Source organism: Hyla sarda, chromosome 4 (assembly GCF_029499605.1).
Source record: "Hyla sarda isolate aHylSar1 chromosome 4, aHylSar1.hap1, whole genome shotgun sequence".
NCBI classification, from domain to species: domain Eukaryota; kingdom Metazoa; phylum Chordata; class Amphibia; order Anura; family Hylidae; genus Hyla; species Hyla sarda.
This window is the reverse complement of record NC_079192.1, coordinates 48,943,185-49,087,363: the sequence shown is the minus strand read 5'-3', so window position 1 is coordinate 49,087,363 and position 144,179 is coordinate 48,943,185. Positions and strand designations below refer to the sequence as shown.

At 45.6% G+C, this 144,179-nt stretch overlaps 1 protein-coding gene and 1 non-coding gene across 2 annotated transcripts; both read left to right on the top strand.

Annotated features, from left to right (window-relative positions):
* The first annotated feature begins 68,054 nt into the window (after nucleotides 1-68,054).
* On the top strand, nucleotides 68,055-139,638 carry LOC130367880 (A-kinase anchor protein 8-like). The gene is made up of 14 exons (XM_056570835.1): nucleotides 68,055-68,214; nucleotides 71,024-71,102; nucleotides 90,677-90,959; nucleotides 92,313-92,415; nucleotides 98,043-98,080; nucleotides 98,195-98,231; nucleotides 101,301-101,364; nucleotides 101,648-101,789; nucleotides 111,666-111,771; nucleotides 133,684-133,814; nucleotides 134,148-134,243; nucleotides 135,730-135,855; nucleotides 138,665-138,834; nucleotides 139,107-139,638. Exons 1-13 carry the CDS (start codon nucleotides 68,166-68,168, stop codon nucleotides 138,830-138,832), a joined length of 1,422 nt encoding a protein of 473 aa, XP_056426810.1. The 5' UTR covers nucleotides 68,055-68,165; the 3' UTR covers nucleotides 138,833-138,834; nucleotides 139,107-139,638.
* On the top strand, nucleotides 124,206-124,315 carry LOC130268137 (U6 spliceosomal RNA). The gene has a single exon (XR_008843496.1). It is a non-coding gene; the product is annotated as a U6 spliceosomal RNA (small nuclear RNA).
* Nucleotides 139,639-144,179: the final 4,541 nt, after the last annotated feature.

Below are 144,179 nucleotides of genomic sequence, written 5' to 3'. Positions count from 1 at the left end.
GAGTGATTCTGAATATACTCCGTGCCCGTAAACCCTCGTCCGCCAGGATTTACCGTCGCACCTGGCGGGTATATTTCGCTGGTGTGAGGCTCGTTCCCTCTCTCCCACCTCTCTTTCTCTACTGAACCTCCTGGCCTTTTTGCAATCTGGGCTGGAGACGCGCCTTGCCCTCAGTTCCATTAAAGGGCAGGTTTCGGCGCTCTCTGTCCTTTTCCAGCGCCCTCTGGTGTCCGACCTTCATGTTCGCACCTTTCTGCAGGGTGTGGCTCATGAGGCCCCTCCTTATCGGTCCCCCACCTCGCCTTGGGACCTTAACCTTGTGTTGGATGCTCTTCAGGGCGCTCCGTTTGAGCCTCTGGCTCAGGTTTCCCCTCGTTTCCTCTCTCGGAAGGTGGCCTTTCTGGTCGCTGTCACGTCCATTCGCCGTGTCTCGGAATTGGCTGCCCTCTCCTGCCTTTCCCCTTTCTGGTGGTTCACCAGGACAAGGTGGTTCTTTGGCCGGTGCCCTCTTTCTAGCCTAAGGTCATGTCTCCCTTCCACCTGAACGAAGAAATAGTGTTGCCTTCCTTCTGTCCGTCCCCTTTCCACCCGGGGAGCGCCGGCATAAGCTGGATTTGGTCCGGGCAGTGCGAACCTATTTGTCGGTCACTTCCTCCTTTCGGCGGAAGGGCCTCCTGTTTGTGCTCCCCAAGGGGCGGCGCAGGGGGCTCCCGGCCTAAAAAGTCCACAATCTCCTGGTGGATTCGTTCCGCCATTTCAGAGGCGTACCGATGTAGGAATCAGGTGCCTCCCTTCCGCATGACGGCTCACTCCACCCGTGTTGTGGGGGCCTCCTGGGCAGTCTGTCACGGGGCCTCGGCCCTGCAGGTTTTCAATGCAGCGACTTGGTCGTCGCTACATACATTTACCACGTTTTACCATGTGCATACTTTTGCGTCCTCCGACACAAGCCTGGGCCACAAGGTTTTGCAGGCGGCGGTTCAGGAGTCCTCCTGAGCCTTCTTCTGTTGGGGTTGGTTTGCCCTCCCAGGGACTGCTTTAGGATGTCCCATGGTCCTGTGTCCCCCAATGAAGTGCTTGAGAAAAGTAGATTTTTGGACTTACCATAAAATCTCTTTCTTGGAGCTTCTATTGGGGGACACAGCACCCACCCACTGTTTTTTGTTGTGGCCAGCCAGTTCCGCTCTTTCGGGGTGTGGGTGTTTTCCTTTTGTGGTCGGTTTTCCCTTTTTCTCTGGGTGTTGTGTTCGGACTGTTTTTTCTGGGTTTGCTCTCCTTCTGCTTTGGGACTAAAACGGAGTTCTCAGAGTCAGGAGGCGGGTATATCCTGCTGGGAGGAGCCAGCCTTCTTTTTGTTTTTTGCCTAGTGTCAGCTTCCTAGTGGCAAGCAGCATATACCCATGGTCCTGTGTCCCCCCAATAGAAACTCAGAAAAAGAGATTTTACGGTAAGTCTAAAAATCTACTTATATCAACTTGCACCAGAAGGTTAAACAGATTTCGAAATTACTATGATTAAAAAGACTTAATCCTTCCAGTAGTTATCAGGTGCTGAAGTAGAGTTTTTCTTTTCTGTCTGACAACAGGGCTCTCTGTTCACACCTCTGTATTTCTCGGAATCTGTCCAGGGTAGGAGCAAATCCCCATAGCAAATCTCTAATGCTCTGGACGGTTCCTGAGACAGACAGGTGTCAGCAGAGATCACTGTTGTCAGACAGAAAAGAACAACTGAAATTCAGCAGCTGATAACTACTTGAAGGATTAAGATTATTTAATAGGAGTAATTTACAAATCTGTTTAACTTTCTGGAGCCAATTGATATACAATTCAAAAAAAAGTTTTTTTCTGGAATACCCCTTTAAAGGGGTACTCCGGTGAAAAACATTTTTTTAAATCAACTGGTGCAAGAAAGTTAAACAGATTTGTAAATTACTTCTATTTAAAAGTCTTAAAGGGGTACTCCGCCCCTAGACATCTTATCCCCTATTCAAAGGATAGGGGATAAGATGTCAGATCGCGGGGGTCAAGCCACTGGGGACCCCCGGGATCTACCATGCAGCACCCACCTTTAGCGGCTTCTGCAACCCCTGGAGCTAAGTCCATCTCGACCACGAGGACGGAGCATAGTGACATCACGGCTCCGCCCCAGCTGTCACGCCCCCTCCCATAGGCTTCCATTGAGGGGGCAGAGCCGTGACGTCACTATGCTCCGTCCCATGACCACCAGTAATCGGACCCGGAGCGAACACACTCCGGTGACTGATTCTAACAGGGTGCGGCGTGGAAGATCACGGGGGTCCCCAGCGGCAGGACCACCGCGATCAGGCATCTTATCCCCTATCCTTTGGATAGGGGATAAGCTGTCTAAGCGCCGGAGTACCCCTTTAATCCTTCCAGTACTTATCAACTCCTGTATACTACAGAGGAAGTTCTTTTATTTTTAAATTTCTTTTCTGTCAGACCACAGTACTCTCTGCTGACACCTCTGTCTGTCTCAGGAACCGTCTAGAGCAGGAGCAAATCCCCATAGCAAACCTCTCCTGCTCTTGACAGTTCCTGAGACACAGAGGTGTCAGCAGAGAGCTCTGTGGACAGACAGAAAAGAAATGTAAAAAGAAAAGAACTTCCTCTGTAGTATACAGCTGCTGATAAGCATTGCAAGGATTAAGATTTTTAAATAGAAGTAATTTACAAATGTAGCAAAGTAGGAAAATAGTCAGCTCACCCGGCCACCGCACGGCAATGTAATCCTCCAAGGATATGAAGAAAGCAGGTAGATGCCAGCGATTAAGAAACTTCACCTTTATTGGAACCACGTAAAATCATCGACATGGAGAGACTTCAATAGGACAAACATTTAAAATTCCAGGAATCAGCGCCAAGCATGACGCGTTTCAGGTCATGTGACCTTTCATCAGATGCATGGTGGGAAGCAGAAGGGTGGGGGAATAAATCCCAGCCTCCTAATGGAACAGGTGAGTGAGACTTCTATCCTATGAACCAGGGATTAACCCTGTCCGTTCCAAAAATAGAGGCACCCTTCTGCTATACATAACAGGTATAAAATCATAAATCATTAAACACCTATAACCATAGTTACAAAATGAGTGCAAACAATATATATGAAACCTGTATATTTTTTAGGGAGACACAAAGTGTATGTTTGGAGGAAAAAGGTTGCCAGAACACTAATAATTATAAATAGTGATACAATAAATAATAATTTATATAAGGCATCAATGGCAACCTGAAACTATTTAGTAATGAAGGATGACGTCCGATTTTAAATTTAACCCATGTGGTTGAAATGTGCGCAAAGAGTAAATCCAAAAGATTTCCCTATTGCGTAATGATTTGATGCGGTCTCCACCTCTGTCATGTGAACAAACTATTTCAATACCCGAGAAAGAAAAGTGGGCTACATTACCATCATGAACATTTTTAAAGTGTTTGGAGACATTTGATGCGTTAGTGTAAGAACTGCTGCCAATAGCTCTAAGATGTTCTTGGATGCGTTTTTTCAAGGTTCTTTTAGTGCTGCCGATATAAGATACATTGCAGATATTACAATCTATTTTATATATTACGTGAGTGGATTCGCAGTTAATAAATTGTTTAACCCCTTAACGACGCAGGACGTATATTCACGTCATGCGCCGGCTCCCGCTATATGAAGCGAGATCGCGCCGCGATCCCGCATTATATCGTGTCGGTCCCGGCGCTCATCAACGGCCGGGACCCGCGGCTAATACCACACATCGCCGATCGCGGCGATGTGTGGTATTAACCCTTTAGAAGCAACGGTCAAAGCTGACCGCCGCTTCTAAAGCGAAACTGAAAGTGACCCGGCTGCTCAGTCGGGCTGTTCGGGACCGCGGCGGTGAAATCGCGGCGTCCCGAACAGCTGACCGGACACCGGGAGGGCCCTTACCTGCCTCCTCGGTGTCCGATCGGCGAATGACTGCTCCCTGCCTGAGATCCAGGCAGGAGCAGTCAAGCGCCGATAACACTGATCACAGGCGTGTTAATACACACCTGTGATCTGTGTAGAAGATCAGTGTGTACAGTGTTATAGGTCCCTATGGGACCTATAACACTGCAAAAAAAATGTAAAAAAAAAGTGTTAATAAAGGTCATTTAACCCCTTCCCTAATAAAAGTTTGAATCACCCCCCTTTTCCCATAAAAAAAATAAAACCGTGTAAAAAAATAAAATAAATAAACATATGTGGTATCGCCGCGAGCGTAAATGTCCGAACTATAAAAATATATAATTAATTAAACCGCACGGTCAATGGCGTGCGCGCAAAAAAATTCCAAAGTCCAAAAAAGCGTATTTTGGTCACTTTTTATACCATTAAAAATTAATAAAAAGTGATCAAAAAGTCCGATGAAAACAAAAATCATACTGATAAAAACTTCAGATCACGGCGCAAAAAATGAGTCCTCATACCGCCCTGTACGTGGAAAAATAAAAAAGTTATAGGGGTCAGAAGATGACATTTTTAAACGTATAAATTTTCCTGCATGTAGTTATGATTTTTTCCAGAAGTGCGACAAAATCAAACCTATATAAGTAGGGTATCATTTTAACCATATGGACCTACAGAATAATGATAAGGCATAATTTTTACCGAAATATGCACTGCGTAGAAACGGAAGCCCCCAAAAGTTACAAAATGGCGTTTTTTCTTCGATTTTGTCGCACAATTATTTTTTTTCCGTTTCGCCGTGCATTTTTGGGTAAAATGACGAATGTCACTGCAATGTAGAATTGGTGACGCAAAAAATAAGCCATAATATGGATTTTTAGGTGGAAAATTGAAAGGGTTATGATTTTTAAAAGGTAAGGAGGAAAAAACGAAAGTGCAAAAACTGAAAAACCCTGAGTCCTTAAGGGGTTAATCAGCACAGAATTCGAATCAGGAATTGAAATCGTAGAAGTCTTGGCAGCATGTGCACACACGACGCATCTAGGTAAACCTCATTTGAAAAACCTGTTTAATTTAATCCATGAACGAGAACCAGCAGCGCTTAGGTACTTATTTTAACATGAGTCAGCACCAAATCACAGCTATCTTCTGGTAGGTAAATGAATATGTCCCTGAATAGAAGTAGTAATGCTGCACTCACCAATGATGGTCATCTGTGTGCTGCTTTATAAAAATGTCATGGTAGTCAAACTGTTTCACGTACTGTTCCAGCCCTAACGACATTAACTCTTCCTTTTTTAAACAAAACTTTATTGTTAACTACAAAAAACACACATTAACATTTCATCAACACATAATGCATATAAAGATAAACGGACTAGAGGTAAAGTTAACACCTTTTGCACATAGCAGTGTATCATTAGAGCAGTGTTTCCCAACCAGGGTACCAAAATAAAACTATGTTGATATTGTTGTAGGAATCCAGACTTGTAATAATTCAGGCTCAGTGCGGTCTGCCAGGATTGCGAATTCGCCATAGTTGAAGAAGCACAAACAACATATTGTGATCCTGCAACGCGGTTTCTTCCACCAGCTTCAGGAAGAATCCCCCTTGCTATTATGGGTTATGTCTATTTATACCTAACAAAAGGGAGGGTTTTCAAAGCCACTCCCACATACAGTACAACGCCACGCCCATACATACAGTCAGCATTAGGTTACAAGGTAATGATTCAGCCTACAGAAGATATGACACACCTCCATGTGCCATCAATAACCACCACATCTGCAGCTATGGTGACCAGTCGACAACACATGAACCTACGCCATATAGCACGATATGAAGGCAATGTGACAACTTAATATTTCCACCACAGTTCCCCCCTTTTTGTGATATTCCTTCCTAGTGGTGTACTACCTAGAGGGAAGTAGAACTAGATAGGCCAAATCAGCCCCCCAAATTAAGGAAAACCCAAGGGCCATTCCCACCAAGAAGTCCAGAAATGTAATAAAATAGTCCAAATTAAAAGGATGTTGATCTATCTGCTTAGAACTTTCAGCTTCAAACTTGCAATATGATAGCTTGATCTTCATAGTAGATTGATCTTGAACTCACAGTGTGGTTCGTTGCTTGATCCTGGCGATTCTCTCCATCAAGCCGCAGGAACATCGGCAAGTACATTTAAAATTAGAATAGAAAAGAATAGTATTAATATACATACTTCAACCCATTTCAACCAATCACCAATGGTCCATTCTCAATAGTCACCTAATGCTTTGCTAAGCTGACAACACCATTCTTACACATTGTGATTTCCAAGTCATTGGCCCTCATTTACTATTGTAAACCCAACATATTTTGTCAGGTTGTGCGCCAGAAATTCTGTCGCATTGCCCCAGAAATTCTGTCTGTGCCAGTCTTTGCAGCAGAATTGAAAAAACCCTGACTAACTCTCCATTTTGCTAAGAAAACCCTAAAAGGGGGCGTGACCAACGGTGGAAAGGGGGCGTAGTCTCCAAAAAGCGCTGTGTTCCTGACATTTTCACAAAAACCCAACATATTTACTGAGGTTCCCACATAAAATGGGGGATTTGAGCTGAGGAAAACCAGACAGTTCAGAGCATGTGTTAAAAATGCAAAGTGTAGGGAAAGTGGAAAATATAGGGAAACCTTAGTAAATACCGTGAAAAATAAATTGTAGGAAATTAAAACCCACAAAGAAACCTACACTACACTACACTACACTACACTAAATAAGGGCCATTGACTCCAAAGTTGAAATAAAAACACACCCGCGGATCATCCAGACTTCCGGAAAACCCTTGCTGAGGGTTATGCATGAGTTATGGTCATGGCTGAAGTTGTATAGACCCCCCCTTCCCATTCTGTCATCCAGAAATGTGCTGTTGAGTCCAATTGTTAGATCCCTACCACTTCCCATGGACAACCCAAAACTATATACAGCATAGATGGCGGTCATGGCCGATGTGCTCTGATTATGGGGGCGGGATGGGGCACACCCAACAGTTGGTATGATTGGCGGCTTTAGCCAACTGCACATGTATTCTGAATATCAGATTAAGACAGCTACTCATACACAAACCTAGGGTTAAAAAGGCCAGACAGTAGCCAACACTGATACTTAGACTCATTTTTCTGTGTATTTCAGCAGCTTCTGGCAACGGCCGGTGTGGATCCATGTGTCCTTGTCCTTAAGCTTTAGAAACATCAGTGTTGTATCAGCACTTGGAAAGGACCAGTGTAGCTTTTATTTTTTTCTGTTGGAACTTTTTAATGATGAGCCAATAACCTGGTTGGATGGACTGTAAACTAGTTATTGAATTTAGGTCAGTGATAGATACTTGGACATAATGGTGTTTCATGGAAAACTTGTGTTGTATATATTCAGTCAGCAGTACAGTCCTGTCTTAGGGCCAACTGAATAACTACCGTATTTATCGGGGTATACCACGCACCGGCCTATAACACGCACCCTCATTTTACCAAGGATATTTGGGTAAAAAAAGTTTTTTACCCAAATATCCATGGTAAAATGAGGGTGCGTGTGTGTGCGCGTGTGTGCGCGTGTATACCCCGATACATCCCCAGGAAAGGCAGGGGGAGAGAGGCCGTCGCTGCCCGCTTCTCTCCCCCTGCCTTTCCTGGAGTCTAGAGCCCTGCTGCCGGCCCTTCTCTCCCCCTGCCCGTTCTGTCCCCCTGACTATCGGTAGCGGCGCCCCATTGCCAGCGCCGATAGCCAGGGGGAGAGAAGGGGCAGCGGCACCCATTGCCGGCGCCGCTGCCCCGTTGCCTCCCCCATCCCCGGTGGCATAATTACCTGGGTCGGGCCCGCGCTGCTCCAGGCCTCCGGCGTGCGTCCCCTGCGTCGTTGCTATGCACGGTGCGGCGCACTGACGTCATGCGCCGCGCCGTGCAGCGCATAGCAACGACGAAGGGGACGCACGCCGCAGGCCTACAGCAGCGCGGACCCGACCCAGGTAATTATGCCACCGGGGATGGGGGGAGGCAACGGGGCAGCGGCGCCGACAATGGGTGTCCCCCTGCCGGTACCGATAGTCAGGGGGACAGAACGGGCAGCGGCGCCGATAGCCAGGGGGTGAGAAGGGCCGGCAGCAGGGCTCTAGACCCCAGGGAAGGCAGGGGGAGAGAAGCGGGCAGCGACGGCCTCTCTCCCCCTGCCTTTCCTGGGGCGGTATCGGCGTATAACACGCACATAGACTTTAGGCTAAAAATTTTAGCCTAAAAAGTGCGTGTTATACGCCGATAAATACGGTATGTATAAATATTTTAGGGGACAGTACAGAAATCTCCCCCCATGACCTATTTGTACGCAGGACTGTATCTATAACAAGGGGGCATTCTCTACATTTAGAAAAAAGAAGAAGATTTCTACACCAGCACAGACGGGGGTTCTTTACTTTAAGAGCAGTGAGACTATGGAACTCTCTGCCAGAGGAAGTATCATGTGACCACAATAACAGAGTTCAGGAGGAGGGGCCTGAATACATTACTGGAGATAATATACTTTATGGATACTAGATGTATAGGAACAGAACATTCATCCAGGAATTTAATCTGATACTATATTTGGAATCAGGAAGGATTTTTTTCCCTTCCTCTGTATCAACTCAGTAGGGGAACTATAGGGATAAAGGCTGAACCTGATGGACTCTGATCTTTTTATTTTCAACCTTATGAACTATGTAACTATGTCTTACACTTTATTCACAAACAAAATTTTGAACAGGGATTAACTGTGGGGACATTAAAGAGCATTTCTTACTGGATTAAGAGTAGCTGGAAGGCATTCTGGCCAAAACTGACTCGTGTTTGCCATGATCTTAACTATTTTGTTTTTAATGGTCAAACCATGAAGTTTTTATTGATAGAAGCAAATCAACATAACAGAATGACAGCTTCCAAAACATAAAGAACAGTAATCCAGAAACTAGACTTAACACAGAAAACGAATGTTGGTACATACGTGAATCACATATATAATAACAGCATTCAGAATAAAAGTAGATAAGTAAAGTACAACTTTCAGGTATAAGAATATAAGAATGTATACAATGAGGTTTAGCGTAATTGATCTAGAAGTGGCCGACACCTGCAGGAGTATATACAAAGGGGGTCAATAAAGAGACAGACAATGACTTAAATCGGGGCAATGGCTAGAGGACAGCCAATGGTCCCACAGGGTAGTAGAAGTATCCACTACATCCTCCCTAATAGCAGACAGTTTTTCATATAACAATATAAGATTGATCCTAGAAATCACATCCCCCACTCTTAGAACAGGTTGTTTCCATTGAGTTGCGATATGTATTCTAGCAGCCAGCAGGATATATTGAGCAAGGCGAAACAACTTATGTCTCATCCTGTTCAGCCTGCAGCCCAGCAGGCAGAAGGAAGGCGTCCGAGGAACTTTCACAGATAGTACAGACTCAATGAGGTCCAAAATTTGCAACCAAAATGTAGAGACTATTGGACAGGACCACCACGTATGATAAATTGTTCCCCTCATGCCACAAGCACGAAAGCACAATGGAGAAACAGAAGGGTAAATAGCGTGTAATCTTGTCGGAACCAAATAGGTCCGATGGAGGACTTTAAGGGCCGTTTCCATCAAGGACACCTGCCAACTACCCTTGCCCAGAACCGCACAGCCGTCACGCCATTGTGAGAGTGACATGGTGGTGTGTAGATCAGTTTCCCATGCTAACATGAACTTTAATTTAGTATCAACTGGTGGTGCATTCAGACAAGAGTACAGGAGGGACAGCAGGCCAGGCAGATCAGGAGTATAGAGAGAATGAGCTTCAAAGAAAGTAGGATGAGTAAGCGAGGAGCGAAGAACCTGGGTACGAAGAAAGGAGAAAATTTGACATGCTCTAAACAACTCAATATCGGGGACAGCATGGGATAATCTAAAAGTTTTGAATGTAAGAAGAGTATTTCTCGTAAGAAAATCATAGAGTCTAGTAAGCTTAGCAGACAACCACCAGAAAAAGTTAGTAGGAGAAAGTCCAGGAGGAAACTGAGGATTAGAGAAGAGTGGGAGAAGAGGGGAAACTGAAGATTGCAGGAAAAATTTTAAGCGAACCTGATGCCAGAGAGATAGTGAGTATAGAGCCACTAGAGCCGAGGAGGGTAGAACTATTTTGTTTTTAAATGTCCTATTTAACTTTTCAACCTTGCCATTATTCTTGGGGTGGTATAACGTTTGTGTAAACCCTGGTTAATATTAAATACAGTGCACACTTCTGCGAAAACCTGGCCAGCAAAGAAGGGATGGGAGCTTCCTTTACGAGATTTATTGCCAGACAGTCATGCCAATCATCCGCCTGAGGTCTTATGTCACTATCTTACATTCTCTCCCCTTTTCTTCCTCCTCAAAAGGAAGAAGAGATGCCAGGTTTAAAACTGTACATCTTTTAATGGTAAAATTGGTGGGGGTGAGGGGGGCCACCTCGTACTTTGTCAGACGAGCTGCTGAAAGATGTCTAGTTTTTCACTTGGTTCAAGATCTCCTGTACTGGGTGGGGCATGAACAGTGTCTATGGCCTTTCATAGTAAAAGTGGACAGGTGGCTGTGGCACGGACACATCCTGGGGATCCCTGTTTACAGGGTCCAGAGCCTTAGAAGGATACATAATCGGTCTGTATCTAGCCCCATGGCGTGGAGTCAAGACCCATTTGGCATGCCCTTCGCTCTCGTAGCAGAATAGGAATAAGGGCAGCTCCTAGTTGGGAAGGCCTAGGGTGGGGGCTTGAGAGAGTTATTGAACCAGTGTTTGTAGTGTCAGCCAGTCATCAACTGTCAAAGTAAAAGGTGCTGCGGAGGCTTTCTAATAAAGAGGTCCCAGGGTTGTGGCAATGTTTGGTACCCGATCTCTACAATAATTTATTTACCCCAGAATAGTTCTCATTTTATGGGAGTTTTGCGGCCTAGAAATTTTTTTTAAAGGAAATCTGTCATCAGAATCACCCGCACTAAACCTGTTACACAGGCTTGTAGTGTGGGTGATCCTGATTAAAACGCTTCTTACCTGGTTAAAAATGGTTCAGCGGTTCTTCAGATATCTATATTTTTAGTTTTCTGTTATTCCCTGGCTTGGGACTCAGTGGGAGGTGTTATCATCTGGGAATCGGCTACACGTCATCCTAGCTGGGCAGAGCGGCCGCCCGGCTCATGAATATTCATGACCTTATCCTCGTAGTCTAACTCCTTTTTCTAGGTCTGGTGGGGAGGACCGCGCATGAGGATAAGGTCATGAATATTCATGAGCCGGGCGGCCTCTCCGCCCAGCTAGAATGACATATAGCCGAGTCCCAGATGAGAACACCTCCCACTGAGTCCCAAGCCAGGGAATAACAGAAAACTAAAAATATAGATATCTGAAGAACCGCTGAACCATTTTTAACCAGGTAAGAAGCGTTTTAATCAGGATCACCCGCACTACAAGCCTGTGTAATAGGTTTAGTGCGGGTGATTCTGATGACAGATTTCCTTTAAAGCTTGTACCCTCTGGGCGATGACATTTTTAGTGTTCTGCGATATGCAGTGCCCAGGAAGATAACGTTATCCTTACAAAACTGTAATTTATCCTTGCTAACCATATTTCCTGTTGATGCTAAGAGATTTATCAGAGACACAGTATGACAATAACAAGTCGATCAGTCTGGAAAACAGATCAACAGATTATTGACACACTGTGGAGGAAGACATCACTATTGTCAGACATCCACTGGTCTAATACCAGCTTCAGTCACTATACTCAGATGGGCCGGTCACCAAGTCCTGCGGTAAACGTTAAAACAAAAAAGGATACAGCACTCCATGGTGTATTAAAAGATAAACCTGTGAGGTATATTGAATAAAAATTCACCGCTCAACTATGGAGGTTGTGTCTCCACATACACAACAATGGTGAGCGCATGTAGTAGTGGTGTCCGCAGCTGACCAGTCAAACGTAGAAATCGGATGGATAGCTTCAAAGAGGAACACCGGTCTGTGCGTGGCGCTGGACACAAGTGATTCACACGAATGGATAAAAGCAAGATAGTTTATTCACCCATCATGCAACGCGTTTCACTGCAACAGCAGCTTCATCAGGCATCATACCTGATGAAGCTGCTGTTGCAGTGAAACGCGTTGTATGATGGGAGAATAAACTACCTTGCTTTTATCCATTCGTGTGAATCACTTGTGTCCAGCGCCACGCACAGATAGGTTTTCCTCTTTGAAGCTATCCATCCGATTTCTGCACGTAAACGTGTCCCTCTCTACTGCTGACCCTGTAATAAGAAAGCAAAAAGGTATTGACATCGTGAGTCCAGTAACACAAAGAAAAATACATTAGTGAGGTCAGTCACACCAAGACAGGATGAATCAGGTGGTATAGAGGCCAGCAATATGTGTCGATTAGGGACCAATAGGGTGTCGTTCACGATAATCTCATTGATATGTACAGGCCTATCAGTGACCTCCTGGGTAAATGGATGTGTTACAAGGGGACTGGACCTAGGTTAATCTACACCTTTAATATAACAGTCTATCTGCACCTTTATACTATCCATTTGCACTGCACTAACGGGATATTATGGTAGCCAAGTGAGTGTAGAACCAGGTTTTGTTCTGACCACCGGAGACACAGGGAGCAAACCTACGTCATACTCATCTACTGCCCAAAGTTTCAGGTTTACTTCCACTATACTCTTCAGTGGGATCAGGCTGTCTGGTTCCTGGATGTAAGGTATGACAACAATGGTGCCTATCCTCTCATCCATGAATCCATGAGTGCACTGGCTACCACAATACCCGTTGGAATACCGCTGATGAGGCCTGGATCTCTGCTATAATGTGTGCTCTTAAAAAGTTTACAGGGACAAACTAACCCCCCCCCCCTGTAAAAAAGTTTACAGGGACAAACTAACCCCCCCCCCCCCTTAACTCCTTAAGGACCCATGACGTACGCGTACGTCATGAGTCCGCTCCCGATCTATAACGCGGGGCCACGGCGTGGCCTCTAACAATGGCCGGGACCCGTGGCTAATAGCGCACGGCATTGATCGCGGTGCCGCGCGCTATTAACCCTTTAGATGCGGCGTTGAAAGTTGAACGCTGCGTCTAAAGTGAAAGTGAAACCATGCCGGTTAGCTCAGGAAGCTGTTCGGGATCGCCGCGGCGAAATCGCGGCATCCAGAACAGCTTACATGACAGCTGGAGGATCCCTACCTGCCTCCTCACTGTTCAATCACCGAATGACTGCTCAGTGCCTGAGATCCAGGCATGAGCAGTCAAGCGGCAGAATCATCGATCAGTGGTTTCTTATGAGAAACCACTGATCAATGTAAAAGATCAGTGTGTGCAGTGTTATAGGTCCCTATGGGGGCTATAACACTGCAAAAAGAAGTGAATAAAGATCATTTAACACCTCCCACCTCCCCTAATAAAAGTTTGAATCACCCCCTTTTCCCATTAAAAAAAAAAACTGTGTAAATAAAAGTAAACATATGTGGTATAGCCGCGTGCGGAAATGTCCAAATTTTGAAAATATATTGTTAATTAAACTGCACGGTCAATGGCGTACACGCAAAAAAATTCCAAAGTCCAAAATAGTGCATATTTGGTCACTTTTTATATCATGAAAAAATGAAAAAAATAAAAACATATACGTTTTTACCTTTTCACTCCATTATGAATAAAGTTTCACTTGTTTGATTGAAATTCCAAGAAAAAAAACTGCAAAGTCAAAAACCGGATGGTGAAAACCGGATGGAACCGTATGCACATACAGTTCTGTACGGTTCCCATTGACTCCCATGTTAAAAAAAAACGTATAAGGTTTAATACAGTTTTTCACCCGGACCAAAAAACGTGGTAGACTACGGTTTTGGGCACAGGTAAGAAAACGGACAAAACTGTACAGGAGGCAAAACGGACACAACCTGATGCATCTTTTGGCATACGGTTTTCAATACGGTTCCGTACGGTTTTCACATTGAAAACGTATACGGGAACTGTATTGCAAAAACGTGGTGTAAATGCACCCTAAGACAGAGAGGATCCGGAAAGGAGGCAAAACTGTAAGGCTACGTTCAGACTATGGAATTTCCACCTGCAATTCCGCTTTGAAATTACAGGCGGAAATTCCGTTTGCTAAAATGTATAGTGTAGTGAATGGGTTTCCGTTCACAAATTCACACTTCGGAATTTGTGAAGCGGAATTTGTGAACGGAAAATCCGCTTGGAAATTTTCTGCCTGAAGAAAGGTGTTGCTCTTTCTTCAGTTGGAAATCCGTGCGGAACACATTGCAGTCTATTGGAGACTGCGGTGTCTGCGCGGTCCTAGCGCCGACTGACTCAGTCAGCGCTGGCCGCACTCGGAATCTCCTGGGGGAAATTTTTTGCCCGGAGATTCCTTAGTCTGAACCTAGCCTAATAATCTCACTTTGCCTTGAAGATAAGCAAAAGAGTCTTGTTTTTTTTTCCCAACACGTCCTTTCCCCCTGTACAAATCCAACTTGGTCAGGATGGATCAGCACTGGAAGAAGAGGTGCTAACCTATAAGCTAGAATCTTAGGGAAAAACGGAACATCAGCATCAGGGGGTTAACCAGGAATAGACAAAAACAGAGCTTATTTCTTCCAAACACAGTGCCACTTCTGTCCTCAGGTTGTGTGTGGTATTACAACTCGGCTCTATTCACTTCAATGGAACTGAGCTGCTATACCCCACACAACCTGGGTACAGACGTGGCGCTGTTTAAAAAAAAAAGAAAAAGAAAAAAGTTGACGCTGTTTTTCTAATCCTGGATAACCCCTTTATTAAAGACATAGGTCAATAGTATAAGACAAGGGTATGATCCTTCCCCAGTTTGGGTAATATTGTAATGTGGCCTAGAGTAGGGAGTGCGGTCTCCCTGATATTAAAGTGGTACATTTTGTTCCAAACGATTGGAGTGGACGGCGGGGTCCTGACGTCACGGTCCTGCCTCTTGCAACATCACACCTCGCCCCTTCAATGCAAGTTTATGGGATGGGACGTGACGGCCGCCAGGCCCCCTCCCATAGACTTTCATTGAGGGGGTGTTGTGTGATGTCAGGAGGGGGGTATGGCAGTGACTTTACAACCCTGCCGCCTGCACCCTGTGTTCTAAACGAACGCCGGGTGCTGCACAGAGATCATGGGGGTCCCAGTGGTGGGACCTCCACGATCAGACATCTTATTCATTATTATTTGGATTGAGAATAAGATGTCTCTGGGCATAGTACCCCTTTAATCCTCAGTGCGTTCAATGGGGGCATCTGGGACCATGTTGATGGAAGGAACTGTAAAGGGGTAATGCAGTGTAGAAAAACTTACCCCCTATCCAAATGATAGGGGATAAGTGTCTGATCGTGGAGGGTCCGACCGCTGGGACACCCCGTGTGGCCAACACACCTGCCCTCCATTTACCTCTATGGGAGAGCCTGAGATACAGCGTTCAGCTATGTCCTGCTCTTCCATGGAGACATATGGAGAGGACATGACGACCTCCACTTAGTGTAGGGGGTTGACATCTTGCATGAAGCAGAGATGGCTCTGTGCACAAGGAGAGCAAAGTGCCATGTGGGGGTCCCAGTGATCAGACCCCCGCGATCTGACACTTATTTTGTATAGGGGATAAATTGTTTAGCACCACCGTACTGCATTTATGTCATAAAGTTCTGAATCAATGCCAAAATTTCACAATTTCTGTCAGGGTATGCAAACTTTTGAGAACAATTGTATTTTGTGCATTTTTTTTTTTTTTGGTTTCTTGTAAGTGCTTCAAAACGCGTGAAAATTTGAGGCTCATTTTGCTTGTAAAAGAAGTGACTTATTGAGTCTTGAAAGGCTGCAAAAACTAGCCCTGCCCATGTGTCTGATCAACTCAGTGTTTCACAACCAGGGTTCCTCCAGCTGTTTGCAAAACTACAACTCCCAGCATACCCAGACAGCCAAAGGCTGTCCAGGCATGCTGGGATTTGTAGTTTTGCACCAGCAGAAGGCATCCTGGTTGGGAAACACTGATACAAAGAAACCACACAGCCTTTGGTTGTCCGGGCATGCTGGGAGTTGTAGTTTTGCAACAGCTGGGGGCACCCTGGTTTGGAAACACTGGATATGGATACGGGATACTATATGGCAGAATACAGTTTAGCAAAACCGAATGCAATTTCTAACATTCTAACACACATGGTGAAAACTGCAACATGTATAGATAGATATGGCTGAATTCTCATGTGGAAAAGATATATTTATTTAATAAATTTATTTATTTTAGTGCATTTCTGACCTGTATTTTAAAAATTGCATAACGAAGAAAAAAAAAACAAAAAAAAAAATGGATGTGCATTGAATGGGTCACCGATAGACAGCTTGGCCCAAAAAACGCCATAGAACAAACCTCTAGAGATTTTTCCTAATGCGTTATCTTTATGCAGTTCTAGATAACACAAGAGAACTGTCACGATTCGGCTGGCAGGAGGTGGATCCTCTGTGCCAGAGAGGGATTGGCGTGGACCGTGCTAGTGGACCGGTTCTAAGTTACTACTGGTATTCACCAGAGCCCGCCGCAAAGCGGGATGGTCTTGCAGCGGCGGTAGTAACCAGGTCGTATCCACTAGCAACGGCTCAACCTCTCTGACTGCTGAAGATAGGCGCGGTACAAGGGAGTAGACAAGAGCAAGGTCGGACGTAGCAGAAGGTCGGGGCAGGCAGCAAGGATCGTAGTCAGGGGCAACGGCAGGAGGTCTGGAACACAGGCTAGGAACACACAAGGAAACGCTTTCACTGGCACAATGGCAACAAGATCTGGCGAGGGAGTGCAGGGGAAGTGAGGTATACATAGGGAGTGCACAGGTGAACACACTAATTAGACCAACTGCGCCAATCAGTGGCGCAGTGGCCCTTTAAATCGCAGAGACCCGGCGCGCGCGCCCTAGGGAGCGGGGCCGCGCGCGCCGGGACAGGACCGACGGAGAGCGAGTCAGGTACGGGAGCCGGGGTGCGCATCGCGAGCGGGCGCCACCCGCATCGCGAATCGCATCCCGGCTGGGGGCGGTATCGCAGCGCACCCGGTCAGTAGATCTGACCGGGGCGCTGCAGTAGCGAGGATGTTGCGAGCGCTCCGGGGAGGAGCGGGGACCCGGAGCGCTCGGCGTAACAGTACCCCCCCCCCTTGGGTCTCCCCCTCTTCTTGGAGCCTGAGAACCTGAGGACCAGACTTTTGTCTAGGATGTTGTCCTCAGGTTCCCAGGATCTCTCTTCAGGGCCACAGCCCTCCCAATCAACTCAAAAAAAATTTTTTCCCTCTGACCGTCTTGGAGGCCAGTATCTCCTTCACGGAGAAGATGTCAGAAGAACCGGAAACAGGAGTGGGAGAAACAAGTTTGGGAGAGAAACGGTTGATGATGAGTGGTTTAAGGAGAGAGACATGAAAGGCATTGGGAATACGAAGAGAAGGAGGAAGAAGAAGTTTGTAAGAGACAGGATTAATTTGGGACAAGATTTTGAAAGGACCAAGATAGCGTGGTCCCAGTTTGTAACTGGGGACACGGAAGCGGACATATTTAGCGGAGAGCCATACCTTGTCTCCGGGAGCAAAAATGGGGGAAGCTCTTCTTTTCTTATCGGCAAACTTTTTCATGCGAGATGAAGCCTGTAAAAGAGAATTTTGGGTCTCTTTCCATATGGTGGAAAGATCACGAGTCACTTCATCCACAGCGGGCAAACCAGAGGGCAAGGGAGTAGGGAGGGGGGGAAGAGGGTGATGGCCGTACACCACGAAAAATGGGGATTTAGCAGAAGATTCAGAGACTCTGAAGTTGTACGAGAATTCGGCCCATGGTAGAAGATCTGCCCAGTCATCCTGGCGGGAGGAAACAAAATGCCGTAAATAGTCACCCAGGACCTGGTTAATTCTTTCTACTTGCCCATTGGATTGTGGATGATAAGCAGAAGAGAAGTTTAATTTAATCTTGAGTTGTTTACAGAGAGCCCTCCAGAATTTTGACACGAATTGGACGCCTCTATCCGAGACGATCTGCGTGGGCAAACCGTGAAGACGAAAAATGTGTACAAAAAATTGTTTTGCCAACTGAGGCGCTGAAGGAAGACCAGGAAGAGGAATAAAATGTGCCATCTTGGAAAATCGATCAACGACCACCCAAACAACAGTGTTGCCACGGGATGGGGGTAAGTCTGTAATAAAGTCCATACCAATCAGAGACCAAGGCTATTCGGGGACAGGCAGAGGATGAAGGAGACCAGCAGGCTTCTGGCGAGGAGTCTTATCCCGGGCACAGACAGTACAGGCCCGCACAAAATCAACAACATCCGTCTCCAGAGTCGGCCACCAATAGAAACGAGAGATGAGTTGCAAGGACTTTTTGATGCCCGCATGGCCTGCGAGGTGGGAGGAGTGACCCCATTTGAGAATCCCGAGACGTTGGCGTGGAGAAACGAAGGTCTTCCCTGGAGGAGTTTGCCTGATGGAGACTGGAGAAGTGGAGATCAGACAGTCAGGAGGAATGATGTGTTGCGGAGAGACCTCTACTTCTGAGGCATCCGAGGAACGAGAGAGAGCATCGGCCCTAATGTTCTTGTCGGCAGGGCGAAAATGAATTTCAAAGTTAAAACGGGCAAAGAACAACGACCACCTGGCCTGGCGAGGATTCAGCCGTTGGGCAGACTGGAGATAGGAGAGATTCTTGTGATCGGTGTAAATGATAACTGGAAATTTTGATCCCTCCAGCAGATGCCTCCATTCCTCAAGTGCCAATTTAATGGCCAGTAGTTCTCGATCCCCGATGGAGTAGTTCCTCTCCGCCGGAGAGAAGGTCCTAGAAAAAAACCCACAAGTAACAGCATGCCCGGAAGAATTTTTTTGTAGAAGGACCGCTCCAGCTCCCACTGAGGAGGCATCAACCTCCAATAGGAAGGGTTTAGATGGGTCAGATCTGGAGAGCACGGGAGCAGAAGAAAAGGCAGACTTGAGCCGTTTAAATGCGTCTTCCGCTTGGGGAGACCAGGACTTAGGATTGGCATTCTTCTTGGTTAAAGCCACGATAGGAGCCACAATAGTGGAAAAATGTGGAATAAATTGTCTGTAATAATTGGCGAACCCCAAAAAACGTTGGATAGCACGGAGTCCGGAGGGGCGTGGCCAATCTAAGACGGCAGAGAGTTTATCTGGGTCCATTTGTAGTCCCTGGCCAGAGACCAAGTATCCTAGGAAAGGAAGAGATTGACATTCAAACAGACATTTCTCCATTTTGGCATAAAGTTGATTGTCTCGAAGTCTCTGAAGAACCATGCGGACATGCTGGCGATGTTCTTCTAAGTTGGCAGAAAAAATCAGAATATCGTCCAGATACACAACAACACAGGAATATAAGAGATCACGAAAAATTTCATTAACAAAGTCTTGGAAGACGGCAGGGGCGTTGCACAGGCCAAAGGGCATGACTAGATACTCAAAGTGTCCATCTCTGGTGTTAAATGCAGTTTTCCATTCGTCCCCCTCCCTGATGCGGATGAGATTATAAGCACCTCTTAAGTCCAGTTTGGTAAAGATGTGGGCACCTTGAAGGCGATCAAAGAGTTCTGAGATAAGAGGTAGGGGGTAGCGGTTCTTTACCGTGATTTTATTAAGTCCGCGGTAATCAATGCAAGGACATAGGGAGCCATCTTTTTTGGACACAAAGAAAAATCCAGCTCCGGCAGGAGAGGAGGATTTGCGGATAAACCCCTTTTTTAAATTTTCCTGGATGTATTCAGACATAGCAAGAGTCTCTGGGGCGGACAGAGGATACATTCTGCCCCGGGGTGGAGTAGTGCCCGGGAGGAGGTCAATAGGACAGTCATAAGGCCTGTGAGGAGGTAAAGTCTCAGCTTGTTTTTTGCAAAATACGTCAGCATAGTCCATATAAGCCTTAGGGAGACCGGTTACAGGGGGACCCACAGGGTCACGGCAGGGAGTACTGGGAACCGGTTTAAGACAGTCCTTGAAACAAGAAGTACCCCAGCTCTTGATCTCTCCTGTGGACCAATCAAGGGTTGGGGAATGGCGTTGAAGCCACGGTAGTCCAAGGAGAATTTCGGAAGTGCAATTGGAGAGGACCAAAAACTCAATTTTTTCGTGATAAGGTCCGATGCACATTAGGAGGGGCTCCGTGCGGTAACGCACGGTACAGTCCAATCTTTCATTGTTAACACAATTGATGTAGAGGGGTCTGGCGAGACTGGTCACCGGGATGTTGAACCTGTTGATGAGAGAGGCCAAAATAAAATTTCCTGCAGATCCGGAATCCAAGAAGGCCATAGTAGAGAAGGAGAAGGTAGAGGCAGATATCCGCACAGGCACAGTAAGGCGTGGAGAAGCAGAGTTGACATCAAGAACTGTCTCACCTTTGTGCGGAGTCAGCGTACGTCTTTCCAGGCGGGGAGGACGGATAGGACAATCCTTCAGGAAGTGTTCGGTACCGGCACAGTACAGGCAAAGATTCTCCATGCGGCGTCGTGTCCTCTCTTGAGGTGTCAAGCGAGACCGGTCAACTTGCATAGCCTCCACGGCGGGAGGCACAGGAACGGATTGCAGAGGACCAGAGGAGAGAGGAGCCGGGGAGAAAAAACGCCTCGTGCGAACAAAGTCCATATCCTGGCGGAGCTCCTGACGCCTTTCGGAAAAACGCATGTCAATGCGAGTGGCTAGATGAATGAGTTCATGCAGGTTAGCAGGAATTTCTCGTGCGGCCAGAACATCTTTAATGTTGCTGGATAGGCCTTTTTTAAAGGTCGCGCAGAGGGCCTCATTATTCCAGGATAATTCGGAAGCAAGAGTACGGAATTGGATGGCGTACTCGCCAACGGAAGAATTACCCTGGACCAGGTTCAGCAGGGCAGTCTCAGCAGAAGAGGCTCGGGCAGGTTCCTCAAAGACACTTCGAATTTCCGAGAAGAAGGAGTGTACAGAGGCAGTGACGGGGTCATTGCGGTCCCAGAGCGGTGTGGCCCATGACAGAGCTTTCCCAGACAGAAGGCTGACTACGAAAGCCACCTTAGACCTTTCAGTAGGAAACTGGTCCGACATCATCTCCAAGTGCAGGGAACATTGCGAAAGAAAGCCACGGCAAAACTTAGAGTCCCCATCAAATTTATCCGGCAAGGATAGTCGTAGGCCGGAAGCGGCCACTCGCTGCGGAGGAGGTGCAGGAGCTGGCGGAGGAGATGATTGCTGAAGCTGTGGTAGTAGCTGCTGTAGCATCACGGTCAGTTGAGACAGCTGGTGGCCTTGTTGCGCTATCTGTTGCGACTGCTGGGCGACCATCGTGGTGAGGTCGGCGACAACTGGCAGTGGAACTTCAGCGGGATCCATGGCCGGATCTACTGTCACGATTCGGCTGGCAAGAGGTGGATCCTCTGTGCCAGAGAGGGATTGGCGTGGACCGTGCTAGTGGACCGGTTCTAAGTTACTACTGGTATTCACCAGAGCCCGCCGCAAAGCGGGATGGTCTTGCAGCGGCGGTAGTAACCAGGTCGTATCCACTAGCAACGGCTCAACCTCTCTGACTGCTGAAGATAGGCGCGGTACAAGGGAGTAGACAAGAGCAAGGTCGGACGTAGCAGAAGGTCGGGGCAGGCAGCAAGGATCGTAGTCAGGGGCAACGGCAGGAGGTCTGGAACACAGGCTAGGAACACACAAGGAAACGCTTTCACTGGCACAATGGCAACAAGATCCGGCGAGGGAGTGCAGGGGAAGTGAGGTATACATAGGGAGTGCACAGGTGAACACACTAATTAGACCAACTGCGCCAATCAGTGGCGCAGTGGCCCTTTAAATCGCAGAGACCCGGTGCGCGCGCGCCCTAGGGAGCGGGGCCGCGCGCGCCGGGACAGGACCGACGGAGAGCGAGTCAGGTACGGGAGCCGGGGTGCGCATCGCGAGCGGGCGCCACCCGCATCGCGAATCGCATCCCGGCTGGGGGCGGTATCGCAGCGCACCCGGTCAGTAGATCTGACCGGGGCGCTGCAGTAGCGAGGATGTTGCGAGCGCTCCGGGGAGGAGCGGGGACCCGGAGCGCTCGGCGTAACAAGAACACTGTTTCCCTACCAGGGTGCTTCCAACTGTTGCAAAACTACAGCTGCTGGGAGTAGTAGTTTTGCAACAACTGGAGACACCCTGGTTGGGAAACACTACAATGAAAAATATGCATATCTGCAGACTGAACAACGTTACCTAGATTACACCATATCAACAGACAAGTCCTAGAACACGTGACTGTCCACCGTTTGATTGGTTGCAATATAGTGTGGAGGCGGGGCTTTATCAGAACGGAAGTAAATAGATACACTCAACGCTGGAAAAGGCGGGAGCAGGGAGATGATGGCCAATCATAAGAGGGAGAAATAAATGACAAGCACTGGCGACCAATAAGCGCTTGAGAGGACGGAAAGTGAGCCAGTATCACCGTTGTGTGGGTGGAGTTACCTGTTAAAGCGAAAAGATATACTGTACACTGGAGCCTGAAAATGTACAGGAGGAGCGGACACGGCTATAAGAGGAGAGGGAGAGGCGGCGGGCACGGTCTGTGTCAATAAAACTACAATTACCAAGATGCTCTTTGTCATTCCTGTTGAGAGTTGTAGTTTCTTATTAGTGGTGTAGATATTGGTTGCAGTCTCCTATATTCCCTCTGTTTGCCCCCATAGAGTAGTTTGTCCTCCTTGGTTCCCCCATACTCACCTCTCCCTGTTCCCATGGCAACTTCCCTGCTGTTAGGGTCTCATTCACACAACGTAATTTCCTAGCGGAATCCAGTGTAAATATTGTACTCAGAAATTCCGGTGCAGCAGCCTCCGTTTTTTTTTCTGCTGCAGAAATAAAAATTCTGGAATTCTCTGGCAAAGGCATTGCTGTCCATGGAAATAGCACATTTTCGGTGGAAAATTAGGTGCAGATATTCTGCTGTTTGAACGGGACCTAAGGCTATGTTCACACAGCAGAATGTTCGTGTGGAATTTCGTATGCATATTATGGTGCAGCAGAGTCCTATTGATTTCAATGTGATTCTGTTGCACCGTGCACAGATGTTTCTGCTGCAGAATCGTTAATTTCTAATGATAATTGGTTTTCCCTTAGTCCTAACAGTAGCACAGATTGCTAACAGAATACAGAACTGGTAGGACAGATGGAACTTTTATTGACTAATAAACTAATTAATTAATTGAGTACACCCACAATACCCTGTATAAAGGAGAGGTCACCCTCTGTCCCCCTGTGTTGTAACAAGAAGAACTTAAGGAAAAAGAAAACAAAATAACTAGTAGGGAGGGAAAGTTGTGCTACTGTTAGGACTAAGGGAAAACAAATGATCGTTAGAAATTAACGATTCTCTTACGTCCTAACCAGTAGCACAGATGGGGATATGGCAGATAATACTCACTGCCCGAAGGAAGAGTAATCAGCAACTCTACTATCAAGTCTGTAGTGGGTGATAAAAGTGGAGAGTGAACTCCAGGATGCAACCTTGCATACATGTTCCAAAGGAACTAAACTCCTTTCTGCAAAGGAGGTAGATACAGACCGGGTAGAATGAATGACTGACCGGGTAGAATGACTGGGTAAAATGAGCTCTTATGAACTCAGGAGGCTGCATATTCTGAGATGCCATGGCTTCACGAATGGCATCCTTCATCCATTTAATGATGGAGGGTTTAGAGGCCTTGTGACCCTTCCGGGTCCCTGCAAAATGAATTACCGTATTTATCGGCGTATAACACGCACTTTTTAGGCTAAAATTTTTAGCCTAAAGTCTGTGTGCGTGTTATACGCCGATACACACCCAGGAAAGGCAGGGGGAGAGAGGCCGTCGCTGCCCGCTTCTCTCCCCCTGCCTTTCCTGGGGTCTAGAGCGCTGCTGTCGGCCCCTTTCACCCCCTGGTTATCGGCGCCGCTGCCCGTTCTGTCCCCCTGACTATCGGTGCCGGCGCCGATAGCCAGGGAGAGAGAATCGGCGCCAACAGCCAGGGGGAGAGAAGGGGCAGCGGCACCCATTGCCGGCGCCGCTGCCCCGTTGCCTCCCCCCATCCCCGGTGGCATAATTACCTGAGTCCGGTCCGCGCTGCTCCAGGCCTCCGTCGTGCGTCCCCGGCGTCATTGCTATGCGCTGAACGGCGCGGCGCATGACGTCAGAGCGCCGCGCCGTGCATAGCAACGAAGCTGGGGACGCACGACAGAGGCCTGGAGCAGCGCGGACCGGACTCAGGTAATTATGCCACCGGGGATGGGGGGAGGCAACGGGGCAGCGGCGCCGGCAATGGGTGCCGCTGCCCCTTCTCTCCCCCTGGCTATCGGCGCCGGCACCGATAGTCAGGGGGACAGAACGGGCAGCGGCGCCGATAACCAGGTGGTGAAAAGGGCAGACAGCAGCGCTCTAGACCCCAGGAAAGGCAGGGGGAGAGAAGCGGGCAGCGACGGCCTCTCTCCCCCTGCCTTTCCTGGGGGTGTATCGGGGTATACACGCGCACACACGCACCCTCATTTTATCATGGATATTTGGGTAAAAAACGTTTTTTACCCAAATATCCTTGGTAAAATGAGGGTGCGTGTTATAGGCCGGTGCGTGGTATACCCCGATAAATACGGTAGAAGATTTTCATCCTTCTTAAACTCCTTAGATCTTTCTCGGTAGATCCGGAGACATCTCGAGATATCGAGGCAATGCAGGCCCCTTTCTTCATCAATGGAGGGGTGTAGAGCTAGGACTGGAAGAGATATTACTTTATTTATATTCTGGAAAGATGGTACTTTAGGGATAAAAGATGGAATAAATCTTAACAATACCCTATCTGACAAGAATTTTGTGTATGGTTCAAACCCAGAGAGCGCTTGCAATTCACCAATCCTCTTGGCAGATGTTATAGCCAATTAAAAAGTTATTTTAATGGTGACGAACTTCATGTCCACGTTCTCCATAGGCTCAAAGGGAGGAGATGATAGTCCCTTGAACTGATAAGTTCCAAGTAGGGACGGGTTGCAAGACTGTAGGTTTCAACCTTGAGGCACCTCTCAAGAATGTTTTCATCAGTGGGTCTTGAAATAAAGGCTTATTAACATAAACAGAGATGGACGATAATTGGACCTTCTGAGTGGATGGAGATCATAGGCGGTCGGCTATGATATTGAGGGACCCTTGAATATGAACTGTGGACAGGTGGGTGAGGTTCCTCTCTGCCCCATCCAAGATCAGACCCATCTCTCTGATGAGGTTTTGTGATCGAGTGCCTCCCTGCTTGTTGATATACATCACAGCCGTCATGCTGTCGGATTGGATCTTTAAGCAAAGTGGAGCATTGCTAGCCTGATTGCTTGAATCTCCAGTAGATTGGATGTTAACAATCTCTCCTGAGGATACCAGGAACCTTGCACTGTCATATCCTGAAGATGCGCTCCCCAACCTACTAGGCATGTGTCGCTAGTAAGTATGATCCAGGAGTGTTGGATCAGTGATCTGCCGTCTTCTAGGTGAGACCACCATCTGAGAGAAGATCGGGTTGTGTAAGACAGGGAATGGCACCTGTTCAGGCTGGATGGCCGGTGATTCCAAGTGGCAAGAACCTCTACTTGAAGAGGGCATAGATGCCAAAGTGCCCAAGGTACCGTATTCGCGGTAGCGGACATAAGTCCCAACATCTGCATGAGAGTGCGAATGGACACTCTCCGGGGTATTAAAAGATATTGAGCCAATTCTTGAACCCGAGATTTCCTCTCGTGAGTGAGTTAGAGTGTCATTGAGATTGTATCGACTATGAACCCAGAAACCTCACTGATGTTCTTGGGAGGGAATTGGACTTGGCCCAATTGACTATACAACCCAGCCGGTGGAGGAAGGATACGGCTAGCTGGAGATGTTGGGACAGGATTGTTAGAGATAAAGCTTTGAGGAGCCAATCATCTAGTTAGGGTACAATGCTGAGCCCCTGAAGCCTTACAGCAGCTACTAACACAACTTTGGTAAAAGTGTGAGGGCCGAAGAAATTCTAAATGGGAGGGCTACAAACTAGAGATGTTTTAGAACTCCCCCTACATGGACAGCAATTCTTAGATACTTCCTTGAAGTGGGATGAATGGGCATATGGAGGTAAGCATCATTTAAGTCAAGGGTAGCCAGGTAATCCTCTGGCGTTATAAGGTTGACCACAAATTGAATAGTTTCCATGCGAAAGCGTTTGCACTTTACAAACTGATTGAAAAATCTCAGATCTATAACCATCCGCCAGTCTCCTGTTACCTTGGGAACAAGGAAAACTGGTGAATAGATCTCTGCCCCCTGTTCAGGAGGAGGAACCTCCTCTAGAGCACCCTTCTGAATGTACTCTAGAATTTAAGATTCTAGTGCCAGTGCCAACTGCTTCCACATAACGGATGGTGGAATTGATTTGCGGTCTTCCGAATAACCATCTGAAATTATTCTCAGGACCCAAAGATCCTGAATAAGCAGAGTCCAGGCATCTAGAAAATGATGTAGGCGGCCACCTACAGGAATATGGGGAGCGGGATGGGAAACTGTAAAGGTAAACCCGTCAGGGAACCCAGAGCTTCCTGGAAGCCCGAAGTCAGAGTTTTTTCTCCTTGGAGCCATGGGAGTGCTTACCGCACCGGTGTTGATTACCCCAATCTTTTTGGGGTTTGGATTGGGAGGCTTATCTGCCACCAAAACGCTGGCCCCGACCATGAAAGGCCTGCTGAGGAAGGTATTTACCCTTTTTATCAGACAGGCCCTCCATTATATGGTCCAACTCTTTACCAAGCAAAATGCCGGGTTCATAAGGCATGCTACATAAAGTATGCTTAGAGGAGGTATCAGCCTTCCAAGGCTTTAGCCAGAGAGGATGGTGTCCAGCGGAAGATAAGGCCATGGCTGAGTAGCAGCATCGCAGAGAAAGTCCATAGCCTGATTTGCCGTCTTGAAAGAGGCTAAAATTTCATCACTAGGGACCCCCTGGTCTAGATCCGACTGGATGGAGGATAAGCGGGTCTTCAAGAAGTTTGACACCTCTGAACAGGCAATAGAAACAGATGCTGAGGAAGCAGCTGTAGAATAAGAGCGCCTAAAGGCACAATCGACTTTCCTGTCCATTGGATCCTGGAGGGAAGACCCATCCTTTGAAGGAACCACGGTTCTTTTTGACATTTTAGCGACTGCTATGTCAACTTTGGGGACAGGGCCCCATGAGGAAAGCTGATCTTCCCTAACGGCAAACATGGTCTTAAAACGTTTGGATAAGACTGGACCCTTTTCAGGTTTCTTACATTCCGTTTTAAGTACGGACAATAGGGTCTCATCCGCTTTAAAGGATTTAGGCCCCTTAGAGGTGGAGGAGGAAGCTTCCCCAGGATTAACATCCTTGTCCCCCGACCGGATGGATCTTAAAAGATGCAAGAAATAAGATATTATTTCTTCCTCAGAGGACGAGGAGTCTTCTTTATAATGTACGGTGGATACTTCCATTCTTGGAGGAGAGAATGGCCTGGTACGTTTTTGGGCAACAACTTGTTTTAACTCTTCAATGCTTGCTTGCATAGCTGACATATTAACCTGTTCAGGACCCAGGGCGCATAGGTACGTCCTGACACACTGGTACTTAAGGACCCAGGACGTACCTGTACGCCCATGGGAATTTCGGTCTCCGCCGCACACTTGCGATTTGCGCGATTCCGGGTCTATGGTGACCCGGAATATAAGTGGGATCGTGGTTGTCCAAGACACCGACGATCCCCCTGAAGGGATAGGAGTGAGGTGGCAGGGGTGCCACCCCTCCTATACCTGCTATTGGTCGTATAGACGCGACGACCAATAGCAGATCAGGGGCGGGGGGGGTTTACTTTCGGTTCCCCGTTCTGGCCACCCACAATAGGCGGGGCAGGATGGGGAAACCGAAAGGGACCGGCGCCCGAAGGTCACTTACTGATCTGCGGAGGTTGCGGGCGACGGTGATCGGCGGGCGGCGATGTTGTGGCTGGCTCCCTCGATCCTACGGAGGACGGTGAGTTTCCTAGCAACATCTGGAGGGCTACAGTCTGAGACCACTACACAGTGGTCTCTAAACTATAGCCCTCCAGATGTTGCAAAACTACAACTACCAGCATGCTCAGACAGCTGCTTGGGCATGCTGGGAGTTGTAGTTTTGCAACAGCTGGAGGTCTACAATTTAGAGACCACTGTACAGTGATCTCCAAACTGTAGCCTTCTAAATCTTGCAAAACTACAACTCCTAGCATGCCCACACAGCAGTTTGCTGTCTGTGCATGCTGGGATTTGTAGTTTTGCAACATCTGGAGGGCCACAGTTTGGAGACCACTATGCACTGGTCTCTAAATTGTAGACCTCCAGCTGTTGCAAAACTACAAATCCCAGCATGCCCAAACAGCAAACAGCTGCCTCGGCATGCTGGGAGTTGTAGTTGCGTACCTCCAGCTGTTGCATAATTACATCTCCCAGCATGCCCCTCGGCAATCAGTACATGCTGGGAGTTGAAGTTTTGCAACAGCTGGAGACACACTGGTTGGAAAATACTGAGTTAGGTAACAAAACCTAACTGAAGGTTTTCCAACCAGTGTGACTCCAGCTGTTAAGTACAACTCCCAGCATGCACTGTCTGTCAGTACATGCTGGGAGTTGTAATTTTGAAACAGCTGGAGGTTTGCCCCGCCCATCCCCCCCCCCCCCACGGGCAGGTTTACAGTAAGTTTCCTGCTTGAAGTTTGAGCTGTGGCAAATTTTTCAGACTCCTAGTGGGAAACTCACTGTAACCCGCCAGTGCGCATGTACCCTAAAAGCACTACACTTAACTAACACATAATAAAGGGTAAAACACACCATATAAACCCCCTTACACTGCCCCCCCCCCCCCCAATGAAAATGAAAAACGTATTGTATGGTAGTATTTCCAAAACAGAGCCTCCAGCTGTTGCAAAACAACAACTCCCAGCATTTAAGGACAGCCACTGACTGTCAAGGCATGCTGGGAGTTTAGCAACAGCTGGAGGCACCCTGTTTGGGAATCACTGGCATAGAATACCCCTATGTCCACCCCTATGCAATCCCTATGCAGTCCTCAAATGCGCATGGCGCTCTCTCACTTCAGAGCCCTGTCTATTTCAAGGAAACAGTTTAGGGCCACATATGGGGTATCTCCATACTCGGGAGAAATTGCACTACAAATTTTGGGGGCTTTTTCTCCTTTTAACCCTTATGAAAAGGAAAAGTTGCACCAGCCTGTTAGTGTAAAAAAAAATTACACTAACATGCTGGTGTTGCCCCATACTTTTTGTTTTCACAAGCGGTAAAAGCAAAAAAAGACCACAATTTCTCCTGAATACGGAAATACCCCAATTGTGGACGTAAAATGCTCTGCGGGTGCACAACAAGGCTCAGGAGTGAGAGTGCACTATGTACATTTGAGGCCCAAATTTGTGATTAGCACAGCGGTGGCTGATTTTACAGCGGTTCTGACATAAACGCAAAAAAATAAATACCCACATGTGACCCCTTTTTGGAAACTACACCCCTCACAGAACGTAACAAGGGGTATAGTGAGCCTTAACACCCCACAGGTGTTTGACGAATTTTCATGAAAGTTGGATGGGAAAATGAAAAAAAAAAATATTTTCACCAAAATGCTGGTGTTACCCAAAATTTTTCATTTTCACAAGGGAAAATAGGAAAAAAAAGCACCCTAAAATTTGTAACCCCATTAAGAACATACCCCATATGTGGATGTAAAGTGCTCTGCGGGCGAACTACAATGCTCAGAAGAGAAGGAGCGCCATTGGGATTTTGAAGAGAAAACTTGTCCGGAATTGAAGGCCATGTGTGTTTACAAAGCCCCCATAGTGCCAGAACAATGAACCCCCCCACGTGACCCCATTTTGGAAACTACACCCCTCACGTAATGTAATAAGGGGTACAGTGAGCATTTATGCCCCACAGGTGTCTGACAGATTTTTGCAACAGTGATCTGTGAAAATAAAAAATTGAATTTTTCATTTGCACAGCCCACTGTTCCAAAGATCTGTCAAACGCCAGTGGGGTGTACATACTCACTGCACCCCTTAATCAATTCTGTGAGGGGTGTATCTTCCAAAATGGGGTCACATGTGGGGGGGTCCACCGTTGTGGCACCACAAGGGGGCTTTGTAAACGCACATGGCCCCTGACTTCCATTTCAAACAAATTCTCTTTCAAAAAGCTCAATGGCGCTCCTTCTCTACAGAGCATTGTAGTTCGCCAGCGGAGCACTTGACATCCACACATGGGGTTTTTTTTTAAAAAAAATTCATTTACACATCCAACTTTAACGAAAAGTCGTCAAACACTTGTGGGGTAATAAGGCTCACTGCACCCCTTGTTACGTTCCTTGAGGGGTGTCGTTTCCAAAATGGTATGCCATGTGTTTTTGTTTTTTTGCTGTTCTGGCGCCATAGGGGCATCTTAAATGTCACATGCCCCCCAAAAACCATTTCAGAAAAACTCACTCTCCAAAATCCCACTGTCGCTCCTTCCCTTCTGAGCCCTCTAGTGCACCCGCTGAACACTTGACATACATATATGAGGTATTTCCTTACTCGAGAGATTTTAGGAAGATTTCTCTCCTTTTACCCCTTGTAAAAATTAAAAAAATTGGGTCTACAAGAACATGCCATTGTAAAAAATGAAGATTTTGAATTTTCTCCTTCAATTTGCTGCTATTCCTGTGAAACACCTAAAGGTTAACAAACCTTTTGAATGTCATTTTGAATACTTTGCAGTTTTTATAACAGGGTAATTTATGGGGTATTTCTAATACGAAGGCCCTTCAAATCCACTTCCAAACTGAACTGGTCCCTGAAAAATTTCGATTTTGAAAATTTTGTGGAAAATTGCTGTTATACTTTGAAGCCCTCTGATGTCTTCCAAAAGTAAAAACATGTCAATTTTATGATGGAAACATAAAGTAGACATATTGTATATGTGAATCAATATATAATTCATTTGGAATATTAATTTTCCTTATAAGCAGAGAGATTCAAAGTAAAAAAAAAAAAAAGCAAAATGTTTAATTTTTTCATCAAATTTTGGAATTTTTCACCAAGAAATTATGCAAGTATTGACAAAATTTTACCACTTACATAAAGTAAAATATGTCACGAAAAAAACAATCTCGGAATCAGAATGAAAGGTAAAAGCATCCCAGAGTTATTAATGCTTAAAGTGACAGTGGTCAGATGTGCAGAAAATAGCCAGGTCCTACACTGAAAATTGGCTGGGTCCTTAATGGTCTTTTCTTTTTTGACAAATGTTTGCCTATGGGCTTTGCCTTATCCTGTAATTACATTGAATCTTCCTCATCTTTTATTCATTGGGCTGTATCTTATTGTTCGGGTTGCCACACAATTATTCATATTTTAGATGATTTTCTTTTCATTTGGCCTGCTGGTTCTCCTGTTTGCCAACATTTATTATCTTGTTTTATTAATCTAGCTGATTATTTCGGAATTCCGTTGGCCTCTGAAAAGACAGTTTTCCCTTCTACGTCAATAGATTTTCTCGGAATACATATTGATTCTGTTTCTATAGAGTACTCTTTAACTGATAACAAATTGCCTCGTTTAAAACATTTTATTCTTTTGTTTCTTTTAAAAAAAAAAAAAAAGCAAATCTCTGAGAATTTCTAAGTTTTTAGTTTTTTGAGCCTCCTTTATTTTACTTCAAGGGTTCTGCCTATGGCCCGTGTTTTTTCTAGAAGAGTGTATGCCGCTACTCGAGGTTTTTCTTCTCCTCCTTCCCATATCCGTATTTCCTCTTCCCTTAAAGAGGATCTGCGTATATGGTTACAATTCTTATTGTCCTTTAATGGTCGCAGTGTGTGGCAGTCCGAGTTCATATCTTCTGATGCTATTCAGCTTTATTCAGATGCTGCTGGCTCTGTTGGATATGGCGTTATTTTTGGCAACCATTGATCAGCTTCATCTTGGCCTCTTAGCTGGATTGAGAATGGTTATACAAGGAACATTTTGTCCTAGAATTATTTCCTGTTTTGGTTGCCCTGTCTACTTGGGGTGACCTTTTAAAAAATTCCAGAATTCGTCTCCATTCCGTTAATAAAGGGGTTGTTTTTTGAGGTTATAAAAATTTTACGTCAGATTGTTTTTCTTTGTTTATCGTATTACATTTGGTTGAAAGCTTATTTTATCCCTGGATGTCGTAATTCTTCTGCAGATTTCATTTTAAGACTTTTCGGGAGCTGAACCCTTCAGCAGATGTTCAAGGAACATTATGGATTTACTTTTTAACTTCATTTCGTCTCAATCCCGGGCAGCTTATTCTGTTTCTTGGAGATGATGGAAGGGTTGTTGTTGCTCTGTTAATTGATTGTTTTTATATTGATTCTTTTACTCAAATCTCTTTTGTTTGTCATCTTTTCTCTCTTAATCTTTCTTCTTCCTTTGTTAACAAGGCCTTAGCTGGAGTCTCTTTCTTTAAACTTGCTGGTTTCCTTTTTAGGCAATTAATTAAAGGTTATAATAAGTTTTCTTTTTCTTTAGATTCCCGTAGACATCTCTCTATGGAATTATTGGTCAATCTGATCAATGCTCTAAGTCATGTATGTTTCTCTGAATTTGAAAGTCATCTTTTTAAATGATTGGTGAATTTACAGCTATTAATGCCAAGTCTAGTTCTCCTCTCCTAATCTCTGACATGGTTTTTCGTGATCAATTTATTCTCATTTTTGTTTGCAAATCTAAGACTGACCAGAGAGGATTGGGGTATTGGCTTTGTATTAACCCCTTAAGGACACAGCCCATTTTCACCTCTAGGACGCAGCCCTTTTTTGCACATCTGACCACTGTCACTTTAAACATTAATAACTCTGGAATGCTTTTACTTATCAATCTGATTCTGAGAATATTTTTTCATGACATATTCTACTTTAACATAGTGGTACATTTTTGTGGTAACTTGCATCCTTTCTTGGTGAAAAATCCCCAAATTTGATGAAAAAATAGAAAATTTAGCATTTTTCTAACTTTGAAGCTCTCTGCTTGTAAGGAAAATAGATATTCCAAATATTTTTTTTTTTGGATTCACATACACAATATGTCTACTTTATATTTTCATCATAAAATTTATGAGTTTTTACTATTGGAAGACATCAGAGGGCTTCAAAGTTCAGCAGCAATTTTACAATTTTTCACAAAATTTTCAAACTCGCTATTTTTCATGGACCAGTTCAGGTTTGAAGTGGATTTGAAGGGTCTTCATATTAGAAATACCCCATAAATGACCCCATTACAAAAACTGCACCCCCCCCCCCAAAGTATTCAAATTGACATTCAGTAAGTGTTTTAACCCTTTAGGTGTTTCACAGGAAAAGCAGCAAAGTGAAGGAGAAAATTCAAAATCTTCATTTTTTACACTTGCATGTTCTTGTAGACCCAATTTTTTTTATTATTACAAGGGGTAAAAGGATAAAATTTATACTTGAATTTGTAGCCCAATTTCTCTCGAGTAAGCACATACCTCATATGTCTATGTAAATTGTTCGGCGGGCTCAGAAGCGAAGGAGCGACAAGGGGATTTTGGAGAGTACGTTTTTCTAAAATGGTTTTTGGGGGGCATGTTGCATTTAGGAAGCCCCTATGGTGCCAAAACAGCAAAACAAAAACACATGGCATACCATTTTGGAAAGTAGACCCCTTGAGGAACGTAACAAGGAATTAAGTGAGCCTTAATACCCCACAGGTGTTTTATGACTTTTGCATATGTGAAAAAAAAAAAAATTTCACTAAAATGTGTTTCCCCCCAAATTTCAAATTTTTGCAAGGGTTAATAGCAGAAAATACCCCCCAAAATTTGTAACCCCATCTCTTCTGAGTATGGAGGTACCACATAAGTTGACCTGAAGTGCACTACGGGCGAACTACAATGCTCAGAAGAGAAGGAGTCATATTTGGCTTTTTGAGAGCAAATTTTGCTCGGGGGGCATGTCGCGTTTAGGAAGCCCCTATGGTGCCAGGACAGCAAAAAAAAAACACATGGCATACCATTTTGGAAACCAGACCCCTTGAGGAACGTAACAAGGGATAAAGTGAACCTTAATACCCCACAGGTGTTTCACGACTTTTGCATATGTAAAAATGCTTGGTTTACCAAAAATTTTACATTTTTAAAAAAGGTAATAGCAGAAAATACCCCCCAAAATTTGAAGCCCAATTTCTCCCGATTCAGAAAACACCCAATATGGGGATGAAAAGTGCTCTGCTGGCACACTACAGGTCTCAGAAGAGAAGGAGTCACATTTGGCTTTTTGGAAGCAAATTTTGCTATGGGGGCATGCCGCATTTAGGAAGCCCCTATGGTGCCAGGACAGAAAAAAAAAACACATGGCATATCATTTTGGAAACTAGACCCCTTGGGGAACGTAACAAGGGGTAAAGTGAACCTTAATACCCCACAGGTGTTTCACGACTTTTGCATATGTAAAAAAAAAATATTTTTTTTACACTAAAATGCTTGTTTTCCCCCAAATTTTACATTTTTACAAGGGATAATAGCTGAAAATACCCCCCAAAATTTGTAACCCGATCTCTTCTGAGTATGGGAATGCCCCATAAGTGGACGTGAAGTGCACTGGGGGCGAACTACAATGCTCAGAAGAGAAGGAGCATCATTGAACTTTTGGAGAGAGAATTTGGTCATGTGCATTTCCAAAGCCCCCCGTGGTGCCAGAACAGTGGACCCCCCCAAATGTGACCCCATTTTTAAGACTACACCCCTCACGGAAGGTAATAAGGGGTGCAGGGAGAATTTACACCCCACTGGCATTTGACGGATCTTTGGATTTGGATTTTTAATGTTCACAGACCCGTTTCAAAGATCTGTCAGACACCTGTGGGGTGTAAATGCTCACTATACCCCTTATTACATTCCGTGAGGGGCGTAGTTTCCAAAATGGGGTCACATTTGGGTATTTATTATTTTGCACTTATGTCAGAACCGCTGTAAAATCAGCCACCCCTGTGCAAATCACCAATTTAGACCTCAAATTTACATGGCGCACTCTCCCTTATGAGCCTTGTTGTGCGTCCCGAGAACACTTTGCGCCCACATATGGGGTATCTCTGTACTCAGGAGAAATTGCGTTACAAACTTTGGAGGCTTTCTTTCTTTTACCGCTTGTGAAATTTTAAAGTATGGGGCAACACCAGTATGTTAGTGTACAAAAATGTTTTTTTTTACACTAACATGCTGGTGTAGACCCTAACTTTACCTTTTCATAAGGGGTAAAAGGAGAAAAAGCCCCCCAAAATTTGTCAGGCAATTTCTCCCGAGTACGGCGATACCCCATATGTGGCCCTAAACTGTTGCCTTGAAATACGACAGGGCTCCAAAGTGAGAGCGCCATGCTCATTTGAGGCCTAAATTAGGGATTTGCATAGGGGTGAACATAGGGGTATTCTACACCGGTGATTCCCAAACAGGGTGCCTCCAGCTGTTGCTAAACTCCCAGCATGCTTGGACAGTCAATGGCTGTCCGGAAATGCTGGGAGTTTTTGTTTTGCGACAGCTGGAGGCTCTGTTTTGGAAACACTGCTGTAGGATACGTTTTTCATTTTTATTGGGGGGGAAGGGGGGGGGCAGTGTACGTGTGTATATGTAGTGTTTTACTCTTTATTTTATGTTAGTGTAGTGTAGTGTTTTTAGGTTACATTCACACTGACAGCGGATTACACTGAGTCTCCCACTAGGAGTTTGAGCTGCGGCTGCAGCTCAAACTTGAAGCAGGGAACTCACTGTAATCCGCCGCCAGTGTGAATGTAACCTGTACATTCACATGGGAGGGGGGGGGGGGGGGCAAAACTACAACTCCCAGCATGCACTGACAGAACGTGCATGCTGGGAGTTGTAGTTTTGCAACAGCTGGAGGCACACTGGTTGGAAAATACTGAGTTAGGTAATAGAACCTATTGCCTAACTCGGTATTTCCCAACCAGTGTGCCTCCAGCTGTAGTAAAACTACAACTCCCAGCATGCACATTCTCTCAGTGCATTCTGGGAGTTGTAGTTATGCAACAGCTGGAGGCACGCAAGTACAACTCCCAGCATGCCGAGATAGCCATTTGCTGTTCCTGAATGCTGGGAGTTGTAGTTTTGCAAGATTTAGAGGGGTTCAGGATGGAGATCACTGACAGTGGTCTCTAAACTGTGGCCCTCCAGATGTTGCAAAACTACAAATCTCAGCATGCTAAGACAGCAAACTGCTGTCTGGGCATGCTGGGAGTTGTAGTTTTGTAACATCTGGAGGGCTACAGTTTAGAGACCACTGTCAGTGATCTCTAGCCTGAACCCCTCTAAATCTTGCAAAACTACAACTCCCAGCATGCCAACACAGCAAACAGCTGTCAAGACATGGTGGGAGTTGTAGTTTTGCAACATCTGGAGGGCCACAGTTTAGAGACCACTCTCCAAACTGTCGCCCTGCAGATGTTGCTAGGCAACAGACCCCGGACACGCGGCGCCATACTCACCTCCACCACCGTCATGATCAAAGCCGCCGCCGCTACTACACGGTTCCCCCCACTGTGCCCAGACACCGATGGGTGGGCATAGCGGGGGGAACCGAACTTTAACCCCCCCGCCCCCAGTCTGCTATTGGTCGGTCGCTCCGCCGATCAATAGCAGGGATAGGAGGGGTGGCAACCCTGCCACCTCACTCCTATCTCTTCAAGGGGGATCGAGGGTGTCTTGGACACCCTCGATCCCCCTTATTTTATCGCGGCTCCGCCGTTGATGGGCAGGGGGAGAGTGCTCCCCCTGCAAACACCATAGATGCCGTGATCAGAACTGATCACGGCATCTATAGGGTTAATGCTGCCGGGACCGGCGCGATCGCGGCCCCGGCAGCTGCGGTGGGACTCCGGCTGTGATTGACAGCTGAGTCCCACCCGCGATCTCCTGCGCTGCCCGCGGCAGAGCAGGAGATCGCTTGGACGTATGCATACGTCCATTTGCGCAAACGTGTAGTTCGCCTGGACGTATGCCTACGTCCAATAGCGGGAAGGGGTTAATGCAGTTCCTGGTTTTGTTCTTTGCCCCTTCAGGACCCTTTTATCCAGGGTTGAGCTTTGTCCAAAATTGCCCGGCTCTCTTTTTTTTCCTAATGACTTTAGAGTTTTGACCAGATTTCCGTTTTTTAGTGTTTTACGTAAATGTGTTTCTCACCTTGGTCTCGGTAGCTTTAGGTTGACGCCCCATTCTTTTAGAATTGGGGCAGCAACTGAAGCTTATTGTTTGGGTTTATCTGAATCTGTAATAAAAAGACTTGGTAGGTGGTATTCACATAGAGTTAAAGGAGTATTCTAGGCCAAAACTTTTTTTTATATATCAACTGGCTCCGGAAAGTTAAACAGATTTGTAAATTACTTCTATTAAAAAAATCTTAATCCTTCCAATAGTTATTAGCTTCTGAAGTTTTCTGTCTAACTGCTCAATGATGATGTCACGTCCCGGGAGCTGCGCATGATGGGAGAATATCCCCATAGGAACTGCACAGCTCCTGGGACGTGACATCATCATTGAGCAGTTAGACAGAAAACAACAACTCAACTTCAGAAGCTAATAACTATTGGAAGGATTAAGATTTTTTAATAGAAGTAATTTACAAAATCTTATAAACACAATGGAGAGGCTCCTGTCTGTCTGACCGTCACTGAGGACCCGAGCAACCCAACAAACACCTATACCCACGGTGTATAAAAATAGGAACAATATGGAAAAAATTAATGGGGCTCGAGGGTCAAAGATATCTGGTTTAAATTAATTAATATTTATTAATATTAATATAAAATGCAAAATAGACCAAATAGGGATGTACAGGGCCCTTGTACCTCCCTAATTAATTAAATACACAATAAATATATGATAATCCCAATATAAAAAACTAAAAATAATAACTATAAAATGCAATTTCAGCCTGTAATATCAATATAGCGATCTACTGACACTGAGGAACAGCACAGTATAAATGTTCATTCAAATGCTCTTGTTTCCAGAGATCTTCAATATAGAAAAAATAAAATGTAGCCGCTACAGATGCCAGTTAATCAATTGATGCGGTGGTACTGTATCTGTCCAAACATTGGCAACTAGATCTCACCGACACAGTGATACAATGTGGCACTTTGTGAACAGTGAACAGTCACTTGAAATCAATCTTTAAGCATTTCTGCGTATGCCATACATCAAAATAGCCAGTCTGCAATACATTCCATATAATGCTCACCACTCCGGGGTGTCACGGATCTCCCTTCAGTGTAGTCCTGGGGGCCGGCTGTATAGCGTCTTATGACCGGTGCCTTGCCTCTGTCAGGGATCGTGCTGCTGGAGTCTCGGCCAACTCCTAAAAGCGCAGCACTAAGTGGTGGGCACCGTTTGGGGGGACTGCAGCGCTGTCAAGCGGAGTCCCTTGGTCGGACCAACTTGGAATGATGGTGGTCTGTAAACCTCAATTCCTTATTGTAGATGGCCCGATTGGCTTCTCACTGGTAGTTGTTATAACGGCTGTATGAGGTAAGCAGAGTGAATAACCCGGCGGCGTTCCTCGTGCACAGGTCGCGCGCTCGGGAGATGGTTCACTGTAATAAATGCCTTGGATCTGGCGAATGATCGCTATTCTGTCAGAAGAGTGTTCTATAATAACAGGCTCAATATCGCAAAATTAAAATCGCTGGACGCGTTTCAAAACCCTCCTCGGTTTTTTCTTCAGCAGCGGAACGTGCTGCTGCTGAAGAAAAAACCGAGGAGGGTTTTGAAACGCGTCCAGCGATTTTAATTTTGCGATATTGAGCCTGTTATTATAGAACACTCTTCTGACAGAATAGCGATCATTCGCCAGATCCAAGGCATTTATTACAGTGAACCATCTCCCGAGCGCGCGACCTGTGCACGAGGAACGCCGCCGGGTTATTCACTCTGCTTACCTCATACAGCCGTTATAACAACTACCAGTGAGAAGCCAATCGGGCCATCTACAATAAGGAATTGAGGTTTACAGACCACCATCATTCCAAGTTGGTCCGACCAAGGGACTCCGCTTGACAGCGCTGCAGTCCCCCCAAACGGTGCCCACCACTTAGTGCTGCGCTTTTAGGAGTTGGCCGAGACTCCAGCAGCACGATCCCTGACAGAGGCAAGGCACCGGTCATAAGACGCTATACAGCCGGCCCCCAGGACTACACTGAAGGGAGATCCGTGACACCCCGGAGTGGTGAGCATTATATGGAATGTATTGCAGACTGGCTATTTTGATGTATGGCATACGCAGAAATGCTTAAAGATTGATTTCAAGTGACTGTTCACTGTTCACAAAGTGCCACATTGTATCACTGTGTCGGTGAGATCTAGTTGCCAATGTTTGGACAGATACAGTACCACCGCATCAATTGATTAACTGGCATCTGTAGCGGCTACATTTTATTTTTTCTATATTGAAGATCTCTGGAAACAAGAGCATTTGAATGAACATTTATACTGTGCTGTTCCTCAGTGTCAGTAGATCGCTATATTGATATTACAGGCTCAAATTGCATTTTATAGTTATTATTTTTAGTTTTTTATATTGGGATTATCATATATTTATTGTGTATTTAATTAATTAGGGAGGTACAAGGGCCCTGTACATCCCTATTTGGTCTATTTTGCATTTTATATTAATATTAATAAATATTAATTAATTTAAACCAGATATCTTTGACCCTCGAGCCCCATTTATTTTTTCCAATTTACAAAATCTGTTTAACTTTCCGGAGCCAGTTGATATATAAGAAAAAGTTTTGGCCTGGAATACCCCTTTAACCTTTACATTTGCCCTACTCTCTCTAATACTTACCCGTTCTCTTTACAGGTGTTAATTATTCCTTATGGATTGTTGGTGATGATTTTGTTCTTCATTCCTTTAATAGATCTTTATCCAGGCTCTCTGGCTTAAATGTATCCTTTGATTTGGATGTAGTTGATATTTCGTGGTTTGGTTTTTCTAATTTTCGTATATTTTTTGATAAGATTAACCATATATCTCTTTCTTGTCCTTCTACTATCATTATTTTACATTTTGCTGTTCATGATATTGGATTAGTTCCCACTGTTATTTTATTATCTGAACTTAAGAATTATTTTGTTAAATTACATAAGATTTTTCCTAACTCTGTGATGTTGGGGGGTAGTGGGGGGGGGGGGGGGCATTTAAATGGCCATGGTGGGGGGGGGGGGGGGTTAGTCTCCTGTTTAATACAGGTGGACATAATATTCATTATTCTATTATTGTTATATTTACTTTATTGTTAACAATTTTTACTTTAACCCCTTAACGACCCCGGACGTAAATGTACGTCCTGGTGAGCTGGTACTTACCACGCCAGGATGTACATTTACGTCCTATGCATAACCGCGAGCAATGGAGCGATGCTCGGGTCATGCGCGGCAGGTCCCGGCTGCTGATATAGAAACCAAAACAACAAACTAGCATCAGGTATCTCCAAGGATAACAAAAATGACCAAAAAATACACATTGGGATTAAACTGTATTATTTTATATTTCTTGGTCGCTCTTCATTGGGGGGACACCTATACTGATGGGTATATGCTCATGCCACTAGGAGGCGCTCTGTGGAAGTGACCCCGCATTGGCATGGATTGGTCCTGATGTTGATATGCTGGAAAGTAGTTTCGCCTGTCACTCATCACCCCACTGCTGATGCAAGGTGTCCAACGGAGTGACCCGTTGTCTACTATGGACCCATACCAGTAAGCCAGACAGTGGTCTGCATGGTCTCCTCAGTCGCCTGTGTGTCATCACTCAGCTGATGTATCTGAGGCTGGAGTTCCAGTATCCCACTGCTGTACGAAGACGTGTCCCATGCACTCTAGACGGGGTGCAAGGATGCATTCCACGCCTCCTTAGCCTACCCCGATCTCCCAAGGTGGCGGGGATACTATCTATGGCTCCTAGGCCTCCCCTCCCTCCCACATGCTGCAGTGGAGCACAGTGATCGCCTATCTGGCTGTCCCCTTTTATCCAGCGACTGGAAGTGTACTTGTTCAGCCAGACTCTTGTCTGCACGGTCTCCATCGCTCTTCCATCTCTGGGCTGCCACAGGCTTGGTCAGGTCTCCTGTCCCTCTCTTCTGGTATAAGGACTCTGGATGAGGATCCCTGCAGGTACTCGGGACTGATGACAGTCAGCCAGACTTTCGTCTGTTGGGTCTCTTACACTGCCAGGTCGCTCGTCAGTTCGGTCGTACTCCAATACCCCACTTTCTGTAGGGGGGGGGGGGGGTTCGATGGAGTATCCCTGAGCATTCACGAATCCTTTACCAGTCAGCCTGATGTTGTCTGCATGGTCTACTACTACTACGTCGAGTCCACTACCATACACTTCCCACACCGTGGACGGTAGTTCAGGTTATCCACTGCCAATGTGTAGTTACGGGTGAATCTCCCCATGTTTCTCCATGGGCCCTATACAATACACCACATACTGGTTCGTGGGGTTCCCTCCTTTATCAGGTTCCTCCCCACATGCCTGCTGCTCTCTAGGCTGAAGGCTGGTAACCCAATTTCTGTGTGTGATTCTGTCTACAGCACCCGGTGTGGCCATGATCCCTATGCCAGATAGCCAGACTGTGTCTGCATGGTTTTCTACACCGCCAGGTCACCTTCCCCATTCTTGCCGCTCCCGCGGTTACAGTCCAGTGACTCATTTTCCAGGTGAAGTTCCAAAGAGAGTCTTGGTGGTTTCATTGGATCTTTTATACTTGCCGGTCAGACTGTGTCTGCATGTTTTCTGCTCCACATACATCCTTCATCCCTTGTGTCTGCGAAAGCAGTCCTGGTGTGTGGCACCATTTGGAGCTGGGGTGTGGGCGTTTCCTGCGGGTTCCATGGACTTTCACAGAAAGAGCGGTACTGTCTGTTCCCCTTTCTTAGGGTGGAACGTTGGTCTGCTAGGGGCATTGTTGTGACACCATGCTGCCGGGCTTTTGAATGTCTGCGGTTTATTTCATGTCAGCAGTCATGGTACCCCTCTACTATCGTGCGGTAACCACGTCTGTGTTCCTACATATGCTAGGCACTCTGCATGTGTAGAGTCCACCTTCCCTTTTTTTTCTGTGGGGTGTGCCTCGGGCCTTCCTGTGATCTTGTTTCCACAGGTTTAGGCGGCCGAACTCCTCTGCCTTGGCATGGGGCATGATGGGGCGACACAGTCGGTTCAGCCCCCCCATGCCTCCAGTCATCTGTCCTGGGTTCCTGGGCAGGGTGGTTCAGATACCTATTCTGTAGCCTTAGGAAATGACCAGAATGGCTCAGTTGATGCCCAGGGTTACACCACGTTGAGGTGTTCCCCTCAACGCTTTGGGTTTGTGTGCTTCTTCCTCCCATTTGTAGTCAGGACTCAAATTAGCTCCTCCATTCCTTGATATCTTGTTGCATGGTTCCTGAGGACTCCACCCAGTGCTTTACCCCCTTACCTTCGGGCAGCATTTCACTGCTCCTATAGTGCCTGGCACATTTTGATCATCCCCCTTCCACAGGGGGTATGGGGATCAGGAAGCTTGATGTGGTCTGAGCCTGGGTTTCATAGCAACCATTCCTTATTTTCCCCTACTCTATATAGGTGGGCACCTGGCTGGGCCCTTGTTTTTTGCTGAGAGCAATCAGCTAAGCTGTGCACTTTTGCAGCCTGGCTCTCTTACTGTTTCTTGGTTATCTACTGCTGCTCATACAGACTTGGCACTCACCTCCGTTGGAGGAGTTTATGCACTCATGTATGGCTCAGTGACAGCCAGTCTAATACCGTCTGTTTTTTGTGTCCTGCCATTGCTTTCCTCCTCCCTCGGTGCAATTTCCCTAGATGGGTTTGTTCCTCCTTCCTTGTCGGTGTCAGTTGCGCTACACTGACACTACAGTCTTCTGGAGTAACCATCCCTTTTGTTTCCCCCTCTGTTCCCGTCCTGACTGGATGTTGCTTTGGTCCACTCAGACCCCTGGGGTTCATGTCTGGTTAGTCTCCGTGTCTTGGACACTATCCTAGTATGTTGTGGCGTGTCTTCTTTTCTAGGTTTCCCCTTCTGGCTCTTTGGGCCTTAGTGATGGTTGTGGTCTCGAGCAGGTTAGCTCTCCTGCCCCAACTTCTCTGCGGTCCTGTTTGTGGGGCCGTCTTCCTATACCACACTTCTTGTCTAGACGTAGAAGTTTGTCACCCGGAGCATTTTGCGGACGTGGGTTTACTTATTCTATAGGTGTTCATCTTCTAGGTGACCCGGGTACCTCCAGTTCCCATGTCGGACACTCCGGTGTTCTTGGATGCCCCTTTTCAGGGCATTCGTCTCCCTTTGTGGCCTTATTCCTTCAGTCTCCTCCATCGTGGGTCAATGTACTCCCGGGGCGGGCGTTCTGGTCATCCGGATTACTCTACTCGAGCTTATTTCTCCTCCCAGGTGCTCACGGCGGGCCCCTGGGATGGAGTTTTTTTTGGTCTGCAGCTGTTCTGTCATCAATTTTTTGCACCAGGCCTCTCCAAAGCCAGTCTCCATCCTTCTTTCATTTTTCCAGTCTTTTTCTGGTCTCCACCTTCCGTACTCGCCATCTGCTCAGGCTTCTGTCTGGTTCTGTGTTTTCTACCTCCTCCCGCGATGGTTCCGGCCCATCTGGATTCTTAGTCAACCTTTTCTTGTCTTTCTTTCTGGACCATAGCTTTGGAGTCGCTACACAGGACGGTCTCTTCCTTGGTGTCCTAGTCCTCCATGGACTAGGAGCTCCTGAGAGCTCAGTCGGTGGGCCTAGGTTGTCTCTGCCCAGGATCTCATCCGCAGGCTTTATGGTCAAGTGAGTTCGGTCTCTGGACTGATTCCCCTTTTGCTGTTGGTTGTTTTTTCCCTCCCTAAGTAATTGCTTTGGTATGTCCCATCAGTATAGGTGTCCCCTAATGAAGAGCAACTGAGAAAAGGAGATTTTTTTTTTGTACTCACCGTAAAATCTCTTTCTTGTAGCCTTCATTGGGGGACACCGGACCCACCCATTTCTTTTTTTTTTGTCTGGATAATCTTTTCCGGTTATTGGGTTTTTATCCAGGTTTCTTTTCTAGGGTCCTTCGGACATATTTCTTTTTTGGCTTCTCCTACTGCATTGTAACAAAACTGATTACCCCACTTCCAGTGGGCAGGTATATCCTGCCAGGGAGGAGCCGACTTTTTTTTCCTAGTGTCAGCGCCTCCTAGTGGCAAGAGCATATAACCATCAGTATAAGTGTCCCCCAATGAAGGCTACGAGAGAGATTTTAAGGTGAGTATAAAAAATTCTCCTTATTAGATTACCTTTCAGATACAAGCTAAAACGTCATTTGAAACGTAAACTGCACTGTGTCGCATGGTACGTTCCATAAAATTGATAAAAGACTTCCTTCCTAAATTCCTATTTAGATTGGATTTCTGCTAGGTCTGACATTTCGGCGTATTTTTCGTTGATGAGACTTTATTTTGAGGCTTTCCAATAAAAGTCTCAGGAGGAGAATTATCAAGGGATTTAGAGTTTTTTTTTTTTGCTTACAATACAATAGTCGCACAAAAAGCACGTGCGCCTAAGCAATTTTTTCTGTGACTTTTGTGGGTAAGCAAAAAATACCAATCAGCCCCTACCTAAGCAATTTTCAGTTTTCACTTTGCAGGGATCGGGAATTTATCAAGTGCGAAAGTCGTATGTAAGCAAAACTTGCTTTTGACAGTATGTTTAAAGAGTCACAACTGCGACTGTGTATTATAGCAACAGCTGGATGCTCCCTGTTTGTGAAACCCTTCTTTATGGGCATTCTCCCCAGGGGAAAGCGCCATGTACTAACCATTTTCTTGTGTTTTTTTTCTCAGATCCGTGTATCCTGTGGACTACAACGATGACCCGCTTTTTTTTTTGTTTACTGTTAATAAAATGGTTAATGAAGGCTTGTGGGGGAGTGTTTTTTGGAACAAAAGTTTTTAAAACATGTTGTGTTTATTTTATTTACTTTACAGGCAGAGTAGTGGAAGCTGTCTTATTGATGAAATCCATCACTAGGCCGGGGCTTAGCGCTAACCCCCAATTATTACCCCAGTACCCACCGCCAGAGGAGTGCTGGGAAGAGCTGGTACCAACAGGCTCAGAGCATCAAAAAAATGGCACTCCTGGGCCTAGGTGGTCACAGGCTAGCATTATTTAGGCTGGGGAGGGCCAGTAACAATGGTCCTTGCCCACCCTGGTAACGTCAGGCTGTTGCTGCTTGGTTGGTATCTGGCTGAGAATGAAAATATGGGAAACCCTGTGCGCTTTTTCTTCTTTTCATGAATAATTAAATAAAAAATGGGTGTGGTTCCCCCTATTTTCACAATTAACAGCAATTTCACATTAAAAGCAACAGGCTGACGTTACCAGGGTAGGCAAGGACCATTGTTCCTGGCCCTCCCCAGCCTAAATAACGCCAGCCGGTTACCGCCCAGGCACGCCATTTTTGACACTCCGGTCCTGTTGGCATCAGCTCTTTTCAGCACCCCTGTGGCGGTGGGTACAAGGGTAATATTTGGGGTTAGTGCTAGATGTTTTTGGGGCCAAGGCCTGGCTTAGTAATGGACTCAGTCTATAAGACGGCTTCCACTACTAAGCCTGTAAAGTAAATTATAACAAAGTTTAACATAAAAAAACACTCTCCCACAAGCTCGTTAACCATTTTATTAATATTTAACAAACAAACAAAAAAACACTAGTCATCATACTCCTCTGAATCTAAAGTAGTCCTCTGCATACACAGATCTGAAATGAGAAGAAAAAAAAAAGAAATGGGTTAGTACATTTAGGGGGGAAACATTTGTAATAAACACATCCATTTTTTTTTTTTGCTTATGTGTACAAAAAAATGGTATTCTAAAATGATTTATTGTTTTTTGCTTATGTGAGCCAAATTTATCAACCCCTTGTGTAGTATGATAAATATGTCACACCTAAAAACTAAAGTAAAAAAACATGACTACAGAACTCGCTTCCCAAAGCAACAATGACAATGTCCCGCTCAGTTGATAAATTCCTGACCACTGCATTTAACCTCTATTGGAGAAGGGCTCTAAAGCAAAAGTCTCATAAAAGTCTCAACTAAATAGACAGACTTTCTGAGAGACAAATATAGACCGTCTAAACAGTTTGATAAATCTCCCCCACTGTCTTTTTTCCTTTCACTCTAACTTTATCAAAATCCTGATTTTTCTCCTGGTTTACCACTGACTGTTAGTCTCCTATGCGAAAAATAACTTTTGTTGGTCCACTAGGCTAAGGCCAGGTTCACATTGCGGAATCTCCAGACAGAATTTCCACCATAGATCCTGCGGGCGATGCTAAGGCGGCAATGGGCCCCAATGGTCCCCATAGGCGGCAATGCATTTCTCAGAGCATCCTCCAAAATGAATTTCAGTATATAGGGATGGCAATGCAGCCCGCACGGTCCTAGGCCCGACTGCTGGATCTCCAGTGGAAATTCTGTCCAGAGATTTAGCAATGTGAACCCTGTCTTAGCCAGATCTGTGGAGTCTGTAGATAAATGTTCCAACTCTGACTCCTTGTATTAATCTGACTTTTTGTACTTCCGACTCCTCTGTATTAATATGCGAATCTATTTATAAACAATTACAGTTGAATCTAAGAAGCTGTTCTTCTAAGCTATTCTAGCAGAGAGAGGTAGTTAGGCAGAAGCTGCTGCTTTCTTTTTGTGTGCTGATCTGCTGCTGAAGATAGGGCAATGGGAGGATCCAGGAAGGGGCATTTATTATAAAACATGATTTCCCTAGTAGAATCCCATAGTCATGTTTAAAGTTTAAGCTAACAATCGGAGTTTACAAGTTTTTATAGCCTTAGCTGAATGGCAGCAGTTTTTCCAATGGTTTACAGCTTCAGTCTTGAACTATTGGCCCTCCATTCTCTTCACTTATAAAAGTGTCTCTAGTCCTGCAAAAAACATATTTAATCCCTTATCAGTGAGAGGCTAGGTTACCCATGGGTTCCCTGTAACAGCAGAACACAACACTATGGAAAGTATAAATATTGCCGCTCCTAATTGTGCGTTGCGTGCCATATAGTGAAGCACATGAAAAGCATGCTTCTTCACGGTCACTTAATGTGTTCGTTTTGCGGTTACGTGAGTCACTGCATGCATTGATCTCAGGGGTGTGATGTCAGTGATGTCCCTGCGTGCGCTAGCTCCCGGCGGTCCCCGCGTTTTTCAAGTAAACGTTTTTCAAGAACCCAGCAGACAGTATCACACATGACAGGATTAGATACAGAGCCCAGCAGACAGTATCACACGACAGGATTAGATACAGAGCACAGCAGACAGTATCACACGACAGGATTAGATACAGAGCACAGCAGACAGTATCATACATGACAGGATTAGATACAGAGCCCAGCAGACAGTTGCACACATGACAGGATTAGATACAGAGCACAGCAGACAGTTGCACACATTAAAAGACGAAATACAGTTTTGCAGACATATGACACATGGCACAGGGTCTAAACAGGTCAGTAAACGCAGGGCCTTAACAGAGGCGTCCCTGTGTTCCGAAAGCATCTTTCGGAACACAGGGATGTCCCGAGGTAAAAACACCCGGCGGGCCGGGTAAATGCGCTTCGCAGGCCGCATGTGGCCCGTGGGCCGTAGTTTGAGGACCCCTGCCCTAAACCCTCCTGACTCCTCTGCTCCCTCTTCCTCCGCTCAGGGCCCCTTATTGTGGCCTCTCTCACATGGCCTCTATAGCTTAATGGCCCGTCCAGCCCCCAGCTCAGCAGTAGTATGACACATGATAGGATTAGATACATAGGCTCAGCAGACAGTATCGCACATGACAGATTTAGATACACAGGCTCAGCAGACAGTATCACACATAATGGATTTAGATACACAGGCTCAGCAGTCGGTTTAATGCATAACTGATTTAGATACACAGGCTCAGCAGACAGTATCGCACATAAAGGATTTAGATACACAGGCTCAGCAGACAGTATCACACATGACAGGATTAGATACATAGGCTCAGCAGACAGTTGCACACATGACAGGATTAGATACACAGCTCAGCAGACAGTTGCACACATGACAGGATTAGATACAGAGCCCAGCAGACAGTTGCACACATGACAGGATTAGATACAGAGCCCAGCAGACAGTATCACACAACAGGATTAGATACAGAGCACAGCAGACAGTATCACACATGACAGGATTAGATACAGAGCCCAGCAGACAGTTGCACACATGACAGGATTAGATACAGAGCACAGCAGACAGTTGCACACATTAACCCCTTAAGGACTCAGCCCATTTTGGCCTTAAGGAATTTTTACGTTTTCATTTTTTCCTCCTCGCCTTCTAAAAATCATAACTCTTTTATATTTTCATCCACAGACTAGTATGAGGGCTTGTTTTTTGCGCGACCAGTTGTCCTTTGTAATGACATAACTCATTATATCATAAAATGTATGGCGCAACCAAAAAACACTATTTTTGTGGGGAAATTAAAACGAAAAACGCAATTTTGCTAATTTTGGAAGGTTTCGTTTTCACGCCGTACAATTTATGGTAAAAATGAGGTGTGTTCTTTATTCTGAGGGTCAATACGATTAAAATGATACCCATTATTACATACTTTTATATTATTGTTGCGCTTAAAAAAAATCACAAACTTTTTAACCAAATTAGTACGTTTATAATCCCTTTATTTTGATGACCTATAACTTTTTTATTTTTCCGTATAAGCGGTGGTATGGGGGCTAATTTTTTGCGCCATGATCTGTACTTTCTTTTGATACCACATTTGCATATAAAAAACTTTTAATTTTTTATAATTTTTTTTAAAATAAAATGTATTAAAAAAGTAGGAATTTTGGACTTTTTTTTTTTTCGTTCACGCCGTTAACCGTACGGGATCATTAACATTTTATTTTAATAGTTCGGACATTTACACACGCGGCGATACCAAATATGTCTATAAAAAAATTTTTTTACGCTTTTTGGGAGTAAAATAGGAAAAAACGGACGTTTTACTTTTTTATTGGGGGAGGGGATTTTTCACTTTTTTTTTACTTTTACTTTTAAATTTTTTTTTACGCTTGAATAGTCCCCATAGGGGACTATTCATAGCAATACCATGATTGCTAATACTGATCTGTTCTATGTATAGGACATAGAACAGATCAGTGTTTTCGGTCATCTTCTGCTCTGGTCTGCTCGATCACAGACCAGAGCAGGAGACGCCGGGAGCCGCACGGAGGAAGGAGAGGGGACCTCCGTGCGGCGTTATGAATGATCGGATCCCCACAGCAGCGCTGTGGGCGATCCGATCATTCATTCAAATCGCGCACTGCCGCAGATGCCGGGACCTGTATTGATCCCGGCACCTGAGGGGTTAATGGCGGACGCCTGCGAGATCGCGGGCGTCGGCCATTGCCGGCGGGTCCCTGGCTGCGATCAGCAGCCGGGATAAGCCGCGCATGACACGGGCATCGCTCCGATGCCCGTGGTTATGCTTAGGACGTAAATGTACGTCCTGGTGCGTTAAGTACCACCGCACCAGGACGTACATTTACGTCCTGCGTCCTTAAGGGGTTAAAAGACGAAATACAGTTTTGCAGACATACGACACATGGCACAGGGTCTAACCAGGTCAGTGTTTCTTGTCTTCGCTCTGTCCTTTGCCCAGGCGGCTCCAGGTCCAGGAATGTCCGGGGGTTGTGGCTGAACTTTTCCTCAAGGATGACGGCGCGGAGCACGGAGCACAGGAGCTGAGGCAGGGACACTTCGGGGGAGGGAGCAGACGTGCGCACGGCACTTCTCTCCCAGAAAGCATTGCTGTTTTAAAGAGACAGTGTCCCTGCCGCAGCTGATATAGCTTGGAGCCGGGGGCTAGAACTGGAGTGTGGCGAAATTTAGCCTTTACCCTGCCGGGGCCCCCGGACCCCGTCCGAACGGACTGGCCGGTCAGTCCGCCCCTGATTGGTCTTTATTCTTACAGTAGAGAAGTCATTAATTATAAAATTTTGTGAATTTGGACATTTGACCTTGCTTTTTTTTTCTTATTCCAATCTAAATTTAGTAGGAGTCTGTGCATTGTTTGCCGACTTCAGGTACCCAAAATGTCGTCCGACTCTGACTCCACAGCACTGGTCTTAGCCTCTCATAGGCTTCCGAACACTGACCATTTTTGAAACCACAAAATAGCGCACAGCCTAAAGAATAACATTCTTGTATATAACGCTTCAAAACCTTATGTATGGCTCCCCAAGGACATCTAACCGAGAGTCAGAAACAAGAGGAAATTCCAGCACCATGATCATGGAATAAGAACGCTGTTTTATTATTTTTTTCAGCGACAGAAACACAAAGAACCAAGGAGTGACGCGTTTCGGCAGGCGTAGCAGCCTAAGGTGGCTACGCTCACCAAAACGCGTCACTCCTTGGTTCCTGCAGGCTGTGCTTTGTGCTCCTGTCGATGAAAAAATAATAAAACAGCATTCTTATTCCGTGATCGTACACGTGCTGTCCTCACGCATCCGTGCACCTGTGACTGGGTGGTGAGCTGGACATTACACAGTGTGTTTCCTTAACAGAGTCAGATTTAGGGAAAATCTTTGAGCTTTCTGATTGGACTAAGAGTTTGTTCACACTGCTGTTGTTCTCCGGTATATGGAGCAGTTGTGCAGAGAGAGGGAGAAAAAAAAAAACAGTGCATGTCCTATTTTTTCATTTTTTTAATAGCACAACTCAGGATACTCGAAGGACTCCATGGAAGTCAATGGGATCTCTCGGGACTCAGTGGTGTCAATTGTAAATCATTCACAAAATCATTAAGCTGTTCTGGGTCTGTTTTGCCAAAAAAAAAAAAAAAAGGGGTACTCCACTGGAAAAAGGAGATGTTTTAACACTAACCGTAAAATCTCTTTCTCGAAGGATCCATTGGGGGACACAGACCGTGAGTGTCTGCTGCTGTCTCTAGGAGGTATGACACTATGGCAACAAAAAAGTAATCTCCTCCCAGCAGGATATACCCGCCTCCAGGCCCTGAGCTAATCAGTTTTAGTACCAGAGCAATAGGAGAGGACCGACAGGTCAAGGAAAAAACACGCACTGTCTGAGAACCAGAAGAAAAAATATAACTGAACACACCCTCGGACAGAAAACCAAAGAGCAACCCAAAAAGGGCGGGAGCTGTGTCCCCCAATGGATCCTTCGAGAAAGAGATTTTATGGTCAGTGTTAAAAAATCTCCTTTTCTCTATTGGCTCCATTGGGGGATAAAGACCGTGGGACGTACCAAAGCCGTCCCTTGGGTGGGCAGATAATCAGTTAGGCAGACGGCTGTTCCACTGCCGCCTGCAGCACTTTACGGCACAGACTAGCATCAGCCGATGCGAAGGTATGAACCCGGTAAAACCTCGAGAAAGTGTGCAAAGACGACCAAGTAGCCACCTTGCAAATCTAAGAGGCCGAGGCCTTGTTCTGGAGAGCCCAGGATGCCCCAACAGAATGGGTAGAATGAGCCACAACCCTGAAGGGAGGAACCTTTCCCCTACAGCTATAGGCTTCCGAAATGGCAGACTGGATCCACCAAGAAATGGTGGCCTTGGAAGCAGGTTGACCCTTGCGACGACCTTCCGTAAGGACGAAAAAGGAATTACACTGACGAAACAAAGAAGTGACAGAGAGGTAAGACCTAACAGCCCGAACCACATCCAGTTTGTGAAGTAAATGCTCCTTAGGATGAGAAGGAGCGGGACAAAAAGACGGAAGAACAATGTCCTCATTGAGATGAAAGGCCGAAACAACCTTAGGCAAAAAGGAAGGATCTGGCCGGAAGACAACCTTGTCCTGATGAAGCACCAGAAACGGAGAATGGCAGGAGAGAGCTGCTAATTCAGACACTCTCCGAATGGAGGTGATAGCAACAAGAAACGCCACTTTCCAAGAAAGGAGGCACAGGGACACCTCCCTAAAGGGGTTCAAAAGCTTCACCTTGGAGGACCCCCAGGACCAGATTCAAGTCCCAAGGGGGAGAAGGTGACCGATAAGGAGGGGCAGCATGCTCCACTCCTTGAAGAAAGGTCCGGACATGAGAATTAGAAGCCAGAGGATGCTGGATAAGAATAGAAAGAGCCGAAACCTGACCCTTAAGGGAACTGAGAGACAAACCCAGTTCCAAACCCGACTGCAAGAAAGAGAGAAGACGGGGAACAGAAAAAGTAACAGGAGACAAAACCTGAGCTTCGCACCAACGAAAATAAGACCGCCAAGTATGGTGGTAAATTTTTGCCAAGGAGGGCTTACGAGCCCTGAGCATGGTGCGAATGACTGGGGAATAGAAACCGCGGGCTCTCAAAACCACGGTCTCAACCGCCACGCCGTCAAATGCAGCGACTGTAAATTGGGGTGGCAAAGAGGACCCTGAGATAGTAGGTCCGAACGAAGTGGAAGGCGTAGTAGAGTGTCGTCCAGGAGCCTGACCACGTCAGCGTACCACGTCCTTCGGGGCCAATCTGGAGCTACCAGTATGGCGGGAACTTCCTCCGGTTTGAGCTTCCTCAGAACCCTGGGAAGGAGCGGAAGGGGAGGAAACAGATAAGGCAGAGCAAACCCCGTCCAAGGAATCACGAAGGCATCCACAGCTAGCGCCAGGGGGTCCCAGGACTTCGCCACAGTTCCTCGATGTTTATCGGAAGCAGGGCTTCCCGGGGAGACCAGAGGCCTTGAACCGTCCAGTCCCTGAACACACTGCCCCAGTCCGACAGACAGGCATCCGTTGTAACCACCTGCCAGTGGAGGGGAAGAAATGATCGCCCCTGAAGAAGAAAGTGGGAGCAGAGCCACCAGAGCAGAGACTGACGGATCCGACGAGGGAGAGTAATGTTGCGATCTAGAGACAGAGGAGATCTGTCCCATCGAGAGAGAATTGCCAGTTGAAGGGGACGGTAATGAAACTGGGCAAAGGGTACGGCCTCCATGGCCGCTACCATCCGACCCAAGACTTCAATGCAAACGCGGATGGAAACTGGGACCTGGGCCCGAAGGGAGCGGACTCCTGACAGGAGAGTCAGACGTTTGTCCGGCGGAAGGCAAATCCAGGGAGAGGCCGTGTTGAATTGGAGTCCCAGGAAGATCAGAGACTGGGTGGGAGAAAGGACAGACTTGTCCCTGTTGACCATCCACCCGAAGCGATCCAGGGTCTGGAGGGTGAGATCCACATTCTCCAGGGTCTGGACTCCGGTTGGAGCCTTGATGAGAAGGTCGTCCAGGTAAGGGATCACTGTGACTCCTCTCGACCGGGCTATCACTGGCACAAGGATCTTGGTAAAGACCCGAGGAGCAGTGGCCAGACCAAAGGGGAGGGCTACGAATTGAAAATGCCCCTCCGGAACCGCAAAACGGATGGCCGGGAAATATTGGAACATGGAGGTAGGCATCTTTGATGTCCACCGAAGAAAGAAATTTCCCTTGTTCCAGGGATGCCACTACCGAACGGAGGGATTCCATTGGAAAGTGGCGGATGAGAAGATGACAGTTGAGACGCTTGAGGTCCAGGATTGGCCGCACCGAACCGCCCTTCTTGGGGACCACAAAAAGATTGGAATAGAAACCCCGAAAATGTTCCCTTGGAGGAATGGGGACAATAACTCCCTGGAGAAGCAGGGACTGAAGAGCCTCTTGAAACTGCTTCGCCAGAGAAGGAGACTGGGGAGCCCGGGACTGAAAAAAACGATCCCTCGGGAGGGAGGCAAACTCGATTCAGTACCCGTTGGACACCATGTCCCTGACCCAAGAGTCCTGAATGTGTGTGGTCCAGACGTCTCGAAAATATAAGAGACAACCTCCCACCCAAGAAAAATCTGCGGGTGGGGGCCTCACTTCATGCGGAAGTGGGTTTGCGGTTGCCCGATTTAGCCGCAAAACGGCCGGAACGGTTGGTGTCCGACTTCCAAGACGGGCACGCCCGGAACGAGGGAGCCTTCTTGTCCCGCGAAGGCACCTGCCCCGATCCCTTAGTGGGGCCAAAAGTCCAAAAGGAAGAGGACTTCCTCTGGGAAGTAGAGCGAGCCTTATTTTGAGGCAACAAGGAAATCTTGCCCAACGTCGCCTCAGAAATAATCTCGGCAAGGCGCTTGCCAAAAAGACGGACACCAGTAAAAGGAAGCTCGGTGAGAGACCTTTTGGAAGCGGCATCCGCATCCCAAGCCTTAAGCCACATGGAACGGCGGAGAGCCACCAGGTGACCCCCAGAAAAGGCAGCACAATGGGCTGACTGCATGGAAGATGTGCACAGAAATTCCCCAGCTTTAGAGCATTGGAGAACCAAGGCAGACTGATCCTCTGGGGGGGATCCGGCCTGGACACCCTGACAGAGTTTTGAGCACCACAACAATAGAGCTTTGGACACCCAAGCCAAGGCGAAGGTGGTAAGTAGAGAAGAGCCTGCTGCTTCAGAGGCAAACTTCGCTAAGGACTCCACCTTCTTGTCCGTCGGGTCCTTGAAAGCAGCCGCATCTGCCAGTGGCAGTGTGGTAGCCTTAGAGAAGCAGGAAATCGTTGGGTCCACCGAGGGAGGGGAAACCACCTTAGAGTCAAGGTCCTTGTCGAATGGGTAACGCACCTGAACCTTCTTCATTCCCGGGAACCTCTTGTCTGGATGTTTCCATGCAGATTCCAGAAGGGTGTCAAATTCAGCCAGAGTGCTGAACCTTTGAGGTGCCGGTATAGCACGATGAAAGGATACTTCAGGAGTCACGTCGGAAGATCCTGGGTCCTCTAAGTGAAAGGTGTCTCTTATGGCCGAAACCAATGATTTCACCGATTCAAAAGCCTCATCCGCCAGTTCACCAGGAGAATGTGAACGAGTGGAGGCAGCCCTGGAGGGGGGCGACCCTGATCGGGTACGCGGCTCTGGTGAGGCAGAGTGGCAACTGCGGGAACGTTCTCTGGAGGAGCGACGTTTGTGACCAGATGACCTGGGGGCGGGACCCACGAGGGGAACGCCCACGTCTACCTGAAGACTCAATGGAAGAGTCAGAAGATCCACCCCCTAGTACGCTTGTGAGAGCATGAGGTATGTGGAGAAGGGGAGAGGGTCCCTTTAGAGGGCCGGCGCAGGGTAGACTTCTTCAAAGCAGAGGAGCAAGCAGAGCAAGTGGGTTCAGCAGAACCAGGCACTTTGGAATTACAGGTCTTACAGACAAAATAGGAAACTAATGCTCCAGTTATCTAGAGGGAGGAACAGTTCTGGGTACGGACATAATGAAAAAAGAACTCTCTCACCCGAGTCTGTGTCCCCTGTGGCAGCTGCTGTGAGGTGAACTCCGCTTTGAGAGAAAGAGAGGGAGAAACAGGCCAGCCAATAGCCATAGAGGGGCGTGCCTGGAGCAGAGGCACTGTCTAATTGGCCTCTGCCCCCGAAAATCGCGCGCACGGCGCTGACTGGAGGGCGGTTCGCTCCTCTAGAAAGCTCCGGCTGCCCTGTGGGCGGAGCTATAGCGCCCTGGCCGCCGTGAAGAAGAATAGTAATGGCGCCCGCTCCTTGCCCCGGGCGCACATGTCGGTCGCGTCTGCGGGGAAGTGAGCGGGCGATACACATGTACGCCGGCAGCTGTCTGCTGCCGAAACCGAAAGTAAGTCGGCGCTCCGTGCGCCGAACAGTACAGACGCCGCGGCTGTCAGCCGCATAGAAGCGCTGTGGCTGACAGCCGCATAGTATAAAAAAAAACACACACACACGTACTTAGTAAAAAGTAACCCCTTCCTTCCCAAAATGCCCTTGCTCGCCCCTGCTTTGAATAAAGATAGAGCCCCAACACAGGCCAGCCCCTTAGACATGAAAGGTGGTCCAAAAAATGAGGGTCTCCAGAGGTTGCAAGTCAGCACCTAAGGGAGAAAATATATACTCACCTCAGTCAGAAGAACTTACCTAATGGAGTCTTCTGCAAAGTCTTCAGTCAGCTTTTGTTACCTGCATCCCGCCGAGCTACCATGTGCGAGCGAGGCGAGCAGGGAATAGGGGGACCCGGACCCATGAGGTACAGCCCCAGGCGCTGACCGTTGGCGAGAGGGGGGTTAACAGCGCATATACGCAATGTCTGTGCCCCCTTATTCGCACTTGGGAAACAGTGAGCCGCAGTTCCTGAGTCCCCACCTGAAAACATGAAAGAAAAAGGAATAAAAAACTAACACGTCACTAACTAGGAAAATAATAAAACATAAGACCTGGTCTGGAGAAATCCAGACCATGTCCACCTCCTTCAGACACTAAGCTTAAATTGATTAGCTCAGGGCCTGGAGGCGGGTATATCCTGCTGGGAGGAGCTGACTTTTTTTGTTGCCACAGTGTCATACCTCCTAGAGACAGCAGCATACACCCATGGTCTGTGTCCCCCAATGGAGCTGATAGAGAATTTTATTTTTTTTTTTATCAACTGGTGCCAGAAAGTTAAACAGATTTGTAAATTCCAGTATTTATCAGCTGCTGTAAACTACAGAGGAAGTTCTTTTCTTTTTTTATTTATTTTCTGTCTGACCACAGTGCTCTCTGCGGACACCTCTGTCCATTTTAACAACTGTCCAGAGTAGGAGAGGTTTGCTATGGGGATTTTCTCCTACTCTGGACAGTTTCTAAAATGGTCAGAGGTGTCAGCAAAGAGCACTGTGTTCAGACAGAAAGGAAATTCAAAAAGAAAAAAAGCTTCCTGTGGAGCATACAGCAGCTGATAAGTACTGGAAGGGTTAAGATTTTTAAATAGAAGTAATTTACAAATCTGTTTAACTTTCTGGCACCAGTTGATTAAAAAAAGAAAAAAAGACAATGTTTTCCAGTGGAGTACCCCTTTAACCCCTTAAGGACTCATGACGTTCACATACATCTTCATTTCAGAGTCCTTAACCCCTTAAGGACCCAGCCATTTTACACCTTAGGACCCGGCCATTTTTTGCACATCTGACCACTGTCATTTTAACCCCTTAAGGACTCAGGGTTTTTCCGTTTTTGCACTTTCGTTTTTTCCTCCTTACCTTTTAAAAATCATAACCCTTTCAATTTTCCACCTAAAAATCCATATTATGGCTTATTTTTTGCGTCACAAATTCTACTTAGCAGTGACATTAGTCATTTTACCCAAAAATGCACGGCGAAACGGAAAAAAAAATCATTGTGCGACAAAATCGGAAAAAAAACGCCATTTTGTAACTTTTGGGGGCTTCCGTTTCTACGCAGTGCATATTTCGGTAAAAATTACACCTTATCATTATTCTGTAGGTCCATACGGTTAAAATGATACCCTACTTATATAGGTTTGATTTTGTCGCACTTCTGGAAAAAATCCTAACTACATGCAGGAAAATTTATACGTTTAAAAATTTCATCTTCTGACCCCTATAACTTTTTTTTTTTCCACGTACGGGGCGGTATGAGGACTCATTTTTTGCGCCGTGATCTGAAGTTTTTATCTGTATGATTTTTGTTTTGATCGGACTTTTTTTTAATCACTTTTTATTCATTTTTTAATGGTATAAAAAGTGACCAAAATACGCTTTTTTGGACTTTGGAATTTTTTTGCGCGTATGCCATTGACCATACGGCTTAATTAATGATATATTTTTATAGTTCGGACATTTACGCACGCGGCGATACCACATATGTTTATTTTTTATTTTTTTTATACTGTTTTATTTTTTTTATGGGAAAAGGGGGGTGATTCAAACTTTTATTAGGGAAGGGGTTAAATGACCTTTATTAACACTTTTTTTTACATTTTTTTTTGCAGTGTTATAGGTCCCATAGGGACCTATAACACTGCACACACTGATCTCCTAAGCTGATCACTGGCGTGTATTAACACGCCTGTGATCAGCATTATCGGCGCTTGACTGCTCCTGCCTGGATCTCAGGCACGGAGCAGTCATTCGCCGATCGGACACCGGGGAGGCAGGTAAGGGCCCTCCCGGTGTCTGATCAGCTGTTCGGGACGCCGCGATTTCACCGCGGCGGTCCCGAACAGCCCGACTGAGCAGCCGGGTCACTTTCAGTTTCACTTTAGAAGCGGCGGTCAGCTTTGACCGCAGCTTCTAAAGGGTTAATACCGCACATCGCCGCGATCGGCGATGTGTGGTATTAGCCGGGGGTCCCGGCCGTTGATTAGCACCGGGACCGACGCGATATGATGCGGGATCGCGGCGCGATCCCGCTTCATATCGCGGGAGCCGGCGCAGGACGTAAATATATGTCCTGCGTCGTTAAGGGGTTAAACATTAATAACTCTGGAATGCTTTTAGTTATCATTCTGATTCCGAGATTGTTTTTTCGTGACATATTCTACTTTAACATAGTGGTAAAAATTTTTGATAACTTGCATCCTTTCTTGGTGAAAAATTTCATGAAAAATTTGAAAATTTTGCATTTTTCTAACTTTGAAGCTCTCTGCTTGTAAGGAAAATGGATATTCCAAATAATTTTTTTATTCACATATACAATATGTCCACTTTATGTTTGCATCATAAAATGTACGTGTTTTTACTTTTGGAAGACATCAGAGGGCTTCAAAGTTCAACAGCAATTTTCCAATTTTTCACAAAATTTCCAAAATCACAATTTTTCAGGGACCAGTTCAGGTTTGAAGGGATTTGAAGGGTCTTCATCTTAGAAATACCCCACAAATGACCCCATTATAAATACTGCACCCCCCCCCCCCCCCCAAGTATTTAAAATGACATTCAGTCAGCATTTTAACCCTTTAGGTGTTTCACAGGAATAGCAGCAAAGTGAAGGAGAAAATTCACAATTTTCATTTTTTACACTCGCATGTTCTTGTAGACCCAATTTTTGAATTTTTACAAGGGGTAAAAGGAGAAAATGTATACTTATATTTGTAGCCCAATTTCTCTCGAGTAAGCACATACCTCATATGTCTATATTTTATTAGGGAAGGGGTTAAATGACCTTTATTAACACTTTTTTTTACATTTTTTTTTGCAGTGTTATAGGTCCCATAGGGACCTATAACACTGCACACACTGATCTCCTAAGCTGATCACTGGCGTGTATTAACACGCCTGTGATCAGCATTATCGGCGCTTGACTGCTCCTGCCTGGATCTCAGGCACGGAGCAGTCATTCGCCGATCGGACACCGGGGAGGCAGGTAAGGGCCCTCCCGGTGTCTGATCAGCTGTTCGGGGCGCCGCGATTTCACCGCGGCGGTCCCGAACAGCCCGACTGAGCAGCCGGGTCACTTTCAGTTTCACTTTAGAAGCGGCGGTCAGCTTTGACCGCAGCTTCTAAAGGGTTAATACCGCACATCGCCGCGATCGGCGATGTGTGGTATTAGCCGGGGGTCCCGGCCGTTGATTAGCACCGGGACCGACGCGATATGATGCGGGATCGCGGCGCGATCCCGCTTCATATCGCGGGAGCCGGCGCAGGACGTAAATATATGTCCTGCGTCGTTAAGGGGTTAAACATTAATAACTCTGGAATGCTTTTAGTTATCATTCTGATTCCGAGATTGTTTTTTCGTGACATATTCTACTTTAACATAGTGGTAAAAATTTTTGATAACTTGCATCCTTTCTTGGTGAAAAATTTCATGAAAAATTTGAAAATTTTGCATTTTTCTAACTTTGAAGCTCTCTGCTTGTAAGGAAAATGGATATTCCAAATAATTTTTTTATTCACATATACAATATGTCCACTTTATGTTTGCATCATAAAATGTACGTGTTTTTACTTTTGGAAGACATCAGAGGGCTTCAAAGTTCAACAGCAATTTTCCAATTTTTCACAAAATTTCCAAAATCACAATTTTTCAGGGACCAGTTCAGGTTTGAAGGGATTTGAAGGGTCTTCATCTTAGAAATACCCCACAAATGACCCCATTATAAATACTGCACCCCCCCCCCCCCCCCCCCAAGTATTCAAAATGACATTCAGTCAGCATTTTAACCCTTTAGGTGTTTCACAGGAATAGCAGCAAAGTGAAGGAGAAAATTCACAATTTTCATTTTTTACACTCGCATGTTCTTGTAGACCCAATTTTTTAATTTTTACAAGGGGTAAAAGGAGAAAATGTATACTTATATTTGTAGCCCAATTTCTCTCGAGTAAGCACATACCTCATATGTCTATGTTAAGTGTTCGGCGGGCGCAGTAGAGGGCTCAGAAGCGAAGGAGCGACAAGGGGATTTTGGAGAGTACGTTTTTCTGAAATGGTTTTTGGGGGGCATGTTGCATTTAGGAAGCCCCTATGGTGCCAGAACAGGAAAAAAAAAAAACACATGGCATACCATTTTGGAAACTAGACCCCTTGAGGAACGTAACAAGGAATAAAGTGAGCCTTAATACCCCACAGGTGTTTCACGACTTTTGCATATGTAAAAAAAAAAAAAAAAAAAATTCACTAAAATGTGTGTTTCCCCACAAATTTCACATTTTTGCAAGGGTTAATAGCAGAAAATAGCCCCCAAAATTTGTAACCCCATCTCTTCTGAGTATAGAGGTACCCCATAAGTTGACCTGAAGTGCACTACGGGCAAACTACAATGCTCAGAAGAGGAGGAATCATATTTGGCTTTTTGAGAGCAAATTTTGCTCGGGGGCATGTCGCATTTAGGAAGCCCCTATGGTGCCAGGACAGCAAAAAAAAAAAAACACATGGCATACCATTTTGGAAACTAGACCCCTTGAGGAACGTAACAAGGAATAAAGTGAGCCTTAAGTGAGCATTTACCCCCCCACTGGTGTCTGTCAGATCTTTGGAACAGTGGGCTGTACAAAATTTTTAATTTGCACAGCCCACTGTTCCAAAGATCTGTCAGACACCAGTGGGGTGTTAATTCTCACTGCAACCTTCATTACATTCCGTGAGGGGTGTAGTTTCCGAAATGGGGTCACATGTGGGGTTTTGTGTTTTTTGCGTTTGTCAAAACCGCTGTAACAATCAGCCACCCCTGTGCAAATCACCTCAAATGTACATGGTGCACTCTCCCTTCTGGGCCTTGTTGTGCGCCCCCAGAGCACTCTGCACCCACATATGGGGTATCTTCTTAGTCGGGAGAAATTGCATTACAAATTTTGGGGGGCTTTTTTCCCCTTTTACCTCTTGTCAAAATGAAAAGTATAGGGCAACACAAGCATGTTAGCGTAAAAAAATTTTTTTTTTACACTAACATGCTGGTGTAGACCCCAACTTCACCTTTTCATAAGGGGTGAAAGGAGAAAAAGCCCCCCAAACCTGTTAGGCAATTTCACCCGAGTACGGCGATACCCCATATGTGGCCCTAAACTGTTGCCTTGAAATACGACAGGGCTCCAAAGTGAGAGAGCGCCATGTGCATTTGAGGCCTGAATTAGGGATTTGCATAGGGGTGGACATAGGGGTATTCTACGCCAGTGATTCCCAAACAGGGTGCCTCCAGCTGTTACAAAACTCCCAGCATGCTTGGACAGTCAACGGCTGTCCGGCAATACTGGGAGTTGTTGTTTTGCAACAGCTGGAGGCTCCATTTTGAAAACAGTGGCGTACCATACGTTTTCATTTTTATTGGGGAGGGGGGCTGTGTAGGGGTATGTGTATATGTAGTGTTTTTTACTTTTTATTTTATTTTGTGTTAGTGTAGTGTTTTTAGGGTACAGTCACGTGGGCGGGGGATTACAGTGAGTTTCCCGCTGCGAGTTTGAGCTGCCGCGCAAAATTTGCTGCATCGCAAACTTGCAGCCTGATACTCACTGTAAGCCCCTGCCCATGTGAATGTACCCTGTACATTCACAAGGGGGGGGGGGGGGGGGGAATCTCCAGCTGTTGCAAAACTACAACTCCCAGCATGCACAGTCTATCAGTGCATGCTGGTAGTTATAGTTTTGCAACAGCTGGAGGCACACGGGTTGGGAAACACTGAGTTAGGAAACAGACAATGTTTCCAACCAGTGTGCCTCCAGTTGTTGCAAAACCACAACTCCCAAACATTCTCAGGCATGCTGGAAGTAGTAGTTCGGCAACATCTTTAGAGCCAGATGTTGCCGAACTACAACTCCCAGCATGCTTGGAGTTGTAGTTTTGCAACATCTGGAGGACTACAGTTTGCAGACCACTAATACAGTGGTTCCCAATCTGTGCCCTTCCAGATGTTGCAAAACTACAACTCCCAGTATGCCGAAACTGTCCAGGCATGCTAGGAGTTGTAGTTCTGCAACATCTGAAGGGCCAGATGTTACAGAACTACAACTCCCAGCATGCCTGGACAGTAAGGGCATGCTGAGGATGTTTAGTTTTGCAACATCTGGAAGGGCACAGTGGTCTCCAAACTGTGGACCTCCAGATGTTGCAAAACTGCAATTCCCAGCATGCCCAGACGCCAAGGGCTGTCTGGGCATGCTGGGAGTTGTAGTATACAGGGTCCCAATACAGCAATGCATGTCGCTTTACGGCGACGTGCATTGCTGTAAAGGGCCCGACCGCGGCTGAAGATCCACTCACCTGTCGCCGCCGTCTTCATCGCCGGGATACGGGTCTTCAGGGAAGAGGTAAGTACCGGGGCCGGGCCCCAGCACTCCCCCGACCCCGGTCTTCCTCCCGTCCTCTCCGGACTTTCAGGGGCCGGGCAGGGCGGGAGGAAGTAACCGCCCCCCTCCCTGCGATTGGTCGGTTAGCTAACCGATGGATCGCAAGGGATAGGAGGAGGTGGAAGGCTTGCCACCTCGCTCCTAGCCTCCAGCATGGTCCTGGCTGTCTGTGACAACCGGGATCATGCAAAATCACCAGGCAGTCGGGTCCCAGAGACCCGATCAGCCCGGTATCGCCGCAGATCGCAGGGGCGATTTCCCTTGCGATTTGCGACGATCGCCGACATGGGGGGCCTACATGGCCCCCCTCGGAGTTTGCCCTGGATCCCTGCTGAAGGATTTCAGCAGGGATCCGCTTCCGATCTCCGCCGGGTGAGCGGCGGAGACCAGGAAAAGACCATGACGTATGCATACATCATGGGTCCTTAAGACCCAGGGTGTGATGACGTATGAATACGTCATGGGTCCTTAAGGGGTTAAAGGGGTACTCCGGTGAAAACATTTTTTCTTTTAAATCAACTTGTTGCAGAAAGTTAAACATATTTGTAAATTACTTCTATTAAAAAATCTTAATCCTTCCAGTACTTATTAGCTGCTGAATGCTACAGAGGAAATTACTTCCTTTTTGGAACACTGATGACATCCCGAGCACAGTGCTCTCTGCTGTCATCTCTGTCCATTTTAGCAACCATGCATAGCAGATGTATGCTAAGGGCAGCATGGTGGCTCAGTGGTTAGCACTGCTGCCTTGCAGTGCTGGGGACTTGGGTTCAAATCACACTAAGGACAACAATAAATAAAGCGTTATTATTATAATAACGTCAGCAGAGAGAACTGTGCTCGTGATGTCATCAGAGAGTATTCCAAAAAGAAAATAATTTCCACTGTAGTATTCAGCAGCTAATAAGTACTGGAAGGATTAAGATTTTTTTAATAGAAGTCATTTACAAATATGTTTAACTTTCTGCCACCAGTTGATTTATAAGAAAAAAGGTTTTCACCGGAGTACCCCTTTAAGGACTCATGACGTATGAGAACGTCACGAGCTTTCCCGGCCCCCCAGCAGATAGCTTGAGCGGAGCCAGTGCCGTTGCCTGCTGAAATCATTCAGCAGGCATCGTGGCATATCGCCCAGGGGGGTCATGATGACCCCCTCATCTCTGCGATGGCCGCAGATCGCTGTACAATTCAGCCCAGCGATCTGCGGCGGATTCCGGGTCAATCGGGTCTCCTGTCACCCGGTGACCCGGAATTACTGGCTGATCGGAACAGCCATAGCCAGCAGGGGTGAGGTGGCACTGGTGCCACCTCACGATCTCCCTGATTCGTCGGCCGACCAATCAGGGCACCTGCTGCGGGTGTCACTCCCGCAACCCGCTACGCCCCTCTTCCGGAGGACGTGAGCGGGTGCAGGAAGTTGACCCCGGCAGCTGGGGACCCCGATCCCCGGCATCCCTGTTGGGATCGGGGGCCCAGGAGCGGCGGCGGCGGGACTGACCTGTGTGCCGGAGCAGCAGTTGGAGCTGAGTGACAGCCTCCTGCTGTTGCTTAGCAACAGCTCCCAGCATGCAAAATGGGCATGCTGGGAGCTGTAGTTATGCAACAGCAGAAGGCAGACCACCACAACTCCCAGCATTCCATTATAGGCATGCTCAAAACCAAATGACCATGAATTCAGGAGTTCGTCCGGCGCAGAGAGGAACCATCAGGAAGCCAAATAAAATCAATGGATTTATTAAATGCAACGTGTTTCGCTGCGCATGCGCAGCGAAATGCGTTGCATTTAATAAATCCATTGATTTTATTTGGCTTCCTGATGGTTCCTCTCTGCGCCGGACGAACTCCTGAATTCATGGTCATTCGGTTTTGATTTTACTTCTACCCAGGAGGGCTGCAGTGGACCTTCTTTTACACTTCTTCTGGGCGCACAACCAACTTTGGTAAGCGGCTTGGGAATTACCGTCCCCCACCCCCACTAACAAGATCTGCTGATCCCGCACATGAGGCGCCTTCCTCCCTCTCTCTAGATTATGGGCATGCTGGGACTTATAGTTTTGCAACAGCTGGAGGCACATTTTTTCTATGGAAAAGTGTACCTTCAGCTGTTGTATAACTACAACTCCCAGCTTGCACAATCAGCTAAAGTGCATGCTGGGAGTTGTAGTGGTGCATCAGCTGGTTGCATAACTACAACTCCCAGCATGCCCGTTGGCTGTCGGTGACTGCTGAGAGTTGTAGTTTTGCAACAGCTAAAGGCACACTGGTTGTGAAACACTGAGTTAAGTAGCAAACCAGTGTTTCTCCAGCTGTTGCATAACTACAATCCCCAGCCAAAGTAGTATGCCTCTAGCTGTTGCATAACTACAACTCCCAGCATGTACGGTCTATCAGTGCATGCTGGGAGTTGTAGTTTTGCAACAGCTGAAGGCACACTGGTTGCAAAACACTGAGTTTGTTACCAAACTCGGTGTTTCACAACCAGTGTGACTCCAGCTGTTGCAAAACTACAACTCCCAGCATGCACTGATAGACCGTACATGCTGGGAGTTGTAGTTTTGCAACTGCTGGATGTTCCCCCCCAATGTGAATGTACAGGGTACACTCACATGGGTGGAGGTTTACAGTTAGTATCCAGCTGCAAATTTGAGCTGCGGCAAATTTTCTGCCGCAGCTCAAACTGCCAGCGATAAACTACTGTGAACCCCCGCCTGTGTGACTGTACCCTAAAAACACTACACTAACACAAAATAAAAAGTAAAAAAACATTACATATGCACATACCACTACACAGACCCCCTCCCCAATAAAAATGAAAAACGTCTGGTACGCCACTGTTTCCAAAACGGAGCCTCCAGCTGTTGCAAAACAACTACTCCCAGTATTGCCAGACAGCCACTGACTGTCCAAGCATGCTGGGAATTTTACAACAGCTGGAGGCACCCTGTTTGGGAATCACTGGCGTAGAATACTCCTATGTCCACCCCTATGCAAGTCCCTAATTTAAGCCTCAAATGCGCATGGCGCTCTTTCGCTTTGGAGCCCTGTCGTATTTCAAGGCAACAGTTTAGGGTCACATATGGGGTATCGCCGTACTCGGGAGAAATTGTGTTACAAATTTTGGGGGGTATTTTCTGCTATTACCCTTTTTAAAAATGTAAAATTTTTGGGAAACCAAGTATTTTATGCAAAAGTCGTGAAACACCTGTTGGGTATTAAGTTTCACTTTACCCCTTGTTACGTTCCCCGAGGGGTCTGGTTTCCAAAACAGTATGTCATGTGGATTTTTTTGCTGTCCTGGCACCACAGGGGCTTCCTAAATGCGGCATGCCCCCAGAGCAAAATTTGCTTTCAAAAAGCCAAATGTGAGACCTGTAGTGCGCCAGCAGAGCACTTTTCACCCCCATATGGGGTGTTTTCTGAATCAGGAGAAATTGGGCTTCAAATTTTGGGAGTTATTTTCTGCTATTACCCTTTTTAAAAATGTACAATTTTTGGGAAACCAAGCATTTTAGGTAAATTTTTATTTATTTTTTTACATATGCAAAAGTCATGAATCACCTGTGGAGTATTAAGGTTCACTTTACCCCTTGTTATGTTCCCCGAGGGGTCTAGTTTCCAAAATGGTATGCCATGTGTTTTTTTTTTTTTTTTGCTGTTCTGGCACCATAGGGGCTTCCTAAAGGTGACATGCCCCCCCAAAAACCATTTGTCGCTCCTTCCCTCTACTGCGCCCGCCGAACAATTAACATAGACATATGAGGTATGTCCTTACTCGAGAGAAATTGGGCTACAAATACTCATAAATTTTATGATGCAAACATAAAGTAGACATATTGTATATGTGAACCCAAAAAAAAATTCTTTTGAATATCCTTACAAGCAGAGAGCTTCAAAGTTCGAAAAATGCTAAATTTTCATTTTTTTCATCAAACTTGGGGATTTTTCACCAAGAAAGGATGCAATTTCCCACAAAAAATTACCACGATGTTAAAGTAGAATATGTCACGAAAAAACAATGTCAGAATCAGAATGATAAGTAAAAGCATCCCAGAGTTATTAATGTTTAAAGTGACAGTGGTCAGAATTGCAAAAAATGGCCGAGTCCTTAAGGTGAAAAAGGGCTAAGTCCTTGAGGGGTTAAAGGAAAACTGTCACATATTTTCTCCCGCACTATCCACAGGTATTGGTGGATAGTGCGGGAGACACTGATTAAAACGAGCCCTACCTTGGTCTGATCCGCGCCGCCGTTCACCCGCAATTGTAGTTTTAATCTCTGTGTATATCCTGCTGTAACTGGCAAAGGCGGGGCTTCTGCGGGCTAACGGACACTGATGTCAGCGCCGCTCATGAATATTCATCCCTCCTGTTCTCCCTCTCTTCAGTGTCAGTTAGCCCGCAGAAGCCCCGCCTTTGCCAGATCGCGGGGGGTCCAATCACTGGGGCCCCCGCGATTTTCTGTACGGGGCTGACACCCTGCGGAAAGGGCACCCGCACGAAGTGGCAGCCGACACGCCCCCTCAATACAACTCTATGGCAGAGCCGAAGCGCTGCCTTCGGTAATCTCCGGCTCTGCCATAGAGATGTATTGAGGGGGCGTGTCGGCTGCCGCTTCGTGCGGTGGTCAACACGCGCTATCTGGCCAGCGAGCCGGGGCCCAATACAGGTGATCGCAGGGAGCCCCAGTGGTCGGACCCTCGCAATCTGAAACTAATCCCCTATCTTTAGGATAGGGGATACGTTTTTCACCACTGGACTACTCCTTTAAGCTGTCCGGCCATGCTGGACATTGCAGTTTTGCAACAGCTGGAGGCACACTGGTTGGGAAACACAGTATCGCAAAACCAAATGCAAGTTCTAAAACACATGGTCAAAAACCTACTTCATGTATGGCTAAGGCTAAATTCACATGTTGCAGATAAGATGCATTTTTTTAAGTGCATTTCTGACCTGCATAAAAAAAAAATTTGTGTTTTCAGAATTAAATGGCACACAGTGAAAAAACCGCTTGACCAAAAGACACCATGGAACAAACCTATAGAGCAGTGTTTCCCAAGCAGGGTGCATCCAGCTGTTGCAAAACTACAACTCCAAGCATTGTGGGAGTTGTAGTTTTACAACAGCTGAAGGCACCCTGCTTGGGAAACGCTGCAATAGGGGAAAAAACCGCATCTTACGAACTCTCTGTATCCCAGGTCACACCGTGCCGGAAGCTAGTCCTAGAACACGTGACTATTTAATCCCTAGTAAACCTTGATTGGTTGCAAAATTATGTGCTCAGGGCGGCGCTTTACGGGAACGGAAGAAGATACCCTCAGCACCGGAAAAGGCGGGATCAGTGAGATTATAGCCAATCATAAGAGAGAGAAATGAATGACACGTGACGTTGACCAATAAGCGCTCGAGAGGGAAACCAGAAGCTAATAGCGCCGCTGGGTGGGCGGAGTTATCTGTGGAACCGAAGAGAAACGCTGAACACAAGAGCCTGAACATGTACGGGAGATGCGGAGACGGATTTATGGGAAGACACGGTGGGCCCGGTCTGTGTAAAAACTACAATTCCCAAGATGCTCTTTGTCATGTTCTGTTGAGAGTTGTAGTTGTTTATCAGTTGTGTAGACATTGGTTGTAGACCTCTATATTCCCGCTGTGAGCCCTCACATAGTAGTGTGTCCTCCAATTGTTCCCTCATACTCACCTCTCCCTGTTCCCATGGCAGCTCCCTTCCTGCTGTTAGGGCCTCATTCACATGGCAGAATTTCCAAGCAGAATCCAGCGTAACTATTCCGCTCGGAAATTCCCATGCCTTATCCTCCTCCCATTCTTTTAAACTGGGTTCACACCACATTTTTGCAATACAGTTCTTGTATACAGTGGTCCCTCAACATACGATGGTAATCCGTTCCAAACGGACCATCGTTTGTTGAAACCATCGCATGTTGAGGCATCCGTGCTATGTAAAGTATAGGACAGTGGTCTACAACCTGCGGACCTCCAGATGTTGCAAAACTACAACATCCAGCGGCTGTCCGGGCATGCTGGGTGTTGTAGTTTTGCAACATCTGGAGGTCCGCAGGTTGTAGACCACTGTTAGAGGAAGTTGTACTCACCTGTCCCCGCTGCTCCGGACCGTCACCGCTGCCCGGGATGTCACCGTCCATCGCTGTCCCCGACGCTCCGGCAAGGCCTCTGCTTCCCCGGCATCCTCGCTCTCCGTCGCTGCCATCACGTCGCTACGCACGCCGCTCCTATTGGATGACGGGACGGGGTGCGCAGCGACGTGATGACGTAGACGGAGAGCGCCGTTGATGCAGGGGATCCCGAAGAGGACGTGCCGGAGCCCGAGTACAGGTAAGAGACATCACCGGAGCTCACGGGGCACCGTAAACGGCTATCTGGCGGCAGCTGAAGCAGTCTGCGCTGCCGAACAGCCGTTTATGCAATGGCCCCGACATACAAAAGCATCGTATGTTGATGCAGCCTTCAACGTGCAATGGCCTCTGAGAGGCCATCGCATGTTGAAATTATCTTATGTCGGGGCCATCGTAGGTCGAGGGGTCACTGTATGTCTTTCAATTTGGAAACCGTACCCATTGACTCTCCATTGAAAACCGTATGCCAAAAGATTCATCCGGTTGTGTCCGTTTTGCATCCTGTAATTTTTTTTTTCCTGTAGCCAAAACCGTAGTCTACCACAGTTTTTGGTCCAGGTGAAAAACCGTATTGAAACGTATGTGTTTTTTATTTATTTATTTTAAACATGGGAGGCAATGGAAACCGTACAGAACCGTATGTGCGTACGGTTCCATACAGTTTTCACCATACGGTTTTTGACTACGCACAGTTTTTTTCTTGGAATTTCAATCAAACAAGTGAAACTTTATTCATAATGGAGTGAAAAGTTAAAAACGTATAAGTTTTTTTTCTTAAAAAACTGATGCGACAGGACATAATTTTTCAAACCGGATATGGATTAGAATTTGTACACACGTTTTGATACAGTTTAGTCAGGTTTTGAGGAATCCGTTTTTTTTTTTTTTTTTTTTTATTCAGAAACCTGATTTGGGAACTGTATTGCAAAAAATGCAGCTTTAATGGGATTCTGGTGCACTGTGTACACCTCAGAATTTCCGCTGCAAAATCATCCAGGATCTTCTCCGTATTTGTGAGAAGTCTTAGTGTCGAACAATTCAGTGCCGCGAGCAGAAGTGTCCTGGTACAGGCAGTGTGTGGTGCAGTGATATGGGGGGGAGATTGATCAAAACCTGGGTAGACAAAATGATAACCAGTTTCCCATAGCAACCAATCAGATCTCCTCTTTTTTTTTTTTTTAAAGTCCTCTGAAATATGAAAGAAGTGATCTGATTGGTTGCTATGGGCCTCTGGTCATTTGTTCCTCTGCACAGGTTTTGATAAATCTCCCCCATGGTGCTGCCTGTGCTGATGTCAGCCGCTGGGTCTCATTCACACTACGGAATTGCAAGGTGGAATGTGCACGAAATTCCTCACGGATTTTCCACCTTGTATCTCAGTCCCATTGACTACTATTGTTCTGCTGTCTTCTGCGAATGAACTCCCGATGAGGATTTTGTCAGGAAAATAGCATTTGTCGATAGGTTGGAGCTTACGTCCTCGGCCATGCACACTATGGAATCTCTGTACGGCAGGGTTTTCCAACCAGTGTGCCTACAGCTGTAGCAAAACTACAACTCCCAGCATTCCACTTCAGTTGGCGCCGGCCACCCTTGGGATCCTGCTTGAGTTTATCCATACAGCAATGTTTCCCAACCAGTGTGCCTCCAGCTGTTGCAAAACTACAACTCCCAGCATGCCCGGACAGCCTTTGGCTGTCCGGGCATGCAGGGAGATGTAGTTTTGCAACAGCTGGAGGCACCCTGGTTGGGAAACACTGGCCTAAAGGGATATTCCTCTAGACCTCTTATTGCATATCCAAGGGTAAGATGTCTCATCGCGGGTAGTCCGGCCACGTGATCTCCAGCCCAGCAGCACAGCGTTCTGAACATTTATGTTCAGAACGCTGGCTTCAGGTGGCCGTGACGTCATACCCCCTCTATTAATTTTTATTGGAGAGGGCGTAACGGCTATAGTCAGAAATGTTTGAAAGTCCCATAGAGAGTGAGTGAAGCTTAGTCTGAGCATGAGTGCCGCCACTCCACTTGTTCAGAGGCTAATCCATTCTTGTTACCAGTTAGTGTCCTAGCTGTCAGACCCCCACACTGATCAGCTAGTTATCAAGTGCTCTCTGGATAGAGAATATTTTATTCTTGGGACAACCCCTTTAAGGAGTTTTGTTGACTCAATCCTGTTCCTTGTGTTCTTCCCATAAAGGATATAACTTCGGTCCGGACCCATACTGGTCTTCCCCAGAACCTTGGATGCCCACCTATGATGGACCGGACAGAGGAAGGTAAGAACCACAACTGGAGCCATTGCCTGTAGCAACCAATCAGCTTTCAGCTCATTATTATTATTTTTTTAAATGAAAACGTATCCTGATTGATTATTCTGGACAACTGAATCAGATATGACAAATCTCATCCATTATGTATGGCCACATCACGTTATGTTGTTGGAATTATCTGTATTTGGTGCAATAAGATATCTATAGGAATTTCTTCTTTTTATAAAGGGAACCAATCAGCAGATTTTAGTGTGTGTGTGTGTGTGTGTGTGTGTGTATATATATAACACTTGGCAATGCGTTATATATGCTAAAATCATTATCCTCAACATCCCCGTGGGAAGTTTGTTCCCCCAGGGAGGGTGAAGATATTAAGTTATAAAGTCCCCCTCCAGCCGCCTGGCAAGTAGGCGGGGACTACCACTTACCACCTCCGTTCGCTGCGGCCATGGCCCCGCCCTGACTGCTTGAATGACGGTTCACATCACCGCTCTGTCTGCTTAGGGAGCAGAGCGATGATGCGAGCCATCATTCAAGCCGTCGGGGCTGGGCCACGGCCGCAGCGAACGGAGGTGGTAAGTGGTAGTCCTTGCCTAGAGGACTACTTGCCGGGCGGCGGGGAGGACTTTGTAACCTAATATCTTCACCATCCCTGGGGGCACAAAAGTCCCCTGGGGATGGTAAGGATAATGATTTTAGCATATATAACGCATTACTAAGCGTTATATACAGTCATGGCCGTAAATGTTTGCACCCGTGAAATTTTTCTAGAAAATTAAGTATTTCTCACAGAAAAGGATTGCAGTAACAGGTTTTGCTATATACATGTTTATGCCCTTTGTGTGTATTGGAACTAAACCAAAAAAGGGAGGGAAAAAAGCAAATTGGACATAATGTCACACCAAACTCCAAAAATGGTCTGGACAAAATAATTGGCATCCGTAACTTAATATTTGGTTGCACACCCTTTGGAAATAAAATAACTAAAACCAGTCACTTCCTATAACCATCAATAAGCTTCTTACACCTCTCAGACAGAATGTTGGACCACTCTTCCTTTGCAAACTGCTCCAGGTCTCTCTTATTAGAAAGGCGCCTTTTCCCAACAGCAATTTTAAGATCTCTCCACAGGTGTTCAAAGGAATTTAATTATGGACTCATTGCTGCTAGGGATCGACCGATTATCGGTTTGGCCAATGTTATCGGCCGATATTCACGATTTTGGGCGTTATCGGCAATTAATCCGATAATGCCCCGTACCGCCACCACTGCACAACGCCTCACCACCCACCACACTGTGCCCGCCGACCCACCGCGCCGCACCCCCCACCGCACCGGCCCCATTGTCTCCCCCGTTTTATAATTACCTGTGCCCGGGGTCCACGCTACTTCTGGCTCCTGCTGCGTCCTGTGTTACGCTGTGCGCTGCGCAATGACGAGTGACGTCAGACAGCTCAGGAGGACGCCACTGGAGCCAGATGTAGCGTGGGCCCCAGGAACAGGTAATTATAAAACCGGGGAGGCAATGGGGCCGGGGCGGTGGGGGGCGCGATGCGGGTGATAAGACTCAGGAGGACCCCCGGACAGGGAGGGGGGGGAGAAGCGGGTGTCGGCGGCGGTGGCCTATGGCACGGCAAAAGTCGCTGCAGTTCATTACGTTAAAGTGCCCGTTTTAAATCAATGATCTGCAGCGGGGGTGGGGAGAGATAACTTATACCAATATAAGTTATCGGCCCTAAAAAATCAATATCGGTCGATCCCTAATTGCTGCCACTTCAGAACTCTCCAGCGCTTTGTTGCCATCCATTTCTGGGTGCTTTTTGACATATGTTTGGGGTCATTGTCCTGCTGGAAGATCCAAGATCTCGGACGCAAACCCAGCTTTCTGACACTGGGCTGTACAGTGCAAATCCAAAATCCGTTGGTAATCCTCAGATTTCATGATGCATTGCACACACTAAAGGCACCCAGTGCCAGAGGCAGCAAAACAACCCCAAAAACATCATTGAACCTCCACCATATTTCACTGTAGGTGCTGTGTTCTTTTCTTTGTAGGCCTCATTCCGTTTTCGGTAAACAGTAGAATGATGTGCTTTACCAAAAAGCTCTATCTTGGTCTCATCTGTCCACAAGACGTTTTCCCATAAGGATTTTGGCTTACTCAAGTTCATTTTGGCAAAATGTAGTCTTGCTTTTTTTATGTCTGTGTCAGCAGTGGGGTCCTCCTGGGTCTCCTGCCATAGCATTTAATTTAAATGCCGACAGTTCTCGCTTACACTGATGCTCCCTGAGCCTGCAGGACAGCTTGAATATCTTTGGAACTTGTTTGGGGCTGCTTATCCACCATCCAGACTATCCTGTGTTGACGCCTTTCATCAATTTTTCTCTTCCGTCCACGCCCAGGGAGATTAGCTACAGTGCCATGGGTTGTAAACTTCTTGATAATGTTGCGCACTGTGGAGAAAGGTAAATCTAGATCTCTGGAGATGGACTTGTAACCTTGCGATTATTGATATTTTTCCATAATTTTGGTTCTTGGTTCTCTTCTCTTTCTGTTGTCCTTGCTTAGTGTGGCGCACACACACACAATGCAGACTAAGTGAACTTCTCTCCTTTTTATCTGCTACAGGTGTAATTTTTATATTGCCCACACCTGTTACTTGCCACAAGTGATTTTAAAGGAGCATCACATGCTTGAAACAATCTTATTTCTCGGTTGCTCTTCATTGGGGGACACCTTACTCATGGGTATCCATTTTGAAAGGGTGCCAATCATTTTGTCCAGACCATTTTTGGAGTTTGGTGTGACATTATGGCCAATTTATCTTTTTTACTCCTTTTTTTTGGTTTAGTTCCAGTACACACAAAAGGAATAAACCTGTATAGCAAAACATGTGTTACTGCAATTCTTTACCGTGAGAAATACTTCATTTTCTAGAAAAATTTCATGGGTGCCAACATTTACGGCCATGACTGTGTGCTAAAATATGCTGATTGGTTCCCTTTAATACACACCAGTAACAGTGATAAAAGGCTTAAAGTGGATATCTAGGATCCTGACTAGAGATAAACAAATCTACGCTAAAATTATCCAAATGTGAATCTAATGAATCGGACGTCGTTGTTTAGTCTTTTAAATGTTGTTCTGCTTTCCATGGGAAGTCTGAAGTCTTCTAGGAGAGTCATACCAGACGTCTTCAAGGTTATTGGTATGGCTGCTTTCACACTATAAAATTCATCCGTTTTAAAGATCCGTTTGATGTTCCATTATGAAAACCCTGAAAATCGGCCATTAAACGTCCGTTAGAAAATCCGATACGTCCGTTAGAAAATCCCATTATGGTCAATGGGATTTTTTCATTATCCGTTTTAATCCGTTATAGTCCGTTATTAATAAAGGACGTTATTTTGTGACGGGAGAATGAACGGAAGAAATAGTGCATGCACTATTTCTCCCGTTACTATCTTCCGTCACAAAATAACGTCCGTTAAAACGGATAATGAAAAAATCCCATAGACAATAGTGGGATTTTCTAACGGACGTATGGGATTTTCTAACGGACGTTTAATGGCCAATTTTCAGGGTTTTCATAACGGAACGTCAAACGGATCTTTAAAACGGATGAATTTTTATAGTGTGAAAGCAGCCTAAGCAGAACAAGTTTTTAAAGACCAAACAAATTGACTGCGGCTTTGCTAGAATGTTCTAAAAAACTGTCTTGCAATGTTGAAGAAGAAATGGCAGAGCTTGCTACCCTACAGGAAGAAATGGAAAAAACTAAAGCTGAATTGGGTTCTTTTCAGGATCATAATGACTTTAAGGACTTGGGGGGAGATTTATCAAAACATGTACAAAGGAAAAGTTGCCCATAGCAACCAATCAGCTCGCTTCTTTCGTTTTCAACAAGGCCTCTGCAAAATGAAAGAAGCAATCTGATTGGTTGCTATGGGCAACTGGGCAACTTTTCCTTTGCACAGGTTTTGATAAATCTCCCTGTTGGAGAATAAAATCCTGGATAAACAAAAATTTTGGAAAATAGCATTATGGACATAAACCCGTCCAGGACACAGGGCATCCTATGCAGCTGGCATCCTTTGCAAACCCCTGGGGGGGGGTCCCCCCCCCCCCCCCCCCCAATGTTGGCATTCGCCAGTTAATTCAGACCGGCAATTCCAGGTTAATGGGGTCTCCGGTGACCCAGAAAAAAAAAAGGGTGATGGGTGGCCTTTGAACGCCTCGTCTAAAGGGTTAATAGCGCACGGCACCGCGATCAATGCCGTGCGCTATTGGTGAAAGTAATGCAATTTCTCCTGAATACGGAAATACCCCATATGTGGACGTAAAATGCTCTGCGGGCGCACAACAAGGCTCAGGAGTGACAGCGCACTATGTACATTTTGAGGCCTATTTGTGACTGATTTACAGCAGTTCTGACATTAACACAAAAAATTAATAACCCACATGTGACCCCATTTTGGAAACGACACACCTCACCGAACGTAACAAAAGGGTATCGTGAGCCTTAACACCCTACAGGTGTTTGACGAATTTTCGTTAAAGTTGGACATGAAAATAACTTTTCATTTTCACAAGGGAAAATAGGAAAAATGCCCCCCAAAATTTGTAGCCCCATTTCTTCTGAGTAAGAACATACCCCATATGTGGATGTAAAGTGCTCTAAGGGCGAACTACAGTATTCAAAAGAGAAGGAGCGCCATTGGGCTTTTAAAGAGAGAATGTGTCCGGAATTGAAGGCCTTATGTGTTTACAAAGCCCCCATAGTGCCAGAACAATGTACCCCCCCCCCCCACATATGACCCTATTTTGGAAACTACACCCCTCACGGAACAAGGGGTGTAGTGAGCATTTACGCCCCACAGGTGTCTGACAGATTTTTGGAACAGTAGTCCGTGAAAATGAAAAATTTTATTTTTCGTTTGCACAGCCCACTGTTTAAAAGATCTGTCAAATGCCAGTGGGGTGTAAATACTCACTACACCCCTTGTTCCGTGAGGGGTGTAGTTTCCAAAATTGGGTCACATGTGAGGGGGGGGGGGGTCCACTATTCTGGCACCACGGGGGGCTTTGTAAACGCACATGGCCCCTGACTTCCATTCCAAACAAATTCTCTATCCAAAAGCTCAATGGCGCTCCTCCTCTTCTGAGCATTGTAGTTCGCCTGCAGAGCACTTTGAATCCACACATGGGGTATTTCCATACTCAAAAGAAATTGGGTTACAAATTTTGGGAGGCTTTTTCTCTTATTACCCCTTGTGAAAATGAAGAAAAAAAAATGTAAAACATTTTTTTTCATTTTCACCTCCAAATTTTGTGGAAATTTTTCAAAAACCTGTGGGGTGTTAAGGCTCACTGCTCGTTATGTTCCTTGAGGGGTGTAGTTTCCAAAATAGTGTGACGGTGTTTTTTTTTTCTCATTTATTTATTTATTTTTTCTTTTCTTTTTGCTGTTCTGGCACCATATGGACTTCCTAACTCCTTAAGGACTTAGGGCATACCTGTACTCCCTGAGTCTGCTCCAGTTCTATAACACGCCCTGCAGCATGTCATAGTGGGTCGGGCCCGGCCTCTAACAACGGCCCGGGACCCGCTATTAACCCTTTAGATGCGGCGTTCAAAGTTGATCGCCTCATCTAAAGTTAAACTAAAACGTTGCCGGTTAGCTCAGGGGGCTGTAGGACAGCATGAGGGTTCCCTACCTTCCTCCTCGCTGTCTGATCGCTGAATGACTGCTCAGTGCCTGAGATCCAGGCATGAGCAGTCAAGCGGCAGAATCATTGATCAACGGTTTCCTATGAGAAACCATTGATCTGTGTAAAAGATCAGTATGTGCAGTGTTATAGCCCCCTATGGGAGCTATAACATTGCAAAAACAAAAGTGAATAAAGATTATTTAACCCCTTCCCGGATAAAAGTTTGAATCACCCCCCCCCCTTTCCCATTTAAAAAACAAACAGTGCAAATAAAAATAAACATGTTATATCGCTGCGTGTGGAAATGTCCTATAAAAATATATTGTTAAACTGCAGTCAATGGCGTACGCGCAAAGAATTCTAAAGTCCAAAATTGCATATTTTTGGTCACTTTTATTATCATGAAAAAATGAATAAAAAGAGATCAAAAGGTCTGATCAATACAAAAATGGTACCGCTAAAAACTTCAGATCACGGTGCAAAAAATGCGTGGAAAAATAAATAAGTTATAGGGGGTCAGAAGATGACAATATTAACCCCTTAAGGACCAGGCCATTTTACACCTTAAGGACCGGAGCGTTTTTTGCAATTCTGACCACTGTCACTTTAAACATTAATAACTCTGGAATGCTTTTAGTTATCATTCTGATTCCGAGATTGTTTTTTCGTGACATATTCTTCTTTAACTTAGTGGTAAAATTTTATGGTAACTTGCATCCTTTCTTGGTGAAAAATCCCAAAATTTGATGAAAAAAATGAAAATGTTGCATTTTTCTAACTTTGAAGCTCTCTGCTTGTAAGGGAAATGGATATTCAAAATAAAACATTTTTAGGTTCACATATACAATATGTCTACTTTATGATTGCATCATAAAATTTATGAGTTTTTACTTTTGGAAGACACCAGAGGGCTTCAAAGTTCAGCAGCAATTTGGAAATTTTTCACAAAATTTTCAAACTCGCTATTTTTCATGGACCAGTTCAGGTTTGAAGTGGATTTGAAGGGTCTTCAGATTAGAAATACCCCATAAATGACCCCATTATAAAAACTACACCCCCCAAAGTATTCAAAATGACATTCAATAAGTGTATTAACCCTTTAGGTGTTTCACAGGAATAGCAGAAAAGTGAAGGAGAAAATTCACAATCTTCATTTTTTACACTCGCATGTTCTTGTAGACCCAATTTTAGAATTTTTGCAAGGGGTAAAAAGGAGAAAATTTTTACTTGTATTTGAAACCCAATTTCTCTCGAGTAAGGACATACCTCATATGTCTATGTTAATTGTTCGGCGGGCGCAGTAGAGGGCTCATAAGGGAAGGAGCGTCAAATGGTTTTTGGGGGGCATGTCACCTTTAGGAAGCCCCTATGGTGCCAGGACAGCAAAAAAAAAAACACATGGCATACCATTTTGGAAACTAGACCCCTCAGGGAACGTAACAAGGGGTAATGTGAACCTTAATACCCCACAGGTGATTCACAACTTTTGCATATGTAAAAAAAAAAAATAATTTTTACCTAAAATGTTGGTTTCCCAAAAATTTTAGATTTTTAAAAAGGGTAATAGCAGAAAATACCCCCAAAATTTGTAACACAATTTCTCCCGAGTACGGCGATACCCCATATGTGACCCTAAACTGTTGCCTTGAAATACGACAGGGCTCCAAAGTGAGAGCGCCATGCGCATTTGAGGCCTGAATTAGGGACTTGCATAGGGGTATTCTACACCAGTGATTCCCAAATAGGGTGCCTCCAGCTGTTGTAAAAGCCCCAGCATGCCTGGACAGTCAGTGGCTGTCTGGTAATACTGGGAGTAGTTGTTTTGCAACAGCTGGAGGCTCCGTTTAGGAAACAGTGGCGTACCAGACGTTTTTCATTTTTATTGGGGAGGGGAGGGGGGCTGTGTAGGGGTATGTGTATATGTAGTGTTTTTTACTTTTTATTTTATTTTGTGTTAGTGTAGTGTTTTTAGGGTACAGTCGCACAGGCGGGGGGTTCACAGTAGTTTCTCGCTGGCAGTTTGAGCAGCGGCAGAAAATTTGCCTCAGCTCAAACTTACAGCCGGATACTTACTGTAATCCTCCGCCCATGTGAGTGTACCCTGTACGTTCACATTGGGGGGGGGGGGGGGGAACATCCAGCTGTTGCAAAACTACAACTCCCAGCATGTACGGTCTATCAGTGCATGCTGGGAGTTGTAGTTTTGCAACAGCTGGAGACACACAGGTTGTGAAACACCGAGTTTGGCAACAAAGTGTGCCTTCTGCTGTTGCAAAAGCTACAACCCCCAGCATGTACGGACAGCGGAAGAGCATGCTGGGTATTGTAGTTATGCAACAGCGGGAGGCATACTACTTTGGCTGGGGATGCTGGGGATTGTAGTTATGCAACAGCTGGAGACACACTGGTTTACTACTTAACTCAGTGTGCCTTCAGCTGTTGCAAAACTACAACTCTCAGCAGTCACCGACAGCCAACGGGCATGCTGGGAGTTGTAGTTATGCAACCAGCAGATGCACCACTACAACTCCCAGCATGCACTTAAGCTGTTTGTGCAAGCTGGGAGTTGTAGTTACACAACAGCTGAAGGTACACTTTTCCATAGAAAGAATGTGCCTCCAGCTGTTGCAAAACCATAAGTCCCAGCATGCCCATAAGTGCATGCTGGGAGTTGTGGTGGTCTGCCTCCTCCTGTTGCATAACTACAGCTCCCAGCATGCCCTTTTTGCATGCTGGGAGCTGTTGCTAAGCAACAGCAGGAGGCTGTCACTCACCTCCTCCTGCTGCTGCTTGATCGCCGCACAGGTCAGTCCCGCCGCCGCCGTCGTCGCTCCTGGGGCCCCGATCCCAACATTAACGCCGGGGATCGGGGTCCCCAGCACCAGGGGTGCACGTCCCGCTCCCGCTCACGTCCTCCGGAAGAGGGGCGGAGCGGGTGCGGGAGTGACACCCGCAGCAGGCGCCCTGATTGGTCGGCCGGTAATCTGGCCGACGAATCAGGGCGATCGTGAGGTGGCACCAGTGCCACCTCACCCCTGCTGGCTCTGGCTGTTCGGGGCCGTCTCTGACGGCCCCGATCAGCCAGTAATTCCGGGTCACTGGAGACCCGATTGACCCGGAATCGCCGCAGATCGCTGGACTGAATTGTCCAGCGATCTGCGGCCATCGCCGACATGGGGGGACATAATGACCCCCCTGGGCGATATGCCGCGATGCCTGCTGAACGATTTCAGCAGGCATCGGGCACTGGCTCCCCTCCGGCTAGCGGCGGGGGGCCGGGAAAGGACAGGACGTACTCCTACGTCCTCGGTCCTTAAGGACTCGGAAACGGGGGCGTAGGAGTACGTCCATTGTCCTTAAGGGGTTAAACGTATTAATTTTCCTGCATATAGTTATGATTTTTTTCAGAAGTACGACAAAATCAAACCTATATAAGTAGGGTATCATTTTAATCGTATGGACCTACAGAATAAAGATAAAGGTGTCATTTTTACCGAAAAATATACTGGGATATAAACGGAAGCCCCCAAAAGTTACAAAACTGCGTTTTTTTTCTTCAGTTTTGTCGTACAATGATTTTCTTTTCGCTGTAGATTTTTGGGTAAAATGACTGTCCTTACAAAGTAGAATTGGTGGCGCAAAAAATAAGCCATCATATGGCTTTTTAGGTGCAAAATTTTAAGGGTTATGATTTTTTTAAAGGTAAGGAGGAAAAAATGACAGTGCAAAAAATGGAAAAATGCTCAGTCCTTAAGGGGTTAAATGCGACATGCCCCCCAAAAAACTATTTCCGTTAAATTTGCTTTCAAAAAGCTAAATGTCGCTCCTTCCTTTCTGAGCCCTCTACTGCGCCCGCAGAGCACTTTACATCCACATATGAGGTATTTCCTTACTCGAGAGAAATTGGGTTACAAATTTTGGAGGGATTTTTCCCCCTTTTACCCCTTGTGAAAATTCAAAAAATAGGTCTGCAAGAACATGCGAGTGTAAAAAAAATGAAGATTTTGAATTCTCTCCTTCACTTTGCTGCTATTCCTGTGAAACCCCTAAAGGGTTAACACACTTTCTGAATGTCATTTTGAATACTTTGAGGGGTGCAGTTTTTATAATGTCACGAAAAAACTATCTCTGAATCGGAATGAAAAGTAAAAGCATCCCAGAGTTATTAATGCTTAACCCCTTAACGACGCAGGACGTAAATTTACGTCCAGGTGAGGTGGTACTTAACGCACCAGGACGTACAGTTACGTCCTAAGCGTAACAGCGAGCATGGGACCCGCCCCCGTAATGGCGGACATCCGCGATCCCGCGGATGTCCGCCATTAACCTCTCAGATGCCGTGATCAATACAGATCATGGCATCTGCAGCATCGCGGTCACTAAAATGGATGATCGGTTCACCCGCAGCGCTGCCGCGGTGATCCGATCATCCAGCACGGCAGACGGAGGTCCCCTCACCTACCTCCGCTGGCTTCCCGGCATCTTCTGCTCTGCCTACAATAAAAACTTAAATTGTCCCATTTTCCCTATTTCGCCCCCAAAAAGTGTTAAAAATTTTTTATATACATATTTGGTATCGCCGCGTGCATAAATATCTGAACTATTAAAATAAAATGTTAATGGTACCGTGCGGTGAACAGCGTGAATGTAAAAATAAAAGTCCAAAATAGATGCTTTTTTATAACATTTTATTCCCAAAATCTTTTTATAAAAAATGGATTAAAAGTTCTATATAAGCAAATATGGTATCAATAAAAAGTACAGATCACGGCGCAAAAAATGAGCCCTCATACCGCCGCTTATACGGAAAAATGAAAAAGTTATAAGTCTTCAAAATAGGGGGATTTTAAACGTACTAATTTGGTTAAAAACCAGTTGATAGATGGCTCTCACCTCCCAATTGGAAACAGGTGTGCACGGACTGGCGGAAGCGCAACCGCCCAGTACAGCAAGCAGAGGTAGACTGTCCAGCACACAGTATCCGTTGCAATATAGTTTATTGGCCTAAAAACGGGTACATGGAACGGAACAGAACGTAAGACTACGCGTTTCGGGTAATGCTACCCTTAGTCATGGCATAAAACACACCAAATAGTAAAACAATTTATAGTATAACGATTGGTCATGTGACTGCCTCCGCAGATGGATGTAAAACATGGCACTGGATTACAAATATTCTCATTTACATTTATACAGGCAAAGAAAGAGTATTAACATGACAAAACATAAACACTAACTTATCCAAATTAGATTGTATTATAAAAGAATAAACAATACCATAAAGAAGTTTGCTTATAAGAAACTCCACACATGGGGGAGAGTTCACACTGTGCACCCCGAACACAAAACTCCAATTCGAAAACCGTTGCAACCCATGTATCAGCTATGCTAAATAATGTTGTGGTTTGCATTGGAGCATTATGCTATAGGTGCACAGTGTAGTAGAGGACATAATGTATTATTAATATGTGAGGATGAGATCGTGTCTTAAATTAAGGCCCGCTGGTTGCCGAGTGCCCAATAGGAAAATCCAATAGGACTCCCGGTTTAAGAGGGATCGCCTCAAATCTCCTCCTCATAATGGTTTTTTTTAACACGTTCAATTCCGACCACTTTTAAGGATTCTGTGTTACCTTGGTGTACATCCCTAAAGTGTTTAGATAATGCTGAGGCATTAAACTGCAAATGTAAGAAGACACATAAGAGTGGTGATTCGATTCCATTCTTTATCACTCAGTACAGCAGACAATATAACCAGGTAGGACGGATCATGAGGAAATATCTCCCAGTATTATATCAAGATCCGATTCTGGGTAAGATTGTATCTGCAGGTTTCAAAACGAGGCCCGTCACTGGGAAATAAATTATCTCCGAGTATGTTTGGCACCAACGCATCTCCAGGCAATCCAACCTGGCTACACAGTCCAGGTAACTGGAAATGTGGTCATGGTACGTGTGTCTCTTGCAAACGAGGAATTTCAGGTCATATAGTAATAGCCAACAATACTCTATTAAAGAATATATCAATTGTAATTCGAAGTATGTGGTATATCTGGCCTCTTGCGAGACATGCAGATGCCAATATGTAGGATGTACATCTACACCATTGAAAGTGAGAATTAGGCGACATTTGTCTGACTGCACAAATTTGAAGTTTAATGCCTCAGCATTATCTTAACACTTTAGGGATGTACACCAAGGTAACACAGAATCCTTAAAGGGGTAGTCCAGTGGTGAAAAACGTATCCCCTATCCTAAGGATAGGGGATAAGTTTGAGATCGCGGGGGGTCCGACCGCTGGGGCCCCCTGCAATCTCTCTGTACGGGGCCCCGGCTCTCCGGCCAGATAGCGGGTGTCGACCCCCGCACGAAGCGGCGGCCGACACGCCCCCTCAATACATCTCTATGGCAGAGCCAGAGATTGCCGAAGGCAGCGCTTCGGCTCTGCCATAGAGTTGTATTGAGGGGGCGTGTCGGCTGCCGCTTCGTGCGGAGGTCGACATGCCCCCTTCCCGCGGGCTGTCGGGGCTCCATACAGGAGATCGCAGGGGGCCCCAGCGGTCGGACCCCCCGTGATCTGCAACTTATCCCCTATCCTTAGGATAGGGGATAAGTTGTTCACCACTGGGTCACCACTGGACTACTCCTTTAAAAGTGGTCGGAATTAAACGCGTTAAAAAACCATTACGAGGAGGAGATTTGAGGCGATCACTCTTAAACCGGGAGTCCTATTGGATTTTCCTGTTGGGCACAAGGCAACCAGCGGGCCTTAATTTAAGACACAATCTCATCTCACATATTAATACATTATGTCCTCTACTACACTGTGCACCTATAGCATAATGCTCCAATGCAAACCGCAACATTATTTAGCATAGCTGATACATGGGTTGCAAAAGTTTTCTAACTGGAGTTTTGTGTTCGGGATGCACAGTGTGAACTCTCCCCCATGTGTGGAGTTTCTTATATGCAAACTTCTTTATGGTATTGTTTATTCTTTTATGATACAATCTAATTTGGATAAATTAGTGTTTGTTTTGTCATGTTAATACTCTCTTTGCCTGTATAAATGAGAATATTTGTAATCCAGTGCCATGTTTTACATCCATCTGCGGAGGTAGTCACATGACCAATCGTTATATTATAAATTGTTTTACTATTTGGTGTGTTTTATGCCATGACTAAGGGTAGTATTACCCGAAATGCGTAGGCTTACGCTCTGTTCTGTTCCATGTACCTGTTTTTAGGCCAATAAACTCTGTTGCAACGGGTACTGTGTGCTGGACATTCTACCTCAATTTGGTTAAAAATGTATTATTTTTTTTTTTTTTTAGCACAACAGTAATTGAAAAGTATGTTATCAGCGGTATCATTTTAGTCGTATTGACCCAAAGAATAAAGAACACATGTCATTTTTACCGTAAATTGTATGGCGTGAAAACAAAACCTTCCAAAATTAGCAAAATTGCGGTTTTTTTTTAATTTCACCACACAAATAGTGTTTTTGGTTTTTTTGCGCCATAAATTTTATGGTCAAGTGAGTGGCATTACAACGCACAACTGGTCGTGCAAAAAACGAGCCCTCATACTAGTCTGTGGCTGAAAATATAGAAGAGTTATGATTTTTTGAAGGCGAGGAGGAAAAAACGAAAACGTAAAAATTTAAATTGCGTGCGTCCTTAAGGCCCAAATGGGCTGCGTCCTTAAGAAGTTAAAGTGAGGTCAGATGTGCAAAAAATGCTCTGGTCCTTAAGGTGAAAATGGTCTGGCTCTTTAACCCCTTAAGGACGCAGGACGTAAATGTACGTCCTGGTGTGGTGGTACTTAACACACCAGGACGTACATTTACGTCCTGTGCATAACCGCGGGCATCGGAGCGATGCCCGTGTCATGCGCGGCTGATCCTGGCTGCTGATCGCAGCCAGGGACCCGCCAGCAATGGCCGACGCCCGCGATCTCGCGGGCGTCCGCCATTAACCCCTCAGGTGACGGGATCAATACAGATCCCGGCATCTGCGGCAGTGCGCGATTTGAATGAATGATCGGATCGCCCGCAGCGCTACTGCGGGGATCCGATCATTCAGAACGCCGCACGGAGGTCCCCTCTCCTTCCTCCATCCGGCTCCCGGCGTCTCCTGCTCTGGTCTGTGATCGAGCAGACCAGAGCAGAAGATGACCGATAATACTGATCTGTTCTATGTCCTATACATAGAACAGATCAGTATTAGCAATCATGGTATTGCTATGAATAGTCCCCTATGGGGACTATTCAAGTGTAAAAAAAAAAAAAAAAAATGTAAAAGTAAAAAAAAGTGAAAATTCCCCGCCCCCAATAAAAAAGTAAAATGTCCGTTTTTTTTCCTATTTTACCCCTATTTTATTTTTTTATAGACCTATTTGGTATCACCGCGTGCGTAAATGTCCGAACTATTAAAATAAAATGTTAATGATCCCGCACGGTGAACAGCGTGAACGGGAAAAAAAAAAGTCCAAAATTCCTACTTTTTTAATACATTTTATTAAAAAAAATTATAAAAAAATTATTAAAAGTTTTTTATATGCAAATGTGGTATAAAAAAAAGTACAGATCATGGCGCAAAAAATGAGCCCCCATACCGCCGCTTATACGGAAAAATAATAAAGTTAGAGGTCATCAAAATAAAGGGATTATAAACGTACTAATTTGGTTAAAAACTTTGTGATTTTTTTTTAAGCGCAACAATAATAGAAAAGTATGTAATAATGGGTATCATTTTAATCGTATTGACCCTCAGAATAAATAACACACGTCATTTTTACCATAAATTGTACGGCGTGAAAACGAAACCTTCCAAAATTAGCAAAATTGCGTTGTTTGTTTTAATTTCCCCACAAAAATAGTTTTTTGGTTGCGCCATACATTTTATGATATGAGTTATCTCATTACAAAGGACAGCTGCTCACGCAAAAAACAAGCCTTCATACTAGTCTGTGGATGAAAATATAAAAGAGTTATGATTTTTAGAAGGCGAGGAGGAAAAAATGAAAATGTAAAAATTTAATTGTCTGAGTCCTTAAGGCCAAAATGGGCTGAGTCCTTAAGGGGTTAAAAAGGTAGAATTCCAGAGGGATGTTGTGGATTATCGTAAAGGTCAGGTCTTCACATGGCACCTACATTAAGATAAAGATGAAAGTAAAAGTTCACGTTCTATTCTGAGGATTCCGAAACAAGAAATATGGAAAGAGAAATAAAAATAAAATATCTGCAAGGAGAGTCAGCTTCTCCGATATGGAAAGCTCACAGGATGAAGGGAATGGGGGCATTTCCACTGCCTGATCCACAGTCTGTTTATGGTCAGCGGAGGATAGATCACAACAGCGGTGCAATTCCCCCCCAAAAAAACGCTTAGGCACAGGGTCAGATGAGCTGGCCACAAGCACAGAAGGAAACAATTACCCTCTCCCTCCTGACTCCGAGATAACCCCAGTATTGAATTTGTCAGCTTGTGTACTCTCCACCTCACAGGAACAGTTATTGAGTAAAGGACCTAATTTTGTGGCATCTTGTAAATTTCAGTTATTTAAAGCAATTCTTGATGTTAAGTTTGCACAAGATCTTACTTTACAGAGATATTTTTTTGCATTGTATAATATATAAAATTAAGAAATGCTGTCAGATAGGAGTGTATATAGAGAGGTTTATTGTGATCCTAGTACATGTATGTAAAAAATTCAGTGATGCCAGTATTCCACTCCCTTCCCAAGGTCCACTAGGGGGTCTTCCCACCCCATGAGACCAATAGTGGTGGGGATATGCTATTCAATTCACCTCCCATTTCAGTAGAGGCTGTGAATTTTCTTGACCTCACATGTCGTCTTGGGAGAATAAGATTATTATTATTAGCCCATATAGAAAAGAATTCAAACATTTCTATTTTGGTTGCAGCTTCTTGTCCCCCGAAGTATGTGATTAAGAACATTCCTTTTGGGAAACTGTGTCTCTTGAAGCGTAATTGCGCTGATGACAATGTATTCAAAGTAGAAAAAAGTAAATCGAAGGACCATTTTCTAGCAAAGGGCTATTCTGAGAATGAAATTCAGATGGCATGTGATAGTGGACAGGACAGACAGTCTTGTATTGGGCAGTACTAGAAGAGATCGAGATAAGCAGAATATTAAAAGTAAGCGACATAGACCTACCTTGATCACTTCATATAGCGCTCAGTTTGCCAGCATTAGGAACATTATAAGTAAAGATCTTCCAGTATTAGAAAAATATCCCGTATTAAAGAAATCAGTGACATCGGGTGTAGACGTGGTGTCTAGAAGGGCCCCGACGTGGTGTCTAGGAGGGGCCCAGAGTTTGTTTCACAGCAATTCCCTTATTGATAGCTATAGCACTTGGTTAAGGAGTGTTAGCAATTGGGGTTGCGGTCACAGTCGATGTATTACGTGTGACTTTATGGAACAGACGGATTGTTTTTCCTCTTTTACTACCAATAGAACTTATAGTGTTAGAGTAAATTAATTGTAACACTAGTTCAGTGGTGTATTTGGCTTCATGTATTTTGTGCCGGTGTCAATATGTAGGGTGCACAGGAAATTTCCTTAACACTAGAGTAAGGCCCCATATTTCAGATGTACGCAGTCAAAAGATACAGGGATGTGGAATTTGTATTGCCCGATGCCCAGGACATGCAGTTCCGGGCAGGTCAATTTTTCAGGTCCTTAGCCCTGCTTCAGGCAAGTGGGGCCGGACCTGGAAGCCCCCAATGAGCGCAGCGGCGCTCAGCAGTCTGTATGGAGAAGGCTCTGGACTCGTGCTTTCTCCATACTCTGCAGCCCCCCGGATGTTTTCAGTAGCCGGAGGCCGCCACTAATAGCTAGCATGTGGCAACCGCTGCGGCTGGCTATTAACCCTTTTGATCGCTGCTGTCAATGACAGCAGCGTCTAAAGGGACATGTGAATGCTTCCTGGTGCAATTGCAGGGGGCGATCCAGTATAGAGGTAGCCGGAGGGCTTGCCTCTGTTTCCCTAGTGTCCGTGGCTCTGTCATTGATAGAGCCTGGCTGGACTAGGCTTTATCAATGGAGTTCAATAGAACACTATTGATCTGTATGAGGAATCTAATGATTCCTCCTAAAAGTCTAAGGGACTAATAAGTGTTAAAAAAAAAAAATTATTAAAAGTTTATAATACACACATTAACCCCTTCCATATTAAAAGTTCAAATCACCCTCTCTTCCTATATAAAAACATGTAAACATAATTTTCAATTTACTTCACCAAGATTTTTTTGTTTCGGAGCATATGTTATGAAAAAAATAAAAGGTATCATTATATTAGTTAGTTATGTCTATTATAGGATGAGGAGGAGAAAAACAAGGGTGTAAAAGCGAAAATCGGCCCGGACAAGTGGGGTCACGAGTGACAAGTAGATTTTGCCCTGTTTTTAGTCCCGTGGACAAGTAGTTTTTTTAAATTAAATTTCCACACCCCACATCAATTCGTAGTTGACATTTTAAAGACAAACGAGCAGGAGATGTCAGTGGCTTACGTGTGGTGAGCATTGAAAAAGTGAGGAATCATGTTAGAGGTGGTAACCTTAGAAGACGGTTAATAAATAGAGAAACCCATAAGATGTTTGTCTTGAATACGAAATATCCACATGGTCTTAAAGGGGTATTCCGGCCAAAGGATAGGGGATACGATGTCTGATCACAGGGGTCCCGCCGCTGGGACCCCCCACGATCTCCGTGCAGCACCCGCATTCTATGCTGGGCTGCGTCTCCAGTCTCAGAAAGCTTTGTTTCGGGACTGGAGACATGACGCCACATCATGCCCTCTCGTGATGTCACACCAAGCCCCCTCCACTCATGTCTATGGGAGGGAGCGTGATTGCCCCCTGCGATCAGACATCTTATTCCCTATTTGGATAGAGGATAAGATGTCTTTGGCTGCAATACCCCTTTAATCAAAGATTAGATCTGATCATGACATATTAGGGATTATGAGTCAGTAGTGTGTTCACATTATTGTGCGTCATCTGAGCAGTAATAATGGTATTGTAGCTAGTAGAAGCCGCCTTAGGAATGAATTTTTATAAATAGGTTGCTCTTTTTTAATAACAAAGTATAACCGATTAACCAGAGGGATACACAATACTTGCGAGAAGCATATGATTAAATATAATGTATATAATATAACGAACATAAGCTTTGTTTAATGCTATATACTTTGAAGTCTATATTGTAAATCCATTTCCATGTCTTGGTCTTTTCCAATTCCTGACCAGAGTTTCCATTTGAATGAACATGTGACAACGTTTTTTTTAGTATTTTTGTAAGTTACAAGACACAAGCCTGTACTCTATGATCAAGCGCTAACAGCATAAAATGCTTTAAAGATTTTTATTGAGGGACATTTATCAAGGGTTTAAGAATTTTATTTTATTTTTATTTTTTTGCTTACAGAAGTCGCACAAAAAGTTGCACGTTTGCCTAAGCAATTTTTTGTGCTACGTTTGTGGGTAAGCAAAAAAAATACCGATCAGCCCTACCTAAGCAATTTTCAATCTTCACTTTGCATTGGTTGGGAATTTGTCATTGCGAAAGTCACACGTAAGCAAATAAAAGTCGCAAACCCCCTTCAAAAAGTCTCAAGTATAAGCCAGGTCAGACCTGGCTTACAAACTTGCCTTTAACGGAAATTTTGAAAAAGTCGCAACTGTGAATTTAGTGCGACTATATACTTGTCTAAACAAATCGACATCCTATTCTTTAGATTCACATTTGGCAAATATCTACACCTACATTTTTTTTGTTTATTTTTTAGAATGACCTGAAACCTATAACCTAATATTCTTACTGTTAAAATATTGTGTCCATAGTGACTTTTCCACCAACAACACTCATTACTCAAGACCCTATTATCCGGGCAGATTATCGGGCAAATAAGCTTTCCTAGGAACGATTGTTCCAGATAATCGCCCTGTGTCAAAGGGCCAGCAATTGGATCTTTTGTGTGGCCTTTGTCCAGTCTGAGGTCCAGAGTGCTCTAGATCAGGTTCTCATTAAGAATATGTCTACTTTGCTCTATTCAGCTTTTCCTCAACCCTGACCAGCCTCTCTGTCCCAGATTCTGAAAAACACCCCACAGTATAATGCTACCACCACCATGCCCCACTGTAGGGATGGTATTGGGCAGATGATGGCAGTGTGTGGTTTCCTCCAGATATGACACTTATAATTAATGTTCAAACTTCATTCTTAGTTTCATAATTCCAGAGAATTTTGTAACTTCACATGTTTTTTTATTACTGAGGAGCGGCTTCTTTCTGCCCACTCTACTATAAAGCCCAGATTGGTGCTGTGCTACAGTGATGGTTCTGGACCTTCTAGAAGTTTCTCTTATTTGCACACAGGATCTTTGGAGCTCAGCTAAAGTTACTATTGGCTCCTTGGTCACCTCGTACCATGGCCCTTCTTCCCCTAATAGTTTGGTCAGGCAGCCAGAATTAGGTAGAGTCCTGGTTGTTTCAAACTACTTCCATGTAAGTTATATGGAGGCCTTTGTGCACTTGGAAACTTCAGTGCAGCAGAAATGTTTTTGTACCCTACTCCAGATCTGTGGCTCCACACATTCCTGTCACTGAGCTCTACAAGCAGTTATTTCCGCCTTACCAAAAGATTTGGCTGTGTGAGGATGGGATGTTGCCATATACCAGCATTGCATCCTTCTAAGCACCACATCAAGGATGGATATCTTCTGAAACACTTTTTTTTTTTTTGTTTTTGTTTTTTAGATGTGCATGAATGATAATATCCAGTGATCCAACAATTGATATTACAGTTCCATAGAAAACACTTATTTTTGTTTTTCCCATCAGTTACTTTGACCGACCAGAAAGAGGCAGATACGGCTATTCTGAACCTGAGCGAGGATATAGAGGACCAGGAATTCAGGGTCCACCCAATCACGCTTCGCCATGGGGGAGAGGTGACTCAAGAGGGGGCTTCATGGGTAACTTTGCGCCATCTAGACCCGAAAGAGGTGCAAGACAACCTAGTCAACCACTGTTTCCGGAGAGGGAGCAATTTAAGCATGTGAAGCCATTTGTGGATAACTTCTTCTATGGTGGAGGGTTCAAGCTACAAGAAAATAGTTTGAAAGTAAGAAAACTATCTGTCAATGACAAATCTGTACTGTGATACTAAGTGCACACTTCTATGATACCTCACTCTTACAGCACCATAGAGACCAAGAAGGGCCTTAACCTTATTATACTTAGTATTATTATGGTTCAACAGTGGGCGTCAGCTGTAACTTTTAACCCAGCTGTTTAACCCTATAGATGGTTAACAATGACACGCACTATACACTGTGATACAAAAGTATTACTATATATTATAGTGTTAAATTGTCAGAGGAGTCCCCACAGTGGGACTAAAAAATGATCAGTGAAATTTACTGTGGAAACAGCCGAGCATTGTACTCTAATTACTTTATTAGCTCTATAGACATTAAATGGAATTAAATTAAGTCTCTTCCAAACTGTGATTGTACAAGGAGTAGAAATGGGTGCCCTCTGTATCGTTGTTCTGGTGATGGGTGGGGGTCCCAGCGATCATAAAATATACTTTGTAGGAATAACTCTTGGCGACATGCCTCATATTTCTAGTACTGGAAGTTTGCCGTTAAATGGGCACTGGTCAGATCCAAAAACTTCTTTATATGTTGTTACTGATGAAAAATAAAGATAATTTGTAATATGGTTGTTTACATTTTTTTTTAAATATTTAATAAACGGCTCCTGAAAATTCGGGACACTAACCAGTCCTGCATTAGCTTGTCCATGAGTCATGGACAAGAGATGAATTATGGACAAGGCTACATGAGCAGACACACCAATCACCTCCCACCACCACAAGGGAGGAACACGCCCCTTCCACCACACACCAATCACCTCCCACCACCACAAGGGAGGGACACACCCCTTCCACCACACACCAATCACCTCCCACCACCACAAGGGAGGGCACTCCCCTTCTGTAGGATCTGACAAATACACTTTTAGGACCAGGATCATAGATAGTGGTGGCATAGGCACAACATCTGTACATACACAAAGCCTACAGGATATCTGTGACAGGCAGATGGCTTAGATTGGAGATAACTTTGATCTTGGCATTCAATAGTGACTGCAGCATCTTAGTGATGTAAACCAAAACTGGGGGCCCCCTCTATCCTCCTATTATAGAACCTGTATTGCAGCCAGTGACCTCATAACATACTTAGGACTTCCTTATGTAGCTACTTGGTAGGCTGTCAGCAAAATGTGCTGCTAAAATGTGTCCTCTCTGCTCATGCTTCTGGTCATGCTCTTGTACAATACTGCAAAACTACTGTTACTGTGCTATTGTGAGAGCTGAATGGTAAGACTGTGTGTTATCAAATATCAGATTACAGGGGGTTCACTAATGCACTACTGCATGTTTCTTTGACTTTCTCTTTCTTTTCTTAAGGGAGAACAGAAAAGAAAGTCTCATGAAGGAGGACAGCCAGCTGCTAAAAGGATGAAGACGTCTGCGGCGAACAAGAAGTCCGAGCAGCCGGGATCAGAGGGAGGTGAGGTGTCAGGAATTTTATACAGGAGTCAAAGACCAACAACTATGGAGGTATCATACAGGGTTGAGCGTGTCATGCCGGGTATGTCGGGACACATCTGCCTTGGAGCCCTCTAAAGGGGATGGCCCCCACCCCTCCGCTGCAGGATGGCGATCCACCCCACTATACCACCAGGGACTGTTAGAAGGTCCCTTTAGACGCCGCTGTCAGCTTTGACAAAAGCAATCTAAAGGGTTAATAGCCGGCAGTGGCAATTACCGCACGCAGGCTATTAGCAGTGGCCCCCAGCTACTAAAACCAGTTGGGGTGGCCAGCATTGGAGTGGACTAGAAAACCACTCCATACACCCTGAGCGCACCATGATAACTACATCCCTCATGGGTCGCGAAGAGGTTGTTTTTTACAAGTGTACTGTAAGCCTTTTAGAAGTGTTATTTCCAGTCTGTCCAATGACAGAGATGGCAGTAGAGAGCACTGGGGTCAGACAGAAAAGAACAACTCCACTTCCTCTGGAGCATACAGTAGCTGATAAGTACTGGAAGGATTACGATTTTTATATATAGAACTAATTTATAAATCTGTGTTTAACTTTCTGGCACCAGTTGCTTGGAAAACCTATTTTTTCCTCCAGAGTACCCCTTAACCCTTAGAGTACCAAGCCCATTTTGGCCTTAAAGGAGAACTCCGGAACAGGAAAATTATTCTCCATACTGCCGACAGTACAAAAATAAACAGGTACATACCTACCTTCGCTCCTCCGGTAACCGGCTCCAGCCTCCGCCGCGATCCTCTTCCTGGTTGCCGGTGGTCGGCGAGTCATACTGCACTCAGCCAATCACCGGCCGCAGCTAAGTCCAAACTTGGCCGGCGATAGGCTGAGCGGCAGTGTGACGTTTTCGGCGCCGGCAGCAGTTGCTGATGTAGTGAAGAATTGTGTGTCTTGAGGCGTTCTCACACTGCCGCTCAGCCTATCCCCGGCCGAGTCGGGACTTAACTGCGGCCGGTGATTGGCTGAGCGCAGTATGACTCGCCGGCAACCAGGAAGAGGATCGCGGCGGAGACCGGAGCTGGTTACCACAGGCACCGGGGGAGCGAAGGAAGGTATGTACCTGTTTATTTTTTTTATTTCCAGCAGTATGGACGATAATTTTTGTATTCCGGAGTTCTACTTTAAGGTCTAGGCCGATTTTCATTTGTGCACTTCAGTTTTTTTCTCCTCCCCTTCTAAAAACCATAATACTTTCAATTTTGCACCTACAGACCCATATAAAGGCTTGTTTTTTGTGTCACCAATTGTACTTTGTAATGATATAACTTATTTTATAACAATCTGCGGCGAAACAAAAAAAAAACATTTTTGTGGGGTGAAAAGAAAAAGTAAAAAATGCCATTTTCTGACCTCTATAGCTTTTTATTTTTCCGCATACAGTGATGTATAAGGGCTCATTTTTTGCACCATGATCTGTAGTTTTCACTAATACTATTTTATTTTAATTTTTTTATTTTATTGGACTTTATTTACTTTTTAATATTTTTTTTTATGGTACATGTGACCAAAAATATGCAAATTTTGACTTTTTCTTTTTTTCTTTTTTTTTACGTCTAAGCCATCGACCATGCAATTTAATTTACATTATATTTTAATATTTTGGACATTAATGCAAGCGGCGGTACCACTTATGTTTTTCTTTTTGATTACATTATTTTATTTAAAATAGGGGAAAGGGTTAGTTCACTTTTTTGTGAACGTGAAATGTGAATGGAAAACATCATTATTCTCTTTTTTTTTTTTTTTTTTTTTTTTATCAACTGGTGCCAGAAAGTTAAACAGATTTGTAAATGACTTCTATTAAAAAAATCTTTACCCTTCCAGTACTTTTTAGCAGCTGTATGCTACAGAGGAAATTCTTTTTTTAAATTTTTATTTCTTTTTTGTCTTGTCCACAGTCCGTGTCGGGAACTGTCCAGAGAAGCATAGATTTGCTATGGGGATTTTCTCCTGCTCTGGACAGTTCCTGATATGGGCATCAGGTGTCAGCAGAGAGCACTGTGAACAAAAAAGAAATTAAAAAATAAAATAATTTCCTCTGTAGTATACAGCTGCTAAAAACTACTGGAAGGGTAAAGATTTTTTTAATAGAAGTAATTTACAAATCTGTTAAACTCTCTGGCACCAGTTGATTTAAAAAAAAGAAAAGTTTTCCACCGGAGTACCCCTTTTAAGGACTTCGCATTTACATTTTTTTGTATTTTTCTTCCTCGCTCCATTCTAATAACAATAATACTTTCAAATTTCCACCTTCAGACCCATATGAGGACTTTTTTTCATTTATTTTTTTGTGCCACAAATAACTTCACTAATATTACCACAAAATCTGTTAAATTTTTTGTTGGGCAAAAGTTAAAAACACTCCATGTAACTTTTGGTGGCTTCCATTTTTACATGAGTTTTATTTTGCTACTTTAATTATAACTTTTTGTATGAAAATTAATATGCTTTAAAATTTTCCTCTTCTGACCCCCTAGAACTCTTATTTGTTTTCCGTATATACAGAGCTGTATGAGCTTTTTTTTTTTTTTTTCCTCTCGTAATCTACAGTTTTTCTCAGTACCATTTTGGTTTTGATGGGACTTTATGATCAATTTTCATTTAAAAAATGTTAACATTTACACCATTGACTGTGTGGTTTCCTTATATTTTAACCCCTTAATTACAAATATACATATGTTATCTTCTACATTATACAAAACGTTTTTTGCTAATGGCAGGTGCACTTTGACACCCTTTCTCTAAACTAAAAAAACCCAAGCTTGATAACCTGTCCTGGTCCTGTAATACTCCCATACCATTAATAAATTATCTTTGTCGCCCTCCTCTGCACCCTTTCCAGTTCAGCCATGTTCTTCTTATATACAGATGCCCAAAATTAAAAACAATACTCCATATGTGGTGACTAATGATTTATACAGAGACAAAACTATGTCCTTGTCCCGAGCCTCTATGCCTATTTTGATACATCCCATGAATTTATTAGCCTTGACAGCTCCTACCTGGCACTGATCACTAAAGTAGTAGAAGTTTCACCTAATGTTTTATTATTTAGCACATAATTGTACATGTTGTTTTTTACGGCCCAAGTGCATAACCTTTCATTTATTTACGTTAGACCTTTGCCGTGTCTGTGCCCAAGCCTCCAGCTTCCCCAGAACCCTCTGTAATATTATATTGTCCTTTATGTTGATCACCTTACAGAGATTGGAGTCATCTGCAAATATAAAAATTCTACCCCGTAATTCCTCTACAAGATCAGTAATTAACAATGAGGAGTAGTCCCAGTAATACCCCCTGTGGTTCACCCAACCAGACTACGTTCCATTGATTCCTCTCCCTCTGCTTCCTGTCACAGAGCCAGTTGCTAATCCATATACATATATATCCTCCCCTAGTGCAGGCATCCTCATTTGTACTAACCTTTTCGTGTGGCATGGTATGAAATGCCTTAGAAAAGTCCAGATATATAGCATCCACAGCTTCAGATTAGTCTGACTGGACTGATCCTGCATAAACCCATGTTGGCGCTGTGTAATTCTGCATTATTATTTTGTTGCTGCCTGGGCAGAATGAAAAAAAAAATGGATAAGATTAATGTTTTTGTAGCCCCACTAGTAGACATCCACCTATAGGATATATAAAAACTTATGCTGTGGTCACTGTTACCGAGATGACTCTCTACCTTTACCTCAGATACTATGTCTGGCCTATTTGTTAGTATAAGGTCCTGCAGTGACCCCAAGCCCCCCCCCCCCCCCCTTGTTGGGTCCTGCACTAGTTGGGAAAGGTAATTGTCCTTTATTATTTCCTTTGCTGGACCTGCAGGTTTCAGCTTCCCCGTCTATACCAGGGTTGTTAAAGTCCCCCATAATAACTTCCCCCTTCTTTGCTGCCCCAGCCATTCTTCTTATTAGTAGGTTTTCTGTTGCTTCCATTATACCTGGTGTCTTATAACAAACCCCAATCAGTAACCTCTTGTTCTTACCACTTCCCCTTATTTCCAACCATAGAGACTCCACATGATCATTTTCCTCACCTATGTCTTCTCTCAGAATGGGCCCTAGACAGGATTTTACGTATTAGCAAACCCCTCCCCCTTTCTTACTTTTATGGTTCTTTCTGAACAGAATGTAACCCTGTATATTAACCGCTCAGTCATAGCTCGCATCCAGCCATGTCTTTTAGGCTGGGTTTATGCTACGTTTTGGCTATACAGGGACCGGATAAGACTGATGAGAGTTAAAACCGGGCTCTCCCGTATCCCGGACGGACCCGGCCCTCTTCTCATTCATTTGACTGAGCCAGCCGGAGTTAGATAGTGACTCCGGTCGGCTTATTTTTGCCCTGTATCCGGTTTTTTGACCGAACCTAAAACTGATAAACGTCATTGTCTTCCTCCAACATAATCTAGGTGTAGGAGCAAATCCCCATAGCAAACCTCTCCTGCTCTGGACCGTTCCTGACATGGACAGAGGTGTCAGCAAAGAGCACTGTGGTCAGAAAGAAAAGAACTATCCAAATTTATGTGGAGCATACAGCAGCTAAGTTTTGGAAGAATAAACATTTTTTTTAAATAGAAGTAATTTACAAATCTGTTTAACTTTCAGAAGCCAGTTGATATGAAAAAAAAAAAAAATTTCAACCGGAGTACCCCTTTAACCCCTTAAGGACGCAGCCCATTTGGGCCTTAAGGACGCAGAAAATTTTATTTTTTACATTTTCATTTTTTCCTCCTCTCCTTCAAAAAATCATAACTCTTTTATATTTTCATCCACAGACTAGTATGAGGGCTTGTTTTTTGCGCGACCAGTTGTCCGTTGTAATGCCATCACTCATTTTACCATAAAATGTATGGCGCAACCAGAAAAATTCTATTTGTGTGGGGAAATTAAAAAGAAAACCGCAATTTTGCTAATTTTGGAAGGTTTCGTTTTCACTCCGTTTTTACTTTTTTTTACTTTTATTTTTACACTTTAATAGTCCCCATAGGGGACTATTTAAAGCAATCACTCGATTGCTAATCCTGTTCAGTGCTATGTATAGGACATAGCACTGATCAGGGTTATCGGTCATCTTTGCTCTGGTCTGCGGGGACCTCCGGCTGCCGTGCTGGATGATCGGATCGCCGCGGCAGCGCTGCGGGCGATCCGATCATCCAATTAAGTGACTGCGATGCTGCAGATGCCGTGATCGGTATTGATCACAGCATCTGAGGGGTTAATGGCAGACATCCGTGGGATCGCGGATGTCCGCCATTACCGGCGGGTCCCTGGCTGCGATCAACAGCCGGGGCCTGCCGTGCATGATCCGGGCATCACTCCGATGCTCACGGTTATGCTTAGGACGTAAATGTACGTCCTGGTGTGTTAAGTACCACATCACCAGGACGTACATTTACGTCCTCCGTCGTTAAGGGGTTAAAGTACTGGTCACATGATAGTGATGTAAAATGAGAAATTTAGATCAAGAACAAATGGAAAAACTGGTCTGGATGTTCTGAACTACTCTTACACGTAGTGTAAATCCTGAAAATACATTTACCAACTGAGTTCAAAAACTCTGTTCTTTTTTCCAGATGGCAATGATGAGGAACTGGCCCAGGGCACAATGAGTGTAAGTTCTGTGTATCACTGGTCAGGGCTACAATTGACACCTTTCAGTCTGTTCTCATGTGGATGTTGTATATACAGCTCCAGCTATAGAACTTGTCTTCATTTTGTTTTCCAGGACGGAGAACAAGAAGCTGGGACACAGGAGGAAACAGGTAAAAAGAACCTAAACTGATCCTCTGGTTCACTGGCGCATTGAAAAACAAATGCATTTTGGAATATAACCTTTTCTACATTCCACATTAGCTGGTCTTTAAAAAGTATTAACTCCTCGTGGTTTTCAAGAAAATGTTCATTCTTTACAGCAAACAGATCTTGAGAAACTAGAATTCTCCTTTAGGTTATGTTCACACAGGGCAGATATGTTTTGTTTCGGATTCACATGCAGAAAATCTGCAGTGTATTACAGTTAGAGATGAGCGAACTTACAGTAAATTCGATTCGTCACAAACTTCTCGGCTCGGCAGTTGATGACTTATCCTGCATAAATTAGTTCAGCTTTCAGGTGCTCCGGTGGGCTGGAAAAGGTGGATACAGTCCTAGGAGACTCTTTCCTAGGAATGTATCCACCTTTTCCAGCCCACCGGAGCACCTGAAAGCTGAACTAATTTATACAGGATAAGTCATCAACTGCCGAGCCGAGAAGTTTGTGACGAATTGAATTTACTGTAAGTTCGGTCATCTCTAATTACAGTAGCAGAAGGGTGGATGGGGTTTGTAGAAACCTTGTCCATACGCTTCACATGCAGCAACTGAATATTCCATTTATCTGAATAGGATTGTGAGCAGTTCACTATATGCACTCTATTATGACATGGGGTATTGCTCTATGGCAGGGGTAGGCAACCTTTTGGTAGTGCTGTGCCCAAATTTTTTTTCGAAGTGGCTTGGTGTGCCGGCAACATGGGTGTGGCTTGATATGGGTGGGGTTTGTGGAGGGTGTGGCTTGTCACAAGGTGGTTTTTTTACAGAATTGTCCCTATATATTGCTCTCGCTGCAAGGACCTTACAGTGAGAACAACCATTTTAACTCAGACCTGTGTAATACAGACCCCAGAATCAATCTGGACCATATTACAGACCCCAGAATCACCACCCACCATGATACAGACTCCAGAATCACCACCCGCCATAATACAGACCCCAGAATCACCACCCGCCATAATACAGACCCCAGAATCACCAACCGCCATAATACAGACCCCAGAATCACCACCCGCCATAATACAGACCCCAGAATCACCACCCGCCATAATACAGACCCCAGAATCACCACCCGCCATAATACAGACCCCAGGATCACCACCCGCCATAATACAGACCCCAGGATCACCACCCACCATAATACAGACCCCAGGATCAGACCCCAGTCATGTTGCACAATACTATACGTACAGTTACATTAACTGACTCACAATTCACGTCTTTTACGGTCGGCGGCGGCCGCTTTCCTTCTGTTCTCCATCTGGCTCAGACCACCATGACTACTTCTTCCAGCCAAAACCCATCACTGCAGCATCTGCAAGACAAACATCTTAGTTTCTGCATTTTTCCAGTGTAGTCCCCAGAAGTGACGAATTCGATGGAGTTTATTCCATTCCAAACAGCGTTATAGAGCAAGCTACGTTTCCACGACCTGTCTTCTCCTTTGTCAAGCATGAGAAGCGACGGAACGTAGCCTGCTCTGTAACTCTGTTTGAAATGGAAATAACTGCACTGAATTCTGCACTTTATACTTTGGTGAGCTACGATTTTCCTTGGATATAAGTAGGTAGGTAGCTATGCAGGTAGGTAAGTAGATATGAAGGTAAGTTCATAGGTGTAGCAAGGTCGGTAAATGGGTAGCTATGTATGTATCTGGGTAGATAGGTAGGTAGTTAGGTAATTAGGTTGCTCTGTAGGTAAGTTGCTATGTAGGTGGGTATGTAGCCAGGAAATTAATAAGGTAGGTAGCCAGGCAGGTTATTGTGTAGGTAGCAAGGTAGGGAAGTAGCCAGTGCTCCATCATATCCAAATCATCAGCCCCCTCCCCGTCACCTGCACCCTCCTCCCCCCCCCCCATCACTTGCACCCCTCTTCCCCCTCATCATTACTTGCACCCCCCTTCCCCCTCATCATTACTTTCACCATCTTCCCCCTCATCATCACTTTCACCCCCCTTCACCCTCATCATCACTTTCACCCCCATTATCACTTGCACCCCCCCCCATCATCACTTGCACCCCCCTTCCCCTGCCATAATCACTTGCACCCCTATCATTGTATAGGTAGCCAGGTAGGGAAGTAGCCAGTTCTCCTTCACATTTAAATCATCATCCCCCTCCCTGTCACCTGTGCCTCCCTCCCCTGCACCACCCTCCTTGTCACTTGCACCCCTCCATCATCACTTGCACCCCTCCATCATCACTTGCACCCCCCCCATCATCACTTGCACCCCCCATCACTTGCAAACCCCCAATCCCATCATCCCTTGCACTCCCCCCCCCCCATCATCACTTGCACTCCCCCCCCCCCCCCCCCCAACAAATCCTATCATCACTTGCACCCCTACCCCATCCCATAAAAAAAAGAAGAAACTCTTACTCACCTATGTCGCAGTCCGGGATCTCTGCGGCAGCACATGCTGGCTGCGTTCTTCTCCCACTACAGTGCAGGTGCCGATGAGTGACATCATCGGCGCCTGCGCTTCGTGGGGGCAGAGGTCACAGGTCTCCTCTCAGTGAAGCCGCAGGTCCTGCAGCTCACACTGAGAGGAGACTTGCTGTGTGTGCGTACACAGCTTAGCGGCGCTCGCTCGTGTGGGGATCTCGGACAAGTGTCCTGGATCCCCATTAGCGGAGCAAGCGCATCTCGAGCTGGAGCCCCGCATGCCACCCAAAAGCGCCCCCGCGTGCCATGAGCGGCACGCGTGCCGGGGGTTGCCGACCCCTGCTCTATGGTAATGTTTCCCAGCCAGGGTACCTCCAGCTGTTGCAGAACTACAGCTCCCAGCATGCTTGGAGTTGTAGTTTTGCAACAGCTGGAAACACCCTGGTTGGAAAAGAATGCTCTATGGTGCGCTGTGCACCTATATATTTTTTTTCTGTAGGTTATTGCTTATATTAAAAGCATCAGGGAAGTCTCAGAATTGGTTTTCGCTGCTCAGTTTTCTGCCCCTGGTTATTGGAGATTCCAGATTGGGCCCGAGCCACCTGACTTCACCTTTGACTGATTTTTTCCAACAGAAAGTACACAGTCATCTAGCAAAGAGCTCAAGGAGGAAATCTTGGATCACAATCTGGGGAATAGGTACGTGGTCCTGAGTATATTGAGAAAAATTACGTACGTTATATCTTTTACAGAGATATATATATAGATAGATAGATAGATAGATAGATAGATAGATAGATAGATAGATAGATATATATATATATATATATATATATATATATATATATATATATATATATATATATATATATAAATAATATATATATATATATATATATATATATATATATATATATATATATATATATATATATAAATAATATGGAATAAACCCAAATAACAAAAGTGGTCTTCCTTTCAGGATCCAGTTTTCCTGCGATCCATGTCAGTTCCGGACATTCTATGAGGAGGAGTGGAATATGCACATGCAGACCCGCTTTCATAAAGAGCATTTCGAGAGAATTTCTAGTAAACTTGCCAAAAAGGAGGCAGACTTTGTAGAGGTATACCATGGCATCTCTGTCCTCCTATTACTCTAATTCCAGGCTATCACACTGATAAAACAATAATTTGCATTCAGCCTATTCATGGTTGTGTATTGATGTCCGCGTCGTAGACCAAAATATTTTTGGTCCTCCTGTTCAGTCCAGCATGCTGTGCTTTGTATAGTCATTAGATGGTAAACCGAGACACTGTCTACAGACACCACAGCAACTAGTTACTACCAGTCAGTAATGAAAGTGACCATGTATGTGATCATTGCTGGAAAGACTCTTGAGTCTCTTAAGATTGATTTGCAAATTTAGAAATATGCCACTAAATAAATCCATGGTGAGCAACTGGCTCCCTGATGTTCCTGGCTTTCCTCTTTCCCCAAATAACCTTTGGCTGTCATTGCATAATGGGAGTTGTAGCTTTGCAATAGCTGGTAAGCAACAGGTTGGGAATGCTGTTTTAAATGATTACGAAGAAAGCTATGCTAAGAAACTTTGCATAAATCAATAGTACAAGCGATTAAAATAAACTTTGTAATATATCTTATAAGAGAAAAATGCCCTTTTTCCTCTTTTCAGACTCCATTCTTGTTGCCGTTATTCTGGACTTATCAATTCTTCAAGTTCAGTTCACTCAACTATCAGGTTATAACTGCCCATAGAAGTCTATGGGGGAGGGAGAAACTACAGAGTGCAAAGGTCACATAAAACCCTAGTCAGTGTCCCTCTCCTAAAAGTTTTAGCTTTTATTATACATGTAATGAAAGAAATACCTATCATATTAGTGACCTCTAAGATAGAAGATTAAAACCTGTGCTCAGGAAAAGTTGCCCATAGCAACCAATCAGATCGCTTCTTTCATTTTTCACAAGGCCTCTGAAATATAAAATGAAAAGCGATCTGATTGGTTGCTATGGGCAACTGGGCAACTTTTCCTCTGCACAGGTTTTGATAAATCTAGCCTATTGTGTCTAAATCTGTGGCTACCAATCCTATTATAGTATAGCAGAAAATATAACTAACTCTAAAGTAGCTGACATAGACTGTGACCATAGGCTGCAGAACTTTGTCACTACCAGACCAGAAACACTGTTGTCAAAACATTCGTTTGCTATCCTCAACATGTTTCGCTGTAATAACTGCATCATGAGGAGGCTGTAGGGCATTAGTTGTCACACACTGATCGAGTGGGGGTATTTATAGTTTTAGACTGATTACATCAGGGCTGCTGAAACTGCACATAAACAATAGATAAGTGTTACTACTGGTAGCCAATCCACATGATCTCTGGCTTCACAGTGCAAGTAAAAAAATAAAATCCAAATTTCTTGTTTGTGTCTAAAACTCAAGGGGAGGCCACTTATTGCTCTATAAGCACGCTTTCCCTCTAGCACCTATGGGCCCGCTTGAAAACTTGAGATTAACTCTGAAGATATAAATCTATGGAATGGCAAATGGCTAGTATACTTGCTGGGGGGCACAAATCAAATTTTGTGTTAGTACAGACTTTCCTTGCCAGAGCTGCATGGACTAAAAATACCATGCAAGTGAGTACTTAGGTTTTCTGTTAGTGTCGCCTTTTTATATGTTTGGTATAAATATGTATCATTTGTTTTTTCTTTACGCACTATTTATTCATAATAAATGTTCCTTTCTTGGTTGTTCTTTATTGGAGGACACCTATACTGATGGGGTGTATGCTCTGGCCACTAGGAGACGCTGACACTGCAAAAAAAAAATGTGGCTCCTCCCTGGCAGGATATACCTGCCCATTGGAAGTGAGGTAATCAGTTTTAGCTAGTGTCAGTAGGAGGCAAGACACAGGTCCGGGAGCTCCCCACACTTGGTCTTCTTTTTAAAATTATTTTCTAGTAAGGGCTGTTTAGTAAGGTTTTTATCTCCTTTTTTCTTTCCCTTTTTCAGGTGGGTGTTCAGGAGAATGGCGCTACCTGTTATCCCATATGCGACAAAGGGGCATGGAACATAAGAGTATGGGCCGTCAACCCCTTATCGCCAACAGCCAGCGCCTGGAGGTTGTACCCTGGGTCAGGGTCCCCCACTGCCCCTGCTCGCCACGCTATCTTAGCCTAGTATAAGGCAGCGTGGCCTAATGCTGGCTGAAGCTGTCAAGAGGTGAGTATGTGGCAACTGAGGTGAGTATGCCCCCCATTAGCCCGGGGGGGGGGGGGGCATTGGCATTCCTGGCGGATGCTAAGGTCGCTTTCACAGTTGAAAACTTGGGATAAACTCTGAAGATATAAATCTATGGAATGGCAAATGGCTAGTATACTTGCTGGGGGGCACAAATCAAATTTTGTGTTAGTACAGACTTTCCTTGCCAGAGCTGCATGCCCTCTGTCATGTCCACTGGTCACCCATCAAGGTGGTGTTCTTGGCTTGTGCCTACAATCTGTCCCTCCTTCACAGGCTGCCGCATCTGCGGCTAGTGCTCCAGGTCCCCCACCCCCATGTCCAGTGCGAGGTCTCCGTGGAAGTGTCCCCTTGTGGGCAGGGATTGGACCTGAAATCAATATGCCGGACAGTAGTCTCGCCTGTCACTCATCTTGCAGCTGCCGCATCCGCGGCTGGATTCCAGTACTCCACTGCGAGGTATCCACAGGAGTGACCCTTTGTCTACTAGAGACCCATACCTATAAGCCAGACAGTGGTTTGCCTCCGCTGCCTGTCATTCATCACACAGCTGATGGATGGAATTTCGGTACCCCACTACTAGTGCGAAGTGTCCGATGGAGTGCCCTTTTGTGTGCTATGGATCCATGCCCGTAAGCCAGACGGGTCTGCGTGGTCTCTTCTGCCGCCTGTCATTCATCGCATAGTTGATGTATTTGCGGCTGAAGTTCCGGTACCCCACTGTTGTGCTAGGTTTATGAAGGAGTGACCCAGCGTGTCCTATGGACCCTGTATGGGGTGATGGGGATACCATTCGCAGCTTCTCAGCCTCCCCCATTCTCAGGGCGGCGGGGATACTATCCATGGCTCTCTTAGGCCTCCCCTCCCTCCCACATGTGACAGAGGGGCACAGTCATTGCCTACCTGGCTGTCGCACCCTCTTAGCCAGCGCCTGGAAGTGTACTTGTTCAGCCAGACTGTTGTCTGCATGGTTCTGCCACCGTCTGTCTCCCATCTCAGGGCTGCCGCAGGCATAGCCAGGTTCCCGTACCTCACTGCTGGTGTGAGGAATCTGGATGTGGGTCCCTGCATTTACATGGGACTGATGCCAGTACGCCAGACTTTTGTCTGCTGGATCTCCTTCTCCGCCAGGTCGCCTGTTAGCTCGGCTGCACTCCGGTACCCAACTTTCCATAGGAGGGTTCGAAGGAGTGATCCTGTGCGTTCAGGAATCCTAACCCAGTCAGCCAGATGGTTGTCTGCATGATTACTGCTACATCAGGTCAACTACCATACATTTTCTGCTCAGAGAACAGAAGTTCAGGTAATGCATTGCCGAGGTTCAGTTCCGAGTGAGTCACCCCATGTTGCTCCATGGGCCTTGTACAATGCACCACTTACTGGTTTGCAGGTTCCCTGCTTTACCAGGTCCCTCTCTACATGCCTGCCGCTCTCATGCCTGAGGGCTGGTGGCCGCTTTCAATGAGTGGCTCTGAATGTGGAACCCGGTGTGGCCATGGTCCCTATGCCATATAGCCACACCGTGTCTACATGGTTTCTAATCCACCAGGTCACCTCCCCTTTCCTGCCGTTCCCGCGACAGCAGCCCGGTGACTCTCTTCTATGTGAAGTTCAATCAGTGTTTGCTTGTTTCCTGCCCCACATAACTTCTTTTTCTCTTGCATCTGCAGCAGCAGTTCTGGTGTGTGGCACCATTAGGAGATGGTATGTGGACTTTCCTACAGGTTCCATGGCCTTTCACAGCAACAGCAGCACTCTCTGTTTCCCTTTCTAAGAGGTCCACGTAGGCTGCAAGGGGCATGGTTGTGACACACTGTTGGGTGCTGAGCCGGTCTTCCATGTTGCCGGAGTTTTGGATGTCTGCGGTTTCTTCCGTGTTTGCAGTCTTGGTACCCCACTACTCGTGAGGTCTCCATGTCTGTGGCCCTACGTATGCTACGGTCCCTCTGCACATGTAGTGCCCACCTTCCTTCTGTCGCTGGGGTGTGCCTCGGGCCTTCCTGTAGTTTTGTTTCCACAGGTCTGCAGCGGTTGAGCTCCTCTGTTCTTGTATGGGGCCTGGTGGGGGGTCATCAGTTCCATGCTCCCCCTATGCCTCCAGGTATCTCCCTGGATTCCTGTACAGGTTGGCCACAGGGCGGTAGGGTGTCATTCCCCTGCTCCTACAGTGCCTGGTGCACTTTGAAAATTCCACTTCCACGGGTGTATGGGAATCCGGGGGTTTGCAAGGTCAGTTCCTAAGTTTCATCCCGACCACCTCTTGTACCCCTCCTCTAGGGGGACTATTTCGCTGTGTGCTTTTTGCTACAGAGATGGAGCCATCTCTCTCTTCTCATTATATAGGTGGGATATCTGGCTGGGCCCTTGGTTTTTTACTGAAAGCATTCGGAAGAGCTTTGCACTGTCTCAGCCTGTGTGCTGACTGTCCACTATGGCAGCCTGGCCCTTTTCCTTTCTCATGGTTATCTACTCCTGTTCATGCAGCCATGGCACTCTCCTCTGTAGTGGGGGGGTGGTTTCCATCTGTATGGCTTGGGGACAGCTGGTCTAGACACCGTCTGTTGTTTGAGTCCTACCATTGCTCTCCTCACCCCTCGGCGCACACTCTCCCTCATAAGGTGTGTTCCTCCTTCCCTTGTCTGTCAGTTGTGCTACACTGACTCCACGGTCTTCTGGTGTGACCTTTCTGTCTTCAGAGCCTAGGTGTCCCAGCTGGGATCACTTTTGTTTCCGTGACTTCTCCGTTTTCACATTTGTGGGGCGGTCTCTATGTGCGCATTTCTTCTTGTCTTGTCATGGAAGTTCGTCACCCCGAGCGTTGCGTGGATGTTTGGTTTCCTTATCCTTCAGGTGTAAGTCTTCCAGGAGATTCAGGAACCTCCTTTCTTCCCATTTCGGCCACTCCGGTGTTCCGGGATGCTCCTTTTCAGGGTCTTCCGTTCCTTTTTTGGCCATTTATTCTTCCATGTTCGTCTTCCAGGTGCCTCAGGCACCTCCAGTTTCCGGGTCTATCGTTCTGGTATGCCCCCTTTTCTGGCCGTTCTGCTTTTTGGCCGTTAATACCTTCCGTCTCCTCCTTCGGGGTCCATTTTCTCTCGAGATGGAGGGCGTTCCGGTCATCTGGATCACACCATTGAAGCTATTTTGCCTCTCAGGTGCTCGTGGCGGGCCCCTGGATGGGAGTTTTGGGTCTGCAGATGTTCGGTTCATCAATCTTCTGTACCAAGTCTCTCTAGACTGTTTCCGTCTTTCTTTTTTCCAGTGGTTTTCTGGTCTCCACCTTCTGTGCCCTCTTTCTGCCAGGCATCCACTGCTCTCCCTGCTGTTTTTCCACCGTGTTATCTTGAATCGGTTGACACTGGATGGGATTCTCTTGTGCCCTTTTCCATTTTTGTTTTCTAGCCGGGCTAGCCCTGTCTGGTTCTGTGTTAGGCTGGGTTCACACTACGATTTTAACTACGGTTCCCGTGTACGGCTGGGGGGAGGGGTGGGCGGGGCTTACTCGCGGCGCCCGCACTCAGCCGTATTCGGGAACCGTAGTTAATGTATGTCTATGAGCCGACCGCAGTGAACCGCAGCCTCCGGTCGGTTCCTTTTTTGGCCGTATGCGGTGTCCTGACCGCAGGCAAAAATGTGGTCGACCACGTTTTTGCCTGCGGTCGGGACACCGCATATGGCAGAAAAAGGAGCCGACCGGAGGCTGCGGTTCACTCCGGTCGGCTCATAGACATACATTAACTACGGTTCCCGCCCACCCCTCCTCCCAGCCGTATACAGGAACCGTAGTTCAAATCGTAGTGTGAACCCAGCCTTACGTGGAGTTGTTTTCCTACCTCCTTCCTGGATGGTTCTGGCCCATCTGGCTTCCTAGTCGACCTTGTCTCTCTATATGGACGTAGGTTTAGAGCCTCTGCAAAGGACGATCCTTTCCTTTTGGCGTCCCAGTCCGTCTCCATGGACCGCAGGCCTTACGGTTGAGTGGGTTCGGTCTCTGGACTGATCCCCTTTCCCTAGTGGTTGTTCTTCCCTCCCTAGGGGACTGCTTTGGTATGTCCCATCAGTATAGGTGTCCCCCAAGGAAGAGTGACCGAGAAAAGGAGATTTTTTTTTTTTTGTGCTCCACCATAAAATCTTTCTCGTAGCCTTCATTGGGGGACACTGCACCCACCTACTTATTCTTTTTTGTCCAGATATTCTTTTCTGGTTCTAGAGTGCTTCTCTGGGATTCTTTTCTAGGGTCCTTCTGACATATTTCTTTGTATTTTTCTCCTACTGCTTTGTGACAAAACCTCACTTCCAGTGGGTGGGTATATCCTGCCAGGGAGGAGCCGACTTTTTTTCCTAGTGTCAGCGCCGCCTAGTGGCAAGAGAATATACCCATCAGTGTCCCCCAATGAAGGGTACGAGAAAGAGATTTTATGGTGAGTGCAAAAAATCTTCTTTTGAGTTCTGCCTTTGTCTGGTAAAGACATCACATACCTGATGACATCATTTTATTAGTGTTAAATCATAGTTTGTGTTTGTTTTAATCTATTGTTTGATTGGACCAAGGCACCCCATTTTTACATTGTTTTGGTGGTGGCAGTGCTTGGATATTAGTTCTATCTTTATGATTTAGTGTGGGTGGTGTTAAAGGGGGAATAGTTGTAGTAGTGTTAAAGGGGTACTCCGGTGAAAACCCTTTTTTCTTTTAAATCAACTGGTGGCAGAAAGTTAAACATATTTGTAAATTATTTCTATTAAAAAATCTTAATCCTTCCAGTACGTATTAGCTGCTGAATGCTACAGAGGAAACTCCTTTCTTTTTGGAACACTGATGACATCACGAGCACAGTGCTCTCTGCTGACATCTCTGTCCATTTTAGCAACCGTGCATAGCAGATGTATGCTAAGGGCAGCATGGTGGCTCAGTGGTTAGCACTGCTGCCTTGCAGTGCTGGGGACTTGGGTTCAAATCCCACTAAGGACAACAATAAATAAAGTATTATTATTATAATAATTTCAGCAGAGAGAACTGTGCTCGTGATGTCATCAGAGAGCATTCCAAAAAGAAAATAATTTCCTCTGTAGTATTCAGCAGCTAATAAGTACATGAAGGATTAAGATTTTTTTAATAGAAATAATTTACAAATATGTTTAACTTTCTGCCACCAGTTGATTTAAAAGAAAAAAGGTTTTCACCGGAGTACCCCTTTAACCCCTTAACGACGCAGGACGTATATTTACGTCCTGCGCCGACTCCCGCGATATGAAAAGGGGGTTCGCGCCGCGATCCTGCATCATATCGCGTCGGTCCCGGCGCTCATCAACGGCCGGGACCCGCGGCTAATACCACACATCGCCGATCGCAGCGATGTGCGGTATTAACCCTTTAGAAGCGGCGGTCAAAGCTGACCGCCGCTTCTAGAGTGAAACTGAAAGTGACCCGGCTGCTCAGTCGGGCTGTTCGGGACCACCGCGTTGAAATCGCGGCGTCCCGAACAGCTGATCGGACACCGGGAGGACCCTTACCTGCCTCCTCGGTGTCCGATCGACGAATGACTGCCGCGTGCCTGAGATCCAGGCAGGAGCAGTCAAGCGCCGATAATGCTGATCACAGGCGTGTTAATACACGCCAGTGATCAGCATAGGAGATCAGTGTGCGCAGTGTTATAGGTCCCTATGGGACCTATAACACTGTAAAAAAAAAAGTGTTAATAAAGGTCATTTAACCCCTTCCCTAATAAAAGTTTGAATCACCCCCCTTTTTCCATAAAAAAAATAAAACTGTGTAAAAAAAAAAAAAACATATGTGGTATCGCCGCGTGCGTAAATGTCCGAACTATAAAAATATATCATTAATTAAACCGCACGGTCAATGGCGTACGCGCAAAAAAATTCCAAAGTCCAAAAAGCGTATTTTGGTCACTTTTTATACCATTAAAAAAATTAATAAAAAGTGATCAAAAAGTCCGATCAAAACAAAAATCATACCGATAAAAACTTCAGATCACGGCGCAAAAAATGAGTCCTCATACCGCCCTGTACGTGGAAAAATAAAAAAGTTATAGGGTCAAAAGATGACATTTTTAAACGTATAAATTTTCCTGCATGTAGTTATGATTTTTTTCCAGAAGTGCGACAAAATCAAACCTATATAAGTAGGGTATCATTTTAACCGTATGGACCTACAGAATAATAAGGTGTAATTTTTACCGAAATATGCACTGCGTAGAAACGGAAGCCCCCAAAAGTTACAAAATGGCGTTTTTTTTCTGATTTTGTCGCACAATGATTTTTTTTTCCGTTTCGCCGTGCATTTTTGGGTAAAATGACTAATGTCACTGCAAAGTAGAATTGGCGACGCAAAAAATAAGCCAGAATATGGATTTTTAGGTGGAAAATTTAAAGGGTTATGATTTTTAAAAGGTAAGGAGGAAAAAACGAAAGTGCAAAAACGGAAAAACCCTGAGTCCTTAAGGGGTTAAAGTAGTGATGTTTTTACCACCAGAACTCATATTCAGGGGCGTAAAGTGCATATGTGAAACTCAGTGCTTGAAAAGTTGATCATTTTCAGAACATAGAAACATAGAATATGTCGGCAGATAAGAACTATTCGGTTTATCTAGTCTGCCCAATATTGTGAATACTATGAATAGTCCCTGGTCCTATCTTATATAAAGGATAGCCTTATACCTTTCCCTAGCTTATATGAAGGATATCCTTATGCCTATCACTATCTTACATGAAGGATAGCCTTATACCTATCCATATTCACACCAAGAAAAATCTATTGCTGTATAAAGTGCACACCTATATTCTTTATTTATTAAAAAGTACACAAAATAGAAAATGCATTAAGAACAATTAAAAGCGCTCATGAGAGCAACACACATGGGAGAAGGCCCCCTTTCCCACAGACCCCATCCTCCAATAGGAATAAATTGCTATGTGCTCCTCCAAAGAGTAAACAATATAACATATATCAAAGACTGAGTGTGCTAAGATTTAGTACAATAAATATAACATACAAAAAATTGTTGTACACCATATAATTAAATGCAGTATAAAAAAACAACCATAGCACTCTCATGTATATCTAATCTTTTTGTGGCTCCGTCCCGTGCTTTATTCCATCATCTTGCTTCTCTGTTTGTGGTCTGCTATTTTGTTTGGTAGATGAACATGAGAGTGCTATGGTTGCTTTTTTTTAATATTGCATTTAATTAAGGCTATCCTTTATCTTATATGAAGGATAGCCTTATACCTATCCCATACATGACTAAACTCTTTCGATGTATTTGCAGCTACCACTTCTGCAGGAAGGCTATTCCATGCATCCACTACTCTCTCAGTAAAGTAGTACTGCAGAAACCTTCACCACTGTGTTGATTCCCTTTATGTATATAAAAAGTTCTATCATATCCCCTCCGTCCTTCAAGCTGTACATTATAAGGTACTTTTAATGTACATGAGAACATAGTGACACTTGCTACTTCCTCAATTTGCATAACCTGATGTCCGTCTTGTCCTTTATGGTGTTGTAATTTCACTGTTGAGGAATGCAGTATAACAAACCCTCAGCTGTGAAAAGTATTAGGTCTGTACACGTTTTCAGCGATAAAAATGATGAAAAATTGATGCACAAATATCTATTAGAAAGCAGCGGAACTTTACTCTATATATTCATTCAGCTTTATTTATTTAGGTTTTCCAGGCCCCTTTTCTCTAACATCTCTTTGTATCTTTTTCCAGGCATATGTGGAGAATGGCTATAAGATGGCAAAGCAAAAGCGCGAACAGATTGAAGATCTCAGCAACAAAATCCACCAAATATATCGGAGGCAGGACCATACCCTAGGTAGGTACAAAGCCTTTTATGTATGGGGGCCCCCTTACTACTCCACCCAATGACCGTTCAGAGAAGCTTTGTAGAAGATAGTATACAGCTGAGGTTGTTGCCCATAGTAACCAATTACATTCTACATCTCATTTTTCAGAAGCCGGTTTGTAAATGAATAAAGCTATCTGGTTGCTATGAGCAGCTGCTCTACTTTCCATATGAATCAGTTCGGATAAATCTCCCTCATTGTCTCTCCAGCTGGCCCCCCCTATTATCAGCTTCTGCTCCATACCCCCTTAAATATCTCCTTACATGTCCAGTGCTCTAGATTTATAGGACCTTATGTAAGGATTCTTTATGGTAACTAATGTGTGTTTTCTTAGGATTAGCATGAAGGTTGTGGCAGTCTAAGATATGGGTTCTAAGGATCCTGTGGGGGCGCTGTGGCTCTCCTTGGAAATAGGGATCGACAGATATAGATTTTTTTTAGGGCCGAAAGCGATAATCTGTGACCTTTCAGGCCGATAGCTGATAACTGATACCGATATTCCGGTATAAGTTATCGGCTATTGACCCCCTCCCCAAAATTTGTAATCCCATTTCTTCTGCGTAAGAACATACTCCATGTGTGGATGTAAAGTGCTGTGCGGGCGAACTACAATGCTCAGAAGAAAAGGAGCGACATTGGGCTTTTGAAGTGAAAATTTGTCCCGTATTGAAGGCCACGTGTGTTTACAAAGCCCCCATAGTGCCAGAACAATGGACCCACACATACACACACACAAACGCGCACACACACACACACGTGACACCATTTTGGAAACTACGCCCCTCATGTAATGTAATAAGGGGTACAGTGAGCATTTACGCCCCACAGGTGTCTGACAGATTTTTGGAACAGTGGTCCATGAAAATGAAAAATGTAATTTTTCATTTGCACAGCCCACTGTTCCAAAGATCTGTTTAACGCCAGTGGGGTGTAAATACTCACTGCACCCTTATTAAATTCTGTGAGGGGTGTAGTTTCCAAAATGGGGTCACATGTGGGGGGGTCCACTGTTCTGGCACCACGGGGGGCTTTGTAAACTCACATGGCCCCGGACTTCCATTCCAAACAAATTCACTCTCCAAAAGCTCAATGGTGCTCCTTCTCTTCTGAGCATTGTAGTTCACTGTAGTATTTCCATACTAAGGAGAAAATGACCCCCAAAATTTGTAACCCTATTTCTTCTATTACCCCTTGTAAAAATGTAAAATTTGGGGAAAACCAGCATTTCAGTGAATAATAAAAAAAAATGTTTTCCACTTAAACATCCAAATTTAACAAAGTTGTAAAACACCTGTGGGGTGTTAAAGCCAAATGTGACTCCTTCTCTTCTGAGCATTGTAATGCGCCCGCAGAGTATTTTACATCCTAACATGGGGTATTTCCATACTCAGAAGAGATGGGGTTACACATTTTGGGGGGCATTTTCTCCTATTACCTTTTGTAAAAATGGTAAATTTGGGAAAACAAAACTGCACTTTTTGAAGAGAAAACATTTTTCATTTCTCGTTCAGCTCCATTGGGGGACACAGGGACCGTGGGTATATCTTGCTGACACTAGGCATACAAAAAAGAAGTCGGCCCCTCCCAGCAGGGTATACCCCACCTACTGCCTTAGAGACACTCAGTTTTAGCTTAGTGTCCTAGGAGACAGCACTGGTCTGGTTTTCTCCAGACCTGTTCTAATTTTATTATTTTCAAGCTGTTAGAGTTTAGATTTTCTCTCCTTTATTTATTTTTCTAGGTAGGGGTGACAGGAGCATGGTGCTGCCTGATTTCCCCATATGCGTTAACCCTTCCTCTGGTATGAGGCAGATGGCCCAGGCTGGTTGAAGAGGGGCACCCTTTGCATACTTTAAGGTAAGTATATTTGCACCTTAGGGAAGTATGTGACCCAAACATTTTTTGCAATGTTTGCCCCCAGCTTTGAGGGGGGGGGGGTTCGGCTGAACCCACCTGTTCTGCCTGCTCTTCCTCCCGCCCTAATCCCCCCCCTCCCCACCCAGGATAGCCCCCTGGAGCGCTTGACCCTTGACCCTGCCCCGGTTTCTGATCTGGCGCAGGTTTCCAGGGAGGTGGCTATGGCCTTAAAGCAGTCTTCCTTGCGTCCTCCCCGGGAGACCAGTACGGCGTCTTCGGACCGTCGGCGCTCTCACAGGCGTCCCAGGGTCATTTATTCTGACTCCTCTCCTGAGCACAGGTCTTCCCGCCACTCGCGCTCCAGGTCCTCTCCTGTTAGGCAGCGTCCCCGGTCACGTGGTCGCTCTCCTAGGGGCCGCTCCCGATCCCCGGCCCACCCTACCAGATCCGTATCTCCTTGATCCGGAGCTTCCATTGCCCGTTCCCAATCTCCAGGGGAACTGGTGGACTCAGACTCTGCTCCGCTATCGGATTCTGAAGAGCTGTCATCCATGTCGGACTTGGTGGACAGCTTGGTGTCAGCTGTCAGACACCTTCCATCTACAGGACCCTGAAACTTCGGACCCTACTCCTGGAGTTTCCTTTACACGTACTCATCGCTCCCCCAAGGTCTTCAGTGCCCATAAGGAGTTTGATGATCTTCTAGAGACCGCCTGGAAGCTTCCGCTGAAGCGGTTCCAAGGCACTAAACGAGCGAAGACTCTGTGTCTGTTCTCTCAGGATCTTGTCTCTAAATGGACGGTTCCGCCGTTGGTGGACCCCCCCGGTCTCCAGTTTATCAAAATCCACCACCCTGCCGCTGGCAGATGCCACTTCCTTTAAGATCCCGTGGACAAGCGGGTCGAAAACCTGGCGAAGTACGCCTTCGAGGCGGTTAGGTCCGCCTTGCTTCTGGCCTTTGCTTCGACCTGGGTGTCCAAGGCCTTATCGGTTTGGGCCTCTCGGCTCCGCCATGGGGTGTTGTCCGGGGCCACTCCTGATTATCTGACTGATATTGCTCTCCAGATCTCCAAGGCAGGTGACTATTTATGCCAAGTTTCCTTAGTCAGCACGCTGTGCAGTCGTTGCGTCCGGCAATCTAGTCACCATTCGCCGCTCTATGTGGCTTAAGGCTTGGAACGCCAGCTCGGCTTCCAAAAAATCCCTGACAGAAATGGCCTTCGCTGGCGGCCGTCTTTTTGGCAAAAAGCTGGACGACATAATTTCCGATGCTGCGGGGGGGGGGGGGGGGGGGGGGGTGTAAGAGTTCCTTGCTTCCCCAGAATAAGGCGCACCGCCCTTCTGCTCTCGGGGGATTTCGCAAGACCGCTTCCTTTCGGTCCTTTCGTTCCTTGGGCCCCGGGTGCCGGGACAAGTCGGGTTCCTCACAAGCTCGGCAAAGCCCGTCCTTTAAGCCTCGCCCCTCCTGGAAGCAGGAAGGCCGTTCCAGCCGGTTTCCCGTGAAGTCGGAAATTCGCAAACCTACCTCAGCCTGAAGGGGCGCCCCAACCCTCGGGTGGCCGGTCGCTTGTCCCTCTTTCGGGATGTCTGGTTGGCACATGTCCAGGATTCCTGGGTTCAGGACGTATTCTCCGACAGTTACCGAATGGAGTTAAATTTTCTTCCCCGGGATCGTTTTTTTCGGTCCCGACCTCCTTGTTAGCCTGTCCTGGCTTCAGGTTTTCGCTCTGCCTTTTGCACTATGCTGGAGTAAGGTGTCAATGTGCCTGTTCCTCCTCAGGAACGTTTCCGGGATTTTTATTTAAACCTCTTCGTTGTTCACAAAAAAGGGGGAACGTTCCGTCCGATTTTGGACCTAAAACTCCTCAATCGACACCTTCGCCATTTTCGGATGGAGTCCCTGCGCTCACTTGATGCGTCCATGAACCAGTGTGAATTCCTGTCTTCTGTGGACACTCGAGATGCTTATCTCCACATTCCGATTTTTCCTCCACACCAACTCTTTCTACGGTTTGCCGTTCCGGAGGGTCACTTCCAGTTTGTGGCTCTGCCTTTAGTCTTGGCTACAGCCCCCAGGGTCTTTACCAAGGTCCTGGCGGCTGTCATGGCCATCCTCCGCTCCCGAGGGGTGCCTGTCCTTCCCTGGACGACCTGCTTGTCAAGGCCCCTTCCCTGGTCCAGAACGTGGAGAGTCTTCATATCACCCTGCAGACTTTGACCAGTTTCGGGTGGCTGATCAACAAGGAGAAATCCAATCTTTCTCCCTCCCAGTCTCTGTTTTTTCTGGGACTACGGTTCGATACCGGGAGGGCCCAGGTTTTTCTCCCTCTGTGCAAGCGAAGTGCTCTTCTGTCCGGTGTCTGCCTCTTGAGACGCCCAACTCCAGTGCCCATTCGCTTCTGCATCATGGCAGTGCTGGGCAGAATGGTGGCAGCCATAGCAGCAGTTCCATTTGCACAGTTTTGTTGCCGCCCGCTTCAGTGGACCATTCTGTGTCTCTGGGATGGATCTCCCCTGTCCTTGGATCGTCTGATCCGTCTGCCCACCTCGACCCGCCAGTCGCTTCCTTGGTGGCTCCGCTCTCCTTTCCTCATGAGCGGTCGCTCGTTCCTTCCGTTGAACTGGCTGGTCCTGACGGCGGACACGAGTTTCCTCAGTTGGGGGGGGGGGGGCGTTCTTCTGGACCGGACGGTCCAGGGCTGCTGGTCCCCTCAGGAATCCTGTCTTCCCATCAATGTCCTGGAGATCCGGGCCATCTTCCTTGTCTCCGGTACTGGGAGTCACTTCTCCGAGGCCGACCAGTTTGCATCCAGACGGACAACGCCACGGCCGTGGCGTATGTCAACCTTTCAAGGGGGCACTCACAGCCGCGCTGCCATGACCGAGGTGTCCAATATCTTGATCTGGGCGAAACTCTTGGTCCCCTCCATATCAGCGCTCAACATTCCGGGGGTGGGAAAACTGGGAAGCGGACTTTCTAAGTCGCTCCTCTCCAGACCCGGGGAGTAGTCTCTTCACCCGGAGGTGTTCGAGTCCATTTGCCGTCGCTGGGGGTTTCTGGACGTGGACCTCTTTGCTTCCCGCCTGAACCGGAAGGTTCCGACCTTCGTGGCAAAGTCCCGAGATCCTCTGGAACTGGCCTCGGACGCTCTCGTCATTCCCTGGTCTCTGTTCACGCTCCCCTATCTGTTTCCGCCACTTCCTCTTCTGCCCAGAGTGCTGAGGAAACTCAAGGCGGAAGGCTCCGGATTGGCCCCGCCACTCTTGGTACACCGACGTAGTTCTGCTCGTGGCGGACGTTCCCTTTCGGCTGCCGGATCGCCTCTATCTTCTTTCTCAGGGCCCACTTTGCCACCCCAATTCACTGCCGCTACGTTTGACTGCATGACGATTGAAACTGTGGTGTTGAAGGCCCGTGGTTTTTTCCCCCGGGGTCATTTGCACCATGCTCAGTGCACGGAAACAGTCCTCGGCTAGGATTTATCACAGGACTTGGCAGGCTTATCTAAGTGGCGTAAGGCCAGCTTTCTTTCTCCAATTCGTTTTTCTTTGCCGAATCTCCTGGCGTTTTTGCAGTCGGGCCTTGAGACGCGTTTGGCTTAGTTCTCTCAAGGGTCAAGTATAGGCGCTGTCTATTGTTTTTCAGCGGCCTCTGGCTTCTAATTCCTCGGTTCGCACCTTCCTTCAGGGGGTAGCTCATGAGATTCCACTGTACAGGTCTCCTATTCCCACCCTGGGACTTGAATTTGGTCCTAAGTGCCTTGCAGGCCGCTCCTTTCGAGCCTATCCGAGACATCTCCCTTTGTTTCCTTTCTTGGAAGGTGTCCTTTTTGATTGCCGTGACCTCCATCCGGCGGGTGTCTGAATTGGCAGCTCTCTCCTGTCAACCCCCCTTCCTGATTCTTCATCAGGACAGGGCTGTGCTCCGACCAGTACCTTCTTTTCAACCGAAGGTAGTTTCTTCCTTTCTCTGATCGATGATATCGCTCTTCCCTCCTTCTGTCCTGCTCCGTCTCATCCTAAAGAGCGCTCTCTCCACAACCTAGATGTGGTCAGGGCTTTACGGACTTACCTTTTGGCCACCTCTTCCTTTCGACGGTCTGATTCACTGTTTGTCCTTCCGGAGGGCCAACGCAAGGGTCTGCCTGCTTCTAAGGCCACCATCTCCAGGTCGACGCCATTTCTTAGGCATATCGTTCTAAGGGGAAGAATCCCCCTTTCCGGGTTACGGCTCACTCCACTCGCTCTGGGGGGGGCCTCTTGGGAGGTCTTTAACAGGGCTTCCGCTATATAGGTGCGTAAGGCGGTCACTTGGTCTTCGGTGCACACGTTCACCAAATTCTACCAAGTGCACACTTCTGCATCCGCCAACGCCAGTTTGGGGCTTTAAGGTTTTGCAGGTAGCAGTGGCTTTGCCGTCCGCTTGATTCCGGGTTGATTTGCTTTTCTCGCCATGGGGACTGCTTTAGTACGTCCCACGGTTCCTGTGTCCCCCAATGGAGCTGAACGAGAAAAGGAGATTTTTTTACACTTAGCGTAAAATCTTTTTTACGGTCCCACGTAAGAGAAATGCCAGACTCATGTCCCACGTAAGAGAAATGCATAATAATAATCCAGAAATATTGAAGTTTGCAGGACTGTAAAGAGTCACTACCAGTAAAGGAGAAAGACTAGATAAAAAACTATTAAAATAGAAACAGAATGAATACTAAAAACACATGCGACAGGTGCACTCGGACTTAATGATAGGACGGAACTATCAGCTTGTTTTTAATCACAGACACTCCCCCTTCTTCCCCGAGTCTAAACGTCATAATCACGTGCACAGGTGTAAGAAGAGGTGATTGGAAAACAGGAAGGCTTACCTAGTATTTAGTAATGTTATGTCAGTCTAGAAGAGATGGCCGGACGAAGTGCACCTGCTGCACGAAACGGAGCTTTGTAGCCCACGTAACACCCCCCTACGTCTGTTCCCTACCTATTTTATATGTGAGTATAATAAAAGAAGAAAATTAAGACTGGTGAGTGCCGGCTATCATTTAGTCTCTTACTTTGTTGGATACATATGAACGCTTTTTACTAGCCAGAGCACCACTGTCACCATTGCATCAGTGCGAGCGTTGTCCAGAGAGACTGCACTAAATCCCCGTACACACAGTGCCGTATGCATATCTTCCATACGAGCAGTGGCTTTGCCATCCGCTTGATTCCGGGTTGATTTGCTTTTCCCGCCACAGGGACTGCTTTAGTACGTCCCACGGTTCCTGTGTCCCCCAATGGAGCTGAAGGAGAAAAGGAGATTTTTTACACTTACCGTAAAATCTTTTTCTCGGAAGATCCATTGGGGGACACAGCTCCCACCCCATTGATTTCTGGTTTGTTACCTGAGGGTCGGTCGCCTGTCAGTTGGTTGGTTCACTTTTTGACTGGGCTCCCTCCGGACTCTGTATACATTTTCTGTTCCTCCTATTGCTTTGGGACTAAAACTGAGCATCTCTAAGGCAGTAGGTGGGGTATACCCTGCTGGGAGGAGCCGACTTCTTTTTTTCTTTTGTATGCCTAGTGTCAGCCTCCTAGTGGCTGCACTAAAGAAAGCGATGGGCACCGCTGAAATAATGAACGTGGGTGCAAGGAGGTTGCCCAAACATTACACAATTGAAAGAAGCAGAAAAAGACTAGCAACCACAAAAGATGCACACCACCATATGTACAAATAAATATAAATATTACTTTATTAGAAAAACCACAAAGGGAGAGACCATCTTAAAAACACTTAAAAACACACAAATATACAGAGAGAAGGGATGTAACCCTACCTCAACCCCCTAACCGACACTAAGTAGCGTATCGGTGGAAAACTGTCCACAAGATCAATACAAATAAACCCTGCCAAGTCCACAAAAAATAAATACAGCAATATGCATAGCAAATGGATGTAAAATAAGCAATACCCTCACACAAAATAAATTCCAAAAATGTGACCAAAAGAAAAAGTGTGTGTGTATGTATGTATGTGTGTGTGTGTATATATATCTATATATATATATATATATATATATATATATATATATATATATATAATTATATTAATAATGATCATGAACAATAATTAATACAGTGTACTTAACAACATAACGGCAGAGTCCTGAAGGCACCAGAAAATATGTATATATGACAAGCCTATACTCCTAGCCAAAGAAGAAATGTGTAGTATTAAACAAAGAAAATAGCTGAAAAAATATATACTCAAGGACTTGGACCCATAGAAGAAATATAAGGGTGCACAGACATAGGACAGTTTCCACCGCGAGATAGGGGGACAGCTTGCTCCACGCGTTCCGCCACCCACTACGGCGGCTTCCTCAGGAGTGATCGCCTGCTCCCCCTCAATGCTTTTTATATCCAATCCTAATTAAATATCACCTATAATCATGCTTAAATTAAATGTACGTACCCAGCATGGTGTGTGTTTGTTCCTCCCCACATCGTGTACAGGTCTTCCGCCGGAAATGGGGCGGATAAAAGAGAGTGAGGGCTGCCGGAAGTGTAGCAGACCTCTGTCATAATCACGTGTGCGCACAAAATAGCCCACTGCGCATATGCAAGAAATAAAGCAAGGCGCATCGGGCATGGCCGCATCATATCTGATGTCTGCGCCGGCGCAGTCACTAGACTGCACGGACGTAGACTGCAAGAGAGAAGAAAGTTATCTCACTCCCAGCACCGAGCGTGTGTGCCAGGTCTCCGCACCACGCTCCAATGCTGGATGCCCAGTGGGTCACGAGTTCAAGTCAGATGAGTGACACATAGGAGGACGACAATCAGGGGGCAGCAAAATAGCCGAACAATAGCCCGTACATGTTAGGGAGAAAACAAACCCCCCACTCCAGAGCACAAACAAAATATATTTACTAAATAATAAGAATAGAGGATGCATCCCCAAGGTGCGTCAATAAGTCGCACCTATAACATGAACAATATTCAATGATATTAACCAATTAATTATGTGGATATATATGGGTCCTTGTGAAAATTGGCCCTCACAATCCCAGAGGGCTAGTATCCAATCCTAAATGGGTAGAGGCCAAGCCCCAAGTATAAAGATGATCCATAGACCAGGTAAGTATCAACAAAAGTCCAATGGTCCAAATGAGTCCCAATGACATCCCCTGTTCCCGGTGAGTGTCGATGACTTGTCCCCCCAATCAAGGTCAGGGTCCAGCATATCCCATTGTCGATCTCTCCAATTCATTTAAAATGTACGGGCTATTGTTCGGCTATTTTGCTACCCCCTGATTGTCGTCCTCCTATGTGTCACTCATCTGACTTGAACTCGTGACCCACTGGGCATCCAGCATTGGAGCGTGGTGCGGAGACCTGGCACACACGCTCGGTGCTGGGAGTGAGATAACTTTCTTCTCTCTTGCAGTCTACGTCCGTGCAGTCTAGTGACTGCGCCGGCGCAGACATCAGATATGATGCGGCCATGCCTGATTCGCCTTGCTTTATTTCTTGCATATGCGCAGTGGGATATTTTGTGCGCACACGTGATTATGACAGAGGTCTGCCACACTTCCGGCAGCCCTCACTCTCTTTGATCCGCCCCATTTCCGGCGGAAGACCTGTACACGATGTGGGGAGGAACAAACACACACCATGCTGGGTACGTACATTTAATTTAAGCATGATTATAGGTGATATTTAATTGGGATTGGATATAAAAAGCATTGAGGGGGAGCAGGCGATCACTCCTGAGGAAGCCGCCGTAGTGGGTGGCGGAACGCGTGGAGCAAGCTGTCCCCCTATCTCGCGGTGGAAACTGTCCTATGTCTGTGCACCCTTATATTTCTTCTATGGGTACAAGTCCTTGAGTATATATTTTTTCAGCTATTTTCTTTGTTTAATACTACACATTTCTTCTTTGGCTAGGAGTATAGGCTTGTCATATATACATATTTTCTGGTGCCTTCAGCACTCTGCCGTTATGTTGTTAAGTACACTGTATTAATTATTGTCCAGGATCATTATTTATATATATATATATATATATATATATATATATATATATATATATATATATATATATATATATATATATACATATACACTTTTTCTTTTGGTCACATTTTTGGAATTTTTTTTGTGTGAGGGTATTGCTTATTTTACATCCATTTGCTATGCATATTGCTGTATTTATTTTTTGTGGATTTGGCAGGGTTTATTTGTATTGATCTTGTGGACAGTTTTCCACCGATACGCTACTTGGCGTCGGTTAGGGGGTTGAGGTAGGGTTACATCCCTTCTCTCTGTACATTTATTTGTGTTTTTTTAAGTGTTTTTAAGACGGTCTCTCCCTTTGTGGTTTTTCTAATAAAGTAATATTTATATTTATTTGTACATATGGTGGTGTGCATCTTTTGTGGTTGCTAGTCTTTTTCTTCTTCTTTCAGCCTCCTAGTGGCAACAAGATATACCCACAGTTCCTGTGTCCCCCAATGGATCTTCCGAGAAAAAGATTTAACTGTAAGTGTAAAAAATCTCCTTTTACACATCCGACTTTAACGAAAAGTCGTCAAACACCTGTGGGGTGTTAAGGTTCACTGGACCCCTTGTTACGTGCCTTGAGGGGTGTAGTTTCCAAAATGGAATGCCATGTGGGGGGTTTTCTGCTGTTCTGGCACCATAGGGGCTTCCTAAATGTGACATGCCCCCCAAAAACCATTTCATCAAAATACACTCTCACTCTCCAAAATCCCATTGTTGCTCCTTCCCTTCTGAGCCCTCTACTGCGCCCGCTGAACACTTGACATACACAAATGAGGTATTTTCTTACTCTAGAGAAATTTTGGGGGACTTTTTCTCCTATTACCCCTTGCAAAAATTCAAAAACTGGATCTACAAGAAAATGCGAGTGTAAAAAATGAAGATTTTGAATTTTCTCCTTCACTTTGCTGCTATTCCTGTGAAACACCTAAAGAGTTAAAACACTTACTTTGAGGGGTGCAATTTTTATAATGGGGTCATTTGTGGGGTATTTCTAATATGAAGGCCCTTAAAATCCACTTCAAAACTGAACTGGTCCCTGAAAAATTCTGATTTTGAAAATTTTGTGAAAAATTGGAAAATTGCTGCTGAACTTTTGAAGCCCTCTGATGTCTTCCAAAAGTATAAAAACATGTCAACTTTATGATGTCAACATTAAGTAGACATATGGTATATGTGAATCAATATATAATATATTTGGAATGTCTATTTTCCTTACAAGCAGAGAGCTTCAAAGTTTAAAAAAAAAAATAGCAACATTTTAAATTTTTTCATCAAATTTTGGAATTTTTCACCAAGAAATGATGCAAGTATTGACAAAAATTTACCACTAACATTAAGTAGAATATGTCACGAAAAACCAATCTTGGAATCAGAATGAAAGGTAAAAGCATCCCAGAGTTATTAATGCTTAAAGTGACAGTGGTCAGATGTGCAAAAAATGGCCGGGTCCTAAAGGGTTAAATGTGTACTCTGCCCCTAGACATCTTGTCCCCTATCCAAAGGATAGGGGATAAGATGTCTGATCGCGGGGGTCCACCACTGGGAACCCCCACGATCTCTCCTGCTGCACACTGTCATCTGCTGCCCTAGGGTGCTGCAGGAGAGATCGTGGGGGTTCCCAGCAGCGGGACCCCTGCAATCAGACATCTTATCCCCTATCCTTTAGATAGGGGATAAGCTGTCTAGAGGCGGAGTACCCCTTTAAGCCTGTTGGGTATGGAGTTGACCAGATCTTCACAGGTTCTCACTTGAGTCCTTTTCTATTCCTTTAAGACATGTTTGAGACCTTGTGCTCCCCTACCTTCTGTTTAATGATGTCCCACATGTGGAGACATGAACCATGGTTTAGTTCTGGAGACATGCTTGGCCAGTCCATCAGCTTTACCCTCAGCTTCTTTAGCAGTGGTCATCTTGGAGGGGTTTGGGGTCATCATGTAGGAATACTGTCCTGCGGCCCAGTCTCTGAAGGGAGGGGATCATGTTCTAGTTCAGTATGTCACAGTACATGTCTGCATTCATGGTTCCCTCAATGAACTGTAGCTCCCCAGTGCCAGCAGCACTCATCCAGGCCCACACCATGACACTCGTGTTGTAAAGTCTCTTCCCTTTTATTGTTTGGAGGTACACTGGAAAAGCTATTTGTCTGGTCCAAAATATGTTGTTAAAGTGGTTTCCTCATTTTGAATATTTTCGGGGATTCTGAACCAGTTGTATTTCCTTAAATGTTAGACAGATCGGTATGTGACCGTCTGCTTCTTGGCGTGGTGAAGCGCTATAACATTATCCAAACCGCCCCCTTTTCAGGTATTCAGTATTGCGGGGACATATTTTCTCCCACCTTTTGTTCTTTCGTGAGTCTTTTTCTCTTTTTTACTTAGGGCTTTTTTATTTCTCCTCCTGATATTCTGCTTCCTACCCCTCATTGCCACATGGAGCACTTGTCTTGGTGCATATATGGCAACACCAAATTCTTATGTTCCTATCCTCATAGGCTGGGGCAGTTCTTTCTCACTTTGGCATCACATCTACTAAATTGAAAAGATACAGAAATGATTGGCGGGGCCCGTGTGCAAGGATTACATACAAATTCATAAAGCGTCAAAATTACTGTCCTGTCTTGGCTGTTCATGTATATTCTCAGTTCTCTCTATTTGAGATACAATCTATCGGATTTGCTCACACTTTCTGCAGACATAGTCACATTACTCGTTCCATACGGAGTAATATAATCTCTGGCACATGTCTTTCTTTTTCTACACAAACTATTATTGCTATGCTATTATATAGGCAGTCTCTCATGGCACCTCTTTTCTTGAGCGCTTCATTGGGGGACACAGGACCATGGGTATATGCTGTTGCCGCTAGGAGGCTGACACTAGGCAAAAAACAAAAGAAAGCCGGCTCCTCCCGGCAGGATATACCCGCCACCTTACTCTGAGCAACTCAGTTTTAGCTTAGTATCAGCAGGAGGCAGACAGGTCTGGTGCTTTCCAAACCTGGCCTTATTTCATTAGTTTTTTACCTAGATTTTTTTTCTCTCCCTTTTTTGTTTTCTCTAGCGTGGGGCGACAGGAACATGGCACTGCCTGATTCCCCCCCCCCACTTGCGAGCTAGGGGCACGGTGCATTGTTGAATGGGCCGTTAACCCCTCTTCGCCATCAACCAGCGCCTGGTGGTGTACCCTGGGTCCGGGTCCCGCAATTGCCCCTGTTTGCCAAGGTCAGGCTTAAGGCAGGTGACCCTAGCTGGTCAAAGACTTCAGGGGTGAGTATGTTCTCTATTCTATGTGGGTAAGTATGTAGCTCTATAGGGGAGTATGTCCCCCCCCCCCCATCTACCCTCTCTCCACCTCTCCTCTCATGGCACCTAGCTGGGGGCTTCTGGCTAGGGAGTTCTGGGGGTGCCGTTGCATCTGCAGTCCCATGAGATAAAATTGGGACATCAGGGGTTTACTCCCAGGGGCCTCTCAGCTGTCAGCGCGGACAGCTTGACCTGTCCTGTGGGAGCACGCTCTTGGGGTCAGCTGGCCCCTCCTCCTCAGCTACTGGCCCAGCGTGGACTTGGCTGCATACACTGCTCTGCTACTCATCTCCGCTTCCCTGCCGGTCATCCTTCTGCTGAAGCTCCAGCCGTACCTTCCGGACCTGCTTCTCTGACCGGACCTGAGTTGAGATCTTTCTGTGTCTGTCTGGTTGTCTCACTTACTAGTGCCCCTTTTTTATGTCCGATCCCAGACCCGATCCACCCCCTTCCCGGCAGGCGGCCCTTGCACTGGTCACTTACTATGCCTACTCCAGCTGTAAATCCAAAATGCCAGCCGGTTCTTCTGAACCTACCTGTCCAGCCTGTGCGTCCCTGCGACCCAGTCCTCCCCCGACTACCGTGCAGGAAGGTCCTCCAGACGATCTGTTTCTGCACCCGAATGGGTCTCATCTCTCTCTGACAATCTCTGATAATCTCTGATTTGGCCAGGGTTTCTCAGGAGGTGGTCTCCGCCTTGGAGCGGTCCTCCTTACACTCTTCCCATAGGGAGACAGCAGTGAGTTCCCCCTCCCGTCCTTTTAGGGCCCTAGCGTTGGCTGTCTGGGGCACCTTTTCTCCGCTTCCTCCGCGGAGTGGGGCCGTGCTTGGTCCTCTCACCTCAGCTCCCACTCTCATTCCACATCCTCCAGGCGCCACCTCAATCGGTCACCCAGTGTCTGCTCCCGGTCTCCGCACCCTCACTCCCTGTCCACCTCCTCCCGATCCAGAACTCCTCCGGAGCGCTCCCAGTCTCCTGATGAACTTGGGAACTCTGATTCGGATTCTCCCTCTGACTCTGAAGAGACTTCCCACGTGTCAGATTTTGTGGACAGTCTGGTGTCGGCAGTCAGGGACACCTTCCATCTACAGGACCCAGGAGCTTCCGGTGCAACACCGGTGAAGCCTCCTTCTGCTGCATTCGTCGGGCACCCCAGGTTTTCAGCCCACACACTGAATTTGATGAACTGTTAGAGGCGGCTTGGAAGCATCCGGATAAGCACTTCCACGGGACTAAGAAGCTCTGGGCCCTCTTCACCTTCCCTCAGGATCTGGTTACACAGTGGTCTTCTTCTCCTCCTACGGTGGACCCTCCTGTGTTGCAGCTGTCTAAATCCACTACCCTGCTGATGGCCGACGCAGCTTCCTTTAAAGACCCCTCAGAAAAGCGCATTGAAAATTTGGTGAAATTCGCCTTTGAGTCGGCAGGCTCGGCTTTTTCCCCAGCTTTTGCCTCCACCTGGGTTTCCAAAGCCCTCTCAGTTTGGGCCTGTCAATTGCGCCAGGGGATTATAGTGGGTGCTTCCTCCGGCAATTTGTCAGCTTTAGCTCAAAAAATCGCTCATGCAGGGGACTACCTCTGCTCGGCTTCCTTGGAGTCGGCCCGCTGAGCGGCCTTTGCCTTGGGCAATCTAGTGGCTCTTTAGCGCTCCTTAAGGCTTGGAATGCCTTACTGAACTTCCCTACTGTTCCCTTACTGAACTTCCTTTCCTAGGGTCTCGTCTCTTTGGCAAACGCCTCGATGAGATAAATTCTGAGGCTACGGGGGGCAAGAGTTGTCTCTTGCCTCAAAATCGTCCACGCCATTTGGACTCGCGGTGGAAGATTTCTTTTTGCTCCTTTTGTTTCTTTGGCCGCATGGATAGGAGGGCCCCATCTTTCAAAGCGCGCCCCTCCTGGAAGTCGAGGTGCCCCTCTTCCCCCTCGGGTGGGGGGTTGCCTGTCCCTCTTTCGGGACATCTGGCTGGCGCAAGTTCAGGATGCTTGGGTTCGGGAGGTCGTTTCCCAGGGCTATCACATAGAATTCTCTTCTATTCCCCGGGATCGTTTTTTCCGCTCCCTTCCTCCTCTATCTCCTGCTCTTGCTGCAGCTTTTCAGGTGGCCCTTCGCACCCTCCTGTCCCAGGGAGTGATCGTGCCGGTCCCTCCTCGAGAACGGTTTTCAGGGTTCTACTCAAATCTCTTCGTAGTTCCCAAAAAGGACGGCACAGTTTGCCCTATTCTTGATTTGAAACTCTTGAACCGCCAGGTTCGGTTGGATCATCAACCACGCGAAATCCATCCGGTCTCCGTCCCAATCCCTGGTGTTTCTCGGTATCCACTTCGATACGGTAGCTGCTTGTCTCTCTCTTCCGGAGGACAAGCTCCGGGAGCTCTTATCAGGGATTCTTTTCCTTCAGCGGTCGGGTCTGTTTCCCAACTGCACCTGCATATCCGTTCTGGGCAAGATGGTGGCATCCTTGGAGGTGGTTCCCTTTGCCCGGGCCCCTCTGCCACCCCAACTTCTGCTGCGTTTGACGGCGTGTCGGTTGAAACCGCGGTTTTGAGGGCTTTGAGTTTTTCTTCCCGGGTGATCCGGACTATGCTCCATGCCCGGAAACCCTCGTCCACCAGGATTTACCACCGTACCTGGCAGGCCTATCGTTCTCTCTAACTCCCACCTTGTTTTATTTGCCGAATCTCTTGTCCTTTTTGCAATCGGGGCTGGAGATGCGCCTTGCCCTCAGTTCCATCAAAGGGCAGGGTTCGCCACTTTCAGTCCTTTTCCAATGCCCTCTTGCGTCCGACCTTCATGTTTGCACTTTTTTGCTGGGTGTGGCTCACGAGGTCCCTCCGTTCCGGTCCCCCACTGCGCCTTGGGACCTTAACCTTGTTTTGGATGCTCTTCAGGGTGCTCAGTTTGAGCCTCTGGGTAATTTTTCCCTTAGTTTCCTTCCTCGGACGGTGGCCTTCCTTGTAGCAATCACGTCAATTTGACGTTTGTCAGAATTGGCTGCCCTCTCTTGCCTATCCCCCTTTTCTGGTGATACACCAGGACAAGGTGGTTCTTCGGCCGGTGCCTTCTTTTTAACCCAAGGTCGTGTCTTCCTTTCACTTGAACGAGGAGATCTTATTGCCTTCCTTCTGCCCATACCCTTCTCATGCGCGGGAGCATCAGCTTGACAAGCTGGGCTTGGTCTGGGTGGTTCGGACCTATTTGTCGGTCACTTCCTCCTTCCGGCTGTGTGACTCCCTGTTTGTGCTCCCCGATGGGTGGCGCCAGGGGCTCCTGGCCTCCAAGGCTGCTATCTCCCAGTGGATTCGCTCTGCCATTTCGAAGGCGTATCGCTGCAAGTGTCAGGTGCCCCCCTTCCGAGTGACTGCTCATTCCACCCTTGCAGTGGGAGCCTCCTGGTCGGTCAGCCACGGGGCTTCGGCTCTACAGGTTTGCAAGGCGGCAACTTGGTAGTCTCTGCATACTTTTGCCAAGTTTTACCATGTTCATACCTTTTGAGTCCTCCAATGCAGGTTTGGGCACCAGGGTCTTACAGGCGGCAGCTCAGACGTCCGCCTGAGTTCTTTTCTGGCTGGGTTGGGTCTTCCCTCCCCAGGGACTGCTTTAGGACGTCCTGTGTTCCCCAATGAAGCACTCGAGAAAAGTAGATTTTTGGACTTACCGTAAAATCTCTTTCTCTGAGCTTCTATTGGGGGACACAGCACCCACTCATTTGGTTTGTTTGTGACCAGCCAGTTTCCCCTCCTCTGGTGCGGAGGTGTTTTTTTGTGGTAGTTTCCTTGTTGTCTGGGTTTGTGTTCAGACTGTTCTTCTTGGTCGGTTCTCCTTCTGCTTTGGGACAAAACTGAGTTGCTCAGTCAGGGGGCGGGTATATTATGCCGGGAGGAGCCGACTTTTTACTTTTCTCCTCTTCAGGTGCGGTGTGCTTGTACGTTTTCCAGATGCCTTAGTGATTTGCCTGACTCGCAGGCAGTGTCTTCTTCTCATAGTGTGTACAGTCATCACACTGCAATATTACCACCTTCTCCTCCGGTGGAAAATCTCTGGCAGCATTTTCATCTGCACACATCCCAGCCTGACCACTGTGCAAGAACTGCAGGTCCCTTGACTGACTTATTTGGTTTTCTATTTTTCTATTGGACCTTTCAATTTATTTTTTTTGGTGGTCCAGCATTGTCTATTTTTTTTTTTTTCCTTGCCGTCCATGGGTCGTTTTTTTTCTTTCGACCTGCTGAAGTCCCCTTTTTCCAGATGGGAACTTTCTTGTAGGGAGGTGACGTGTGTTAGGAATTTTACTTCTCCTAAGATCAGTCAACACTAAAGTATCCAGTTGTTAAGGTAGTTTATTACGTATACATCAATGTACAAGGAAGAGAATCCTTACATTCCGAGAAAGGTAGAGAGACTCATACCCACAAAGGGATGTCCGTTCTTTTTATTACCTTTTCACAAACATTGCCTGATTGGTTAGAGTCCACTTGTAGCTTATGAGGTATTTAAACTTTATTGCCCATCACAGTGGACCCTGTACAAGTTGTGGAATGTCTTTGCTGTAATACAATTTTAAGCATTAGATTCCTAATAAAAGCATTAGATACATGGTGTTAGATAGATATATAGTAAAAGCAGGTACATTTCTTGTACAATAACCCCTCGACCTACGATGGCCCCGACATATGATAAAATCTACATACGATGGCCTCTCAGAGGCCATCGCATGTCGGTCAGCATCGACATACGATGCTTTTATATGTCGGGGCCATCGCATTAACTGCTATCCGACAGCGCAAAATGCTTAAGCTGCTGTCGGATAGCAGTTTAAGCATCCCTGGCAGGTTCGCTTACCTATTCCCGCTGCTCCGGGTCCACTTCGCGATCCTCCGGTGTCTTGCACATCTTCACCAGGGTCTGGGCCTCGCTTTCCGGCGTCGTTATTACATCACTACGCACGCCGCGCCGGCGCAGCAGCGTAATAACGTCACCAGAAAGCAAGGCCCGGACCCTGGAGAAGATGCGCAAGACACCGGAGGATCGCAAAGAAGACACCGGAGCCCCTGGGACAGCATCGGGAGCGATGAGGACCTGGTCCGGAGCGACGGGGACAGGTGAGTATAGCTTCCTATACTTTACATTGCACGGATCCCTCAACATACGATGGATTCGACTAACGATGGGTCGTTTGGAACGAATTACCATCGTATGTTGAGGGACCACTGTATTGTCTCATTCTGCACACTGTTTAACCACTTAAGGACCGGGGCTTTTTCCTCCTTAACTTTAAAAAATCATAACTCTTTAAAATTTTCACCTAAAATTTTATATGATGGCTTATTTTTTGCGCCACCAATTCTACTTTGCAATGACATCAGTCATTTTACCCAAAAATCTACGGCGAAACAGGGCTTCTGTTTCTACGTAGTACATTTTTCGGTAAAAATGACACCTTATCTTTATTCTTTAGGTCCATACAGTTAAAATGATACCCTGCTTGTATAGGTTTGATTTTGTATTACTACTGAAAAAAAAATCATAAATACATGCAGGAAAATGTATACGTTTAAAATTGTCATTTTCTGAGCCCTATAACTTTTTTATTTTGCCATGTTCAGGGGGCTATGAGGGCTCATTTTTTGCGCCGTGATCCGAAGTTTTTGCATTGATCAGACTTTTTGCTCGCTTTTTATTCATCTTTTCATGATATACAAAGTGACCAAAAATACGCTATTTTGGAATTTGGAATTTATTGCGCGTACGCCATTGAATGTGCGGTTTAAAAAGCGGTATATTTTTATAATTCGGACATTTCCACACGCGGCGATACCACATATGTTTATTTTTATTCTTATTTTACACAGTTTTTTTTTTTTTGATTCTTGGAAATGCCGGGTGATTCAAACTTTTATTAGGGGAAGGGATCATTGAAAGGGTTAGTGATTTTTTTACACTTTTCTTATGCCATATTATAGCCCCTAGGGGGGGCTAGAACATTGCATGTACTGATCTTTAACAATGATTGATGCATCTCCTTAGGAATGCATCAATCAGTGTTTTCGGCGATTGAATGCTCAAGCCTGGATCTCAGGCTTGAATCATTCAATCGGCGATCGGACTTCAATAAGCAAGGTAAGAGACCTTCCTCCTGAAGTATAGCTGTTCGGGATGCCGCGGCGATCCCGAACAGCTCCCTGAGCTAACCGTCACATTTTACTTTCACTTTTAGCCACGCGGCTCAGCTTTGAGCGCACGGCTAAAGGGTTAATAGGGGGCTGCGCCGCGATTGGTGCCGCGTGCTATTAGCGGTGGGTCCCGGCTTCACTATGACACGGGAGCGGGACCAAGGGTGTAAGTTTACGCCCTTGGTCCTTAAGGGGTTAATTATGTTTACTGATTTTGTCATAACTCGGTTGCATCCCGTACTGATTGCGTATTGTGCCATCTTTTTGCTCCTAATAAAAATTTCTTCATTTGTTACTAAAAGCAGGTACATTTCTATTTTCCCATAACAACGTTCAGATCCCCAGTATTGGTGACCAAACCTGCCTTTTTGGCTGGCATGGAAATTCTACATCTGAGCCTTTGACAACACTCTCCATTGTTCCATTGTCTGAACCTATGCCTTTTTCCTCATACGCTGCCTATCTCATCTCTCCCATGTCACGGTGGACCTTCTCCTAATTTCCCCTAGCATTAGGCAGTTTCTTCTTCCTCTCCATGTGGCCTTTGTCTCTTGCTCTTTCTGTTCCTTGGTACATTGGCTTTTGGTCTTGTAAATTGCGTACTCTTCTCCTTTTGTCAGCCCTCCCTCTGAACAATCTATTATCTGGAGGTAGTGGGTTTCTGTTTCTTACATAGCCAAAACCTACTAGATCCTCTGTCTCGGGGGATTGTTCAGGTATGGGCTGATATGAAAGGGCATTCCCCCTGATTCCTATTTATTGGTGTGTGGCGGTTCCACCAGTGTAGCACTTCTCAGCAGTGGTGCTTTTCTTCCTCTTTTCCTGATGGTTGCTCTTTTCAACGCCAGGGACTGCTTTGGGACATCCTATGGTTTCCTTTGTCCCCTAATGAAACGAATGAGAAAAGATAATTTTTGTACTTGCTGTAAAATCTTCCTTGTAGTGTTAATTGGGGGACACAGCACCCACCCTTTCTACTTTTGTGTTTTTCCTGTTGGGTGTTTCTTTTTCTTTATTATCAGACTGTTATTGGTAACTACTTCTACTTCTTTCAAAGCCCAAAAAGGGACAAGAGATAACACCATAAAGATGAACACCTTTTAAACCCCTTAAGAGGGTTATCCACCATAAGGTAATTTTAGTACTTACCTGCCAGACAGTAATGGACAAACTTAGGAAGAATCTTTGCTTTTGTTGGTGCTAAATTATTCCACCAGAACGCTGCTGCTTTCTTATTGGAAACGGCTATTTTCTGTTGGAGTTACCTCCCTCCAACTAAAAGTCCCAAGATCCCTTGGTTAAGTGTGAGGTCACTTTTCTCCCTCCCAAACAACCACCCCACCCATTGAAGCACACCTGGGACAATTCCCTGCAGTCCCATAGAGAATGATCTCTTCCTCCCCCACCCACCAGCCACTCCACCTATTGTAGCAGACAGGCTCCCTTTGCACACCTAACTAGTGATGTAATGTCAACCTGGGAATACCCGAGACAACACATTTTGTATGCTGTTAAAAATAAAACAAAGATCACATAAAAATTGAAAGACCAGCCATCAAACACAAGTACATGCATTATCTTATGAACTACAGTAACTTTACAACTCTTGAAGAACAGTAAAAAAAAAAAAAAAACAAAGGAACTTTTCATTTTTGTACTTTCGTTTTTTTTTTTTTTTTTTTCCTCCTCACTTTCTGATAGTCATAACTCTTTCAATTTTCCACCTACAGACTCTTATAAGGGCTTCTTTTACACTTTATTGGTCCCCTTAGGGGACTTTTAGGAGCCATATTACATTCCTCATACAAAAATCAATTAAACATGAGGGGAGAAGGGTTTAAAGGAACACCCTCCCTATAACCAGAGGAGTCAGAAAACCCTTCCACAAGAATTCCGGTTTCCCCCTATACATCCGCTAATACTGCCCCCCCTCCCCCCTCCTTACGGAATAAACATACATAGATATGTATCAGACTATTCATAAAAATATTGAAGATTATGATAATCCCCCAGTAACAATCCTACAATTGTAGTAGTATGATATAATGGCCATGTGGCCCAGGAACTTCTATTTGTCTAATGTCCCAAAAAAAAAAAAACCTTGCAGAGATGTAGCTGAGGCTAGACTGTAGTAAACAAGGCCCTGGGGATGGGTGCCCCCCCAAAGCCCCACACGTTCCATCACCAAAGTGTGACCTCCTCAGGGGTATTTCTACTGCTTTGGCACAAAACTGAAGCTCAGAACCAGTGGGCGTTATGTTCTGCTCATGAAGAGTCCCTTCCTTTTTTCACTTAGTGTCAGTGCCTCCTATTGGCAACAGCCTATACCCATGATATCCTATGTCCCCAATGAAGACTACAACACTGATATTACTGTAAGTACAAACATTCTCTTATAAAGGTGAGAAGCTCAGACTAGATAATAAGGGCAGACCAGGTGGTTTCATGACAAGTTTGTCTGGCTCTTAAGGGGTTAATTATTCAATTGTGTTACTCTTTTTTGCAGGGCTGGGCATAGAGCATTTTGTGAAGAAAGTTGAAATCGCGCATTGTGGTGCATGTGACGTATTTCTCCCTATGGTTCCATCTACCCTATGGCACCATATTCAATCTTCCTCACACCTAAGTAATCGCAAGGTGAGTCCTAGGTATAACACTGGGGGTATCTGTGTTTAGGCTACACATACTCCAGGGATCATGGATCGGTGTAGGCCAAGTAATCCCACGATTTGCTTGTAGTTAATGGCAGGGGTGCAATAAATTTAGAAGCCATAAGGGGGAAACTATTACTCAGTTGATTGGGAGATACTTTATATAAATCCATATGTAGTGAGCTCCCCCTAGTGGTGACAGTTGTGAAGCTCTGCAAATAATTATTTTGAGTTAAAGGTACACAGAACCTTAGGCCAAACGTTAGCCCCAACAATGTATTGAGTACTTACTGACTTCTTTTTCTTTTGTCTTTTCTAGGACATGATGAAAAAATCCAAATTGATGGCAACTACAAAAGCAATGAGTATCCTGCGTGACAAGAGTAATGAGCACAAACTGGACCAGAACACAAATGTATACTTCTTATGGGTTTTCTCAGTAATATGCCCAAAGTTGAGACATTCCGCAACTACAAAAATGAGACATTCTACAACTTTTTCATATGCTCTATCAATTCCTCACACAGATCTGCTTGCTGTTGTGAATGGAAACTTCTTGTTTGTATGCCAAGGCTCAAAACCCGTGCAGACCTAAAGTTGTTTTCAGACTGTGTTATATATGTGTGTGTATGTGTATATATATATATATATATATATATATATATATATATATACACACACACAATTTTTACACATGTTGTTGGTACAGTGTATCAGTCTGTCTACATGAAGGGAAGGATAGGGGAGATTAATGCAGCTGAGGAGATTGTGTAGACTGGATACCATTTTAGTAACCACTAATCTAAGAGCAGGACCCCATTCAACATAAAGTACAGATTTAAAAAATCGTGAGGAATTGAAACACAAAGCTTATTAGAAAGTTTCAGAATTTTTCATAATAAAATGTATATGCATTACCCATTGTGTATCATTTTACCACGGGTTTTAAGATCTCTGCTTGCTGTTAGTAAAAAAAAAAATCATTGTTTTTCTTTTAATGGTCATGTGATGCTCACACATATGCAGTATGGTACAATGAGCGCTTCTGGTGTCAGTAAAGAAGGAACCTTAAAGGGGTACTCCGCCTCTAGACATCTTATCCCCTATCCAAAGGATAGGGGAAAAGATGTCTGATCGCGGTGGTCCTGCTGCTGCGTCACCCCAGACATCCGGTGCACGGAGCGAACTTCGCTCCGTGCCGAATGACTGGCGATGCGGGCGGAGGCTCGTGACGTCATGGTCATGCCCCGCTCGTGACCACGCGGCCACGCCCCCTCAATGCAAATCTATGGCAGTCACGCCCCCTCCCATAGACTTGCATTGAGGGTGTGTGGCCGTGACGTCACGAGTGGGGCGTGACCGTGAGGTCACAAGCCTCCGGTGCTGCATCTGACGCTCTAAACGAACGCCGGGTGCAGCAGGGAGATCGCCGTGGGATAGGGGATAAGATGTGTCTAACTCTTCACTTTCAAACAGAGATCTTAAACCACATATTATATTAGACGTGCATAAATCTTCCATATACTTATGAATAAGTCATTGTTTTCTGAAAGTTGAGTGCCTCTTTACAGTGAATGTATAATCTGCTCATATATAGGGGTTCACTTGTATTCTTGTAATAGTCAAGACTGAAGCTGTAAGATGGATGTTATTCACTTTGTATCTGTTATAGACAAACAAAGATTGGTAGAGAGGGGGGGGGGACACTGACATTTAGCCGCTGAGATTAGTAAAGAAGACCACACTTTTCTGGGATGTATGGACATAGACATTTGTACCTCCATACATAATAGGACAGGAGTTGTCTTTGAGTCCTCAACTTCATGAATGTCTGCGACTTTGATCAGAAATAATTTTTGTAGTAATTTTTGGCTTTTAATATTTTATCATTGCTCTTCCAGGGAAGAGCATCAGGGAAGAACATCAAAAGCGGCTGTAGCAGAGATTTAGCACCAAAACGTGAAGAATCTGGGGAGATGCCATGTATTACACTCTCGGACTCTGAAGGAGAGGAGGAAGATGTCCAGGTAAAGTCTACATCAGTGTTTCCCAATCAGGGTGCCTCCAGCTGTTACAAAACTACAACTCCCAGCATGCTGGGAGTTGTAGTTTTGCAACAGTTGGAGGCACCCTGGTTGGAAAACACTGGTTGTCTACATACACTATTTAGCAACCTGTGTGATATCATGTAGGTCCACCTCATGCCATGTTAGCTGCTCTGACCCAAACTCTATAAAGTTGCTGTTTTTATTACTCTGGTGCAACCAGAACAGAGTGAGACCCAGCACCGTGAACATGTAATGGCGCTGGGTCTCGCACTGGTACGGTTACTCATGAGACCAAGCAGGGGGAAAGGGGGGGGGGTGACTGGGGGGGATGGTGATGCGGGGAGGGGGGCTCTTACTCATAACACATTCGAAAATTTGCTAGGACCGTGGGAAACAGTCGCTCAAATGAGGTATTTACAGTCTGGATTTTAAATTTTTTTTTAAATCATCGATCTTTTTATTAAGTTTTGAACACAAAGGGACAATGAAATATGTATAACAAGTTGACTAACATCCATACATGGCAAAAGTAAAGCATAGGTATTGTCGACGCAAACGGCAGTAAAAGTGCCTTGCTGGTGAAAGGGTCATTGAGGAGGTACAAATATAGATTGCAATGGAGGTAATTGGAAAAGGGAGGGGAATGTCAATCCAAAGATCACTAAGAGGTGAATATTGGAAATAAAGAAAGAAAGGAAATAGAGAAAAAGGAAAGTGATGAAAGAAAGAAAAGATAGGTTGAAAAAAAAAGATAAGAGGGGGAGAAGTGTATGTAGGGGAAGAGGAGTACAGCCCCAGCTTTTACGGCATTTCATTTACACATAGGACTAAAGGGCTCATGGCAGCACAACAGGGAAAAAAGCTTTGGTGTTGTGATTTAACCCCTTAACGACCACGGATGGACGTGAATGTACGTCCTGGTTTGGCGGTACTTTGCACACCATTTACGTTCGGTGTATGACTGCGAGCACCGTTCCAATATACGGCAGGTTCCAGATGTCGGCCATTAACCCCTCAGATGCCGTGATCAATACAGATCGCGGCAGTGCGGTACTTTGAATGATCAGATCGCCCGCAGCTCTGCCGCGGCGATCCGATCATCCAGCATGGCGGCCGGAGGTCCCCTCACCTGGCTCCGGCTGTCTCCCAGGGTCTTCTGCTCTGGTCTGAGATCGAGCAGATCAGAGCTGAAGATCACCGATAATACTGATCAGTGCTATGTCCTATGCATAGCACAGTATTAGCAGTCAAAGGATTGCTATAGATAGTCCCCTATGAGGACATAAGTGTAAAATAAAAGTTGAAAAATGTAAAAGTAAAAAGTAAAAGTGAAAAATCCCCTACCCCAATAAAAATGAAAATTGTCAGTTTTTCCCATTTTACCCCAGAAAGCGTAAAAATTTTTTTTATAAACATATTTGGTATCGCCGCGTGAGTAAATGTCCGATCTATCAAAATATAATGTTAATGATACCGTACAGTGAATGGCGTAAAAGTTGTTGTTTAATGTGCCCGTTCTGCCTCCTGTTACTCACATGCTGTCCTGCTAACTCACACAGGCTTCCACTGTGAGCTCCGTGTAAGCCCCGCCCCCCCAGTGCAGCTATAGCCAATAACCTGCAGCATCTTGCTGCGGGCATCCAATGAGCTGCTCCCCTTCCTTTCCTATAGAGCTGTAGTCGGCAGGATCGTAATGGAGGACATTCTGTCCCCCCCTGAAGGTATTTAAAGAACTGTACAGTACTGTATGCGATGTCACACATCACATACAAAACATATACACACAATACACCCCATACATCAATGTTTCCCTATCAGTGTGCCTCCAGCTGTTGCAAAACTATAACTCCCAGCATGCCCAGTCAATGGCTGTACATGCATGCTGGAAGTTGTAGTTGTGCCACAGCTGGAGGCACCCTGGTTTGTTAAACACTCCCCATACACTCCACATACAATGGTCATCCCAGAACCAATTAGCAGTTTCCCATAGAGATATGCATTCAACATACAATGGTTCCGAGGCCCCAGAACCAATTACCATTTTTACATAGACATATGTACTCGACATATGATGGTTTCAACATATGATGGTTCTCCTGGAACCAATTGATATCATATGTTGAGGGACCACTGTATATGCAAATGTGGTATAGATAAAAAGTCAGGATGACAGCGTAAAAAATTTGCTCTCATACCACCCTATATACCTAAAAATGAAAAAGTTCTAGGTGGTCAAAATAGGACTATTTTAGATCACTGATTTTGTACAAAAAGTTTTAGATTTTTTTTTTTTTTAAGCAGTACAAAAATATAAAAGTATCTAGCCATGGGTATCCTTTTAATCGTATTGACCCACAGAATAAAGAACACATGTCATTTTTACCATAAAGTGTACAGTGTGAAAACAAAACCCTCCAAAATGTGCAAAATTGTGGTAGCACGTTGATGTCCCCTGCTGCTGCTTATCCACTGGGTCCTGCTGCAAGCAGGAATAAGGAAGGTAATAGGCTAACAGGACCACTGATTGGGGACTGGTAAATATCCGTATCATCACTGTCACCCGCACCACATGCCTGTATCAGCAGGTTTGTTCAGCCACTAAATAAAATAATTATTATTTTATTAAAAGCACATATTTTTATGGGCACATGTACAGGAGAGGCATTCATGAGATCTCCCCCTTTAAGCCTCTGTCTCACTAAAATGTATTCTTAAGCAGTACTTTTCCTATAGGGGTACATTGCATCATAAATTCTTGTCTTGAAATTCTTTATTATTGCTGTCCTAGGGCCAAAATGATGACACTAGAATTGACTGCTGCACAGAGTTAGTACCAGAAACTGAGGAATCAGAGCAGATGCCATGCAGTACTCTCCCCGACTCCAAAAGGGATGAAGAAAAAGAAGATTGTGATGGACAAGTCACTGAGCAGGAAACCGCTTGTGAAAGTTTATGAAGGTCCTTAATTTAAATAAAAATGATTGGACGATTATTGTGAATCTTGGGACCATTTCTACCGATCTCCTATATATCAAAAATATAAATAAGCAAAACTTCAGCTTAGCTTAGCTTGTTGATGTAGTGACACATTATGGAGCCAAACTGTGTCCTATACATAAGACTCACTCCCAATTTCACAGGTTTAATGTCCTGCCGTGAATGATTGTGGACTGGGTGTCCAGTGTTTGTCAGTAAATATTAACTTTCTTTTTTCCCTTCCATCCTACCAGGTTCTGTGATATCCAGTTCCAGGATCTGCTTTCCGTCCAGGAGCTGTGGGTCCGTCACCTCCATCAGCACAGACTGGAAATTAACTTTTGTCCATCCTCTGGCCCACCACATGATCTGTCATCATAGTAGCATCATCTTGAGCCTCACAGAACTCTTAACATTGATCATCAGCATTTTATAGACCAGATGAACGCAATGTGTTTGTCTATTGGGGCTATGGTGGCATAAAACTTTTAACAGGATGGGGAATGATGAATACAATAGTAGGACCCATTGGACATTTTAGAAGAGGATTAAAGGATTAATGGAAAGGTCTGGGTTATGTGTAAAGATACACAAGCGCATTTCGAGTTTTTTTTTTTAGCTGGTATTACAGTATATAGTGGAAGGAGTGATCATGGTTATGGTTCTGTCTTTCTCTACAGACAAGAGGTTAAGGTTTTGTTGAATGGCAAGGTCATAAAATCCCTTCTGCTTGTCCTCTGATAATGTTGTGTAATACAAGGTGAATAAATAAAGCTGTGAATTCTATTTGCTATGTGGGTGTTTCATTGTCCTCTGTTAAGCTACTTACAATTTACAGGCCTGTTTTGTCTTTATTCAACCTTGGTTTGCTTACACATCACCACCTTATGTTTATCTGTAAACTCAACATTATGGTAATTGCATCTGCTACCAGTTGTGGAATGAAGAGCAGACAGGGATAAGGCCCTGTAATAATTTGGGTACCTCTTACATGGTTTGGTAATGTTATCGGAGGGCTGGGTTTTGGACTGCTATTAGATTTCTCTGTCGCTTCATTTGGGGACACAGACCATGGGTATATGCTCTTGCCACTAGTTCGGCTCCACCTTGGCAGGCTATACCCGCCCACTGACAATGAGCTAATCAGTTTTAGCTTAGTGTCAGCAGGAGGCAGACACAGACCTGGAGCTCTTCAGACTGTCTTTTTCTTTATTATTTTCCAGTTAGCGTTACTTTGTTAGATTTTATTTTTCCTTCTACAGGTTCCTGGAGACAGGGATACTATCCATGGCTCCTAAGTCTCCCCTGTCTACCCACACGCAGTTAAGGGGCACGATGCAATCTGTACCATTGCCGCCATCTGCAAGCACCTTGGAGGTGTGTGTTGGGTCCGGGCCCAGCCACCTGCCCCTGCTCACCTTGCTCTGGCCAGGTGGATGCAGTGGGGCCATAAGCTGGCTGAAGACTCCAGGGTAAATATGCCTTCATAGATGAGTATTCTTTCTTTTTCCCCCTATGAGGGGACGCCTGATCATGTGGTCTTACTTTTTATAGAGGGGGGGTCTTTAATTTCCCCCCTCCATGGGGGCACCTGTCTGATTCTGGGGTCTTAAATTACCAGAGGGGGGTTTTATTAGGGGGGCCAGGGTATCTTTGCTGGCAGGGCTTATATGCCTTTTTACCGGTGTGCCAGATTATGCAATAGCTCTCCGAGCGATCCTCTGGCATCGTGCAGGCTTCGGCTGCGCTGCCAGCTAAGCGCCATTAGGGATGCGCTCCTCTCTTAGCCAGACTGGACTGTGCTTACTGCGCTGCCCTCGGCGTGTATCAGTTGAGCACCATGTGCTCCTCCTGGCTGCAACTGCGGCGGATGTGGTCCCTTATTTCAATTAATGGGAGTGCAGTGCAGGCCGTTTATCGATCTGCTTCTTCCCTGGGCAGCAAGCTAAGCAGGGGGTCATGTAAATTTTCCCCTCCTGTGCTTGTGCGTCGGCAGGGGTCAGTTTCGGCCCAATAGGCGGAGCATGGCAGGGAAAAGTAGTCCCTCCTTCCCTGTCCCCCTACTTTGCTGCATTCCTGGCCTGGCTGTTTCCACTTCAGCTCCATCATCAACTTTCCTGGCTCAGTGTATCTGTCCCTGGTGTGCCTGACCCCAGCATTATCCTAAGCTCCAGCGTTCCTGTCTCCAGCAGTGTTCCTGGCGCTAGTGTTCCAGCGTTCCTGTCTGGGGTGCCTGGCTCCAGTGGTGTCTCTGGTTCCAGCATTCCTGATCCGGGGCCTCAGATCTGGGTGAGCGCTTTCCATGTTGTCTGACACTGGTGTTCATGTCCGACGTTTCCTCTCGTCAGGCTCCCCTTGCCCTGGTCACCTATTACTCCTGCGCTATTTGCAGGACCAAAATGTCAGGTGGTTCTGCTTCCTGCTCAACCCTGGCCCAACCCAGCCCCTCCCTGCCATTCGCTCAGGACGTTCCTGTGGATTGTGTGCCTGTTGATCTTGCCCTGCCTTGGGTCTGTTGTCTTTCCCAGTCTGTCACTGATCTGGCGCGGATCTCCCAGGCCATGGTGGCTGCCCTGGAGTGTTCTGCCCTGCTGCCTCACCGTTCCCACCTGTTGTAAGTGGTCTAGGTTTTCTCTTCCGGTTCTTCAGAGTTCTCGGTGCGTGGGTTCGCTTCGTTGCCCTATCGGTCTTTCCAGGTTTCCTAGGCCCCCCTCCGGTGCTCCTCACCGTCGGGCTCACTCTCCGACCGCTAGTTTTCTGTCCAAGGTGCCTCCCTCCTGGTCACCCACGAGCTGTTCATTCTCCAGGTGAACTTCCAGTCTGGCTCTGACCATGCCTCTGATGCGGAAGAACACTCGAAGATGTCAGAGGTGGTGGACAGCCTCATTGTGGCAATTAGGGACACAATGAGGCTGTCCACCACCTCTGACATCTTGGAGGGTTCTTCCGCATCAGAGGCATGGTCAGAGCCAGTCCCTGAGGTCTCATTCCGCCATACTTGTCAGCCTCCAAAGGTGCTCAGCTCCTATGCTAAGTTTCATGAGCTCCTGGACGTGGCGTGGAAACGTCCGGAGAAGCGTTTCCATACCCCTAAAAGTATGCGAACCCTCTTCCCCTTCCCGCAGAATCGGGTCTCTAAGTAAACCTGCTGTGGATCCTCCTGTGTCCCACCTAAGACCACCACATTCCCTCTGGCAAGTGCGGCTTCACTCAAGGATCCGTCTGACAGGCGCATTGAGGGGCCCTCTAAGTCCGCCTTTGAGGCGACCGGTTCTGCCCTACCAATCTTTGCCTCCACTTGGGTCACCAAGGCACTTTCTACCTGGGCTTCTCAGTTGGTCAGGGCATCGTCTGCGGGGCTCCTTCCAACTCACTGGCTGATCTGGCCCATCAGATAGCCTCTACTTTGCGGGGTACTTTTGACAAGTTGATTCTGACTGCTGATCACTATAAATATTTAATATAATACTTATATATTTATATGCCATTTCTAATATTGAAAAGATATTTGTTACCTACTCTTAACCTATATCCAGCTATTTGCTTGCAACTAAGATAGAGACCTCAACATGACTCCCAGAGGTCCTAGAGAAGACAAAACATTTGAGGAAGATACAGATTGTATGGAAGGACAACAATCAGGGTTTTTTACAGTTCTGAGTTATAGAGCCGCATAAATGAACTTTGGCCAAGAAATAAATGGATGCTAAATATGCTAATATATACAGAGATAAAGCTCCACTAACCAATTAAAATGTAACCTGCTGATTTGGACATCATAACTAACCACCCTTTTTTGTCAAATGTAAAAACTAAATGTACTTCCTTGATTAAAGCAGAACTCTCTGAGAACTCTCAGATAGCATGTGGGAACTATCTGAGCTTCTTGCTGAGAGAGTTTTTATGCCAACATCCTGTCTGGTGCATATCTCTTTATGTTGACACTCAGCTATATACAGCAGCAGTCACTCACATTTTAATGCCTCATCTCAAGCCATCCTTGAGTTGGTGGAGAATGCGGGCACTTCTTTTCCCTGGACCACACTTGAGGGAAGAGCCAAGTCTTGTGGGCCGGCACCTCTAGCCATCCAGGGCAATCTAGGGCTCCTAAAGCAAGGGCCTGATCAACCCCACGGAATGCGATAAGTCTGCTGATTTCTTTATAAATCTGTAGCTTATCTGTGTTCATTGAGCGGCTCTGGAAGCCTGAGGGATGGTTATTGTAGACGCGCTAGGACTAGCCCAAGTGAATGGGTATCTCCCCGCTGTGTGTGGTCTCAATTTCTAAGAGTTCTGTGAGTTTTTAGTCGTAAGTGACTGACTGCAGCTGCAGGGAGAAAATTTGCCTGTCACATTTTTCTGCAGGCTTTTGTAAACAACCCCCCTTTCTCTGGCTCACTGTCAGCTTATCAATATCACAAGGCTAAGCATACCAAAACTAGTGAAATGCAGAAAATGTTTTGCTGGATTTAGATTTTTGACATTTTTAGATCTACTCAGTGGATACAGTCAAGGGAATTAAAAGTGCTGTAGATTTTTGGAGATTTTTGTTCTATTTTTCTCTGGTAATAGGGAGCATCTGGTAAATTTTCCGCAGGGTACTTCTGATATATTTGTTTTATATCAGTCAAGTAAACTTTTGTACTGGCTGGTAAATGTGTTGTAAAGAGTGTGTTGTACCAGTTTCAGTATAGACCAGCCATCTTGGTCTACCAGGAAGTACTGCTACACCCACTTCCTCTGCTGTCAGCCATCTTGGCTCACCCAATCTACCTACTCCATGTAATGGGCTCTCATCCTGTACATCCAAACAGGGTGCTCAAGCACTTGATCTCTTTCCGGTTATGATTCAGGATGGGGGTTACTTTGTACCCAATGACCAGATCACTGGCCTATACCCAAATCAAACCCAAACATGTCCAGCCCCCACCAGAAAGCCCTGTAGTTGATTCTGCTAATCATTTTTCGGCCTCACCAAGAAGTCATACCTCTCTGCCTAGTGAAGACAGACCTCCAGCCAAAGATGAACCCTATGCACGGTTTCATTCTACCAATGATCATCATAATCAGTCTCCTACCATTGATCATCATCATCAGCCCCCAGGAAGGATACCACTTTCACCTGTTAATACAATCACACCTACTGTGGTGCAGTTTCATGAGCCTCCAACAGTAACATATACCAAACCATTAGATCAAGTATGGTGTCTAAAAATTTTCAACCGGCCCTTGAAACAAAGAACTGGAAAAACACCTTACTCCACATTGGCATGGGTTCCATGGAAATCCAGCAAGTGCAAGCTCTAGTTAACCTTGCAAATTCATAT

What these genes read in the sequence shown, in the direction of transcription:
- LOC130367880 (XM_056570835.1), top strand. Translation starts at nt 68,166, where the DNA reads ATGTACGGGAGATGCGGAGACGGATTTATGGGAAGACACGGTGGGCCC. An exon ending in GGGAAGACACGGTGGGCCCG is followed by an intron (nt 68,215 to 71,023) that starts GTCTGTGTAAAA and finishes CTTCCCATAAAG; the next exon opens with GATATAACTTCGGTCCGGAC. An exon ending in GAGAGGAGGAAGATGTCCAG is followed by an intron (nt 135,856 to 138,664) that starts GTAAAGTCTACA and finishes TTGCTGTCCTAG; the next exon opens with GGCCAAAATGATGACACTAG.